At 37.1% G+C, this 144,179-nt stretch overlaps 6 protein-coding genes, 7 long non-coding RNA genes and 1 pseudogene across 16 annotated transcripts in view; 9 read left to right on the top strand and 5 right to left on the bottom strand.

Moving 5' to 3' along the window:
• Nucleotides 1-5,947: 5,947 nt before the first annotated feature.
• Nucleotides 5,948-6,569, top strand: LOC147505235 (uncharacterized). Its single transcript, XR_015220561.1, has 2 exons — nucleotides 5,948-5,984; nucleotides 6,115-6,569. It is a non-coding gene; the product is annotated as an uncharacterized LOC147505235 (long non-coding RNA).
• Nucleotides 6,570-14,849: 8,280 nt separating this feature from the next.
• LOC147505236 (putative hexosyltransferase MUCI70) lies at nucleotides 14,850-20,804 on the top strand. Of its 2 annotated transcripts, none has more exons than XM_086557836.1 (10): nucleotides 14,850-14,986; nucleotides 15,165-15,780; nucleotides 16,530-16,826; nucleotides 16,930-17,143; nucleotides 17,266-17,375; nucleotides 17,450-17,649; nucleotides 18,559-18,662; nucleotides 19,462-19,649; nucleotides 19,742-19,941; nucleotides 20,363-20,804. In XM_086557836.1, exons 2-10 carry the CDS (start codon nucleotides 15,519-15,521, stop codon nucleotides 20,585-20,587), a joined length of 1,800 nt encoding a protein of 599 aa, XP_086413962.1. In that variant the 5' UTR covers nucleotides 14,850-14,986; nucleotides 15,165-15,518; the 3' UTR covers nucleotides 20,588-20,804. The 2 variants fall into 2 exon arrangements, with proteins under 2 accessions (XP_086413962.1, XP_086413963.1); XM_086557837.1 differs by having other exon boundaries at nucleotides 14,874-14,986; nucleotides 15,479-15,780.
• Nucleotides 20,805-21,176: 372 nt separating this feature from the next.
• LOC147505237 (uncharacterized) lies at nucleotides 21,177-23,542 on the top strand. Of its 3 annotated transcripts, none has more exons than XM_086557840.1 (3): nucleotides 21,177-21,872; nucleotides 22,737-23,035; nucleotides 23,142-23,542. In XM_086557840.1, the coding sequence occupies exon 1, from the start codon at nucleotides 21,366-21,368 to the stop codon at nucleotides 21,798-21,800; it is 435 nt and encodes a 144-aa protein (XP_086413966.1). In that variant the 5' UTR covers nucleotides 21,177-21,365; the 3' UTR covers nucleotides 21,801-21,872; nucleotides 22,737-23,035; nucleotides 23,142-23,542. The 3 variants fall into 3 exon arrangements, with proteins under 3 accessions (XP_086413966.1, XP_086413965.1, XP_086413964.1); XM_086557839.1 differs by having other exon boundaries at nucleotides 22,982-23,035; XM_086557838.1 differs by lacking the exon at nucleotides 22,737-23,035 and having other exon boundaries at nucleotides 21,178-21,872.
• Nucleotides 23,543-35,680: 12,138 nt separating this feature from the next.
• Nucleotides 35,681-39,022, top strand: LOC147505238 (mannan endo-1,4-beta-mannosidase 2-like). Its single transcript, XM_086557841.1, has 5 exons — nucleotides 35,681-36,987; nucleotides 37,262-37,459; nucleotides 37,767-37,889; nucleotides 38,187-38,398; nucleotides 38,490-39,022. The coding sequence occupies exons 1-5, from the start codon at nucleotides 36,619-36,621 to the stop codon at nucleotides 38,839-38,841; spliced, it is 1,254 nt and encodes a 417-aa protein (XP_086413967.1). The 5' UTR covers nucleotides 35,681-36,618; the 3' UTR covers nucleotides 38,842-39,022.
• Nucleotides 39,023-39,721: 699 nt separating this feature from the next.
• Nucleotides 39,722-40,864, bottom strand: LOC147505239 (uncharacterized). Its single transcript, XR_015193257.1, has 3 exons — nucleotides 40,581-40,864; nucleotides 40,215-40,262; nucleotides 39,722-40,038 (listed from the first exon to the last, which is right to left on the bottom strand). It is a non-coding gene; the product is annotated as an uncharacterized LOC147505239 (long non-coding RNA).
• Nucleotides 40,865-42,110: 1,246 nt separating this feature from the next.
• LOC147505240 (uncharacterized) lies at nucleotides 42,111-42,950 on the top strand. The gene is made up of 2 exons (XR_015220562.1): nucleotides 42,111-42,549; nucleotides 42,666-42,950. It is a non-coding gene; the product is annotated as an uncharacterized LOC147505240 (long non-coding RNA).
• A 10,644-nt stretch (nucleotides 42,951-53,594) lies between these two features.
• LOC147505241 (indole-3-pyruvate monooxygenase YUCCA2 pseudogene) lies at nucleotides 53,595-54,168 on the top strand (annotated as a pseudogene).
• A 6,479-nt stretch (nucleotides 54,169-60,647) lies between these two features.
• On the bottom strand, nucleotides 60,648-75,504 carry NSF (AAA-type ATPase family protein). Its single transcript, XM_086557842.1, has 21 exons — nucleotides 75,194-75,504; nucleotides 74,776-74,870; nucleotides 74,620-74,704; nucleotides 74,473-74,523; nucleotides 73,090-73,260; nucleotides 72,740-72,894; nucleotides 72,527-72,635; nucleotides 70,912-71,014; nucleotides 70,765-70,820; nucleotides 70,164-70,229; nucleotides 69,952-70,034; nucleotides 68,948-69,081; nucleotides 66,324-66,534; nucleotides 64,893-65,024; nucleotides 64,758-64,818; nucleotides 63,824-63,883; nucleotides 63,528-63,586; nucleotides 63,308-63,395; nucleotides 62,950-63,072; nucleotides 61,762-61,827; nucleotides 60,648-60,922 (listed from the first exon to the last, which is right to left on the bottom strand). The coding sequence occupies exons 1-21, from the start codon at nucleotides 75,383-75,385 to the stop codon at nucleotides 60,782-60,784; spliced, it is 2,241 nt and encodes a 746-aa protein (XP_086413968.1). The 5' UTR covers nucleotides 75,386-75,504; the 3' UTR covers nucleotides 60,648-60,781.
• A 1,502-nt stretch (nucleotides 75,505-77,006) lies between these two features.
• Nucleotides 77,007-77,852, top strand: LOC147505243 (uncharacterized). The gene is made up of 3 exons (XR_015220563.1): nucleotides 77,007-77,456; nucleotides 77,547-77,601; nucleotides 77,697-77,852. It is a non-coding gene; the product is annotated as an uncharacterized LOC147505243 (long non-coding RNA).
• Nucleotides 77,853-79,882: 2,030 nt separating this feature from the next.
• LOC147505244 (uncharacterized) lies at nucleotides 79,883-92,514 on the top strand. Its single transcript, XR_015220564.1, has 3 exons — nucleotides 79,883-79,978; nucleotides 91,178-91,290; nucleotides 92,140-92,514. It is a non-coding gene; the product is annotated as an uncharacterized LOC147505244 (long non-coding RNA).
• A 2,762-nt stretch (nucleotides 92,515-95,276) lies between these two features.
• Nucleotides 95,277-98,516, top strand: LOC147505245 (uncharacterized). Its single transcript, XR_015220565.1, has 6 exons — nucleotides 95,277-95,358; nucleotides 95,464-95,581; nucleotides 95,921-96,037; nucleotides 96,171-97,033; nucleotides 97,140-97,186; nucleotides 97,995-98,516. It is a non-coding gene; the product is annotated as an uncharacterized LOC147505245 (long non-coding RNA).
• A 22,799-nt stretch (nucleotides 98,517-121,315) lies between these two features.
• Nucleotides 121,316-122,005, bottom strand: LOC147505246 (uncharacterized). The gene is made up of 3 exons (XR_015220566.1): nucleotides 121,734-122,005; nucleotides 121,518-121,650; nucleotides 121,316-121,426 (listed from the first exon to the last, which is right to left on the bottom strand). It is a non-coding gene; the product is annotated as an uncharacterized LOC147505246 (long non-coding RNA).
• Nucleotides 122,006-141,711: 19,706 nt separating this feature from the next.
• LOC147505247 (uncharacterized) lies at nucleotides 141,712-143,345 on the bottom strand. Its single transcript, XM_086605498.1, has 2 exons — nucleotides 142,854-143,345; nucleotides 141,712-142,554 (listed from the first exon to the last, which is right to left on the bottom strand). Exons 1-2 carry the CDS (start codon nucleotides 143,343-143,345, stop codon nucleotides 141,712-141,714), a joined length of 1,335 nt encoding a protein of 444 aa, XP_086461624.1.
• A 737-nt stretch (nucleotides 143,346-144,082) lies between these two features.
• LOC147505248 (uncharacterized) overlaps nucleotides 144,083-144,179 on the bottom strand; it is an 837-nt gene continuing 740 nt past the window's right edge. The window contains exon 1 of the mRNA XM_086605499.1: nucleotides 144,083-144,179. This exon is cut by the window's right edge and continues 740 nt beyond it. Within this exon, the coding sequence (XP_086461625.1) occupies nucleotides 144,083-144,179 (97 nt within the window).

The following is a 144,179-nucleotide window of genomic DNA, read 5'->3' on the forward strand; positions in this document are numbered from 1 at the left end:
ACTTTTAGTTCCTACTCCACGATTTGCACTTCACACAGTTGCCAAATCACACATATCCATGTGCCTCACTCACACCGAATACCACTGCAAGACATATGTCCCAAGCGGGGATATTGCTTCCAAGAAATATATTTTCATCTTGTAAACTCGTAACTTGTGAGTCACAGCCATCTCTGGACTTTCCATACACATACACAAAGCTTTTTTTGGGCATAACAAAATATCAGGTCATTCATGGCACATTCAATGAATACCTTGGGTCATTTATGTGAAATGAAATTTCAGTTTAGATTCTCACATTCAAAGAATACCTATCATAACACTAACAGGTTATTCATGGCACATTCAATAAATACCTTAGGTCACTCCCGCCACATTCAAGAAATTCAGACATACATTCACGTACACTCAAGAAATATAGCCCACCCGCAAGGCGAATGCCTTAGTTCCTCTGGCGGCTTTTCACATGACATCATTAGTCATAAACATATTCTTTCATTTCTTTTCATCAAAGAGGCATGGAGAGATCTAAAGATGTGGGCGACACATTAAATTTTCACTTGACACTTTTACACGGATTTTAACACTCAAGAGTTTTCATTTATTATAATATTTTCATTACAAAACAAACATCGTCTCAAACAATAGAATCATTACTAAAGATTCCAAACATAATAATTAATCAACTCACCTAATTATCAATTATATAAATCATAGATATCAAAAGGTTCAATAAGGAATAACGCGGTTAAATGTCTCGTGAATACATTTTAAACAACTACAATCACGTACATAATTAAGTAATAACATTGTACAGATATAGTTATCACAATATATAGCTAATCTCAATTAGTAGAAGTATACCATAATTAACATGGACATTTAAATTGAACCAACCTTTTTTCTACCATCAAATACCCTTGATAAAATATTAAAATCAATTATTCAATGCCTTTAAGAAGGACTATTTTGTCATTTCAAATTTTACTACCATTCATACCCTTAAAATGATATAGTATCCTGAGGACGTATGTGTAAATTCAAGTCGAAAATCAACTACATGCCAAGATTCAATTTTCGCGACTAATGGCTTCACATTAATACCAAATTTATTACCATTTATACCGAATTTAATGCTAGAAAATCAGACGTCTTCTCTTTTCTCTGCTTATGCGGCCATTTCTCTTTCTTCTTAGCTCTCCCCCTCATTCGTCTCTCCTAAAAGATACAAGCCAAAAAAAAAATATCCCTAATTGTCTCTCTACTGCTCTGACATTGAAATGTAGAGGCAGAAGATTGGAGGTTAATGCTTTCTTGACATTCTTTTTCTTGCAAAATTTTTATTTTACAATTGTGCTTGAATCGTTGTTTCATATATCTATTGAACATTTTTTCTAAAATACTGTAGCTGAGCTTACAAAAGTTGGTTCTACTACAATTTAAAGGGGTCAAGCAATAAGGGTATATTATTGATGTAATGATTTTCAACTTTTTACTATAAGTTGGAATGTTTTTTAGGACAATAGAACATCTTACAGTATTCTTTTTTTTTTTTTTTAATTTATTTGTTTATATAATATCAGTGGATTTATAGAAGCAATATTTTAGCTTAAACCTATGAAGTCTTTAGTTCTTATCTTTCATATTTTCCTTCTAGGAAAGGTTATATGATCTTATGTCATATTTTTGATATGATGATTCTTAATCGACTTCGTTGATTGGTTTCTCCATTTTTTGTAAAGTTCTTTTCTTAGTATATTGTGTTGTATAGGGATGAAGCTTTGAATCAAAGAGTTTTTGTGTTATGATTGATGTTTTTCACTTGGTCGACCCACAAAACATGTTACTCGGTCAATAACCAAGGGAGATGACATCCGATGTCTGACATCTTAACTAACCCTTCATTTAAGTTTAATAGATCATAAACATATATATATGTAACATGTTATTAATTGCTATAACACTTACCCCTGAATGCACCTTTAACCAATTCTCTACTAATGACATCCTCTAGCAGTCACTGATTCATGACGTTTATGAGTCATTACTACTGACTCAAATACATGAAGAACGAACTTAAGAAGTCAATCAAATAGAGGAAGATTAAGCTCGGGAGAAGATGTTGCAGAACCTACAGAAGAAGTGGATTGATGGGCTAAGGCTTCAGCAATTTGATACCAATCTCGAAACCAACTAGCAGACCATCCAGGTTATTGAATGCTCATTCTTATTACGTCTATTTTCTTCCTGTCATTTGTTGTGCTTACCAACTGATTAGACTTACAAATTGACTAGGTTGTGGTTATAATTACAGATTGACTAGGACATAAAGCGCTTTTTGCCCTAAAACTATGTGTAATCGGCACTACCACCAATCCCTGCCAATTTGACACACGAGCAAACTAAGAGGGAACTCAGTTGTGAGCTCATACATTCTGCTTCTGTAGAACATGCACTTATGTATGCAACTCACTTATTAGTTGTTTAGTAGAATTGTTAGACACAAAAGGATTGAACTTGCTCTACAATTGGATAGTGGTAAGGATTGAAGTCAGAAACCAATTGGATAGTACTTTAGAATTTTCACTTATTAGTTGCTTTACAAGGCATTATTCAATATTGATTGGTAAGTCTAGCTGATAATAAGGAATCTCTCATAAACGATCTAAGCTGGTTTTTGTAAAACCAATTAACCTTTGGCCGTTCAAGCATAAAGATGTTCTATTTTTGGCCATACTTTTCTTTTTTATATTATTTTTCCTTTTGCCTATGTAGAGCTTTTGTTTTAACTTAAAGGTTGATTGCTCTCAAAGAATATATACTTCGTGCCAAGTATGCATTTTTCCCTCCCTTCTCTCTACTGAACAATCTTCTTGCTTATATATAATTAAGCAAATTCCACTTCAACATGTTCGTTAAATTCATACTTAAGTTTATGTATGTGATAATGTTCACGTGGAGATAATCAGTATCATTTTTTTGGGGGTAGATAAGTTGTTATAGTGATAAGCTATTAAAGTCAGTTTGGCCTATGGTTCTTGGGTGGTGATAGACTGCTGAAGCTTTCCTTATGTTTCTCTTTTGTTTCCTGTAGTTGGTCACTGCAGTATTCCTGTGTAAACAAGTGAAAGGCGATGGACTTGCGTAGTGGTCTGCAACACTTATGATTGATTAGTCGGAATTTGAATGATAAATGGCATTAGACTATCACTATTTAGATTAGACTAAAAGCCTGAAACCATCGAGGATTTCACTGTCCTGTCTCTCCATCTTTTCAAGGATTTTGCTCTTTCGTTTGGTGAAGAGACCCAACTTAACTCAAAGCCAACAACAATTCTCCCTTCTCCAAAATTTAATTGATGGTTGCATAAGGTACGTTTTTTTTCCTCATCTTCTTTCTATGTTTGACTATGTTTATGGGCAAGTAAAATAGAAAGACAAAGATCTATATTTTGGATGCCTATCTGCTATATATGTCGGGAAAATCTATATAGATGTTGATAATAAAATTTGATAAGCATGGAGTTGTTGTACTTAATTATTGTTTGTTTCCATGAGAAAATCAAAGGATGTTGAGATCTTACACCAAATGAGTTTAATTATACCAAGCTTAGAAAGTTAGAGTTTGTGATAATTTTTATGTTACTTTTGAACTTTCTTCGGATATATCTCTACTGTGGTAGCAGTTGATTTTCAAGTTCGTGACGATTTTCTCCCCTGGAATTACGATAGTTTACCCAACAGCTTATTTTTTAAGGTGTGGATAGAAGAGATGAAACCGGCTCTTAAGTAAATTATAAGGACTACAAAACAGTGAACCAACAGTGTTGAGGGCTAAATCTTACACTTATCTAATTAAGTATCGAAACAACTCTGTAGCTAAAACCGTATTCCCCAAATTAAACGTTGTCGTCTTTGAAACCATGTCGAGGAGGAAGGCCATGCCAGAGAACCCAAGGAAGAGAACGTGACAAGTCTTGGACCTGTTGTACGAGATGGGGAGTATGTTTTTGGTGTGGTCCATATTTTTGCATCGTTAAATGACACCTTCATTCATGTCATTGATTTTTTAGGAAGGAGTTCATGGTTTGGATTTCTGGTGGAATGAAGGTCAAAGTTGATTTTCCGTGGTAACAGCAATGTATTGGTTTCAGTACCGTACTTGTGCATTTTTGTTTCTCGTGTAGATTTATGTTGAACTGGAGCGTGCACGATTGATAAAAAAAACTGGTGAAAATCAAGGAATCTCAGGGCCTTATTGCCGAGGTTTCCGACTTGATGCAGAAATTGTTGTAAGTGATTTCACGAGCAATAGGACCTTACAGTGCTTTTTCTATTGGGTGTTAGTGAAAATCAGCATTTCGTATGTTGCTTAGTTGTTGTATGATATAGTAATGACTTTCCTGCGTTTGTGTTACAGGTGGAAACATTTGGAGCAATGACAAAAACATAAAAAATAGCGTTTATCCTTGAACAAGTATGATAATTTGATTAGGACAAGTATAATTTCAACAGATTAAGTGTTATCCTCTGTAAACAAATTCTGACTTGCTGAAACTCAAAACCAGGTTCGTCTGTGTTTAGACCGCCAAGATTATGTTCGTGCTCAAATTCTCTCAAGGAAGATCAACCTAAGAGTTTTTGAAGCTGATACCTCAAAGGAAAAGAAAAAGCCCAAGGAAGGCGATAACGTAGTTGAAGAGGCCCCTGTTGATATACCTTCGTTGCTAGAATTGAAGCACATATACTATGAACTTATGATAAGGTACACAAATCTCTATTTTTCCCAGGACCTCACTCATACCCTGACAAATACATTGCGTTTGAAAGAGGTTGTGATCTGAATCATACCTGCAGTGAAAAGGATTGGTCTAGATGCCCTAACCTAATAGGCTTAAGTTTCTGATCACTTAGTGCAAAAAGAAATACAATAGACCTACTATCATAACACACATTAGCAGCACTTTATTATCATGCGAACTGCAAAATTTACTACCATTTATACCTTTAAGATGATATAGTGCCCTTAAGGATGTGTGTGTAAATTCAAGTCGGAAATCAACTACACGCCACTATTCAATTGTACGCAACTAAGGCCTTCACATTAATGCCGAATTTATTACCATTTATACCGATTTTAAATGCGAAGAAACCAGACGTGTTGTTGATGCACTCAAAACCTCAAAACCTCTAAGTTTTATTCTCATATCACATTTCAATCATCTCTTGGTTGTGGCGTGATGCAATTAATATACGTGAACGCCTATGATTTATTGCCTGTTGAATAATTGGATTTCTTGATCAGTCTTTTATGCATTTAGGTGTTCATTTTTTTTCCTATTAACGCAATGTGATTCACTGGAATTTGGAGCGGGTGTAATTTGCATGGGGAAATAATGCGAGAGTTGAGGAGTGGAGTTAGGCAAGCTAGATTAAGATCCCAAAAACTTGATGATATTTAGCCTTCTGATCAAGCAGAAAATTAGTCCGACCTACCTCGTAACGTAAGAAAGGGGTGGTGGTGTTGGAAGAGGAAGGGGTGGCAATGCTACAGCTGTGAGGAGAGGGCCTTCAACAACACCAGCAAGACCGACTGCTGCTGGCAGAGGTAGGGGAGTTAGGCTGCCGGTCTTTATTTTTTAAACTGCCGGTCTTTATTATTCCACGTGCATGATGTTAATTTCAAAATGCAAGAGGTACTTCCACAACCGCCTCAAGCCTTCAAAGCTTACCTGGATGGCCATGTATGGGAAGCAACATAAGAAGGTGAGTTTATATTTTTCTTCTTGCCCTGTCATTGGTGTTATTGGCCATGCATATGTCTTCATGGTTGATTTTAAGTTTTTTGTCTTATTTCGCATGCATGGCAGGACATTGCTGCAGAGGCTGTAAAGACAAGGCGTCGCGCCACAAAGAAGCCATACTCTAGGTCTATTGTTGGTGCTACCTGAAGCTCCTGATGCAACCCGTGAAGCCACTCTCCGGTAAGCTGTTTTTCTCCTTTCTTTGATGATGGCTAGGAGGAATTTGTCTTTTGCTGTTATGAGTATGTGCACAATGTTGTATTCAACTTCCAAGCCCAACTTCCAACCATTATTTTATTTTGGGGGACAGTGAAATCAAAGAGAGGATAAAAAGACAAAGGATGAAAAATAAAGCAAAGAAAGCTGAGGGGTTTACAAGTTTGTTTAGAATAATGAACACACAACACAATGAGAATTAAACGTAAAGACAGAAGGGCAACTAGAAGAAATTTTATTTAAAGACGGATGTCCAAGGTGAATATGCCTAACACTGGATTCATGGTGACGACTCACTGGCATGACTACTGAGGAGAAGTTATTAGAATATTAGACGACACATAGTGATAAAGTCTATCTCTTAGTTCACTCATTCCAATCAGCTTCCTCGTTGACAGGTCCTAGAACACAGAAGGATGGGAAAAAAAATTGCAGCAGAGTTAAGACTTTCAGTCAGTTTGCTAATAGATAAAAATTCCACTCTTGCCACTTTCCAATGTTTACAAAGGCTTGCAATCAACGTATTGAATCTAATGGTATCTTGATCAACACCTGCTAGCTCCAACATCAACCACTTTTTCTACATACTTCGTATGCGGATAGACAAATCTACCTCAGTTGTAAATAGTTATCAAAATATTTGGAAGTAGTTAAATCAAAAAAGAGAAGGCTAAAATATGGTACCTGTGGACCAAAACCTTTGAAGAAAATTGGAACTTCCAAGTTTGAGACATAACATATTAAAAGCAAAAGGGAAAGTCTGGTGGAGTTCATATTCTATCTGTTGGAGAGTTAGGAAATTCTGTAAAACAAACAAACAAACGAAAGAAAGAAATAAAAAAAAACTTATTAGTTGTTTTGCCGAGAAAATTAATGCCGAAAAAGATAAGAAAAAAATAATGATTAAGTTACCAAACGATTTTGTCTGTGATGAAAAGTATAACGGATAAAATGAAACAAGTTCAGAAAAGATGGTTCCCGGGATCTTAAGAATGAGCATATCTTTCATGAATTATTGAACCTTCAAGAATGTAATACTGAAAAATTGAAATACGGGTGTTCATATTTGAAGTCCTACCAACGCATCATTAATTTCATACCAAAATACTGAATTATGAGTCAAAGAATCTAACATATACACAAAGTCTCTTCTTCTGGCAGAACTCCATAGGCAATAGTGGTTCAAAATATGATATGTATACAACGCGGACTATATCTTTTACCTATAAAGAAAACTCCCCAAGCAACAGTGTTATTTCCATCAACCGGATTTTTTGCTTTCCAATTTTGCCCTTGCTCATAATTTCTATTTACAATGCTATCATCTGATTTTTATTTGTAATTTATTATATTTGATAAGGTTAAATGTGTAAATATAATATTCAACTCTCTCACTAGCTTTGTTAAACTGTGCGGTCCATCAAAACCTTTGATGGGCTTTTTACTACTGGGCTTCGGTTGCAATTTGGTTGGGTTTAATTTGAGTAGGTTTCGGTTGCAATTTTTTTAAAATCAATCTTGCCACATGGATTGGGCTTTTGTTGGGCTTGCTTTCCTGGCTTGGTTAATTGGACAACTCTCAATTTCACGCTCTTTTAAAATTCAGAAATTATTTCATTTTTTTTTATCCCGCCAAATTTAACATATTTAGTCTAAATTAGTGGGTTAGTGGGACCTCTTTACATCTAGAGCAACAAATCGGGTTGGGAATTAAAAAATTATGATCGATTCAAATTTGAATTTTGGAATCGGGGTTTTTTTATTAACCCGATTGATTTTGGTTTCGGATAGGTAGTATAAAATAAGTGCGAAAAAACAGCGCATCGGTTGCAATTTGGTTAGGCTTATTTTGACTAGGATTTAGTTGCAATTTTTTTTAATTCAACATTGCCACATGGACTGGGCTTTTGGTGGGCTTGCTTTTATGGTTTGGTTCATTGGACAGTTCTCAATTTCACGCTCATAGAGTGTGCCCAAAATGCTAGTAACTAATAACTAATATTTAATATAGTAGCTGCACTTTTGCTTAAAGCTGCCTACGTATCCAAATCTTTCAAGATTGGAATTAAGCTTTTGTAGTTCTTATCAGCCACATAATCAAAGTCCAAGAACAATAAGAATTCATGCTTTAAGGTTGCACACTTCATTTCCCTTTCATTCCTCAATTATATGTGTATTAAACACAAACTTTAATGTAACATGTCACATGATATAACATAAATCTATACTAATATTTAGCGTATATGCAACAATTGTACTTGGAATATAATACAAATATGAAATTAAGCAATCAAGATTCAAGACACTCATATGTCTAAGTAAAATAATTTATCTCATTACAATAAGAAAAGTTAACTAGAGCTCTCCTAAAAAGAAAACATGGTAGGTTATCTAGGTAACTTGCCAAAACAATAACGTTTCCTATTGTCATCCAAATGATACACCACTTAATTATTTGAAAACTAGGATAGGTATACTTACTTTTTCATGTAGAACTCGAAGTCCCAATGTCATTCTATCTCGGAGTAAAAATAGTTTAAACTTCGTAAAAATCCTAATTTTTAGCAAACTAGATTTCTGACGGACTATCTTCTGAATGACACAACGCTTTCCACAGGTGTCCAAATGCATCGAGACTTTTTGCATTGAAAATCTAACACACAAATTTTACTTTCTTATGTTTTACAAAAATACTTAATCTCATTCTAAATGTTTGAAAACTAGTCTCAAACACAGTGCACAGAAACCGATTTCTGACGCATTATTTTCTGCCAGTCAAACTTCCAAACACTATAATTAATTCCACGGGCCTTCGAATGCGATGAGGCCAATTGGAATAGAAAGCAGACTTCCAAATCTTACTTTTTCATGTTTTCATAGAAATCTAGTTCAAACTCTAACTAAATTAAAATTGGACTTGAACACAATGCGCAGAAATTGATTTCTGACGTAGTGTTTTCTGTCAACCAAACTTCCAGACACCATAACTACCTCCACAGACCTCGGAATGTGATGAGGCCAATTGAGTTGGAAAGAAAACTCATTTTTTCATGTTTTGGCAAGAGTTTGAACCTGACCCTAACTATGTGAAAACTTGATTCCAAACCAGGCACAAATTCAGCCCAAAAATAAACTCTCACCCAAAGCCCATCTTAAACAAAACTGAAGCCCACATGTTTATATTTCGGCCCAAACCAATTCAAACAAACTTAAGCCCAAAAGGTTATATCTTAAAAACAAAGTCAAGCCCACAAGTTATAACTAGGCCCAAGCCCAACTCAAGCAAACTTTCTCACCTACTGACCGACCGAGAGTACCGAATCATTCTCTCGGTCATCTCTCCCAACCACTCCTCCTCCACTGCCGAGCCCGCGTGACCACCAAACACCACCGAAACAGTTCGGTTTTCTCCCCATAAAAAACCCCACATTTTGGTATAATAAAAACTCAATTCCATCACTACCCCCAAAATCAAATCGACACCATTAACGCCCCCTTTGGAGCTTCAATAGCACCCACCCAATCAACCAACAACCAACAACCAACATCAATCACTTAATCCCCCGACATCAACCAACAACCCATTCAATCAACCAAATCAATTGGTTCACACAACCAAAACAAACGACAATTAACAACTTGCGAAACTCCAATAATTTAACTTAACACATTTTCGTCAGTATATAACCATTATAACCATCACATTAGAGTCAAGTAAATTCGAATTTTTATAAATTCACTTGTTCAACATACACAGAAAATTCGTAGACTCAAAATAACCATGGAACGACACAGACTGAATATAGCTTCTCCACAGTTTTAAGTTTTAAAGTCAGTTTTATATAAACAATAAACCTTTTGTTTTCGATAGAAAACCTTTTGTTTCGAGAGAACATTCAATTGAAAATAGAAAATTCATTAAAAGATAAAATCTACTCACCTCTCGTATCCCACAGAAAAATATATAGAAAAGAACGCTAAAAATCCGATTGAAAGCTAGATAAGAGGTGCAGAAATCCACCCCTTTCTTTTTCTTTCTTCTCTGTGTAAAACTTTCCGTGTGAACTCCTCTCTGTGTTTATTTTTTTTTTTAAAACCACCGAAAACAGGGAAGAGGGTTTATCCTATTTTCCCCCATTTCCTCTCTCTCCACTAATCTTTATCCTATTTATTTTATTTTATTTCTTCTTATTATTAATATTTATCATATATTATAAAAATAATAAATAGAAATAGCCGGGTGTTATAGTGACTTGACGAGGTTGTCAATTGGTGTCACAACAAGAATGAGGATATAGTAGTCAAAGGGCTTCTAGTTTGTATAGTCGCGCAGTGGCGGAGCCAGGAATTTGAGTGAGGGTGAGCCACCCAAACAACCAAAAAAAAAAAAAAAAAAAAAAAACTAATTTCTTTTAACTAATAATTCAAACCTAACCCAACCACAAAACAAATATATTTCGAACATTGGATCAAGAGTCTCTAAAATGCAATGTCCATAGAAAAGGACAAGAGCCAGTAGAAAGCAATAGACAACTAGACAACGTGGAATATTGAAGTGAATGGGTAAATGCCAACACTAAGGTATACAACCCTCTACAGAAACTTGAGGCGGAGATTGGCAAACAGAGCATTGTTGCGAGAGTAAAAGATCTCAATAGGAGCATTTTCACATTTTAAAATCCACCACTGAACAAATATATAATGAAAGCACTAATAGAACAAGATCACGGTGCAAATTCCTTCTTGAACACTTACAGAAACAGCTACCAAACGTCCTATTAACCAAGATCACATACGGAGTTTACCAGCTTCACTAACGAGTAACGAGTTCATTTCCACAACCTTTGACCAAAAGTCATCATATCGACATAAGGACCTATTTACCGTCATTATTTTCCAACACCCTAGCATGGATTGGAACATCTTCAATCTTCATAAGGAATACCAATATGGGATCTTGCATCTGCCATAAAAACTCATCCCGAAGTCCCTAACACAACCTCTATTGACTAAAAAAAATTAAAATCTACCATTTAATTAAACACACCTCAAGTCTCAGTCGGCAGTAGGAGTGTAAAAAAAAACCGTTGACCCATCATCCGGTAGGGTACCCGGTCTTCACCCGCCACCCAAACCCGCACCGACCCGAAAATAGACCTGCCCCGCCCCGCCACCATTTTTATGCGGTCGGGCTATGGGTGTAGGTTCTATGTTCAAACCTAACCCGTTAAGCCGCCCAACCCGCACCGTGTCAAAAGCCGTTGACCCAACCCCGTTGACACGCACAATTTCAAGACTCTAAATCTAATATTTTTGTATTTTGTTTATAATTTCTTTTAACTTTTGTAGAAATTTGAGAGATATGAATACAAACTTATGAGTTCAATATCAATTTCACATATTCAAGTTTGAACATTGGGAAAATATCAAAAATTCAAATTCAACTTTCGAATTTTGGAGAAGATAAATCATTCATCCTTGTATTCATTTTAAATTCTTTTAGTTTATATTTTATTGTTTTGTACCATAGATCATCGCTCCCATCTTTATTTTATCATGCTATGGAAAATAATCAATTTATAAATGGTAAATCACGATAAATAAGTTTCAAATTTACAAATATGGTTTTGGATTCAAATTCAAGTTTTTTTTTTTTATTTTTGTTTATTTTTTATTGATTGATTCCATTTTTTCTCTATGCTGTGAATTGGAAATATATTACTTGCAGAATTAGAAAGTTTTTTTTTTTAGTGAAATTGGGTTAAAATGATAATTTCCACCCGACCCAGATGACCCGCCCAAAACCCGCCCCGTAAGCTGACCCAACGGGCGGGTGATGATACTAAGACATGACATTTTAACCCCACCCCCATCACTATTTGACCCGTGATTGACCCGCCCCGCCCCGTATTACACCCCTAGTCGGCAGTCGCAATAATGACAACCATAATTAAACTAGAACACATTGACTCCCCTAAAAAAACTCCTAAATACAACCAAAAATGGACCTAATTAACTAGAATAGACAACCGACAAATTGCCCTTACAGTTGCAAACCTAAGTATTTAGTGAATTCACAACAAGAAATTAAGTAAGAGTTGTCATTAAATAATATGGTCTAGAAATCAGTATAAAAAGATAAAAAAGAAGACAAGAAATTAAATAATGTGAGTCTTACCTAGTTACTCCACAAGAAGTCAAGAAGAGTATAAATCTTTTAGTAGAAAAATAATGAGGAAGTTAGGGAGGAGAAGTAGAGTGAGTGAGGGGTTTCTTTTGTTTGGGTTTCTAGAGTTTTTTTTTTTTTTTGTTTGTTTGTTTTTTTTTTTGGTTCGACTAATACCATATATATTTTTTTTCAGGGAAGTTGAGGGTGAGATATATGTATGCCTCTAGCTCTTTAATCTGGGTCGCAAGATACATTACATTTGGGAAGCAAGGAACTTGTATAAGTTCGAATATACAAACTTCAACAAAGAGGGCGTCATAAGAGAAACAGTGGCTATATGGCAGAAATGCTTGGAAGCATATAAAACAGACAAAGAAGAAGAGAATTCCCTTCGTATCTCTAACATTAACTCTAATCCTTTGAATATGGTTGAATCGTTTCCAGTTGTTAATAAAGATTACATTAATATACGGTTTGATGCTTCTTTTGATAGGGAAGGGGGGAGAGGAGTAGGTGCATCATGAGTGATAGCTTGGAATATGGAAAGAAAGACAGTTGCTGCAGTCTTCAGAACCTTCAAAGTTCGAAGTGGTGAAAAAGCAAAGTTTGTGGCAGCTGAAATTGCTATCCACTTGGCTGGAACGTACCCTATCTGCAAGTTGCTTTCTCATTGAAGGAGACAATTAAAGAGTGATTCAAACTCTAGCAAATTCGACACCTTTTACTACTTTTGAGAACCTAGAGCAATTAGAGTCTATTGTAACAACTTCAAAGCTTTCTCTTAATAAGATTATGTCTCGTAGTATAGTTCATATGCATTAGATTAGTACTTTATTTAACGGGGAGACCCATGAACTTGCTAGGTGGGCTATTAGGAATCAAGACATGGAGCCTCTTCCAAGTGTATTGCAACTCTAGATTGTGATCTCACTCAAGTTTAAATTTTAATAAATTTGGTGAAGCCTAAACGTTGTAATTGAGCGGGTTTATCTTATGCATTGACATGGATCCAACATATGGGCTTGAGTTGAGCCCTCAAGAATTTGGTTGTCCATGGACTTGAAGCTAATTCAACCCAACCAAACAATTCACAAACTGAAATGTGATTTTTTTTGTTTGATGGTACTGAAATGTGATCACTGATCATTCACTGGCTTCCCATCAACCAGATGTTATTTTATGCAAAATTATTATTTCTTAGATAAATTTAGCTCACAAAAAAAAAATAGTTGTATTCGAAATTTGCTAACTAGGCCCAAAATCAGATCTCCAATTTGCGCCCTCTCTAACAAGTGTCTCACGAATCCGATAAAACTGTTTTCTCCATGTTGCGGCCATTGAACTCCACATTATACGTGGAGTTTCGTAAACGAATATCAATCGTGGTACCATGATCACCGTGTCCATGTTCTAAAACAATTATCATGTACAAAGTGCAAACCAATTCAAACATTTATTTGCTGGGATATGTTGTCCATGCCCTCCACTAGTACCAATTTATTATTGAATTCATTCCTGTTCTGGTGATATCAGGCAGACCACGTTCTTGTACAACTCGTACTTAAATAGAAGCACCTAAAATAATATTTATTTTGCTAATGATTTAGACATGTCTTAGCAAATAATTGTCTAAATCACGATACAATGCACCGATCTTTGAGATAGACTTGTACTTTTCCATTGATTATGGTTGGTTAATCTATAATTGATTGGACCAAATTGTATAATTTGAGGTTGTAAAAGTTTTAGAGGAATGCATATGTATGCATTTACCCAATAGAGAGTTTTTTGTTAGGCGTATGTATATATGTGTATCAAGTATATAGCAAACTGCTATATATTACTCCAAAACACAGAAAAATCACAAAATGGCAGCTCTTTTTTTTTTGGGTCAAACAAAATGCAGCTCCAAGTTGCTAAGAACTTTGGTATTCATCAAATCAGCAATGCATCAGTGATATTTTAGAGATGGCTACATGCATGGCAGCACCACAAGTAGGTCTTGAGCAAAATATTCAGAAGGCATTGTCTGAAATCTGAATGAGTACTATCCTAGTATCCTGGGCTGTTGGCTTGGTTGAAGCCCATGAGATTCTTGTCCTATAGACACACTGTACAGCGCATGTTAGAAGTTAGACCATAACTCTTATTTGTTTGTTTCTGAAGTTACAACCTCGTTGCAGTAGATTTTAGACTTGCCTCCTGAATTCAACTAAATATTCATGATGAAACTGATTTATCATGAATTCATAATGAAACTTCTTAAATTTTACGGGACTTTAACGTATATAAATTACCAAATTTTTTGATCCATTTCTAAAGAAAAAGAATAATCCTAATCCTATTTGATCAATTTTCATGACGCATGCCCAAAGTGCCACACCTATTTGCATTATCAATTGGTGAAAAATGAAAATCACATGATCTTTTAAGTTAAGTTAGCATAAGGTACAAAATAATCATGTTAAAAAGTAGTTGAAGAAAATCAAAAATGAGTTTCATACGAACTTAAGGTAATTGACTACTTTATATTTTAGCACGCTTCGAAAACTAAAAAGCTGTCAAAAAAGGCTGACTAACTTTCAAATCAAGGGACGTACTTGTAAATAAAAAACAATACAGAAAGGACCTAAAACTAAAAAGCATATAAGTTTCTAACACAGAAATGATAACTGTAAAGACAAAAAAACTCTAAATCCGGAGACCTTCACAATCTCAGATTTCCAGACCAAGGAAATAAAAAAACATACCGCCAAAATTTTTTTTCCAACAACTCAAATTCGATTCTTACGTAAAGGTAACCAAAACTTAATTTATGTGTTTAATGTTTCTTTTTCATTATATTGGTTATAAAAAGATCTCTAATTTGATACTAGTTTTACATGGGCGTTTTTTTTGGAGTTATTATGGTGAATGTTGATTTGGGTATTTGTTTATTTGAGTTTTTTTTTTTTTTTTTTTACAATTGTTTGCAGAAAATTTGAAAAATTTAGTACTGTTTGAGGATATTTGGAGTGTGTAGATTATTGCATTGGGTGTATTGGTGTTGTAGATTGGAGAAAAAAGAGAGTTTTTTGTTATTTGTAGTATAAAGTGTTGATTTTGGTGAAAAGAAGAGAGGGGAGCTGGTTTTTAAGTGGATCTATGTTGAAGAATTATGTTAAGATTGAGTTGGATTGTAATTGAGAAGTGGGTTTTAGTTTGCGATGTGATTTGAGGGGCGGTTTAGTTTAATTTTTTAATAGTTAAAGGGTGTTGTTGTGATTGAGTTTTGATTTTGGAGGAAAAGGGGAAATGAAAGAGAAACCTTGTGTGCGTTTTGATGAGCAATGACTGGAGGGTCATTGGGTCAACGTGCTTCGAGCTATGGATCATTGCAACATTTGCCAAATAATAGTGTTGTTTTGCCAATCTATACTACACCTGTTGTTGCGCGTAAACCGCCAAAGATGCTTTTATCTAATGCAAGAGAGAAGGAAAAAATTCTTCCACGGATCTGTAAATTTGCTGGCCGAAGGAGGGTTGGAATGCTTCTCCTGGTTGTCGTTTCTGTTGTAGTTCTCATGTCGCTTTTGTCCGCAGTTAGTAAAGGTGCATCTTTTTATCTCTCATTATCTTCTTAATTTGCTCTTTGTATGCTCTTTAGGGTATGACTTAAGGCAATGTGTATAAGCTAGCTTTCATGCTACTGATCGTCTTAAAATTTTCTCCTCTAGTGAATCATAATTAACTCTTTTCATTTATAAGCTAGCTTTCATGTGATCAGTTGTCTTGGAATTTTCTTCTCTTGAGAATCATAATTAACTAGTTACCTATTACTTGTTTATGTCAAGGTGTCTAAGGTTATTCATGGATTCATGGATCACTGGATAAGTCATCAGTACCTATAGCTCTCCACTACTCTGAGCCAGATAGCATTATTACTGTCGAATTTTGAGAATGATTGAAATGTGACCACCATTTCACGAGCATTACCTTAGTTATCTTATATGGCAATGTGACCCACAAACCTGTTAACTGCATAACATCATAACATCTAGACTTTCTATCTCGACTTTTTTTTTCCCTGGGAATAAGAAAGATTGATTTTTTGTTGGGTCGTTACCATCATCAGAATGTATAGCCACAAATGGCTGGTCCTAATGTAACATACATATGTACATTGCTCCAAATTTCCGTTATCTTAAGCTATTGATTAGGTAATGCACGTCTGAGATGCAAAGTTTCTAATTTTTAACAAGCCAATTATTACAGTAATTAGTTTTGGATATCTGCTGTTGCTAGTATCCTTGTATTTGTTTTTAGAAACGATTTGGCTTATTTTTTTGGCGTGTTTCCAGATGAAGATGCTCCAGAAGGCCCTGTCTCACATCATAATACTGTTCTACATGTCCAAAATAATACAGTCAATGTCAGCATCCCATCAGAATATCCTGTACATCCCCTTAATAGTGGAGATAAAGATAGTAAGGGTGCTAGTGATTCTTCATTGCCAAATAATATGCCAATAGGTGGTGAACAGGAAAATCAAACCAGATCTCTTCCAGAAGTTGGAAGCAATTTTCCTCCCGAGCATCCATGTGAAAAGTTTGCTCTCCCTCCACCTCCCTCCGATAGGAAGCGAATTGGTCCACGACGTAAGTTATTTGTTAAATTTTTATGTCCAGAAGCACTCAATTGGACGCATACTTGGGTGCATATTACTACTATTACTAATTCTCTGTTTGATTTTTTCTTCAGCATGTCCAGTATGTTACATTCCTGTTGAGCAAGCCATAGCTCGTATGCCTGGTATCCCATCACCATCTCCCGTACTTAGGAATTTAACTTATGTACATGATGAAAACCCAGTTAGAACAGAACCATTTGGAGGTTCTGATTTTGGTGGATATCCTTCTCTAAAGCAGAGAAATGATTCTTTTGATGTAAAAGAATCCATGAATGTTCACTGCGGGTATGTTTAGGTTGACATTTGGTTTTGTACGGTGATGATTTTGTCTCGAATGAAAAATTACTTTTTCTCTTTAATCTTGTAGTCACTAGTGTCTGATTCCAGCCTCTTCTTTTGCATATCAGATTTGTTAGAGGAATTAAACCTGGTATACAATCGGGGTTTGATATTGATGATGTGGATCTTCTTGAGATGGAGCAGTGCCAGGGAATTGTTGTTGCAACAGCCATATTTGGTACTAAACTTTTTATTATTTTCCCAAGTTTAAGCTGATGGATTTTTGTTTCTCATGACTGTATTGTTGACCAGGAAACTATGATATTATCCAACAGCCAAGAAACATTAGCGAAGCTGCAAAGAAAAATGTGTGTTTCTATATGTTTGTGGATGAAGAAACAGAAGCATATTTGAAGAATTCCAGCACTTTGGATGACAGAAAGATGGCTGGTTTGTGGCGAATAGTTGTTGTGCGTAACCTTCCTTATGTAGACGCTAGACGAAATGGGAAAGTAAGTAGCTTTCCAGATCATTTTGCTTTTAACTAATTGAGAGAGTTGAAATCAGCCTCTTACTAATTGATATAAATTTTTATCAGCACCATTTTAAAGAAGGTAGTATGCATTCAAAGAAGCAAAGAGCTTAGATGGTGAGATTTTGTTTTAATTGTCATTCAAGTTCCACCATACCAAGGACTCAAAACACTCTTTCCTCAAGACACTCTTAATTTTTTAAGTGATGTTCCTTCCCCTAAATACGTTTTGAGTGATATGATTTAGAAGGAAGGTCCTCTGAGCCCACCAAGCATACCCCATTATCAGCATATCATGCTCTGGATTCTTTACCTTTCTTAGTGCAACCCTCTTTAACAGCTCTTCGGCACTGCCTTAGGAACCTCTTTCCAAATTCTTTGACTTGATTTGACATCTTTACTTGCAACAACAGGAACTGCCCCATCTTTTCTCTTCCACTCCCCCCCCTCTCTCCCAAGCGCCCGCACCTTAACCAACCAGTCACCACCACGCACACACAAAGGAACACTAACAAACTTGTAGGGCTTTGAAGATTGAAATTGGTTTCCTACAAAGTTGCCAGGCATTTAAAGGCCTTTCTTTCAGGTGCTGTTTTGGGTCTACTAAATAACATAATTATATATATTTGGAGATATTAACAAAAAGAGTAAAAGAACCAGGTACCAAATAATAAGAAGGATTGATTTGGTAGATTTCAAGTAAGGTCTTTATAGGACAATCCCCAATTTCTGGTGTTGTTGATACTTCCTATTGGACCTTGTAACTTGGCAAAATCCCTATGTCAAATGAATTGTTTATGCTGTTAAATTTAATTGGAGTTCTCTTATGAATGATTTCAGCATTTACAGGCATGATAGAAGAAATTTAACCAATTTATACGTTTGGCAGGTACCAAAACTCCTGCTGCATCGGATTTTTCCCAGTGCCCAGTATTCTATATGGATCGATGGAAAGCTTGAGCTTGTTGTGGATCCATATCAAATTCTTGAGAGGTATGATATCTTGCTTCTACTTTTTAGATGTTTTCATTGGTACTATATATTTGGGAAAACATACCTCTTCATAGGGGTATAATGGATTAACTTGGATCTCAAATTTGATTTGATCCACAATCCAGTAACTGTTAAAGAATCATCCATGTTTAGGTTTATATAATATACTAACAATCTTGTATTTCAATGTTTTAATTGAAATGGTTTATTTTTATAGAGACAATCTTGCCATAAAGGGATGCACTATTTGTCGGATTGAGTGGGAATTCAACTTTTGGGATCTGATAAAAATCAATTTCAAATTTGTTCAATTTTTATTGAGTCAGATTGGGATTTGCACTGATCCCGTCTGAATAGGATTCACGAACAGCGATATAGGATACTACTACTGCATTCCGAATGGCTTATTATTTGAGTTATCCACTGTATTAAAACTCAAACACCACATCTTTTGGTGGTTCAAATTGCTGGAATGAGCTAATTTTCTGTAAGGAGGATTTACATGTGACGAGATGATTTTCTGATTTCAAGATGTTTGACTGCAATGACTCCTTTAAATACACTGATAAACCATGTAAGGATTGGATGAATTTTCAGAAGAAATTTGAATCTGTGGGTACTGAAAATTAAGAATGTTATCATCATTTTTCTGCTCCGGTACACAAAGTATTGTCATTTTTCTGCTTTTGGTATACGAGGTTTTGCGTCTTTCTGTTGTGATTTGCTGGTCAATGATATCTTGCGCTACAGTTTGTGGTCCTGATATTTTGGTACTTTAGTTGATCCATCTACTCTGCAGATTCTTGTGGCGGGAGAATGCTACTTTTGCTATCTCTAAGCACTACAGACGCTTTGATGTTTTTGTGGAAGCAGAGGCCAATAAAGCTGCTGCAAAATACGACAATGCATCTATTGATTTCCAAACTGAGTTTTACAGGGCAGAGGGTTTGACTCCATATTCTGAAGCTAAGCGCCCAATTATCAGTGGTGGGTTTATGATCGTTTTGTTGTTCTACCTGTTCTTGCACTTTCCGTTTTGTGCGTATCAAACTGATATTTGTGCTCTATGGCTTTAACAGATGTGCCTGAAGGATGTGTCATCATAAGGGAGCACATCCCTATTACAAATCTGTTTACTTGTCTCTGGTTCAATGAGGTTGACCGTTTTACTTCCAGGGACCAACTCAGCTTTTCAACTGTAAGAGACAAGATAATGTCCAGAGTGAATTGGAGCGTCAACATGTTTTTGGATTGTGAAAGGCGCAACTTTGTGGTTCAGGTATTAGCTAATTTCTATGGAAAGTGTCCAAGAACACCCATGTTGTAGAAAGACTATTTTGTCACAGTTTTACTTTCATGTCCAACCTTTATTGGTTGACATCTCCCTCCTCACAAATGTTGACTTCTAGATGCTTGATCTGCTTCCATCTGACTGACATCATGCCTAAGTACTACACTTTTTTTCTGAATCTTCTAATGGTGTCTTTCCTTTTAATTGGAAAGGTCTACGAGATTTATATGATAATATTTTTTAAGAATCACCCAGTGGCATTTCTTCCTAAATCATTGTAGGAGATATGGTCAAACAAGTTCTATGACTGCTAATAATAAGTGAAGAATTAGTATATGGTTACGTGTATTGGAACATCTCATATTATCAATCATATTCACACTGCTAATCTTGAATTTGTTCTGTGCAGGCATACCATAGAGATTTGTTAGAGCACATGGCTCCTCCAACTGCCATTCACCTTCTTCCTTCACCTCCTTTGGCTAGGGAGTTACCTCGGAGATCTTCACCCGATACTGTTACTGCTAGGGAAGTGAGGTCTTCAACAAGGAAGCGTGGGCGGGAGAGGAGACCTGGTTCTAGGCGTCACCGTCCCAAAGTATCTACTGGAAATCGGGATAGCAGTTCGATTTGAATATGTATTTTTATTTTATTTTTTTATTCTTCAAAATATGCTTTTTCTTTCCCCATTCCAAAAGTATTCAAGGCAGGGGAAGATTGCCGCGGATGAGTGTACTAGTTCTGTTTCGAGCTCTGAGTTTTGTTCGGAATTGTTGATATCCATTCTTTTTGTTGTAAATATATTACAATTTTAAAAGGTCGAAATAAATATAAAACACACGTTGCTCTTCCTTCTGCTTCTTGTGTGCATTTGTGGTGTTTCCATAATATTTTTAGGGTTGTGTATCCTGAGATCTTTTACTGGCAAATGTTTGGCTCATTGGCTGTACTGAAAACAAGACTCTGCATCCAAAAGTCCAAAACCAATGCAAACTAAACTTTTTTAAGGCTTTTATGAGATTATTAAACTTCAATTACAGTGGCTATATGTCACGGTCGAGAGCAGCGACACACTTAACTCGACCACCACACTATGCCATGCAAATGATTTTTTGGATAATGCCTCAAAACTTTGGATAAAACTGAATATGGGATTGGAATATTGGATTGTGACTGACAGAGGACCCATGCAAAAAACTGTCCATATCATATCTCCCAATTATTAAGGGATTATTAATGCCTCAAAATCCGTGTCAAAAAATATAAAAAATTATCCCATCGCTTTATTACACACCAATCTCAAAATTAGCGTTTTTATTTATTTATTCCCAAATATGAACTAGGGTTTTTCAAGATCACTCATAAAAAAGAGAGAACCATGCAATTGGAAACAGAATACTGAAATTCAAACCATGGCATCAAATGGGTTTTTCTTAATTTGTATTTTACATTCCTCAATAGCATTAACATGTGGAATATTAATAATGTTTTACCTAAAAGAGATATCTGTATTTGGTCATGGTAGTGATACTGCTTTAAAGATATTAGGATCAACACCACATGATCAGTTACTGATTCAAACTTCTGATGCATTGGCTGGTTTGCTTCTTTGTGTGATTGGGCTACTTTTGTTTATGGTTTCTTTTGTTAAGGATAGAGAGTTTCAGGGGTTTTTTGCTAAAGGATGTGTGGTGATACATGTTTGTATGGCTCTTTGGAGAGTTTATTTTGAGAGGAAGGTTGAAGTTCTTGCTAGAGATTGGCCTAGACAAGTCGCTGGCGATATCGTTTTAGCCCTTTCTTGGGTGTTGTTTCTTGTCTACTCTTGGAGGGAGAAGTATGATTAGTTTGGTAATGGAGTGATGGGAGAAATTGGATTCCGGAGAAGGAGAAGCCAAGTGTCGCTCGAGTTTGTGTTGGTATGTTTTTACTTGAATTTCTTGTTTTGTTGTGAAAATATATGGAAACCCTTTTTGGCAATTTGTAATAGTGGATCCTCATATGGCATCAATGATATTGAAATGTAAAGAATGAGAAACTTGTCTTTTTTTTCCTTGAAGAGACTTCAAGTTTCATGTTGGAAGTTTTTATATGATATAAATGTTGAGATTATATGATATCATTCTGGAAGACTTGTATACATTTAACATCCAGCTCAAGTGTGCACTTCATGTTACAATTCTAGAAATGCATCCACATGACTCATACTTATCTCAACGCTGATATAGTAGCATGATTCGTTAGCCCAGAACACTTGTATGACGTCTTATGTTTGGTGAATTACATGTCGTCATTGCATATCCTGTACTGTTTACTAGCGTTTCTGCCACAATTTTATAAATCTACTCCTCACAAGTCTTGAATGCTTTGGTTCATTCAGATATGACTATATGACTTGTGGACTGTGTTAGTTCATTGGAGTAATTTTCTAAATTCTAATTATTCTTTGTCGTTATATTTTTTTTTAAATGATAAGAGAATCCATTGTGTGTTAGCTAAAGGAGAGAGATAGATGGAGGGATGTGGCTGGCATGAAAAAAAATAAAAATAAAAATAAAAATCAGGATGACTTGTTATTTCAGTAGAAAACGAAATATTTATCTAGTAAAGTTTACAGTTGAAGAGAAAATGGAGTATCACACTATCACGTTCTCAACATAATGACCTTAGTCTAGTTATGACGTTATGTTCGTTCATGGATGGATTATCAGTCAGCGCTATACTTGTATTTGAACTCTGTGTTACTGTAACCCTGCCTTAAGTTAGCTCTTTTTGTTGACAAGGCATGTCCGCTACTACCTGTTACTCAATCAAAGTTGTTGGAAAAAATGGAGTTCAGGTCCTTTTGAGAGGTGTATGTTGTCTTCCTTCCAGATACATATCTGGTATATGGTATCACAACTGTCCCAAAGTATATAATTTGAAGTCTTGAAGACTTGGTGCTTGGGTGGGAAATCATAGTGGTTCTGTTCTGTTTTCATTTAAGAATCTCTGCATCCCCTTTAACAGCTGCTGTCCTGACAAATAGATATTCCATATCCATGATTCTTTCAAACTAATTCATTATAACAATAGCCTCGAGGTAAGCTGACTTGCAATTGATGTGTTGATCATGTCTGATCGTTCTTAAGTCTTGTCGTCATCTAAACTAGTTGTTAGCCATAAATCCTTGCATTCTAATGTTGCAGGGTTAGTGAGTGGCAACTTTGAGATGATCAGCTTGTCCTTGCTGTACACATGGATTAACAATAAGGCAATTTTGACATAGAAGGCCATCCCAAGAACACGAAAACGTAGGGCAGGAGCTAATGCTTGCAGTGTAAGAAGGGTTTGTTGTAAGCAGGTGGAGAAGGTTGTCTTGCTAAAACTCCGCCTCAATTATGAAATGTAACCATCATGTGGTCCTTGCCTTATCCCTCGTTTTTGGCTTTCAAAGATAGAATGATGTTCATCTGTTTGCATCTAATGTATTATCCTGTTAAAGCAGATTGTTCGACCCTTTCTGAAGATGTGTCCTTTTAGACGTACATTGAAATCATCCACTTGTTATCATTAATCTTTATAATAGACATCATAGATTGTTATATTATTTCGGTATGCGGTGAAAGCTTTGAACATTATATCAGCTTGTTAGATGTAGAGACATTATAGATTCTGAAGCTTGCGTTTTATACTTGCAAGTAGCAATAGCTTATAAGTTTGAACAGATGTTTTCACTTGATTGTGAATAGCAACCAGGGCAAAGACTTATTGTAATTGTAGTTAAAGAAATTTGTGACAACCGTCCAAGGATTTTAGTTCTTACTGATGTTTTGTTTCTTTTCTTTCGAAGGCAGAGAGAACGTTTGCGCATGTAATGTTTACAACAACAGATGTAATTAGCAAACAACAGATGCATTTGCATAGAATTTCGATTTTATGCTTTCAGTATATAAAGTGTTGATGTGCACGAGTGTTGCTGTATTTTGCTGGTTTACATTATCAACTTCAAGGACTATGATGCAGTAACATATATTAATTAGTTTTCTATAATATATTAACTTTAACAAGTTTCTATTTTAAAGTCTCCTATTCCAGTCATTTAGATTTAGGACTAGCACTAGAATTAGAACTTAGAAACAAAGGTTTATTTCTTATTCTCTGGTTCTTTCTAATAGAAAGTATGTTCTATTTAAATTGGCGACTCACAGAGTCACAGGCATATATAAAGTATAAACACTTGTTGATTACCATAAAAACTTGAGTTTCTTTACTAGTCCTCTGCGTTTTACTTTTACATCATAAAGCTAGAAAATCGAGTCGGATAGGATTTCAGGATCAGGTCAAGTCATCACTAGTGCCTGCAGAGGTTATGGGATATAATTGACCAGTTCAATATAATCATTACTGACCAAATCTTCGATATATAAATGTGAGTGTGGACCATTGCTAGTTTTTGGAGAATTGTATACTGGTAATCTGCACATGTGAACCATTCTAGATTTCCTGGAAGCACCACAAGACATGAAGATGATTTTGGTCCAAAAGAAGTACTGCATTGACTCAAAGAAAAGTCGTAAGGTCTTTGAGAGAATAATATATACAAGAACACGGACTCGGACTCAAGATCTCTACAACGGGGTATAGAGATGTAACCGTGTTATTTCGCCGTTGATCCGAATCCGAGATGTGTGTGCCTCGATACCTGTGTGTCTGCGCCGAGATACGAGATGTGTGTGTGTGGTACAGAGATTTATAGAGGAACCGGTCTCCAAGAACACCTTCAAATAGTAGGGAAGAGATCTTCATTGCAAACAATGGCAGAGAGGTATGGTGTAGATGACAAAAACACCACTTCTTCCAAAACAACATGGTTGAGTCTGTTTATCGTGGTCTTCATCGTTTTGTTCTCTGTTCTTACAGTATACAATTTTAAGTTCTCCACGTCTTCCCTGCATTTGCCTGCATTTTCTATTTCAGTTCTACGCATGACATTCTTCACTTTCAGCTTCTTGATGATCGCAGTTCTCGTGGTTGCCATCCCTACAACCTTAGTTACTTGGATCACAGTCCTAGTGCTACTCTCCTTTGTCGGAACGCCTCGACAGGAACTGGTGTTGAAGACAAAGAATATATTCATGGATAGTATTACTAGGTTGACTATCAGAAATGTTTTCAAGGAGGGAGATAGTTTTCCGGTGTTGGGGAATGGTTCTACTTCACATTTTTGTGGGCATAGGTGATTGTATAGTATGCCTGGGTTGATCTGCTTAATTAGCACATAAATGTGAGGAAGATGGTCTTCTGGCGTGGGCGTGTGTAACATTTCAGTGAGTGGTTCGGTTGTAGTCTCAATTATCAAACACAAGCAACTAGCTCAAAGTCGTAATCAGATCTTGGAAAGTAGTTCAATAGGTCGAATCATTTGGTCGGACCAGGTTTAGCTACATAGTTGGACATGATCAAGCCAATTTGTATTGTTGGATCAGTTGTTTTTTTTTTTCCGATAATTGTTGTTGGATCAACTGTAATATATGTTTCCGACTTTTGTCAAATAATATTGGTTCACTAAGAACTAATAAGTTATTCGGTAAGTAAGCTCTAAATTTGTGTAAAATTTTGAACCTGGCAAAGGCCATATAGAAATTGAACTTGCAACATTGAGTAGTTATTCAGGCTGCGATGGGCATAGCTTAGGGGCTATTTGTTTTTTTGGGTTAAGTTATAAGAGGTCTTATAAGATCATGTGTTAGGGCATTTCCAATGGGGGGTGTAAAATTACACCTCCACCTAGGCTCCACGTAGGTGCCATTAGGATTTTACACCTCTAATTGTATAGTATTATATAGCTTATAAATATCCACACTCTATACTTTCCAATGGAAGAGTATAAAAAAAATAGATTTTAAACTCGAACGCGTCACTCCAGTGGCGTCCCTCTTTAATTTAAAGCTGGGGCGTCGGCTTGGTGGCGTCCGAGTTAAAAATTACTTTAGAATTAGAAAGGGGCGTTACTCCAAGTGGCGTCCAAAAATTATTTCACTTTCGGGCGTCGGTTAAGTGTCGCCGGGTTTTTATTAACTAATGGCGAGAGGGGAATTCCCCACCCTCTCTATTAGCTAATACACTATTACCTACGGTATAGCACCCCCATTGGAGAGAGTTTTTTTTATATTTGGAGTGTAAAATTTCCACTCTATACGGTTTACACCCCCCATTGGAGATGCCCTTATAAGAGGGTCCTATAAGATGATCTTATAAAGTGATTTGTTTTTTATTTTAAGTTCATCTTATAAGCACTTGTAAAAATAGAAAAAACAAATACATGACATCTTATAGATGGTTATTTGACAAATATAACCCTACTTTACATCACATTTAACTTGAATATATTAATTTGAAACAAACGTATAGTTTGATTTTCGGTTTCAAATCAATATTGATAATTAGAATATCGATTTTAGGAAACTACCTTAATTGGCGGTGGTGGTGGTAGTGGTAGTGGTCTTAATAGCACGGTGGTGGTACTAGTGGAGGTGATGATATTAGTTTTAATAGTATGATGATGGTGGTGGTAGTAGAAGTGGTGGATGTCTTAATAGCACGGTGGTGGTGGTGGTGATAGTCTTAATAGTACAGTAGTGGTGTTAGTGAAGGTGATGATATTGGTCTTAATAGTACGGTGGTAGTGATAGTGGTGGTGGTAGTGGCGGCAGTGGTGGTGGTGGTAGCCGGTGGTGGCTAGGGTAATAGAATTATTTGGAAAATAAGATAATGAAAAAGGAAGAAAAGAGAAATGAGGCTAGGAGTATATGGACGGGGGTGTTTGAGTCATTTTTTAAGTTATAAGACTTATAGAATTGAAGTAGATCCAATTTTGGTACTTATAGAATTGGAACCTCTTATAAGACATTTCTAGTAGAATGCCTCTTATAAGAGGCAAAAAACAAACCAAAAAAATGTCAAAAATCACTGGGCCACATCTTATAAGAGGTTATAAGACCTCAAAGTCTTATAAGAGGCAAAAACAAATGGCCCCTAAGCCACTTTAATCGGATTCATAATGTATTCCGCATGTAAACAAGTCTTTCTTAAGGTTTGAGCCCATTTCCAACCTCAATAACTGTTATTTGTTTTGATGCTTCTACTGATCGCTTTCAATCTGTGGAAACTTAGAGAACTATAACCATTTAATTTATATGCACAATTGTGGATGCGTGGATGCCTAATTACCAAAAAAAAATGTGGATGCCTACTTTCACAAAATTGAGCAAGCTAGAGATGTTGTGGTCATAGCTCCCAACAAAAACAGCGCTTCCAAGGGTTCCATAAAAGTTTCAGCTGTAGTGTAGAAGCGGCTGCTCTGGATAATTGGATGGTGCTGCACTAATTCATCCGAATTTGAAGTTGCTCCTGTTTTCCTTGTGCAATTTTCAAGCATTTGCATGTACCCTCTGAACGATCTATATCATGATCCTAATTGTCAACTCACGATTGCTGCTCCCACAAACATAATACCATGTAAGCAAATAAGTTTTTGCAACTTTCACATTATTATTTAGTAGTTTGAAACTTTGAAGAACGGTTGAATTTACTTTTAATCTTGGGTGAACTAGTGTTACCCCCCTACTAGATGAGCCAATTAGGATTCCCCCCCCCCCCCAGGGGGGAAATTAGGGTCTCCCCCCTAAACACACAGTCAATTGGTTTGACCGTTAACTTTCAAGTCAAACAACTGAAAATGACATAAATGCCCCCACCTAATTAAAATTGAATATTTTCTTTTTGAAAACAATGAGGGCATTTGTGTAATTTTCAATTATTTGACTTAAAAGTTAACAGTCAAACCAAGTTCACCGTGTGTTTAGGGGAGACCCTAATTTCCCATCTAATGAGGGGGAAATCCTAATTGGCTCATCTAGTGGGGGTGTAATACTAGTTAACCCTTTAATCTTTACTACGTATATAACTAGATTGGCTGATGAGACAAGAATATTTTATATCCCGCGCCCATAGAATATCAAGGACAGTGGATTTGAAGACCGGAGACGAAATGACACAATATATAGGGCTGGTAATATTGGCAATTCCTCTTAACTCTTAAAACCCTATGGAAACCCCAAATGAATCCTTAAATAAAACCATTTAGTTTGACAATCACTGAAGAGACAATTTGTTATATCCAATATGGAGAGAAAGTTAAAAGTCAGTGGTTGTTATATCCAAAATGTATATATCAGTCAAGCTACCTTGACACGCCTAAATAACTTCCCTGCCTAAAATGGACCTACACAATGAGTTAGGAGTGATTTTTGGTGGATGTGATCTCCTCAACATCCTACACAATGAGTTAGGGGTGATCTTTGGTGGATGTGATCTCCTCTACATGGGTATCATGGATATGTCTAGCCTTGTCAAATTTGTGATTGAGTTTGCAATTTATTTAATGGCCCACAATTTTTCAGTTTTGTAAAGTTACTCTAAGAAATAGAAATGCGTTCTAGTCCCCCTTCACAGAAAATTATCAACGCATTTTAGAAAATGAAATAATGGTCGTGGCTTGAATAAAACCTATAAACTGAAACTTCAATGCAAAATTGCAAACTATAACCATACCACCAATTTGGTGGCACACGACTTGGTTGTTGCTCACTCCATTTGCTGCTATGGCTAATATTGCAAACTATAATTCTGACTTGATGCGCGTGTTACTTGGTAGATGTTGTCAATATCACGTATTGAATTGGAAAATGCCTTGACCTGTTGAAAAACCCGATGCAGAGCTAACTTTAACTGGAGTAGTTATGACATTGTGCCATACCATATATCTCATACTCTTCCACGTATATTTCTATATTCTTCCCTCAAGTTGGAATATCCAAAAAATCCAAATACTGATAGAAACTGATAATCATAGTTCCAACACAGACAACCTTTTGTTCAAGTCACTAAAGGACTGAACGTTACTCTGAATACATGAATATTAAGAAATACTTGCAACTTGATAAAAATATCCATAAATACTAGCACAGCCTGATAAGAAATACCACCAAATTGCAAGCTTGAACTTGTACCGGAGGACTATTTTCTTCATAAAAAAACTAGCGAGAATTTAGAATGAGTTCCCTTTTGAAAGGATTCATACTAGCTGTGGAAGCTAGAAACTCAATCATCGATAACAATACTAACATCAAATTGTATATTTCTCCACATTTGATTGAATGTTTGTAAAATACCAACAATCTATCTAATAAGATAGGGTTTATTTTTTCGCTACAGGACAAAACTATAATAAAGGACGGCCCAGATCATTTCTAACAAAATCTAACGGCTACTGTACTTTGATAATTTTAATTGTTGAATCAGGACACTGATGAGAACGGCTCCAATTTGGTTTTTATGGGCTTTGTTTCCATAAGGTCGCAGGTTCGAGCCATGGAAACTTGAGGGTTTTTTGTAGAATTTATTAAAATTAATTCACTTGCCCAAATCTTTGTGTCGCTACTTTCGGCAAATCAAGTTTTTGGATTCCATCTTACTGCTATAAAAGTGAATCATTATGTCTTCTTGATTGATTGAGTAGCCATTGAAGAAGGAACAACAACTACAACTGAAGAAGCAGATCAAGGTTGTTCTCATTTCTATTCTGACTTGAACAATACCAAAAAAGAGTAATGGAGTTATGGCTTCCAAGTCTTGAACTCAAAGCAAAGGTGACCTTACTTGCACATATTGTTTTTTACAAGCCACAACCATTTTCTCTTATTTCAAGTGTACATGATTAATTATGATGTTATTTTTTAAGTATAGATGAACCTGATGCTTTTAAGTTAAATGAGTATGATAATGCTATTAAGTTTTATTATGAACATATGGTTAGGAAATGGGTTGGGCATAACCGTTATACTTTTTTCTTTTTTAGTTAAGGTTTGTGTGGAACTTGGGTCAGTTTACGAAGGGAGAAAGCCCATGCTAGGATTGTGAAGAGAGGGTTTGCAATAGATTTGTTTGGGCAGAATTTTCTAATTTACATGTATTCTTCGATTAGGAGAATTTGGGATGCGAGGAAGGTGTTTGATGAGAGGTGTGAGTTGGATTTGGTGTCGTGGAATTCGATATATGATTGCTGGGTATGTGAAGAATGGAGAAGTTGGTATTGCGAGGGTGTGTTTTAATGTAATGCCTGAAAGGGATATTTGGAGCTAAAATTCGATGATTGCAGGATATGTTGGAGTCGGCGATATGGAGGCTGCTCGGGAGCTTTTTGAGGGGATGGTGGTTAGAGATGTTGTCAATGTACTGATGTTTTGTGTTTACTTATCGTTTGTGATATATTACAAGTTTGTTAGAGTATTTATCATTATGCGTCAGTGTGTTTATATTATGTGTATGTTGTATTATGATACTGTTTTGTGTTTTGCTTCTAGGCTCAGTATCATTTTCATCATTCACACATATTCTTTCCTAGGGTTTACCCTTTGTTACATAAAGTGTTTCCTCTGCCTTTGTGTTTACACAAATATCCACTTCAGTTTATGGGTTAAATATATATTTCCAGCTATTGTAATTATTATTATTATTTTTACGTAAAGGAAAACATTTATTGCTATCGTGATAATTTTTTTTCTTCTAAGGGCATCTCCAATGGGGGGTGTAAACCGTATAGAGTGGAGATTTTATACTCCAAATGTCAAAAATCTCTTTCCAATGGGAGTGTTATACCGTAGGTAATAGAGTATTCTTCAGTTCTCAATTCCCCAGAGTATTGGACTCTGATTATGCTTTCTTCTGACAATTCATGCTTAAAAGACACATTTGATGTTCACACCTCCTTTGTCTACTGTCGACTTAGGACAGTTAGAAGTATAAAATTTACAATAAGAAAGCTTGCGACTTCTATATGTTATGGTCTTTTGCTACGATATCTGACGCAACTTGCACATACAATGGCAGTCCACTCTGTAGTGATAAAATAGCATTTTGAAAGTTGGAATTCTGAAAAATGAGAAACTTTGGTTATTGCCCTTTTTAATGTGAACCTGTGTTGCGACTCCCCACCTACAAAGTTGCTTACAAAATTTCATTACGTTCTTCTTATTATTTTTTAGAATGTACGAAACAACTTATTGCTTCACCTAATGTGCATTACTGCCATTGTGTTTAGAGTGCCGAATGGCACGGGCATTCACTAGTACTCAATATTACTCACGAGTAATACTTGATGGATACCAAAAATACTATTTTGAGAGAAATCCAAAAACAGAGAATATATGATTCTCTTTGCAATACCTCAATACTTAAAATATCAAATTAGTTAGTTGCAACATAAACAAAACTAATACTAATGCTTAACAAATACTATTGAACTAACGAGATAAAAATACCACATAGTTGGAGACTGATTTAGGAGAGTAGAGACGACATTAATGATAGGAAAACCAGTAATGAGAGATGCAGAAGAAGAAGTTAATTAATATTGGAAAAGTAGTGGATCGAGATAAAAATTGTAGAGTTATATATATATATATATATATATATATATATATATATATATATATATATATATATATATATATATATATCTCTACCGTACCATACATCCATTTATACTACTAATTACATGGGTGTCTTTTTTTTTCCCCAATATAATATAGAAAGAGAATAATACTCCTACTCACATTTATAGAATTTGTGAGGATTCAATAAATCTTTCCTTTCTCACAAGATATAATATCTTTCATAATACTAGTAGTATATTATTTCTAAGATATGAGATCTACTCCGCGGGGTGTAAAATCCCTCTCTTTACACCTTACAAGATTTTTGTGTCATTTGCTGCCTAATTGAAGAACAAGATTTACATGATTGATAACAAAAAGAAAAATAAGACAAAATCCCTACCTAGCAAAAAAAGGTTACTCTTTTGGATGTTGACAATTTTTTTTTTCTTTTGTTTTTTTTCAAGTGTTTATGTTTTATAATAACACTATAAAAACTAACCCCATTAAGTTTTTCGTGATCGGGTTTCACACTTTCGCTAAAGAGGCTAGCTAGCACGCACAAGAAATTCGTGTAAGGTATTGGGACTGGGTTTAACACCCAGGAAGAGAAGATCTCATCTCTATTTCTTAACAACGCCATTTGATAGCAACAATGTTGAGAAAGTATGCAAATCATGGATAGAAATCATGAAGGGTAGGGTATTCCCTATAAGGTTCCCTGGCGAATGGTTAGTAAGGATGATAGCATGGAGTTTTATAGTCCTAGTAATGGCAGTATGTATAATGGCAGCATACCCCAGAGGAAGGGAGTGTGTGGTTCTTTCCTTGGAGGTTGGGTGATCACATTTTGAGGAAGGGAGCGTGTGGTTACTTCCTTGGAGGTTGGGTGATCACGTACAAAAATATATGTGGATCTCCTAATAATCACTTAGGCTTTTATAGATGTGGATTGGGACCTTTTGAGTTTTGTAACTCCGAGAGATAACTCTTGGGTTTCATATTTTAACTTAATTAACTAATGAGAGCTGGCCAAGGATCTCCATCAATCAATGACCTTTAATTTAACTCTCCATCATTTATAATGATACGGCGATATGCATCTTTATATTGTAGGGTGCTCCTACTAGAGTTATGGATAAATGGATAATATGATTAATCCGGTTTTTGATAAAAACAAATTTTGTAACTTAATTATTGTAAGATCATTAAATTGCTTACATAACTAATTAATTTGTAGTTACTTAAATCATATTTCTACAATTTATCTCAGTTGAGGGGTTGGGTACGATGGACTATCTTCTAGTAAAACTTATGTTAAGATTTATTAGATCTATCTTCTAGTAGACCAGATGGTAGTATAGTTCTCAAATTCAAACTAAGATATCTCTTCTACAGGGTCCGCATTATAATAAAAGTATAATATCTCACAGGTTGTTTTATCGATGACTTGCTCTATAATGCCCTAATGTGGGTAAGGGCAATGGTTGTTCCTTTAACTTTCAAAAACAGTGGAAGAGGGAAATCTTGTTGTGAACTAGTAGCCTAGTAGGTAACCTTTATGTCATTGTTCAAAGCTTAGACATCACTTAGACATCACATATATTAGATGAACCATTCAAATCGAAGTATGAATTAAAAACTCGTATGGTAGCACATAATATATGTACTGGGAAGTTTTGAACAAAGTTTAACAAAGTATACTCAACTTATTGCTTTCGATCGACAATACCAAGTCTCTGCTTTAATTTTTTTTGTTATATAAATCGGTGATCACATTAAAGAAAATGAAATGCTAACTCTATATTCAATTGAAAAAAGTGTCAGCTGAAGATCTTGATTTCTTCTTCTTCTTTTTTCACTTATTAACCAACCTTAATGGTACTATTATAAAGTTCAGAAGATCTTGACTTCTGAGCATTCTTCATTGTCATAGCCAAAATTAATATGAAAATACAGATTTGATAACATCCATAATACAAAAATGGAAGAATCCCAAAAGAGTCAAAAACATAAGAAGAAACTATGAAGATTGTGTGGCAATGAAGAAAAGCTATGCAGCCTGGTGGACCACGAAATAGAGAAAAAATTCACTCCTAAGCGTTTAGGAGTGAAAAGATTCCTAAGGCCAAGTCCAATGATTTTGGACCCTTTATCCTTATTCCTCAATTTAATAGTGTATAGAATGAAAACCTCAACAAACCACTCCACTTCATTTGGCTCAAAATGCATATAAAGAAAAAATAATAATAAAGAAAGTCATATCACTCCTCTTGAACTGGCGCCAAATAGAAAAGTAAGTCATATCACTCCACTTGAACTGGCACCGAATGTAAACTGTATCTTAATAATACTCCCTATATATAGAGAGTAAATTACAGATAGAGGCGTCCAAATTTGTTCACCAACATATTTGCTAGTGAAATCTACCCGCCCTAATTGGAGCCCACGTGTATTACTAAAACTTCCCCGTTTTTTTTTTTTTTTTTTTTTTTTTTTTTTAGAGAAACTAATAAAAAATATAGAGTAAAAAATATATATCCAAAAAACCAATAAGGGAATAACGATTTCCTCTCAGATTTTTGTCTCCAGAACATTGGCGTACTCTCTCTCCACTTCCCTCCGACTTCTGTTCTCTCCCTCCATCCCTTTCTTCTCCACTCAAATGAAAAAAAGTTAAAATGAACATCATGGTAAGTTCTTGCATCTTCTTTTGATCTTTTATTCCGTTGGGTGAGCATTAGAGGTTTGTGCCATCCTCGGAAAGGATAGAGTTATGGATTTCAAATGAAGAGCTTATAGAGTTATGGGCGGAGTACATGGATATAATTTTGATGACACGTAAGTTAACATGACCTTACGATGCATTTCAAGTGAAGGAGAACAAATTCTAGGTGCTTTATGATCAACAGGAATAATGCAATGCCAAACCTTAGAATGCTATGAAGAAGATCAACAACAGATTTCCTTGGGTTTAGTATGACTTTTACGGTTTTACTATACCTTAATGGAGACATCGTGATCGACGATTGATCTATTTTGCAGAGCTTTCTATTAATTTTAGTTCTCCATTAGACTTAAAATTAGGTATCATTATATGAAGAACTCATGTACACCAAGTCACCAACCTTGGCATAAACCTTCTCACAAATAAAGAAACAGTAAGAAAAATATAGGTCGTTGTCTGTCATCTTTTGTTATTTGGTCATGGTTACACTATGGCCGTCCCATTTTAGCTTTTATTGACATTTCAAAATCTAATTCAATTAATAAAATAGGTAACTGGCAACAAAACAAGAAACAACATCTAACTACACCAAAAGAAATGACCACAAATTCTGTATGCACTGGCAGCAATCCGGCTTCACAGACTCAATAGGTAACTGTTCATCTGGTATGTGGTCTGGTTACGAAAAAATGGCTGATTACATACTTGTACTATATATTTTCACAATCAGTTCTTCAGAGGTCATTGTATTAGTTTAAAAACTATGAATAGCATCTAAACATGCATCGTCATTGCCTTTTGTGTTTGAACTAATAATCCAAAAGTCAATAATCTAGTAGTTAATTAACACTTGCGCTGGACCAAGTGCTTTGCTAAGGAAAATTGTCATTGCCCTTTGTGTTTGAACTAAAGCATGTTTAAGTGAAGCAAGTATACGTAAGTGACCAGCTTCAATGCTTCATGAAAGTTGATACAGGAAGAGCTTTAGAAAGGGATTAAGCTCCTAAAATAGGTTTTGCACCTGCAGCAACTGCCTACGACTGATTTGTTGGGTATTAACCTCTTTTTATCTGAATTGTCAGCATTCGGTATTTGTTTTTATAATTAATTGATTCAATGAACACAGAAGAGTGGAGAAGAAGAGGAGAAGAGGGATGGAGAGAGAGAACGGATGTCGGAGGGAAGTGGGGAGAAAATCTTAGAGGAAATGGTTATTTCCTTACTAGTTTTTTGGATATATTTTTAGTTAGTCTCTCTAAAATAGAAAAAAGAAAAAAAAAAAAAATGTGAGTTTTAGTAATACACGTGGACTCCTACTAGCGCTGGTAGATTTCGCCAGCAAATATGCTGGTGAACAAATTCAGAACTCTAGATAGAGAGTGAAAACCTCCACTTTGGCCTCTACTTTTAGGGGGATAAAGAGCCATTGGACTTAGCCTAAGCACCAATCCACCACACATCCACTATCTTTTAACTATTGATTAACTCTAGTTAAATTAAATCCAACCAAATATTTATTTTACTCTCTCTCTCCAAATCATTCAATTTTTTTTCTTCTCAAATCTCGTTCTTTCTTTGTGTTTCCATAAAAATAAAATAAAATATTATTTTTCAACTATAAAAAATTTAAAAAAAAAATTATATTGTAGATTTTTCAAGGAGTTCTCCTTCATTCAATTACAACGTGAATTTCTCAATTTTATTTTTTATTGGCCATTATCATCGGTATTTTGGATTGAAATAAAATTATAATTTGTAATTGCATTTAAGTTTTTTTTTTAAATAATTATGATAAAATTTAAGTGTTTTTTTTCCCATAAATGTTAAAGTAGTTTTTATTTTTTTATATAATGGTTTTTCTTTTTATTTTATTTTGTTTTACCAACAAGAATTTTTCAAAATTTTCACTGTAGATTTTTTTTTTTTTGTTGAAAACTAAAAAAATGAAAGATTTGTAGAGAGAAAAAAAAAAAGAATGATTTTAGATTTTAATTAACCAGAGTTAATGATTATTATTAGTTAAAAGACGGTGGATTTGTGTTGGATGGGTGCAGACTTTTCGCTCCTAAGCGCCTAGCAGTGAATTTTTTCTCCACGAAACATAACCTGATGCCAACATTCCACCACGCCACCTTTCCCAACCAGTTCTGAGACAAAGAAGAATCATAGCAACTACTACTAAAGGCATAGTAGATAAAACCGAAATTTGTTTCTCTCAACATAACCCTCATCAACTTCTCTTCATTTCTCTATGCATCGTGTATCTATCTGCGCTCTTTCTAACTTCTTAGTAATCTTAACATATCCAATGGAGCATTTATATATCTTAAAGAATGGGCTCATTAGATGTGGAGACTAAATCTTGAGCTGGGGATGCACTAGCTGGTTTTGGCATTAAAAACATCTCTGCTAGTTTTACGTTACCAAACTTGTTTTTGTCATTCTGGGGTCGTAGACAATATGGAGAGAAAGCTAAAAGGCAATGGTTTGTTATATCCAGTTCTTGGTTTTGCATCTTGTGTTGCCTTCATTTACATGACCTTTGGGGACTTTATAATTGGTATTTCTGAAGAAGGACCAGAGAAAGATTTTGTAACGAAGAGTGGGACGCAGATCATGTTGAATGGGAAGGCTTTTTATGTTAATGGATGGAATTCTTATTGGTTGATGGATCAAGCTGTGGAGGAATATAGTAGACCAAGAGTCAGAGCAATGCTGCAAGCTGGCGTGAAGATGGGTCTAACTGTTTGTAGGACTTGGGCCTTCAATGATGGTGGCTATAATGCTCTCCAAATCTCACCTAGTCGGTTTGATGAGCACGTCTTTCAGGTATCGAAAATTTTCATTTTTCTCAGTGTCTGTTCTGCTTTTGTTGGTTGGTTCTGTTTATTAATTGGTTGCAGTTTCTTTAGTTCATAGTCGTGCATTTGACATCAGAAATGAGATGTGGAATGCATCCCTGGCTTCTTAAGGATAAACTTCACTTTAGATGTGGCTAGATCAAGGCCTTCATTGTTCTTTTTTTGTTCTTTTTTATCGAAAGTATCAAAATACTTGTGCCTTCTATTATTTTGGTCTGTTAAATTAGTCGATAAAATGGCAGGGGCTCGATTATGTCATTGCAGAAGCAAGGCGCCACGGCATCAAGTTGATCCTTAGTTTAGTTAACAATTTGCAACCATATGGTGGGAAGACTCAGTATGTGAAGTGGGCGTTGGAACAGGGGTATGGTATGAGTACTTCTAATGATTCGTTCTTCTTGGATACATCCATTCGTAACTATTTCAAGGCTTACATAAAGGTGACTCAATTGCTTATCAAATTTCCTTTTTTCTGACACTTTGATACAGTCTGTTACGCAAAATACACTCTTAATTAGTTGGATTATTCACTAGTTTTATCCTTAAAAAAGTCTTAGCTGGTTCTAAAACATGACATTCTGTATTTCTGTGAGCTGAGATTGTTAATTTGAGATTTCAAAAAGATACAATGTGGTTCGAGCATGGTGAATTTTCCTAGAGGTAATGCATAAATGTGACAAGTAACAACAAAATTAGGGAGAAAAAAGGTCTAACTGATGGTTTGATATCCTTGAATGTTGTTAACAGACTGTGTTGACAAGAAAGAACAGCATCACTGGAACCGAGTATAGGAATGATCCTACCATCTTTGCATGGGAGTTGATGAACGAGCCCCGCTGCATGTCTGATGATTCTGGAAACCTACTCCAAGTAAGTGGTATTTTCATGTGCAATTCTCTTAGCTAAATGCTAATGATAACCATAAACAATAGAAGAATTTGTTTGGATGTTTATAAATACATGCTTAGGACTTAAAACTGCAGGAAGGGGTAACCAAAACACTAATGCCTATGCTTCGCCCTTTATGGACGTTTTTAAGATACCAGTCTCGGTCACCAGCAGTTATTTTCTCCTTTCTGTGTGCTTGGAGTAGTACTGATAAAAAGATAGTTATGTAGATTATTGATATTTTTGTGTTCAATTAAATTGTCTCATAAAGAATTGCAGGATTGGATTGAAGAAATGGCAAGCTTCGTAAAATTAATTGACAAGAATCATCTACTCACAGTGGGTTTTGAAGGCTTTTATGGTTCTACAAGCCCTGAAAAATTGAGAATGAATCCGGGAGACTGGGCAAGTAGCTTGGGTTCAGATTTTATTCGTAACTCCAAGATCTTACATATTGACTTTACATCTGTTCATATATATGTTGATCAATGGTAAACATCGAATCACAACCTTAAGAATCTTGACAGTCTTCTACATTGCACAATTATAAACAGAGAAACAAATATTTGCATTCTTTTGTAGGATTATGGGCCAAGAAATCGAAGACAAACTGAAATTTGTCAAAGAATGGATGCTTTCTCACATTGATGATGGTGACCATATTCTAAAGAAACCTGTACTATTTACTGAATTTGGTCTGTCAAAGAATAAGAAGAATTTTGAGCCATCTAATCGAGACAGGTTCTATAAAACTATATTTGACACCATTTACAAGTCAGCAGGGAAGAATGGAGCAGGCGCAGGGGCCTTAGCTTGGCAGTTCATGGTTGAAGGCATGGAGGAGTATAGCGATGACTACGGGATTGTTCCATGGGAGATCCCATCTATTTATAAACTGATTAAAGAACAGTCACGTAAGCTGGCAGAAATCTAAGTAGGAAAGTTCAACTGAAGATCTGAAAAGAAGTGTGTTAAAGCGATAGTGGCACTAATTATTATTTTGTTTTTGTTTTTGTTATTAGATATATTGGACAGTTTATATCTTGTTCTTCCTGATTTCCAACAGGATTTTCATTTACCATTTTACTTTAAGGAACAAAAGAATGAACTTGCAACAATGAGCATACACAATAGGCGGACAAACTGTCGTGATCGTGGATGATTATAGAGCAGGTGCAGAGATGCAGGACAAACAGTCAATAAAATCAATTAAGGTGGTGGTTAAGGTTGAGAAGAAGTCATATAATTGCATGCACTTGTAACTTTGTAAGTATAGTTTTCATGTTGAAGACATATCCAACATCACAAACAAGTTTGAAATTCAGCGCTGCTGAAGCTGGCCGGAAGAGTAGAGTGGTAAGTGAAGGGACAGCTGAACTGCGTAAAAGACATGCTAGTAGTACATGATGAGAACCATTTGCATTTTTATCAACCATGTGAGGTATATGGATTCATTCTCATCGATCGGAAATCAGGACAAGTGAAATAGTAAATGATAAAATTGATCCTCGTAATTATGTATGTGATTTCAAAATGAGTATAACATTTGAAACCAAGACCAGGAAACAGAACAAACACCTTCTCAAAGAATCGACGCCCCGGCCACCAATCATGTGTCATAAGATTAGTTGGTAGTTTTCTTTTCAACTACCAACCATTTGATGCTCTCAAAATGGTCGAACCAAGAGAAATTAATTCATTAACCTCTAGGATTCTAGGAAGAGAAATATAGAGGACTATAGTTAAGCCTAAAACGACAGATGGCTGAGAGATATGATGTACACTATTAATATACTATCACTAAGAAAGTGATCTTACTAATAATACTTCATTAAATTTGAAAAACACTGGTAGTGAAGACTCCAACAACAAGCACTAGAGCCATACATGCCTGACTCTTTACATCAATACAGCACAAGTACACACACATATACAAACGCACAAGTGCACTGCACCATTTATTCGCCACAATTAATCACACACCACTATTACATGACATGTTTCAAATTGTATTAGCGTCTTTTGTATTGCTTAGTGGCCACATTTGCAGTCGGTACAAGCGCAGTTTGCTCCACACTTGCATTTGCCATCATTCTCACCCGCTGGAACCTCAGCCACAGCATCATAGGAGCTGTGTACAAAGCGCAACACTAGAGAATTAAGCCCTGCTAGGGATTTGGTTAACTTTGAAATAGCTATGCTAGAATTCAAGGTAAATTTACAATCATAGCCGATTCAGAACAAAATGTTAGCAATTAGATGTTAACATGTTTACTTGTGTTAACAATATTAGTTTACAATTAGTACCTCTTTCCGGTCTCAATGATCACGAGGCCATAGCTGTTTCCCTTCTTCCTGCAATCACCAGACCGAGAGACTTATAATTCGTAATTAGATACAAATAACTTTTCATATATATACTTTTCAATCATTCACGGAGAACCAAAATATCAGTGACTTGTTTACAGCTATATGTGACAGAAAGAACTTGTAGCAATCAGTTGCTAGATTCCTGATTTTCTTTTGACTTGGACATGTTTCCTCAGCAAAGAAACGTAACTGCTGTCTTTCTTAATTGTCTATTAGCAAACACTAGCTTCATGGATTAGAATTATACACTGATACACATCGAGAATTAAGTCATAGGCTATTAGGTACAAGTAGATTACTTACGGACACTGGGTCTTGTCTGCGCAGTCACAGTTTCCGCAGGTATTCGACATGGTGAACTTGGAAGATGATTGCAAATAAATTGGATAGATGAACTTAGAAGGCTTGCTCTGACTATACTTCATGCACTAAGCTCTCGTATATATAGGCAAGTTTGGTTATGGAGTTCTGCAATGTGTGGGGACATACAAAGACGTGTGAGGAGCACACGCCACTACATGAATTATCTCAAGGAATCTAAATTATGAAGGGTGTGTGGCATCCTATTGTCCTCTCATGTCATCTTCATGCACTTCTCTTGTAAAGATGTATTTGAATTCTCTTACTCACACACATAAAGACATAAAATCAAGATTATCTTCATGGGGTACTTTTTCTGTGCTTTATTTATGAAATTAATTTGAAAATAAAAGGAATGGTGACGACTGAGTGCTCCATATATAGATAACCAACAGCGACTAGACATGACTCAAAAAGTTTGATGGGATTGTGAAGCCAGTCCTGTTTCAACAGAGGGTGATGTGGTGCGGAGAAATTTAAGCTTGATTTTATTCTTCTTGATCGACTTTATGAGTTTCCTTTAGAGGACATGAGCTTATCATTTATGTTTTCTAGATGAAACTCCATATATAGATTCCACTAGTTTTATACATTCTGCACTTGGTGCACTACGAAACTCAGACATGTAAATCAGTTCTAGAATTGCTTAATGATCTATTATCGAAAAAAAAGAACTGGTTAATGATCATCATCTCTAAGAAAGCTAGTCTCGCATCGCAAATCAATGAAGAAGTATTTGAACGGAAATTAATGGACTTTAACCCCTATATATAGTACACCCCGAGACCTTTTGAGGTAAGCCCTCGCACCATGGAGGAATCAAACTGGCAATGGAGTTATGGACGACTCAACAGTAGTTATTTAAACTGGGCCAAGTTTTGCCAGATGAGATTCAACAGTAGTTATTTGAACTGCAGAGTATACAGTGCGGTATAGCCAATGGAGCCCAAGGCTCGTGTTGGGGCGATAGTATGCGCACCAGTCCAGTACTCCATGCCTGGACGGAAGGTTTGGCTGTATACTACTACTAGTGTACAAAAATTATGTCATTTTGGCGTATAGATCGACTATACTACTAGTGGTTAAATTGAAATCATCAACATCCAAGAGAAAACTTCCGAATATTTTTATGCAAATAAACGACTCTTCTATTGATGTGGATTCTGTTGCGTCTCAGTTGATATAAAGTCGTCTTGTTTTTATCTTTGGAGTAGAATCCTATTCAAACGTCGATGATAGGCTGAATTATTAGTTATTCACTGTTTTCTTTTTCTTTTGTAAACAGCACTTGCTTCTCTTGTAGGCACTTGTAGAGTTGTAGGCAAAGTGGCAAAATATAGGCCGGCTTTGATCTTTGCCAAGCAAAGTATAGCCTTACATGTTCATATCTCTTTAGAAAATAAGGTTATGGTGATAGTCACCTTTCATCTTTCTCTAATAAGTCTGCATCACACTAGCCAACTTGAAATCAAATGTTTCACACTTCATTGTTCTTCCCTTTTATGGGGCGTCAGGGGAAAAAGTAAAAAATAAATTGAATTCTTTTCCAATCAGTGTACAAATTTCGACTTAAAACAATCTTTTACCAGAAAGAATGTTTCCTGTGAGGACTATCAAGATCTCTGACAGTCCTCAACTAAGGAAAGGCCATACGTGATTCCTTCAGCTGATATATACTCCTATGGAGATGCCATAAACTTGTGTATAACCGGTAGCAATGCAAAATCCAGAGAGAAAATCACATCTTCATGTGATTTCTTTCATTTGGGCCTTAACACCTCAACTCAGCGTGTAAGCCCAACATACCATCTAGGCTGCAAGTGCTTCATCGGTGATGTTCTGAACAATAAAAGTTAACGAACGTGTAGTACACAAATTCAAACAAATCAATGATCACCCACTGTTCGAACTGGTAAGTCATGCTCCGGGCTAGTACCCTCTCATTTGGCCATTTATCATTTTATCCAGGCAGGCTTTGTGGCAAACCACATCAATGTTAAAGATCACAGGGAACTTTCATTTTGGAAGGTGGGTGACCAACGTTTTGGGCTCTTGGCTCATTTCGAAATATAACAGGCAAAAGTAAAGACACTGGGCATGAGGCTGGAGATGGAAGTTTTGCTTTCCGGTCAAATCTTGAAAGCATGGAACAGAGAGGCGAAGAGTGTAGACATCACTGCCTTCATTTCTATTCAAGTAAATTCAGTTCTTTTTTACCTTAAGAGAAACTATTATTTGCAATCAATTTAAAGAAAACATCAACCCCTTCTGCATACAATCTAGAGTTTCTACATAGCATTTTCTTTTAGAGTTTGAAATGGTTCCCTTTAGCAATTATATCCGATGCATCTGTTTACTTGTGCCTCGACCAAGAAAAAGACTTTTATAGGTGATTCCATTGGGCACTCATCAAATTGGATTTGGGCAACTCTTCAAAAAAAAATTTTTTTTTACAAATTTGCCATATTACAAGTTTGCCATCAAAGCCCAAGCCCAGCAACCAATTCAACCGGTATTGCCAAAACGAACCCTCCGTGTCGCTTGAGTGTTAGTTTGAGTTTGAGTTACACTCAATCTAGTTTGAGCTAACTCAAGTCGTTTCGTTTGTATATACTCAAACGATATGGAAAGTCGTTTGAGTGTTACTCACACTAACAATGAAACTACGCTATTGCCATGTCATTTGAGTTTACACTCAAACTACGCTGCCTTGTTTGAGTGTGCACTCAAACTATATGACCAAGTCGTTTGAGTGTAGTGTATACTCAAACTACACGACCATGTCGTTTGAGTGTATACTCAAAACACACACTCAAACGCCGCCAAGAAGTTTCATTGTTAGTGTGAGTAACACTCAAACGACGCGGGTGGCCAGAGTTTGAGTATACACTCAAACGACATGGCGCTACAGAAGTTTGAGTGTACACTCAAACGATATGGCTAACGAACGATATGGCGGCGTAGTTTGTGTGTTAGTGTGAGTAACACTCAAAGCGACTTGTCCATGTCAAGTTTTGAGTATACACTCAAACGACTTGGTCGCGGTTTGAGTGTACACTCAAACGACGATGGACACGCGACTCAAATGGCGTGGACACGCTTCAAACGATAAACGCGACTCAAAGCGATTTCAATTGAATTAGAAAAATTGAAATCCGATTTAAAAGATTGGGTTAGAAACAACACAATTACATCAATAAAACTACATGCACTCGCGACTCTTTTTATCCGTTATGACATAGTATCTTTATAACCAAGTTAAAACATGTAATCAAACATGCTAAAATCTAAAATAATAATTTGTTTTATATCTAAACTTGTTATTATTATTATTTTTTCAATTGTTAATCATAAACTAGTTTGGGGTTTGGAGTTCAGAGTTCAGGGTTTAGAAATTTCGTGACATAGTATCTTTATAACCAAGTTAAAACATGCTATAAAATCTAAAATAATAATTTGTTTTATATCTAAACTTGTTATTATTATTATTTTTTCAATTATGAATCATAAACTAGTTTGGGGTTTAGAGTTCAGAGTTCAGGGTTTAGAAATTTCGTACCAACATATTTCACTTAATTATTTGAAATAATAATTTGTTTTATATCTAAACTTGTTATTTTTTATTTTATTTTTAAAATTGTGAATCATAAACTAGGTTGAGATTTAGGGTTTAGGGTTTAGAGTTGTTTACAAATTTCGTGCTAACATATTTTACTTAATTATTCAAAATAATAATTTGTTTTATTTATAAACTTATTATTTATTATTTTCTTTTTCAAATTTTGAATCATAAACTAGTTTGGGGGTTTGGGGTTTGGGTTTAGGGTTTAGGGTTTACAAATTTCGTATCGACATAAAAAAAATTTTAATTTCAAATATATTTCACTCAATTATCCAAATCTAAAATAATAATTTGTTTTATATCTAAACTTGTTATTTTCTATTTTTTTTATTCAATTGTAAATAATAAACTAGTTTAGGGGATTTACAAATATATTTCACTCAATTATTCGAAATATATCAAAATTTCAAATATATATAGAATACTCATTCACTCAGTTTAGAGTTTAGGGTTTACATAGAATACTCAAGTTTCTCTACATACTCAAGTTTCTCTAAATGGAACATGAAGATGAAGAAGAAGTATTTGAGGTACAACAACAAATTAGAGAAGAACAACAAATTAGAGAAGGAGAAAATAGAAGATATGTTGAAAGTGAAGAAGTGGAACAAAATGTTGAAGGTCAAGGTGAAGAATTTGAAGATGCGACAAGTCGAGCAAATGAAATGCCGAGAAATCATCGACGACAAAGTGCAAACCTAAATAATGAGGTAAAACTTGATTAAAATGAATACAAAACACTTGATTGATTGAATGAATGAATGAATGGATGCAAAATGAATCAATGCAAAACCCGAGCCCAAACGACATGGCTGGGTCGTTTGGGAACACTATCAAACGACATGGTCGTGTAGTTTGAGAACACTACAGAACGACATGGCGGTGTAGTTTGAGAACACTACAGAAAGACATGTCCGGGTCGTTTGATTACACTATAGGACTACATGGCTGGGTCGTTTGGTAAAACTATAGAACGACTTATCCAGGTCGTTTGGGGACACTATAGAACTACATGGCCGGGTCGTTTGGACCCTCTATGAAACTACATGGCTGGGTCGTTTGGACTAAATTTAATTAAAAGTTTTTTTTTTTTGTAACTTTGAAACTAAATGCAAATTGTTTGAGACTCTTGTTTTATTCTTCTATATGTAGAATTCTTTTTCGCTATCCGGGAACCGATCCTCCGCAAACTCGAATGATGTGGATTGTCAACCGATTTTAAGTGATACAACAGAAATTTTTACTACGGAAGAGGTATGATTGAGTAGGCATTGATTTCATTTTTTTTAAAAAAAAATTCTAAATATAATTTTATTAGTGTATTAATAATAGTTGTTGTTTTTATGTGTTTAGGTCTTTTCATACGTGCGAAGGCAATCGGTTGGGCAAACCGCTAGAGGAAGACAAGTTAATGTTGTTGTGGTCATTGAAAAGTCGGAATGTGCCAAAGGAAACCGAGAGTTGCAAGATTGAATTTTGGCTTTGTGAGTGCTCGGGTGTGTATCGGTCACACAAGAAGGAAGGCTAAGAGAGGGCTAATAAGAGAAGGTCGGGAACCAAGAAATCGGGATGTCCATTTAAGTTAAAAGGTGTTTTCCAACGCAAGCTTCGCCGATAGTTGGAAAATTGTCGTTCTTAATGGTGTTCACAACCATCCATTGGCGAAGACCCTTGAAGGACATGCATTTGCTACTCGACTAACCGCTCCGAGTTCGAAAGTATTTTGTCGAGATGAGTAAGTGTGGAATAAAACCTAAACAAATATTGGATTCCATCAAGAATAGGTATCATGATAACATCTCTAGTATATCCCAAGTCTACACCGCAAGCGCGTAAGCGAGGAAATTGGATATGAACGGTCTCACACAATTGCGAGATTGCGGAGTTGTTAGCAAAAGAACATTATTTTGAGGAGTTGAGACGGGATGAGAATACCGAGGAGATAACGGGATTGTTATGGGCCCATCCGAAGGTGTTAAGTTGGCTCGGACTTTTCCAACAGTTTTTCATGTTAGACGCTACCTACAAAACTAACGGTATCGGTGGCCTTTCGCATTTTTTTGTAGAGGTGACTTCAACGTGGAAATCTTTCACCGCGGTGTCGTCTTTGCCGCTTCACCAAAACAACAAATGACTATGAGTGGGCCCCCTGCATCATTTTAGTGGTTTGCTTGGTGACATAAACCCATCGGATCGCGGTCCGACGGGGACTTAACCCTGATGAGTGCCGCTGACAGAGTTTTTCCTAATGCACACAAGCATCTATGTAGATGGCATATCGCTACGTGCATCTTTTCAAAATGTTACGATATTTTTCTAACTACAGAACTTGTAGAGAAGGCCCGGTTCGTGGAACATCAGAGTCAAATCGAAGACAGAGGTTATTTTCCAGCGTAGATGGGATGCTTTGGAAAAATATTACAGGGTTGAGTACTCCAATTTTGTTTGTTATTTGCAAGAGACTTGGTTTTCTCACAGGGATCGATTCATATGTTGTTGGACTGACCAACACATTCACTTTGGGAGTACAACGACCAATAGAGTTGAAGGGTCTCATGCCGGTGAAGCGTGTACTAGGAAATGCAAACCGTCATGATTTTTGAGTATGTTTAGCTTAATCCACCCGATTCTAGAGATCCGGATGTCCGAGATTAGAGCTACCTTCGAGAGAAGTATGATTGTAACTCAAGACCACCACCGGATTCCTTTGTTTTCGTGAACTCGAGGCCTTGTCTCACGTAAGTGTTTAGACTTGTTATTTGAAGAAATAGATACCCGCGTAAAAGCGTGTTAAAGATGGAGAGATAAGGTGTTGGTGTTATTTTGCGCACGAGCCATGGACCGCCATGTGCTCATGAATTAATTGAGTTTGAAGAGCAAGAGCGGTCCATCCCTTTTGTCCGCTATCGACCCCTTTTGGAAAACATTGTCCGCTTCTCCCAATATGTCGGTGGGGTGTTGGTCCCGATGTTGCACCTTCGATGGACTTGTTCATGAATAGGTTTGCAATGGTTTTAGAAGAAGAAGGTAGGGTTATGATTAGGAAGCTTATGGAGATTGCCGTACGCAGAAAGTACATGGCTAGTACCGCCTTTGTGAGGAAGCAAAACCAAAGGTCGGCCGAAGGTAGCCGCAGCAGAAGCTTCAAACTGGAGATGATAACTTTTCAAAGCGAGATCCATCTCATTTTGAACATTCTCAACGTGACCATGAAGAGCTGGTCTCGTCACAACCAAAACACTACTACCACCCAAAACACCCACACTACATCAAGAAAGAAGTCTTTCCAAAACTATCAACCCAAAACATCCACACCACACCAACAAATAAGCCTCTCTCCAAAACACCAAAAATAACCACACCAAGAAATAAACCTTCTCCCAAAACACCAAAACAACCACACCACTCTAAATAAGCCTTCTCCAAAAACAGTCAATACACCGAAAATGTGAGAGATGGCTTAGACTTTGGAAAGACAAGGGGTCCTAAGGATTACGGGTTGGATATTCCAAGAAATGCATAAATACATTGTTAGAGTCCATGACCCGTTATTATGGCAACCGTAGTTATAGATCTTTTCGCATTGCATTAGGAAGAAGTCAAGAAGAATGGCCATGATGAGAAGGGAGTTGTAACGAAGAGCTTATCGACAACCTCCCCCTTTATTGTACTTTGTACAATCAAAGTGAGGTTTTTATTCGATGAAGGAAATCTTACATGAAGAAGGTTATGCACCCTTAAATAAGTGGATGAGCATGCATTTTTTTCTTTGGATAACGCACGTATTTGCTTCAAGATTTAATGTTGTCCTTATGCATTTAGGAGCTCGTCGCTGCTTCCTTCTCATGCCACTGAGAACCCAAGCAAATCTGAGAGTGACCCAAGTGTTGGGTAGCGCACATGTTGGTGGAAATCATTTTGTTAATGTTGAACTTGTTGAAGATTGTCCGGTTCCTCCAAGAATCTACCAATGGCTTAGAGCTCGATATGATATTGCCGACATTGGAATTTGGCCTTGACAAAGGCAATTGCAATTTATGGCATTGAACATTCCCAATTTAATATGGGAAAATGAGCTCGTTGAAGACCCAACAGTACATGTTATCAACTAAGTTGTTTGTATGTTGTCGATATGATATTTTGATGTAATTTGTATTTTGATGTAATTTGGAACAAGTGTAATTTGATTTGATTTTTATGTTATCAATGTTAGGGCTTTTATTTGATTTGATTTGGAAATCGAAAGTAATCGACTAAGTTGATTCGGACGGCAATCGAAAGTGATTTTGAAATCGAAGCGATCGACTAAGTGATATATTGATGTAATTTGATATTTTGATGTAATTTGGAACAAGTGTAATTTGATTTGATTTTTATGTTATTTGGAAATAATGTTAGGGCTTTTATTTTATTTGATTTGGAAATCGAAAGTGATCGATTAAGTTGATTCGACGGCAATCGAAAGTGATTTGGAAATAGAGCGATCGACTAAGTTGATTCGGACGCCAATCGAAAGTGATTTTGAAATTGAATGATCGACTAAGTTGATTGGGATGGCAATCGAAAGTGATCGACTAGTTGATTCGGACGGCAATCGAAAGTGATTTGAAATAATGTTAGTATGTTGTCAATAATGACCGAAACTACACGGTCAAGTCGTTTGGCTTTAATCCCAAACGACGTACCACATCGTTTGGGATTAAAGAAAAAGAAAACGACATGAACAAGTCGTTTGGCCTTTAGACCAAACGATGTGGTCATGTCGTTTGGCCTTTAAACCAAACGATGTGGCAATGTCGTTTGGCCTTTAGACCAAACGATGTGGGTGGGTCGTTTGAGATTAAAGACAAACGATCTGCCGTGGTCGTTTGGTTAAAGGAAAACCGATCTGCTGAGGTCGTTTGGCCTTTATGCCAAACGATGCGGCTGGGTCGTTTGGAAAAAAAAAATTTCAAAATTCGTTTTGTTTTTACAACACTTTCATATTCATCAAATTCCACTTTTCCATTCAAACATCAAATATCAAACACTCTCATTCATCAAATTCATCCATTCATATTCATCAAATTCCACTTTTCCATTCAAACATCAGATATCAAACACTCTCATTCATCAAATTCATCCATACATATTCATTAAATTCCATTCAAACATTAAACATCATTCATCCATTCAAACATCTAACATTCATGCAAACATCATATCCATCAATTCATTCGAAGTTAACAAAATTACAAACCCTAAACTCAAAAAACAAATTACATCCATCAAACTAAATTACAAAGTTACAAACCCTAAACTGAAACAAATCAACTATAATACCACCAATGTACTTGCACCTAGTCAAGTTGTATGCTGCTCGAAGGAGGACCTTGCTTCCTCGGCATATCATTCCCACCAATTGCAGACCTCTCTAGCAAACGACTGGTTTCATCGATGACGCCGCTCATCGAAAAAAGAAAAATCAAGATAAGTTACCAATCGAATGCAAAAATCACGCTTAGAGAAAACTCAATTAAAAATCACAATACTTACAATCAGTGAACAGTTAGGCAGTGTCTCCAGGGATGGATGAATAGGAAGAAGCTCAGGGTTCACCAAAACTACATGAGAATTTCTCGCATACCAAGTCATGTAGTTTTGATGACACTCCCATGGATAAGACGAAATAGGTCCTCGGTTGCAGAGTTGGATCACGTTATTCTGCCACGACTCCCATTAAAGTGGCCCAATATTGGTCCAGCTCACCTCATACCCGCGTCATGCCACAGTTCTTGTTCTCCAATTTGGCATTGGAGGATCTTTAGGTACAAGTTGCACGCGGACCTAACCGACGCACCCACCCTGCGCGAAAGTAAAAGCTCGACAATGTTGAAAAACATAGTAATCCCTCAAAAAATGCAATGTCATCGATCGGGTTTGTATCTCTAATATTTTTGTAGGGATGCCAAACAACCTGAAACAAAATCAAATGTGTCATTAACAACTCTAATGATCAATTACTAAAAATAAATATAAACAAACTTAAATACCAAATTGTCATTGAATTTAATACTTACATTGAACTCATTCAAATCATCAATTATCGCCGATAAAACTACAATGCATAACGTTTGTGTCGTAATAGTGTGGAGCGATGGGATGTGTCTATGAGCACGCTGAGACGAGATATAGTTGAAGTTTGGGATTGTCATGAATACCGGAAAATACTCATAGATCCATGCCTAGATATACACAAATAGTTAACATATTGATAGAGTAATAAAATTAACATTAAAAAAAAATAAACTTTAAAATACTCAAGTTTTACAATAGAAGAGTCATATAGCCCTGAAACCCCTTTCACCTTCGCATTACATGTGGCATCCCCGAGACCTCTATATAAAAATGCCAAAATTGTCGCACCCCATGCATACTCTTCTATCTCACTGAATTTCAACAACGGCCTCAGATAACATATAGGCACTCCAGTCCCAGACTTGTCAGTAAAAACGGCACATCCAAAGAAAAACGGAATAAAAGCTCTAACGGTCCGTTGAACATCCCCGAAACTTCGAGGCCTTCTACCACATTCCCAAAGTCACATATAGGGCTATCATGAACCTTGTTCGCAAAATGCTTCCGGATGAATTCTAGCCTTACTTTTGAAGTGAACCTACTAGCTTCCATCTCCTCTAATCAAATCAATAAGGAGCCCTGCACCAAGATGTAAGAGATTTATCGATTGTTGTAAGTTCAAACTCACTATCCCTTGCACCGCTTCTTCCTCTAACTATGACTCCACAGATTTGGACAACATCGTCCAAAGTCACACTCATCTCCCTAACTGGCATATGGAAGGTGTTGGTCTCCGGATGCCATCTCTCCACAAACGCAGATCAATGGTGGATCCATATGCTCGTGATAACCTTCCATGAGATCAAACAACCCCAGTCCCTCAAACGCTGACGGCAAATCTCGGAGACCTTTCACATTCATTTTGAAATTCCATTGGGATAACTTCACTAAGTGTGAAACACACTTCAACGCCGGGCGATCCTCCTCAAAACAACCGAAAGCACGATTAGATATATATGAACAGAAACAAAAGATTTTGTAAAAGAAAATCAAAGTACACAAGAAAAACAAAATATTACCCTTCTCTCCCAAACATCGCGAATTACATGCACCACATAGTCATACAACAATTCTTACTCATACGGGCCTCCCCATACACACCTCTTTGAAACTCCAAATCATCATTGGATTTTCTTATGAAATCCAACTTTGGAGGTGCTTCTTCCACCGGTGGTGAACGCCTTCTACCACATATTCTTCAACATCATCATCCCGCTCATCCTCCTCCTCTCTCCTCCTCCTCTCTCTCCTCCTCTCCTCTTCTACTATATTCTTCCCTTTGTCTAAATCTACATCTAAACCTACATCTAAACCTACATTAGTATCACTATCTACACTATCTACACTATCTTCACTAAACGAATCAACCTCGTGAACCTCGGGGAACCTTTTTCCAAATGGTCCCCTACGCTACCGATGCCGTTAAGCCCGTCGCCCTATGTCTTTTTCTTCCAACTGCATCACCGCTAGAGGAACCGCCACCAAACAATTTCTTAACACCCTTGAATGTAGTTTTCGCTACATTCTTCACATTCTTTGATCGAGGACCCATCGCTACAAAGAAAAATAAAATAAGTATTAGTAAACCATATTTAAATAAACAATGTACAAAGAAAACCACTAGAAAAAAGAGATCATCCCAGTCGTAAAACTAATATACTTATAAGCTTGCTATGATAACTCCAAGTATATATGAAGAAATAGAATGAGGTGTTACACTATCCAAATTCTATCGAATTTTGGACAGAGTTTCCTTTGTTTAGTCAATATTTTGTATACTTAAACCTGTCATAACCTGGAAATCAATAATGACATCCTTCCAACAACCATATGTACATAACACCCTATAAAATATTCAACCTACAATACAATTTATGTCCCTCGTCAAGCATAGGGGAAACCACCCAAAAAAACCACCTTGATTGTACATTCAAGAATTTGATAACCAAAGAAAAAGCTTCTCACCCTATAATGCTTTTTCAGTTTTGTTCCCCAGATCCGGACCTTAAGCAAGTACTGTAAAAAGCTGCATGTGATCAAGGTCATTACTCATTAGTCAAGACTCAAGAACATAAGCAATATGAAAGGTGAGTAATGAGAATGTAGAGACACTAATCATAAAATGGTAAAAGTATCTTCTCTTATAACATCAAGCCCTAAAGGAAAATACTAGGTATGAAAGATGAGCACTATGAAAGTTTAGCAACAAGATGTAAAGCAACTCATTTTTTAATTTTCAAACGGGGCCCTAAATCACATGTTTGGGGGTATCACCATGCTACCCCCTCTAAGGGGTAGCATCGCTAGTATTTCTCTAAGCGTATTATTACTAAAATGGAGAACTTTATAGAATGTAAAATAATCTCTAACAAAAGTAGCTTTAAGTCTTCAGCTTCTGCAAATTAAATGCAGTCCAAGTCATATTGCAGCTTAGGGTTTAGGGTTTTTCAATGTTGCAATATGACTCCTCGTGTCATTTCAATGCTAGGTCTTCTATTTATTCTGTTAATTGACTTGACTAAATGAGTGATAGATGTCGGTAATGGCACTAAAAGTATACTCGGAGTCGTACTGCAACCTAGCATAGTTCTTACAACAAAAGTCGTAAAATCACAAATATATATGTAGGATAATGGCTGGAGATAGGATTATTAATATGCTAAACAAATTGGCTAATATGGATAATGACAGATATAGTGACGTTATTTTATTGGTTGGTTTAATATATGGGAGGTAACCATTGGTTAATACCATTTATATAATATAGTTGAAGTGTCTATACATATATATATACTTAACGAATTTATATTTATCACATCATTTTTTTGCTAGGTATTATATCATATCACACTACCCTTCCCTTTCTATAGTTTAACTTCATTCTTTGATCCTTCTGTTCGCAAAGCAACTCTCCTCCAACTCTTCCTTCATCCAAATATCTATACATTTATTTCCAAGTTGATAAAACCATCTCAATCGAAACCATCTCGCTTAGCTTACGGTTGAAGTTTCTCTTGAACTTTGGCTCTGTCCTTGAAACGGTAGAAAGGAATGAGTCCGGCCTTAAGCGGGCTACTCATAGGGATTCTCTCCTTTTATAATAGCACCCACGGCCAAGTTAGTTAAGTAGTTAGTTGACACCTGTTCTTCTCATGCTATTTGTGGACTACTTGAGAGAAGTGGAAAGCAAAAGAGTTCATGATCCTTTTGATGAGACCATGAAGAAAAATGGAAGGTGTGTTTTGGTGCAAGGTCCAATCATTGTTGGTGCCGCCCATCGAGGTCTTTGTAGTTGCTGCCTTTAAAGAAAGAGGAGTTCCTAGTGTGATTGTAGAGAGGGCTAACTGTATAGCTTCATTGTGGAAGAGCAAGGCTTATGATCGACTACATCTTCACCTTCCGAAAAAATTATGTGAGCTACCCTTCATGCCATTCCCGGCGAAGTTCCCTACTTACCCAACTAAAGGGCACTTTGTGGACTATTTAGATGCTTATTATGTGAGTAAATTCGGTTTAGAGCCACAGTTCAACCAAATAGTAGAAAGTGCTGCCTATGATCACACTCTTGGATCATGGAGAGTGAAAACTGTGGGATTGGAGGAAATTAGTTACCTTAGTCGGTGGTTAGTTGTAGCAACTGGAGAGAACTTAGAGGCTGTGGTTTTAGTGATTGAAGGAATGAATGACTTTGAAGGTCCAGTTCTACATACGAGTTCGTATAAAAACGGTGAAGAGTTTTCTGGAAAGAATGTTTTGGTTGTGGGATGTGGAAGCAGGCGTATGGAGATATGAACCTCCATCGCTATAAAGGGAAGCTCAATTGATTACTCCTCAATCACATGGTTCTATGATGATTCCTTGAGAAATTATAAGGTAAGAAAAAAAAGGCTTCAAGAGTCAGCTAGGGCAATTTGAATACTTTAGGCAATCTAGAGTCTGTTAAACTCAAAGCAATGAATTTTTCAGTCATTTGAGCTACGGTGTCACGGATGTGACCAAGACTAGTTTCTATACTTTCACTCTGCGAGAAGAATTTCCAATGTTCCTTTAAGTTTATAGTGGAAATATAGTTTTCCACCTATATAAGGAGTTCGGACAAGCAATATATTGATGGCACAAAAGACCAAGCCAATATGCATAGCGTGAAACGCTAGAACTTTGTCTTAGGAAACCTCGCTACCCCAACAGATCCAAGTAGTCAGGCTCTAACTGAGCTATGTCCAAGACTGGCCCTAAAGTCGTTGGGAACCCATGACGCACTCCCCCCGGTATTGCACCAAGAAAGTTTCTTGATCTCTCATTCAATACTTTCAAATGCTACACTTGATCTCTCATTCAATACTCTCATTACTTACACATGTGTGTGTCATCCTTGCCCGGGCAAGGATGACACGCACAAATCGAGAAATGGTCCAAATTTTTTTTCCTTAAAAATTACAAAAACGATCGACTTCTTTCATTAAGTAAGTTTTCTCTAAATTAATGATTTTTAACATTTATTTGTCGTTTTCATAAGCTTTTGACCAGGCAATAATATGTAAGTGATGATGACTATTATATACTGATATATTTTTTTCTTGTTTTAAGTTAGCTCAAGTTATTACATATCAAATAAACATGGGTTTCTCTTCTAGTTGGGATGGTACACTCTCGCCAAATGACTTTAACATCAATGCAAGAGCACTCTGTGAGAAATGGAAAGTAATTTATCCTGTGTTTCCTCCATGGGCATGGGTTCCTTGTCCAAGGCCATTCGGGCCGCTTTCACGTCGGTGGAAGGTTATTTATCTTTGGAGGGTTTGTTTGTCCTAAATCTATTGAGGTTAGTTATAATTCCTTTTTGAAAATTCTACTTCTTCTTTTCTTCTTTTTGCAAGCTGCGTCTTACAGGGTGAGATTGACAATGGAAGCTCTAGCAAAGAAGAGGCTACTTGTCCTACAGAGGAAGAAGCTGTTGATGATGCAACATTGGTATACCTTTCAGTTCCTTTATGATTATTTTGTTTGTAAGAAATCTGATAGTTTATATGCCATTATTGAAGGACGCAAAAGAAACTATGTGCTCTACAAATGTTGTATAAACTATAGAACAAGTACAGGATCATTTTTAGTTGAATTGTATGCCAATTCATCTTTTTTGTCCTCTTTTTAACTGATGTCATAACCAAGTTTTTTCTGTTTATAAGGTTCAAAGAAATGATCGGGCACTCATCAAATTGGATTGGGCAACCCCTCAAAAAAAAAAAAATGTACCGAGCTAATGTTGCTATAACTTGTCAATAAAGTCAATAGAATTTGACAAAAGGAGATAGACATGAAGTGCTTGTCTACCAACTCAAAGTGTACTAAGATCAAGACACGAAGACCAACAAATTGGATGGAAATCTAAAGTAAGTATAAATCCACACTAGAAATAAAAATGCCAGACGAAACAATATTCTCTACCAATAAAAAAATGCCAGACCACTACCAATAGTTTTATTGTTTATCGCTTATAGTCTGCTACTCTGTTTAGAGGTAAAAACCTAAAAGTTCCAAGCAAATGCTCATTGCTCAAACAAAGGATAGGAAAAAAAATGTTGAGAATTTCTACCTCCAAATATTCAAAAAGCTCGACTACGTCCCCCCTAAAGCTGAACAAGACCTCCTTCTCGCCACCTCATACACCTTCTTCTGATAACTACAAAACCATTAAAAATATATTAATTACCAAACCTTCTGGGATCAAAACTTTTAATAGAATGAGAACCATTTTGTTTCTTAAAAACTGGTTCTTGACTAACAACAACCATCTTGGTTTGTGATTGCATGTCTTCAAAACTCCTTTTATTTTTACTATTATTATTTTCTGCTATTATGGAAGAAATCTTTTAGAACTAAAACAAGACCAAGGAATAAATCAAGGAATGTGTGATAACCCTTAAAAAAAATCTTTTGTTGTTCACTTTCAATGCATTGATTCTCTTTTTCAGTTTCTCTCAAGAAAAATATATAGGAAATTCGAGCTCATTTTCTCATACTATATAAAGATGAACAAGACAAACATCACATTCCCATAACTCATCAAATTAAAATTAAGAAGAACTAACCTGAATTAATTAAAACATCACATTCCCATAAGGAGAGACTTGCTGGTCGGGGTGTTCGACGATCGTGGTTTTCAAGGTGGCGAAAGCAATTTGGAGCCAAAAACGTGAGCTCCCCTTTCCGCTTCTTTCTACTTATTTCTCAAAGTAAAGCAAGCACCCTTTCTACAAACCTTTCGGGTTCAATTTTGCTATTGTTTATGGAACTGAATTGTTTCAATTGGATTGTTTATGGATTTTTTATGGATTGTTTCAATTGGATCGTCGAAGGTTCAATTGGATTGTTTCAATTTCGCGATTGGATTGCTTCAATTCGGATTTTGGATTTTTTTGGTTAGGTTTCGCGATAATTGGTCGAAGGGTTTTGGCGAGAGAGATGACCGAAGGAATAGGTTTTTCCGGTTTGCGATTTGGTGGGGGGGTGTACTGGGCTTTCTTGTTTGGACTTTGTTGTTTGGGCTGGGCTGGAGGCTGCCCGATCTAATTTCAGTGGCGCCCAATACAGCACCCTAAATTTACTTGTGCCATTCTCTTGTCAACATCTGAGCCAGAATCAAAACTAGTACATACGACGTGTCCTTCAAAAGAGATGCAAGGGTAATCCCATAAGCAAACATTTACATTATGCCACTCCAGCAACATCAGCTCTAGTGTTTGTCACAAATATTAGAGCATCTTTAGCAGTGATATCAACCTAGCATCAAACACCAAATTCTGGTGTTTTTTCAACTTCAGGAGAGCTACATATTGATGAAAATACCAAAAAAAAACACCAAACCAAACACCAAATCGACCAATATTTGGTTTCAGGTTTGGTGCTGTATCAAATCACTTACGCGGTTTTGGCAAAACCGCGCGGTTTTTCTAAAATCGCGTGCTCTCAATTACAACAATGGGCAAAAAACGGCTATATCTTTCTAACCCTATAAATTGAAACACTCACCCCATATTTTTACACTCACTTCTTTTCTCTACTCTCTACTCTTTATTCTCTACTTTTTACTCTCTATTCTTAAAGCAACAATGAGTCAAGAACCAAAATCAAAATCAAGAGGGGCTTCATGGATACAAGAAGAAGATATTACTCTCACCAATAGTTGGCTACAAGTTAGTCAAGATGGCGTAGTAGGAAATGAGCAAAAGTCGAACGATTTTTGGGCTAGAATTCTAAATGCATTTCATGCAAATTTAGGAAGAATGACCGAATGCAACTTGACGGGTATGAAACATCATTGGTCTATTATTCAAGCTAATATCAACAAGTTTCATGCTATTCTTTCTAAAATTCAAGCATCTCCTCCAAGTGGCTATAATGACAATATGATGGTAAGTATTTACTTTTTATTTGTTATTTTGATTAACAAATATATTTTTCAATTCTAATTTAGGTTTTGCTTAATTGGTAGGTTGAGGAAGCAATAAGTGCATATGCGATGCATAATGGGGTTTGGAAGTGGATGCAATGCTATAATACGGTGAAAGACTCGCCCAAATGGAAGAGGCTACAGTTGAGAAACGATTTGCATCCAACCAAAAAGTCGAAGTCAAACAGTGGGGAAGGAGGTTCATCAATTCCAATATCAACTGCGATAACTCAATCAATGGATTATGATCCACACCAAGTTTATGGGCTTGAGGATAGACCTCTTGGAAAGAAAGAAGGCAAAAAAAGAAGGCAAAAAGAGAAAAAAGAATGTGATTCTAAAGTGGAGGAATCCGCTAAGAAACTTGATGATTTTCTGATGGAACTTTCTAAAACCACCAAAGAAGGCTATGAATTGGAAGCTCAAAGACAGTTGAAGAAAGATGAGATGGAATTCGAAAAACTTCAATTGAAGAAAAGTTCAATGGATTGGAAGCTTCAAATCCAAAAAGAAAAACTTCAATTGAAGAAAGATGCGCTCCGAGTTCGATAAGATGAAAATGATGCGAAAATATTATGAATGAAATTAGAAGGATTACCCGAAGACGAGCGCGAAATTTAGCAACTCAAAAGGGCAAAAATTTTACAAAAAATGAATAATCGACTTGGCAATATCACTGGTAGTAGTCAAAATAGTGCATAGTCTAAATTTGAGTTTATATATCTTTTAATTTGAGTTTGTATGTTTTTTAATTTGACTATTTTAATTTGTCTTTTAATTTATGTCTTTTAATTAATGACGTACTTTAATTTAAGTTTGTATTTTAATTTTAATTAGAATGTACTTTAATTGAATATTTTCTTTTAATTTAAAGTTGATACTTTTTATCATTCTAAAAAAAAATTGTATTTTCAAAATTCTCATATACAGAAATCCTTTCATAAAACCACAAATACATAGAAATAAACTTGGAACACAAATACAAAGAAATTGAAACGATAAATAAACACAAAGTCTAAATGAAGTGCAAATAAAAATAGAAATCAAGTCCGCCAACGCCTACTCCACAAATGCTCGACCAAGTCATTCTTCAATCTATCATGAACAACTTTTGAACGAACCCTCTCGACGCCAGATGCCCAACGAGATAGAACAAAGTAGCGTTCATCTTCAGGAGCACCTTCTCTATTTGGTATTTCCAAATCAGGAATATACTACGGGATATCCGTTTCGCGTTCATCTTCCACAATCATATTGTGTAAAATAATGCAAGCCCTCATAACAGTAGCCATGTTTTCCAAATACCATAACCTGCACGGATTCGCTAAAATAGCCCAACGCGACTGTAATATACCAAACGCCCGCTCTATGTCTTTTCTAGCAGCTTCTTGCTTCTTTGTAAAATGTTTGTCTTGTGCAATAGTCGGTTTAGCAATCGTTTGAATCAAGGTGGCATAATTAGGATAAATACCGTCAGCCAAGTAATAGCCCATATCATAATGATGGTCATTCACAGTGTAGTTACAAGGAATAGCTTCATCATTGACTATATCATCAAATATTGGTGAGCGGTCAAGCACATTAAAATCATTGTGAGAACCCGCCATTCCAAAAAAAAACATGCCAAATCCATGCATCATGATCGGCAACTGCCTCCAAAATCACTGTTGGTTTATGTTTATGGCCAGTGTAAGACCCTTGCCACGCGGATGGGCAATTCTTCCATTGCCAGTGCATGCAATCAATGCTTCCTAGCATTCCAGGCCATCCGCATTCCTCAGACTCTTTAAGCAAACGTTGAATATCTACAGCATTTGGTTTGCGCAAGTATTCACCTCCAAAAATTCTAATAATTCCATCACAAAAATAGCGCATGCATTCATGAACAGTTGGCTCAGCAACATGTAACATATCATCTACTAGATCAGCGGCAGTCCCATAAGCAAACATTCAGATAGCAAAGAATTACTTTTATTTTTGGGTTAATTCCAAACTTACCTGCACAATTAACTTTTTGTTGAAAATATGATACATTATGATTAAGATGATTGAAAATACGAGTAAATAATGACTGACCTATACGAAATCGGCGTCGAAAGTCAAGGTCACGAAATATAGGATTTGCGCCGAAATAGTTAGCATTTACACGAGCCAGTGTTGCCTTGTACTGACGAGGCTTATATTTTCTTCCTTTCTTCAAACCACCATGTGGTCTATAAGAAGACTCCGCTTTTAACTGACGCAATAAACTCAGACGATGTCAAACCAAAGATAGAGCAATAGCCACTAATTTGCGAGTTTTAACTGCAGTGTTATCATTTAAAGAGCTCGAACTCGAACTCGAGCTCGATGAAGAATCAGAAGAAGATAAATGATTCCATTGAAAAAATCTTCAAGAGTTTTGGTAGTGTTTTTTTTTTTTTTTGCTCAAGGAGATGAGTTTAGATGAGAGGGAACATGAAAAATGAAGAGAACATCGCAAAACCGAAAGTTAAATGGTTATAGCACGCAGTTTCGGAAAAACCGCATGGGCTTGGACCTGTAAGATGGGCTTCTATGGAGCGGTTTTGGCAAAACCGCGTAAGCTATATGGCACGATTTTGACAAAACCGCGTAGTTGCTTGGTGTTTTTTTGATGTTGCTCATAAAGTTGTTTGGTGTTTTTTTGGTTCAAAATTTTGGTGTTTTTTTGGTTGCTCTGCTAAAGATGCTCTTACAACCACTAAAACAAGGTTCACACTTCATACCCACTATTTTGGAAGATCAAAAGTGCAAATGGCTGAAGACATTCAACAGTGATATTGAAAATGAAAGCCTCGAGGAAAAAAATGACAACTCTTAATCCTGCTGAGGTAGTGCAAAAATTGTAGAAAAGGATAAGAATATAATCATCAGTGTCCAAAACGTTGAGTTTCCATACTACCAAGCTATACAGTACATGCATGTACAAAAGAATCAGCGCATAACATCACCAAGGCAGTCGAAGAAATGTGAAATGTTGATCTTCTGTTCACCAGAGTAAATGGCCTCCGCAGAACCACCCTGCTCTCCCTGAACAGCCATTTCAACTAATGTGTATAGCTTCTTGATTGGTATCTGGAAGGAGAGAAAATAGCGGGGTGTGAATAAACTCAGTGGATAAAAAACCTTAACAAAGACCTAGCCACACAATTTAACCGTGTAAACGCATCCATCTCGTTGCTACATACCAAATCCAAAAAACAATATACAACAATCATAACTAGGACCAGTCCCAGTTTCGGATGCTACTTGACAATTTGACCTATCCATCTCTAGTAAATTATTATATGGGTTTATGCTGAATTGTCTGTCGTGACAATTGTAGTTTGAACTGTAACACCTACGTTCATTCTTACTTGGTTAACCTGAAAAAGAAAGATGCAGCCTCATATGCTTGGAATTAAGTGGGAATCAGTATGTCATAAATCTTTCACAACTCTTACAGATAGATAAATAACCAATATGGACTGACCTTCATCGAAACTTTGGTGCAACAAAGATTAAAAGAAACGTGTTATGACAGAATAGTAGAATACATGGATCGTCCTATGTTCTTACTCCTTAGACATGGGGTGATGGTGTATTTCTTGGGTTTTCTCTTATGTTGTTTCATTTACTGTAAATGCTTTTATTTCTTGTTTCTCTTGTAATGTAGGCCTTCTCAGCCTATTTCTCCTTTATTTTATTAATGAAATTTCACTTTACCGAGCAATAAAAAAAAATACTATTCATTTTAAAAAACACCCAAGCCAATCAAGTGAGGCTCCTAACAATTCTACCAATCAGGGTATTAGTGAAATGCCTAAGAGGCACAAAGCATTCAGATAATTCTTCTATCTCATTAGGTCTGATTCTCCTTTATTCTTAAGCAATGAAGCAATAATAACCAACTTTCCCAGAAGATTAAAACTCACATCCTTAAGGGACTCTGCGGCAGAATCAACATCATCTTCAGCAAAAACTCCGAGCTTATCCAAAACCTGTAAAGGTAGTAACATAACATATATGAATTAGATCTTCAAAAACAAATTACAAAAAAAAAAAGATTTGAATCAATTAGTAAAATTGATGGGTGCCGGATTCCAAATCAAGAAATATTTCTATGATCAGCTTCCAGATGCTTTGAATATTTAGAAAATAAAAATTAATTGGATATAACAGGTAATCCTTTTTCTTTATTAGTTAGAACTGTATTCCCTAATCCCTTTTCCCCAGTGAAGGTGGGAGTCGAACCCAAGACCTTGGACCCAACCTCCCAAGTCTTGACCAGTTGGCCCCTGCTGACCTTCATAAGAATATGGAACAAAACTGCCACGAGAAAAAGGTTAATCCATTCAATTCCACATTTTATAACCAATGAACTCCTCAGTAACAAGTGAGCTGTATCAAGTCGAAACTCATCTGTTCATGTACAGCCCCATGTAAAGATACACAAGCTGTATCACTGTATCACAGCCTATGTTGCATGGAGGCACCATATTTTAAAAATAATCCATGCTAGATACATGTCCACGCCACGACACACACACACCTAATGTATATGATATACCCAATTTTTGGTATGTCGCTGAATAGGACACTTTGCATCCATGTTGGATACGGACACACGTATCCATATCAGTGTAACTAAGATCACATTAAAACTCAACTAATCATTTACAGACCCATGAATACTGAACTACAAAAGTGGGTGAGCTTCCATATTAATTTTAAAGTTTTAAAGATGAAAAAATCACCTAACCTAGTTGCTTTTAGAAGTAATAGATCTGTAAACCTGGCCCAGCTATTAAAAGATGAGAGAAAGAATTCTCTGAAGTCTGACAAATGTGATCATTGTCCCACAAGATTATGCAAAGACAACAAAAGTGCTCCAGACAAAATCACTCACTCCCCCTAAAGTTTCCCTTGGCATGTTGTTCAAATCAATGCATTGATATGTTGTGCACCTGAAGCTTATATAATCTATTGCTAATCTGAAAAAAATACGGGGAGCACAAATATGGAAAAAGTGTGAAGTACGAATATGACAATAAATATTTTCGGAGTCAATTAAACATATATCTAAGACACAAAAAAGGGATTCAAATACTTCTCAAAATTACCTTTTTAGCATCAGTAGATCGCAACGTTGGGACATGATATGCAACAGAGAAAGCATCGCAGATACCAAGCGACTCCAGAAATCCTACCTCACTTGTTGTCCCAATCACCAGAATGTTTTTTCCCTGATAACAAGAAATCAGATAAGTAAAGAGTTTAGACCATATGGAGATTATAAATCAGATAGCCTGTTCTGTTGACAGGCAGCACACAATATAGGGTCAACCAGTAATAACGACAATAATAATAACAACAATAACAATAATAACAATGATACTAATAGACACAAAGGCAACATGACAAACCACAATTTTATTCATTATTAAGATGGCTATATAGACAGAAAGCAACTGGACAAACCTTTGGAGGAAGTCGTTTGAGGAGGACCAACAATGTCTGAGAAATCAAATTTGAAAAGCGCGGTCCAATTGGAACATACTCCAATAATCTGCATAAAGATTCACATGATCGGATGACTACCAAGTACAAAGCCAAGACTGTTCTTCTCGTGCTTCTTTTAAGGACGCACGCGGATCCACTCTCATGCATAAACTCGCCTAAAGTTCAATTTACGAGTTACCTTTCAATGTCATCAAGGATAACAATGCTCAACTGCGACTTGTAAGCATCCTCGAAAACCTGTATAAGAAAGCTCAATCATCAAACAGTTTTAGCTATCTAGCAGAAAGTGGCAAGGACGGGTAACTAAAGGACAGAAACTAGGCAAAATCCGTAACTCCTTATTAACTACGAAAATGCAGGCATAGAATTGGTAAATCAAAACAAGGTTTTCTATGTGTGTTTGGGGGGTTAGAATTAATATGAAAGCCCAAGAACAAGTGATATGAACAAAATCGAAGGATAATTTTGACAAACCTTAACAATCTGGGCACATTTACTGCTTTCGCTAAGACCAATCATTGTTTCTGCTGAGATCTATCACCAAGGACAGAGTTAGAGACAAAAATGAAATGGGCGTAAAAAGAAGAGAGCTGATTTGTAAATTAACATTAAATAGTTGTCCCAAGGAAAGCGAGCGATCTATAAACCCACATTGGATACCTAAAGCCTTGCTTTAAAATATATTTGTCATGGAGCCTCTCCACTCACTGCCAAATTTAATATGATGCAGAGCAAATTTAATTAAGTTGGATGCCCAAATTTATTTCTATGGCTTTGGACCCATGTACTGTCACCCATTTCAAAATTGTCCGCGTCCATGTGTGAGGGGGGTATCTAAATCCTTGCATTAAAAATATTAGTCCGGGCCCTCTCCACTCATTGCCAATTGGTTTTGAGCTGGATGCCCAAATTTAATACTTTCATTCCATTCCCCAACTTCGGTGCTTTTTCAATTTACTCCAAAACCATAATATACCAATGACCTCAATCATTTTTGTTGTTTGGAGTAGAATTCTAGGCAAGGAGAACTGGTGCAGTGGTGAGATCCATCCAAATTCTAGATACAGTTAGCAATGGGGACCAGTAAAAATTAAATGAAATCAGTAAATACTAAGTTCAATTTTTGAACACTTCAATTGCGCTCCACCTCTCGTTTAGATTCTTTGGAAAATCAGTTCTGGTCTAAATCAGTGTTGTAGTTGGGCTATTTTCTTTTCTTTTTCATTTGTGTTCAGAGATTTTCTTTTCCCTAGTAAGTGACTTATAGAATGACGTGGTTGGTAAGCTGAAGTGGACTGATAGTATGGTGTTGTCCACGGAACAGCCATCTAGAGTATGTTCATGAATTTGCTCCCTAAAAACAACCAGCAGGAGAACAAACAATTATCCGAAACAGACAGGAACTTACAATTTTGACAAAAGGGAAACCGCTTTCAATACCCACAGTAGCTGCCAAAGAAGACTTCCCACTGCCAACACAGTAAAATTTCAGAGACAAAGAAATTAGAAGAACATCAAAACATATTAAATCGATACGACCTACCTGCCACTTATGCCTTCCAGAAGACAACTAACAAGTGGACTCCCTTTGCTAACTTTAACTTGCTCCACCAGTAGCTTAGCTCGTTGATAGATGTGATTGTGCATTTCCCCGCAATCCACAAAACCGTTAAGTCTGTACATTATGAGTAGTGGTTAAGAAATCAATAATCCAGAATCAACTTGTTCTAAAATACTAACTTCAACAGTATAAAAGACTACAAACTTATGGAAGCTGAGATCAACTCGAGCATCAGTTCAATGTGGATATGATTGTAAACTTTGTAAGGAAAAAACTTCGAGCGCTGCAGACTTAATAATCAACAAATTTATAAAAACTGTACTCTTTTGTTTTCATAGGCATAACTAGATTCTAATCTAAATATATGTGTACTATGAAATCAGGAGACTGAAAACTTCTTACTACTGAAAATTGGAAGTAAATAAGTATTAATCTAAGTTACATTGACACGGATAGGTGTGTCCGTATCCGACACGGATACAAAGTGTCTGACATGGCACAATATAAAAAATTGAGGTTTATCACATACAATATGTGTCCGACACAAACACGTGGATATGGATCCGACACGGATTTTTTTTTAAATATGACATGTCCATGTTACATAGGTATTAATAAACATAAATGCATGCCAAGGGAGTTTTGAAAAAAAACTTGGATCTCCGCTACCAACCGGAGAACCTCCTCAGGAGACATATCAGACAACCAGTTGCAATCTCTTCGTGCTATCTGAAGCATTTGAGCCCCTATCCATTACTTATTTAAGGCAAAGATAGTTTGGCTTGATATACACTTCAAGTATACAGTGAAGATGCATTAATCCTTTACTCTACTTGCACTAACTCTTCTCATTATCAATCTAGTAATGTTTAATGCTCACTCCAAAAACATTTTGTTTAAGTTTCTCCTCATTCAGATAGAGGTGCAGCATTTGGATACTGCCTGTTCCACCACCTACTTCTTCTATTTTAAGTACTTGAGGAAGCGTATACTAGGACTTGATAAACACACATTGAGGAGGAATGCGGCATCTGCATAGACCTAAGACATTCCAATTAGGTTGGCACCACCGCTTAGGTCACTCATCCTTTGCATCCCACCTCGCACAGAAGCACACTGGTGTGAAGAGCAATAAACACTGATTTTGGGTTCGTAATTAAGCACTGTCAAGAATGAATACACGACTGCCCACTGGTTTTCATATCATCTTGGCGCCACAAGCTTGTCATATGACGAGGAAATGGACATTCTTATTAAGTTTGCAAGACGGGTAAGAATATCTACAAACAGCAAATGAATCAACATTTCTTAACACAAGATTGCACAAAGCATTGCTCAACTTAACACAATCACAAGAAAATAACTGACATGGAACTGGAAACTTGAACGAAGAATCAGAGATAACATGTCTACCTGCATCGCTTGAGGTTATCCATAGAGGCTCCAAAAGCTGGAATAATTTCTTCAAGTGCTCGCAGGAAATCATCCATTGTAACTTTTATACTCTCCTCATCCACTGGCTTGGTAAGGTCATCTAAACTTAGTTGCCGATTCAAAGCAAAAGAAACTGCACTTTTTACAACACCTTCAAGTTCAGCTCCACTATAGTTCTTTGTCTCAGCAGCTGTATAAGAAAATATCATAAACACCATAGAGTGATTCATGTAACATTCAAATGGTTTTATTGTCTTAACAGTTTGTTTATCATACACACATGATAAAACACAATTCCTAACTCCAATAGCTATATTTGGCCAATGAATAAATAACAATCATGTACAAGTAACGACAACGACAATGATGTATACTTGTGTGCAACAATAATAACACTAACAATGATTAGAGATTTCTCGGTTTTGGTCTTCCTAATGATGCATATCTAGAAATTTGGTTCAGTTTATATCGGTAATTACTAATTAGGCTTTGGGTAAGTTACTCAGTTTATATCAGTAATTAGGCTTTTGTCCCACTTATGTTAGTTGACCGAGTCAACTAAGACTTTAACAAATTCCCATGGTCAACTGTCAAAATTTCAGTTAATGGTTCAATACTACTCTCATGAGAAAAGAAATGAATATTGCATGTGTTAAGATCAGAAACATGATACAATGATCAGTCGGCCACTGAACTAGAGTCGTTAGACAGTGTCTCTTAGCTCTAACTATAGAATCCACAATATGAGATTTCTTTCCAAACTTGTTCCAGACACTTACCCTTGCAAAGAGCCGTCAAACCAACAAACAACATGGGTGGGAGTCCATGTTTGTCTACACTGCACCTAAGGTCTTCCCTATTCCTATTTATTAGGGTTTGGCCTTACTATTCTACCATTATATGAAGGTAGGAATCAGCTATGAACTTAGTAATGTACTAATGTGAAAAGAACGCTGTTTTAAGAAGAAACACGATGATGAAATTTCTCTATAAGACATCTCCAAGAATAAAATGGGATCAATACGGATAGTACAACTGTGCAACTAATAGAAAGTAAAGAGAAACTTGAAACCTCAAATTGCATTTCCACCTAAATGGTAGGAAGGTGGAGGAGATGGAAGTGTTGATCAAGAAGTTCACTCCATTTGCTACCAGAGGGGAGTGGCATCCGAATTTTGTTAAGAAAACTTCTTGCATTCTTATGTCTATCAAATCTTTCTTTTCACTCTTAAAACCAAGAGACCTGCCTTCACCCTGGTAACCACATTTCCCTTCAGTTTGATAAAGTACTTTTTGAAGTGAATTCCTATATTTGGATAGTGGTAATGGATAGAACACACCGAGAGGAGGTAGAGTACATTGTCTCTGTTTTATTTGGGGGGGTTGCTTAACAAATTGTTTTCCTACTATTTAAATAGATCTGACAATTCCCAATTTTCTAAATTTTCTATGGGAGGGATAATGCACATTCCTGGCAAAAATAAATTGAATGGTGCTTCTTCGTGCCATGTGCTGGAATATTTAGCCCGAGGAACCACCTAATCTTCATTGAGAAGTTCTCTTGTGATCAGATTATTCGTAGCAGTGTAGCTAATGTATACAATTGAGTTTCCTAGTTTTTTATTTCGAGTTCTAAGGTTCCCTGTCAAGTGACTTTTTTCCTGTGGCGTTCGGCACAAAACAAAATTCTCACTATAGATGATCTCATTAAAATGAAGAAAATCATTATTAATTTTTGTCCCTCATGTATGTTTGATGGAGAGTCGGTTTCTCACACTCTTATCCACTGTAGTTTCTCTTGGGAGGTTTGGAATTATTTTGTCCATGGTTGCTCCCTGGTCAGTGAAGGATCTATAGCTGCTTGAGTTTTAAGGGTACATTCCTAGGAGAGTTGCAAGCTGTGAACATCCTTTCTTGCGCGGTTATGTGGGGGCTCCAGAGGGAGAGGAACAGGAGACACTTCAAGGATAAACGTCATCAGTAGAGGAGAACATTATCTCGATTAAAGGCTTGATAGTCAAAGGTTTGGGAGACATGCAAGGATACACCTTTTGGGAGAGTAGTGTTTGGTTGGGAGGCTATGCTTCATATGTTATAATTGTTTCAGTTTTCTTGTAGTCTAGTCATTGCTTTTACTTTATATGTTTCTTTTTCTTGCCTTAAAATGTCAGGGATACCACATTTTGGGAGATTTGTGTTTGGTTGGGAGTCTTTGCTTCACATGTTGTAATTGTTTCAGTTTTCTTGTAGTCTAGTCATTGTTTTTCTTTCTATGTTTCTTTTTCTTGCCTTGTAATAGGATATCTCATCCTAGTTTCTCTTCCTATATTAGCATAAATCTCCATTTTACCGATCAGAAATATATATATATATATATATATATATATATATATATATATATATATATATATATATATATTAAGACTGAGCATCTACTGGTTGGTTGGTAAAGCATAGTCTTCACATAGTGGCTGACTAATTATTTCCAACCTCGATGATGCGCAATGTCATTGTCTGTCTTAATTCCTTTTATCATATACTACTTTGTCGAGCACAAAAGATATAGCATGATAACCATATATATTGCAAAGTGAAGTACCTACCAAGCTTTTGAAGATTCACATCAGAAGAAAGAAATGAGTTCTCTTTCATCTTGTTTGTATGGATTTGAAGAATTTGCAAACGACCATTTTCATCAGGAAGACTTATTTCAACTTGAACCTCCAGACGTCCAGGCCTACAAACCAAATAAAGAAATTTTATTTGCATTCATAAGATAGAATTTATCGGAGAGGATAATATGATTCCAAAAACAAACAACCAAGACCAAAGCCAAACATGTCCACAACACCAAAACTTTGTACATTTTGGAATAAGGGAAATAGCAAAACTGTCAATTAAAACAATTCCCAAATCTTTTGTTTTTACTTGAAAATTGAATTTCAATGATGAACAAACAAGCAAAGTAAATAATGACCAAGAGAGGACGTCACTATGCATTTCTTAGTAACCCAAACATCTCCCAACTAGGTTGAAGACCCTTAGCTCGCTCATCATTCTCCCGCCCACCTCTTACTCACTTGCACTACATTACAATGCTTAACACAATAGGGTCTCATCTTAATACAAACTCTTGAAATTTCTGCCTCCAACTGCAGAATGTATTAATTCTTTGACAGCAGTATTAATTCATTGAGAGTCCCTTTGCTCATGGTCTAACAACCTCTTATTTCTTTCCTTCCAAAAAGTCCATAAAATAGCTTAAGGGATGTGCTCATTTAACCACCCACCTAGTCCATACTTAGCTTATTTCCCAAGGCTTCTGATATGTTATGGGTTAAGCCCAAGTGTTGCTAAAGAGCAAAAGGCGTCCAAAATGGTGGACGAAACCGTGCCTCACATATTCTACCTAATTGCGGTAAAGTGGACATAGATTTGGATTTCCTTAATGTAGACAACAATATATTTCCTTCGTGTACAGACCAACTTGCTAAGCTTAAGGGTGTTGGGCCCCAAGTTCTGAAGTTCTTCTCCTACTTTCACTAGGGAAAGGAGGCTTAAAGGTATAGCAGCTGTGTGTGTGTGTGAGAGAGAGAGAGAGATTCACCTTAAAAGAGCTTCATCAATCAAATCTTTTCTGTTAGTCATCCCAATCAGCAAAACGTTATTCAGGGCCTCCACACCATCTATCTAAAAATAACAACAAATATGTTAGTCAAATAGATGACATAAACTGGTCAGGAGTAGCACTAGACCACCAGTAAACAAAAAGCATATATAACTCATCCCAGTGCTGAAACAACTAGAACCTAAACTGACCTTTGTAAGAAGTTGATTAACAATGCTATCATGAACACCGGTGCCATCTCTAGTCGACCCTCTTGACTGTAAATTGAAAACAAGAGCTCAATAATTGTATGATCATACAAAGACTAGCCGACAAGGCAAGCCAACAGTAACTACAGATATAAACATTTCCAACACAAATAATTGTATTCATCAACTTCATCATATGTTTTTAAGAATTTTTATCAATTTCATATATGATGAAGTATTTGTTTGACAGTTCATATGGTTTAAAGTAATACTTTGGAGGTTCTGGGTCTGGATCTACCAGTAGAACCTTCTTACAATCAACTTAATATCCCAATCTCCATAACCATGTCGACCACACCAACCTCCACTAACATATGTCAAAAGCCTAGTAAGATAAGGAGAGACCAGTTCACTGGAATCTGACCACAAAAGCCTCACTGCAATAGGCTAGCCAACATGACTGAATGTCAGCCTCACGAACTGAGGCAAAGAAGTAGCACACACTAAGGCAGAAGGTGTACACTAATATTATACATGGATGGTCTGCCATCAAAAAAAGCACGCTTCAAGAATTGGCATTTTATCAAATGACAGTAATTCCCACCTTGCAGATAGCATCAATTTCATCAAAAATTATAACATGCAACTCACTTTGATCTCCTGAAAAGAAAAGAAAAAAAATCGAGTCATTACATACTGGACTGGAAAGCAGAAAGTAAACTTGAGATATTGATGTGTGAGCTTTCTTTACCTCGGGTCCTTTGGTCATTTTTTTCAGCATCAGCAAATAAATCCCTCACATTCTTTTCCGTTTCTCCGACAAATTTACTTAATACCTCAGGCCCATTAACAATCTGGAGTTCATGGATAATACAGTCAAATAGCGGAGAAGAAAACAGCAGATTACAAAATTTCTTGATCAATAAACTAGCTTTGAATCAATATCAATTGAGAACCACCTGTGAAATATTACTATGCATTACCCAAAGACAGAAATACAATGATACCTCATCCTTTTCTGCTTGCAAAAAATGTGTCCATGAAAAGAACTTTAGAATAGAATACTTTTATGGAAATTTTGCAATATATAACTAAATAACAATGTTTCATTCATATCTACGCAATCCAGGCTCATAGCTTCTTACTTGTAAAAGTTTATTCTTACACTCACCAATTCATAATTTAAAAACAATGACTGAGCTTTACTCACATTGTCAACACAACCAAAATGATTCTAAGACTCATGTTCTCTGTCATGATAAAGATCACCACACTTTCTCCAAATACGCGTAAAGAGTGTTCAAAATTTTGTGCAAGAAAGGTACGTTCACAGTTAAATAAGCATACGACATTTTTGCCCGGGGTCTCTAACGTGCTATTGTACATAGGGTGGCTTGTACCTTAGACTACACAAAATCTTAGGATGAATGAGAATATTTTCATAGGATAAATAAGAATATTTTCATTAAGATTTGTCCCGTTGCAAGAATATTTTCATACAGACTTGTCCCGTTGCAACTCCAAAAGAAGCCCCGAACCATGGTTCCTTTATTGAGAACTCTAAAAGGTGTGGCTTCCTTTGAGCCTCTTCTAGCTTTTATGAGAGAGCTTCTTGGATCATGCAAGTCCTTATCTTCCTCTCACGTTAGCTGCGTCTGGAAGATTATTGATTCTGCAATTAGCCGGAGAATATAGTCCTAAAAACAGGAGGCGTGCTGACGGATTAAGAGCCGCCATCCGTCAACATAAGTTAATTGCCCCAATTCACTTGTGGTCTCAATTGCTGATAGAGTTCAGATGGGTGAGATCTAAATATTATATGTTAAAATGTAGAAATATCTTGTTTGAGGAGGTATCAGCTCATTGTTAGCATTATTTTCATTTTATGAACTCTATTTTCAAAGGGGAGCAACAGATACGAGTAGATTAACACGAGTAGAACTCTATTTTATGAACTCCAATCACGAGTAGAACTTTATTTTATGAACTCTATTGACCTAAACTATATTTTTTTAGAAACTAAAGAAAAATAAAATAAAAACGGATGCACAAACACTTTTACGGTATTAAGATTAGAAAAGTTCCAAAATCCAATTAAAGATTTCCTTGTTGTTTCATAAGATCATCTGTGAAGCCGTGAAGCGATGATTACAAAAAGGTAATAAGATATTTCAAACTTCGGAAATTCAGTTTTAGATCTATTGTATAAACAATATTAATTAATTTATAAGCCAAAGTAACCAATAACCAATAATACTCTCCACGGAACTAATAGCCTCTGTTTTACCAAACAAACAACGAAATAATACTAATGACCTCTATTCCTCTAATTTTACTAATAATCCACAATAGAGGAATCATGATACCTTTGGTTCCTTTCCATCTAACATTTTCCCAATCTGCCGAGCCATTAGAGTCTTTCCAGTGCCAGGAGGCCCATAAAGCAGCATTCCTTTAACATGCTTGATGCCCAGCCTAGAAAAATTTAAGCAATTCATGTGAGTATGATTTTCACGATAGATGAATGCACCGGATCAACTATTCAAAATATTGAAACTGATTATAAATATGTGCATTACTTGCTAGTCACATGGGAAGGAAAAACACGAGATGCAAATGCTCTTCGAAATATGTCAGCAAACTCTGCACTTAAACCACCTATACCGAGTGATTCAAGATTAAACTCCTTCTGCCGAAAAATGTGACTACTGGCAGCTTCGCGCTGGTTGACTATCTGAACATTTCAATATAAAACAACTAGATGAGTACCTTGCCATCAATTTCAATATAAAGATATCAACTTACAATGGTTGCCATCAATTTTAAGTTTTTAAGTGACTAAAGATATCAACTTACAAGGGAAATTGAAGTCGATAGTAAGAACGCAGATAAGAATTGACAGGTATGTGATAAAATTACTGAAAATAACCTTGATACCACTGGCCTTTGATGCTTCAAACACAATGTATGTATCAGCAGATATCATCCCTCTCTCAAGGGTATTAGACTTCTCCTGCCCCTCCACCGCGGCTTGACTGACAGTAAACACGAAATTGGTTCCAAGATATTCAAACGGAACCTTCTGCCCCACAGTCATAATCTGCACTTTCACAAGAAATCCAAACATAAATATCTGTGGTTATGAGCCGCATTTATTTTCTTTTTCCTTTAAAGAACAAAGGAAAGAAGAAAGCATTGTCCCTCAACTGGCTCCAATTTTTAACATTGATAATTACTTAACTAGGTATTGTGACAAAAATATATCCAAAAGAATACATAGCAGTGCAAAGTGACAAAAACTAGTAACAACTAATCTGAAATATCAGATGACACCATATAACAAGAATAATACACATTTGGGAAACATTGAAAAAACAATCACAAAAACATGCAACAGAGTAACAAGAAATCTGTTCTAAAATAGAATGGTTTTCCTATCAGATGATGCACCACCTTCAATATGTTTGGAGAATGATGTGTGGGTATAGCACAAAGACGTGTCTCACACTAGTTATTAGTTAACGATCATGTCTCTGACTAAGGACATAAGGCATGTAGTTGAGAACCAGTCGAATGTCACCCCATGCTATACAATGCCAACATCAATACAACACATGATACAACCAGTCAAAATACACACTTTAGTCTCCAATAGCCCTACAGAGTCCTGTGATTTCTGATAGCAGCTATCTTGTCAAATATGACGGTCACTAGGAAACGAAAAGTTCTTTCCTATAAACGGTAAAGTAGTGATACATTATTTATAATTAAACTATCAAATCAAAGGAAGAGTTGAAGGATGAGATATCCCACAATACAAGGACAACACTAACAGAGAAACAAACTGCTATCTAGATAATCAAAGAAAGTGCAAACGACTAATCTAGATAATCATCTCCTCCATTGATAGAAACCTATCCCCAGAGGGTCTCATGTTCCTCTTCAGCCACAGTCCCCACGAGATGGCAAAAGAGTACTGTTGATGAAAAGATTTCTTTTCCATTGACAAAACTTTTCCTTTTACTATAGATGTAAAAGAGCTAATTTACAAAAAAAAATTAGGAGCTACTCATATATGTATGGCATATGCACCATCCTTGTGAATCTGAAATTTTAAATGTGGAAACTTAACCATAACAAAACAAAACTGCAAAAAATGTTGATCCTGAAACACAATAAAAAAATAAAAACGCCGGGAGATCCTACACAAAGATAAATAACAATGAAAGCTCAAACTAAGATTAGCAAGAATCCAACCGTAATAGCAAGTATATGAAAGAATACAAAAAAAGAAAGTCCTTAGTTATTTAACCTGGTTAACAAATCTCTTCCGAAGTTGCTGCGCTAAAAGAACGGCATCAATCTGCAAGAATTTGACTTATTTCAGCCCTAACAGTCCCATATAAAACAGCAAAGGTAAGAGATTTCATTGAACTAAATAACAGCTAAATATATACACCTGTTCACTTCTGTTGACATTTTTACTAACAAACGCCAGTTCTAGTGTTAGCAAGGCCAGGTTGAAATCATCTGCTGGAACAAATCTACAGAGGATAGAACATAATTATTACAAAGACACATCCCTTCCCCCAACCAAAAAGTAAAAACGCCCTACCTGGTCAAAACAACAGTGTCTCCAGTAGAAACCTTTGCATTCCGACGTTGTATGCCATTCAAGGCAATATGACCTTCAGTAATTCTTTCATGAGCTGTATTGTCTTGGTTAAGGAAACAAGGATAACTATAATTAACGCCACTTTATTTTGCTCACAACTATTTACCAAAACTCTCAGGATCAAAATAATACACTCCTTGCACATTAACATAGATGATACTAAGATACATGTCTGAACTCTGAACTAAAACAAACACATAAAAAAACATAGACTCGTTATACTCCATTTAGCATTCATTTATAAACACTACAATCAAATCTAGATACAGTAATTAATAATAATAATAATAATAAAACAATAGATATAAGAATTGAAGAAATGAAAATTTTTAAAAAAAAAAAACAAACAAAAAGGATATGAGATAGAGAGGACAGAAGAATTGTCAGCAACGGATGCGAGATAAAGTTTGGTTTTAGGAACATTGAATTTATTGAGATCGGAATATGAACAGTAAGCTATATTCGTTAACGCTAGATCTGGTGACGGCGTGTTTGTTACGATCATTGTGTGTGATGGCGTTGGCGAACCGTACCATGATCCTCCCGCCATTGTTTCTTAATTAGTACCAAAAACTCTGAGAGAGAAATTTTTATGTGGAAAAATGTTTTTGGTTTTGGGTTTTTATAGGGGGAGGAAAATATCTTAAAAAGGGAATGAGAAATTAATAATTGTTTTTGTTTTTGTTTTTGTTTTTTTTACTTCGTTTGGAAGAAAACTAGAAAAGAGAGGGTGTGTGTCTGTGTGACGGGTGCAGACTGTTTTCAGCCGTTTGATTTTCAACTTCTTGAAATGTAAGAAATGTAAAAAGATTATATGATATTGTCGTGGAAAGGTCAATACTTTAAATTTCCAAATGTGACCCCCATTATGTACGTGTTGACTCCCGCTATGCAAGTGCCGTGCGTCAGAAATTGAAAACTAGTGTTCACCTCGTGGAGTTGTTCATCGGATCCATTTTGCTTCTTGTTCTCTTGTTGAATAGTTTTTCACTTGTTAGGGACTTGTTGAATAGTTTTTCACTTGTTACGGTCTGTTTGTTAAATTTTAACTAATGGAAAGGAAAGGAAATGAGTGGTCCATAAAGAAAAGAAAATGAATGGAATGGAATAGAAACAGTTTAAAAATTGTGTCTGTTTGGTAAATTGTGGAAAGGAAAAGCAAATTGTGCCTGTTTTTTTTTCCATTCCTTTTCCTAAAATTTGTAGGTCTGTACTATAGACTCAAAACCATTTCCATTTCCCTAATTTTGTTTCCGCATGGAAAGAAGTCTTTTTTTTCATAGACAAACAAAAAATAAAAAAAATATGGAAAAGGTGAACACACCTCTTTTCCTTTCCTTTCCCTAGCATTTCCTCCAGAACAAACATGCCCTTAATTGTCCTTCAATGTCTTCTGTGTATAATGTGTAGTGGTGTGGGTGTTAGATAGATTTAGAAAGACTCGTGTTTGTTTGTTGTTTTGTATACTTGTATATAACGTCTTAATATATTTTGATCTATCATCACGCGTCTGAAAGTTAGATATATTTTTCAAGATAGTTTATGATGATTTCCATCATCCCTTTTATTTGTTCGACCATATTTTTTAGGATTTGCATTCATCTCTATTAGACAAATATTCTTTTGTACAATTAAAAGACCCACAAAGATCACGGCGTGAAAAAACATAAAAGTGAATATGATTACTTCCAAAACTTTCTCAAATGTATAGGTAAACGAATTAAAATATCCAAAGAGAAAATGAGGATTATGCATTTACATAATAGTATAATTAAGATACTACTGATTGACAAACATGTGGGCAAACTGGTTTAAGTACTTAAAAGCACAATCTAACATACATGGAAAGGTGCAGAGTTCGAAATTGGTAATCTCCAATAACATTAGTTGTATGAGAAAAACCTTAAGTGAATTCCAATCTAAATGCCTCGAGTTTATATTCAAAATGATATGTGGTGTGCACTTGTTGACATAGTAGTTGTTGTGTATTTATTTAAGGTTTACAATTCTAGCATAAAACACTAACAATAACAGACGGTTGATATTATCACTAAAAGTGTACACACATCTTTGAGGTGCACTCAAATAACCAGTCACAGCCCTATAATAGAATAGAACAATCTATGTCTTATTGCTATAGTGACACACCATCGACCAATTATATAATCTCTATTAGTAAAATACACCATAATTAACCTGGCTTTTTAAAATAGACCAACCTTTTTTCTACCACCTAATACCCCTGATTAAATAAAAAAAAATCTTATTCAATGTCTTAAAAAAGGACTATTTCGTCATTTATTTTTTGATTTCTATTTATACCCTTCAATCACAACACACAGACAGAGGAGTTTTATGTAAATTGAGGGTAAAAACCCAAATCCACGCCTATATTGATATGTACGCAGTGTTATCTTCCCATTAATACCCACTTAAATACCATTAATACCCACTTAACTACCATTAATACTGAGTTCTTCAACTTCCCCTCTTTTCTTCTGGTTGGGTTTCTTCTGTTTCACATTTTTTGGAGAACAGGGAAGAAGATGTTCAGTATGCGAAGATGTTTTAACAAATGGGAAGAAGAGTGGTTGCCATAAACCATGTTCTGAAACCCAGTGGTACCCTGACCCCTGAATTTTCAGTATATATATACGCACATATGTTTTGTATAGTCAGGTTGGGTGCTGATTCCTTTTTCTTATCTCTAGATCATTTCTTCTGGAAGTTCAGAGGCAATTACAAAGGCACAGCCGTTTCTCTCTGGTAAAATTATGCTAATATTACAAAATGCTAATATTTTTATGCCTTTTTTCCTTCCATATTATATTTCCAATCTAACTACTGGGTTCTGGATACAGCAATGTGTGAACGGCTTTACATTTTGGAGGGTGGAGTTGGTGTGGGAAGGTGTGTAGCATAAAGTTGAGAAGGATCGTAATGCAAACTGAAAAATCAAGTTGCTCATCTTTTGCAATTGGATCAAGATCAGAAAATTCAGAAACAACAACGAGACACGACAACAATTGATCTTTGCGGGTATTACTTAATTCTCATTTTTCGGCGCCACGCTAACTTAGTTGGTCAAATCATATGGAGTGGTTGCCATAAACCATGTTCTGAAACCCAGTGGTACCCTGACCCCTCAATTTTCCGTATATATATACGCACATATGTTTTTATTCAGTGATAAATGATACGTTTTCAAGTTCGATTTCCAATGTTTGTATTATTCTTAGTATCCTTCCAATCTCCTCTGTCTTAGTTGTAGTATTTATCAAGTAGTTTCTAACAGTGGATGATGCTACCATGTTAGTTAGGTTGATGTTATTATTTACCCGTGTAACATGGTTGGTTAGGTTCAATTGTTTTCGGTGATTCAACACTCCATTCCTTAAGTGATAGTGTCGAACCCATTACCAAAGGACTTGAAGAGACCTCCACCAATTTGATTTTAGGGGTTCCGATTTAACTTCTTTATAATTGTATGTGATAATGGGTAGATGTTACGTAAATTTGTTATGTTTTTTCATTCTAGATGGTATAATTATTTTCTTTCTCGGCTCTTTTGACTTTGATGTTTATAATAGACTATATGGTTTGTTTATTAAAGTTGTATGGTTCGATATGCTTAAGTCCTAGCCGATGTTCTATATCACCATTTAAGCGTCCTCTTGATATCATTTATGTTATGTTCATTGGATGGGCTCGGTAAAAAAAGGTTCTCTTCTACAACTCTAAACTCATCCTCTATGGTTATCCAACCATGTATGTGGGTTGCAAAGTTCGTTAGGCATTGATTCTAATCCGATTGATTCTATTGTCGTCATGCTGTTAGTTTTTGGACGTTGTGTGATTTGCTAAATGGAAATTGACCTCTTGCAATAGCCACGCATTAAATCAGTGGCTACCATCTTCACAAAGTGATGATTTTGCCTTTTGTGTGCGTGTGTCTTTTCGAACCATAACTTCCCTAATCTTAGTGCTGATAAGCTAACAGGGTGCTTTTTTATAATGCCCATGCCTCTCGGGTGCTTTTGTTTTGGGCCATTCAGGGCAGGTGCCAACCTTACATGTATACTTGGAACAATGATTTTTTTAAATATTTATCGAACTCTTTGATCAGTATGCAAACCATAACTATTTGCGGCTTCTTTTGGTTTTGTTGTTTTTATATATTTCTGGTTTTGATCTCGCCTGTCATGCTTAGTGGCCAACTACACTATGCTTTCGTGGTCCTTTGCCCTTTACCGCACCTTTAACCAAGTAGGTTTTGTGTTTCTGTTTTAATGTTTCCAACATGCCTTGATTCTTTACCAAAACAAGGTATACAATGATTAGGGTACTGGAAATCCAACAATTCTTCACACATACCTACGCATATTTGATGTCCCTTGCCAATTTTTGCCATGCCTGCGAATATGCCTAATCTAACACTACGTGACCAACTTCTTCGCTTGAATGATCTAAAAGCTAATCCCGTATATGCATGTTTAATTATTTATAACTGCTTTTTTAATAGGCCATTCAATGTTTAATGTGGCGTGATACACAATCCCTACGGGCTGCTCATTTGGCTTTATTTGGTTCAAAGCCCGTTCGGCTTTACTGTACCATTAGAATTATGGTCATTTGTCATTGTGCCCCTCATGGTCATCGACACAGTAGTCATGGAGAGTTTTTAATTCATCTCGGTTATGATTAGGTTTTTCATTAACATTGTTTAGATCAAAATCCCTTACGTTTTAAACATCATTTTTGAGCCTTATAAGGATAATTCCTATACTGTCTTTACATATTCATTGGATGCTGTGATATAATTGAGGCTTAAATAAAAAAGGATGATCCCAGTTCACTTTCTAATTTTATACTATAATTATAATTATGAGATTAGTGTTACATAAAAAGGGCCCAAGGTAGGATCAAGACAAGCAGCCATCATAGGCAATGCTTCAACAGCTTTGATAGCCATTTTACCCCCCATTGGGAAGGGTATAGAGCCATCTGTACGTTTACACAAGTTTTTTTGACCTTCTTTCTTTTGTTGTTTGCAGTCAATACCGTTCAGAAGCACTCTGTCGATCTTTTGGGCTGTGTGCATCCCTATAATGAAAAGTTAATCTTCGCCCAATTAGAATTTAAGGTGCGTTGGCTTCACTCTTATTATCATTAAGAGTAAACGTGATTATCATTATTATGAATTTAATCTTCGCCCAACTTCTTAATTCTGTTTATTATCATTATTATCATTTTCACGGCCTTTTTTTTTTCACTGCCTTCTTTCGTACTCAACCTTATTTCTGAAAAATAAAAAGTTAAGAAAACGTGATTAGCATTTTTTTTACTTTAGCGAATAAAAATTAAGACATAAGTTCACTCGAAAGAACTGTTCATAACACATACTACAGAGTACTGACCACAAACACAAGTCTTTAAACGTGGCTAAAAGTCCTTATCCACCTGACCCAAAAGGGCTTTTTTTTAAAAATAAGTATAAAAGCTAAGAGGGATGCATTATATTAACATAAAAAATATATTTTTGCAAATGTAAACTTGTAAGAACTCAAAGATAGGAAGAAGAGAAAAAAAAGCACAAAAGGTTAACCATATGAAAAAATAAAAGTAATCAATAAAAGAACAAACCAAATAATTGCGAGGCTGCAAGACACCAAGAAGAAATGCTAGCTCCCGTCGTTTGGGAATTAAAACTTCTGTTGGAGTAGAAAGTAACCCTACTCTCCAGGTGCCACAACCCCATGAAAAATTATCTGAAGAAATTAGGCCACAACATTAGAACACTGAACACTGAAGCCTGAAGGAATCATTGGTACAATTCACTGATTTCCTCTTTACCCCTCCTTTCATTAACTATCCTCTTTGGTATGTGATCTTAATCACCTCCACCATATGGATACCATTCCTTCAACTCCATATGCAGTGTTCCCCAAAGAACATGTATCACGAATAATAAAATTTTCAAAATAACATGCAAGGCACAAACATAAAAGACTGTATCTAAAGCAAATATAGGTTGCAGAATCAAACCCTCACCGCCCCTAAGTAAATAGAATTAAGAAAGAAGAATAATGAAAAAAGTATTTTAAAAAATGAGCTTTTTAAATGCAAAGTCAAAGAAAAGGTATTACCGAAAACTTGGAAAGAAATAGCGGAAAAAAAAAACAGATTAAGTTCTTCTTCCTTCTTAGGACCGGTATTGTTCGAATCAAAGTCGTCTATTGGGATATTTAGGATCACATTTTGATTCTGTTCCTCTCTCTAATCAAATTAAATACATTATTAAATTTACCATCTTTGCATGAATCGCTTAAGTTAAAGTACATACCGCAACTTATTTTATTTTTTGAATAACTTGCGTACCTAACCAAATATGATGATGTTATTTTAATTGTCTAGACCATCAACAACTGTATATTTAATTCTTTATTCTTATTAGCCTCGTGTGCTTTAAAATATGTTTAACTTATTTGTGTTTTCTGGACTATTATATCTTTTCGTTTTGTTTTATTAATCTGTTAAGTTTTTGTTGTCTGCGCTGTTTCGTTTCTTTACATTTTCGAATATGTTAAAATAGGACTGGATTAGTAACTCCCTAGATATCATTTCTTTGCCTACCTTTGGAAAGTGGTAAGTGCAGGCAATATATTTTTCGTTTACAAGCATTTAGACATGGATGCGCATGAGGAGCACCCAAGCTTGGGTTCCCTTAGTGATCGTGACGTACGACAACAACAACAACAACAAAACCGACGTAATCGAGAAAGAGCAAGAGTAAGCAATATGAGCTCGGAACAGATGGCCCCAAATGAAGGGGCGTGAGGGCTTAATCAATTATTATCAACGAATCGAAACCAAAGAAATGAAGAATTGACTTCTCGGAGAGAGCGCATGCGTGTAGCGTGGCATGCCCCTCAATCGTTTCTTGCTGATGGATCGTTGGACTCCAACAATTCGACGCCTCCCGAGTTAATCCGAGGCCTACACCCATCTAGAGATGTTCCACACGTATTGCTTTACGGAGAACGTGATTTGCAACGAATACGTCTAACTCATATAAGGCAATATGCTCGGAACTGTATTAGTGCAACGGCATCTACATCGGAAATTGGTGGCAATGGCGGTAACTACCACCACTAATTACTTATCCGCTTAGATTCACAACCGATTATTTATCTAGGGAAAATGAATTGACTTTAATCAGGTTTGGGCATCCTTGCTGATGATATTCCTGACGACTATGCTATCAATAACGTTGGTTTGAATGGGGTCGACATCCAGATCAGCAGTGGCAGCGAAGGCGAGCCTTTTGAAGGTTACATGTGGACCTTAACCTTGACCCAATAATAGATTTGTTCTTTTCGTTTACGTATCTTGCAATACAAGGACCTTTATTTCTTTTGTAGACACTGACGCTGATCACGGGGATTTCTGTTTTGGTGCCATTAATCCATTCAATGGGATTAATACTGTAATTCACTCTAATGATGTCGGGGGGAACCATGGGGGTTCAAGAGAAGAAGTACTTCCTATGCAAGGTTAAACTTTGTCCTTGAATTAAACGTATCTATTTTATGTCTTTAAGGATTTTCTGCTGCTTGGCTTATGTGATTAATATATTGACTTGGCAGAGTGTGTTGCATTAGATAACGGTCAGATCGGCCGGAGGAGGGGAGGCACAGCTAAAAAAAGGCGGAATCATAATTGTGCACGAGGCTATGACAACTCTTTAGATGTTCAGACACATCGTTTACCACAACCAACGAATTGTCCACAATGCCAAGCAAAACTGTTCCGACGCGAACCGCCTGGTTTTTGCTGCTCAAATGGGACAATAAACTTGCTAGCTTTAACAGCTCCGCCTGGGTTGATTAATTTATTTACATCTCCATCACCTACTGCCGTCGATTTTAGGAAGAACATACGTGCATATAATCATGTCTTCTCATTTACTTCTATGGGGGTTAAGATAGATGATGATCTGGCTGATGGTCGAGAAGGAATTTACACGTATAAAGCCCGGGGCTCTATTTATCACCGTATCGGTGGCCTTTTGCCCAGTCCTGGCCACAGACCTAGATTTCTTCAAATGTATATATACGATACAGATCATGAGCTTGACAATCGTATGGCTGAAAATGGAGTGTTGGACAGACGGGTATTGGCTATCATTCATAATGTTTTAAAGGAGAATCCGTATGTCCAGATTTTTCGCCAAGTTTCCCAGAGGTTATCATCACCGACTCTCCGTCTACTTATTAGAGATAACCCAACAGGAGCACATCAATATAGCATGCCTACATCTTCTCAAGTGGCAGCGATCTTAGTTGGTGGTGAGGATCCAAGTAACCTAAATGAACGGGACATCATAGCTCAACGAATATCTGGAGAGTTTGAGAATGTTCCCGACACGGCCGGCTATTATGATCCACTTCAATACCCTCTTTCGCCTTTACGGCAGCCCGGGATGGAATTTGCATATGTTCCGTTCTAATAGAAAACGACTCACGAGTCAACAATTTTATTGTTACTTGCTCCAAGTAAGCCTTCAACTTTGATCTATTTTGTGTTTTGTTCTGTATTGGTTTTCCAAAACAATTACCTGACCAATGTCTTATCCCATTGTTAGATTCGACCAAATGATCCACTTCTACTTCTCCGTAGTGGCCGTCTTTTGCAACAATACATAGTTGACAACTATGTTAAAATAGCAACTCTAAGATTAAAGGTGGATCGTGATCACCAACAAGAAATTAGGGTCGAGCTTTATCAAGGACTGCAAGACTATTTAAGCTCGGGAGAAATCCATTCAGTGTGTATTAAGTTTTATAATTTATTACCATTTGACCGTTAGACATCCTTATATCCACTTTTAAAAATATTTAGGTAATGTTGGACTTAAAAAACAATCTTGCCTGCATCTTTTGTTGGGTGTCCCGTGACATGCACCGGCGATATCACGATGCTATGGCATTAGTTCAAAAGTATGGGAGGCGGATTTGTTTATCACAATGACTTGCAATCCGTCTTGGGAGGAGATCATCGATGAGTTGTTAGAAGGTCAAGTTCCAAATGATGGGCCAGATTTGATAGTAAGGATCTTTCGTGCAAAACTTGAAGAGTTGAAGAATGATTTGTTTACTAAAGGAGTTCTTGGGAAAGTCGTGGGGCACGTTCATGTTATTGAATTCCAGAAAAGAGGAATGCCTCATGCACACATCCTTCTTATTCTTGACGAGAATGACAAGCTAACAACTGCAGACGATTATGACCAAATTGTTAGAGCGGAAATTCCAGATCCAAATATTGAACCAGAGCTATATGAGATTGTTGTCAAACACATGATTCATGGACCGTGTGGTGCTGTGAATCCAACATGTGTTTGCATGAAAGATCAGAAATGTACAAGAAATTTCCCAAAACAATTTGCACCAGTAACTAATCAAGGTATTGATTCCTATGCTACATATATGAGGCGAGACAACGGTGCTTTTGCAATTGTCCAGAATCATCGTCGTCGTTACCGTGTCGATAATCGTTGGGTTGTACCTTATAACCCGTGGTTGTTAAAAAAATACAATTGCCATATCAATGTGGAGGTATGCTCGAGCATTAAAAGTGTCAAATATTTGTACAAGTATATCTACAAGGGTTCAGATCGAGTGGCCATGGAAGTAACATCTACAGACATAGAAGCACATGATGAAATAAAGCAGTATGTAGATGGACGTTGGATTTGCCCACAAGAAGCTCTTTGGAGAATTTTTGAATTCCCGCTTAGTCAAATATACCCATCGTGTATTCTTTGCGGGTCCATCTTAAGAATATGCATGAGGTCACCTATGAAGGCAACCAACTCATTGAGGATGTTTTGGCTGATGATAAGAACTCCCGCGACGATGTTAACAGAATTTTTAAACTTAATAACGTTGATGAGGCTGCTCGGCTATATCTTTATCGTGAGATCCCTGGACATTATGTATGGAACAAGACGTCCAATCATTGGCAAAAGAGAAATGGACATAATCGTGTCATTGGAAGGCTTTATGCAGTATCCCCTCTTGAAGGTGAGAGGTACTACTTGAGGGTATTGCTTAATCATGTTCGAGAACCAACATCATTTGATCATCTACGAACGGTCGGATCTAATGTATACCCCACATTCAAAGAGGCGGCTGAAGCATTAGGCCTACTTGAAAAGGATGATGATGTTCACGAATGTTTGCTTGAAGCATCGAGGATACAAATGCCCTCTTCTCTACGGAAATTATTTGTTACAATTTTGGTATATTGTAATCCATCTGGAGTTCGTGATTTGTGGAATGAATTCCATAGCTATATGGCCGAAGATTACACCGCATCGGGTTTGAACTCAACGTATGCGACAGATCGTTTGTTACACGAACTTCAAGTGTTATTGGAACAACATGGTCAAAATATTTCGGGCTACGATTTGCCTGCCATCACCGATGAACATGTCGACCTAGATGATATATCCAATTTGGTTAGAGAGGAACTATCTATTCCCATTGCTTCAGAAGACATTACTTCTGTAAGTAAACTTACTAATGATCAAAAATGCGTATGATCAGATTATCTGTTCGGTCCAACGGAGAGAGGGTGGGGTTTATTTCGTTGACGGACCAGGCGGAACAGGCAAAACATACTTATATAAATCCATTCTAGCTAAACTCCGGAGCGAGGGCCATATTGCTATTGCAACAGCAACTTCGGGAATTGCTGCTATAATGATGCCTGGCGGTCGTACGGCCCATTCTAGGTTCAAGATTCCAATACCAATTACATCGACGTCCACATGCAAAATAAGCAAGAAGAGCAAATTGGCATGTTTGTTACAACAAGCAAGTATACTGATATGGGATGAGGCTACAATGACACATCGTTATGCGTTTGAGGCACTAGACAGAACTTTAAAAGACATCACAGGCAGTGAATTGCCTTTTGGAGGGAAGGTTTTCGTTATGGGTGGAGATTTCCGTCAAGTACTCCCTATTGTTTCACGTGGGACAAGAGCACAGACTATTGACGCATGTATTACAAACTCACCACTTTGGGATAAAGTGCATGTGGTACGTCTTAAGGAAAACATGCGAGCGAAAAATGATCCCGCTTTTGCGGAGTTTCTTATGAGCGTAGGCGATGGGACTAGACCATTTATTGATGGGGACATGATTGAACTTCCTAGAGATATTGTAGTGCCGTGGGAGAATGAGCATTCACGTGTGAATCTTATAAATGAGATCTTTCCAAGATTACATGAAAATGCCGGTGACACTGACTACATGATTAAGAGGGCAATAATAACTCCTAGGAATGAAACGGTTGAATTAGTGAATGATGAAATAATTGATCAGTTTCCAGGTGAAGAAGTGTCGTATTACTCTTTCGATTCGGTTGGAAATGATTCGCGTGGTTTGTACCCTCAAGAGTACTTAAATTCTATTTGTCCCAGTGGTCTGCCTCCTCACCAGTTGAAACTCAAGCTAGGAGCTCCAGTTATTTTAATGAGAAATTTAGATCCTAAGAATGGCCTATGTAATGGAACACGACTAATATGTAGAGGGTTCGACACACATGTAATTGATGCTGAAATCGTTACTGGAAATTCAGCTGGTGCTAGAGTTTTCTTGCCCCGCATTCCGTTGCACCCTTCTCAAGATGCAAGGCTACCTTTTGAGCTGACTAGGAAACAATTTCCTATAAAGTTAAGCTTCGCTCTTACAATAAACAAATCACAGGGTCAAACAATACCAAATGTTGGAGTATATTTACCCGAGCATGTTTTCTCCCACGGCCAACTCTATGTTGCTTTATCAAGAGGAGTTTCGCAATCTTCAACTAGAGTTTTGGTTAAGAAGGGAACATTGAGGGGTCTCTCTGGAACTTACACTAAAAATGTCGTCTACAATGACATCCTCCGTTCTTGCAGTGCACAGTAGCCGTTGGTGTCTTCTGTTCTTAGCTGCCTAATTATTGCTTCATATATTTGTATGTTATTTCAAGCTTCCTTACTTCGTACGTTGATTGTGTCTCTAATGTATACAATATAGAACTACAGTTGCCTCTGCAATTTCCTTGCGTTGTGCACCGGTTAATCCATCAAACGAGGTTTAGTGATGTGTTATCGTTTGGTTTGCAATTTGACAAGTCAATTGCACTCTTTTTTGTTGTAGCAGGGAATTTACATAGGTTTTTCCCAAGATAAAACTTAATTTTTATGTTGTTCCATTAAGTTCATTTATGTTGAGAAGATATATAAATTTGTAAAATTATGCCTATACATATCCATTAACATGTGTAACCAAAGGAATTGATATTGTACTGCATGTGTTCCTGCAGCAATATTAACAACGCGAATTAGGTTTTCCTAATATCACTACATCAAGATTATGTTTGCCGTTGTTACGTTTGCTGCGAAGTTATTATATAAAACGGCGGAGTGGATAGTGTGTTGTTACAGTTTGTGATCGTTTCTTTAACTGAATGGAGCTTACTTAACTTTGGAGGCAACAAATTCTTCACAAGCCCCAAGGAAGAGGAGGTAATTATAACTACTTTAAGTTCTACTGTTTACGTTGTACACTGTTGGTTGCAATGGTACGAGTGCCGAGAGCCAACTTACCTTATTGTTGAGTCTGGGATACCCTGGTGTCAGGGTGGGGAGCCTACGACTACCCTTATTGCTTCCAATATACGTTGAAGCAAATGCCAATTCCTAATTTTTGTGAGTCCTTAATCTACTACCAAGCCCTGAATTACAGTAGAATAGATGGATTCGTCACCACGAAGGGTACTTAACCTGATACATCTGGTTGGCTGGGTGTGAGGTCAAATGAAAGTCAAATCAACTGGGAAGCCTGAAACAAAATATGCTGGCGAGCTGACCTGAAACAAAGGCGATTATGTTGCTCACATGCCCCACCGCAAACTAAATAGCAGAGGTGAGTTATTTGGTCGAAAGGCGCCGGGGATAAAGGTTAGGTGGACGTTTTGGACAGATGGTTTACCTCAGAATAGGGGACTATATGATACGGCAGATTAACCTAACAACAAAAGCATGCACTCGTGATAGTTAGTTTCGATTTTGGTTAGCAAGCCAGGGCACGGGAAGGGATTCCCACAAGGAAGCATTATCCATTGGGTTAATCATATTCCCTTGGGTACCTAGCCATCTGTGTAACACCTGGGCGCCAATGTTTCGAGCGAATAGATGCCACTGGTCCGAGCTTAGGGAAGCGTCCCCGGCATGGGTTACATACAGATCCAGTGGATTATATAAGATATAAGATCCCCTGCATCAGTTCCTGGTCACGCTGCGACTAAAGAGTCATTGTGTAATCAGTCCTTTACCACTGAAAAGCTGTGCTAGCCCTTCTCCCGGGCTTTTAAGCTTTTGAAGCCATCATGGATGGCACAAGTTGAGGAGTACAGTAGGGTGGCCGTTGAAGGGTCTCTTTCCTCAAATCCCTTTTTGTTAAATAATAGGTTCTCCCCCTCTTTAATTTTATCTCTATTAGCTGTAGTGGAGAAATCGCTGATCAGAGAAAGACAACCGCAATAAGAGCCGAATAATCGCGGGTCACCCTGTGCGAAGCGAGAAAAGAGCACCTTCGCCAGTTACATCCGCTAGAGCGTAGGTATCCGATAAGGACGTTGAGTGCTTCCGGTGAAAGCCTCTCGGGTCGGGTTTCTTTGATCCTTTGATCTTGGTCCTTTCCTCTATGAGTTTCTCTTCCACCCGGTGAAGTGACAACACTCTCTTGGACAGGCCAATGGCCAAGGCTTGCTCTCAGAATGCCCGTTGTTAATAAACATTAACATTATATTGCTCATCCATATTGACAAGTTTTTGCAATTCGAAATCTTCATTTTTGTAATGTTTTGGACTGTTAAGTACCTCAAACTGGCAAGTAAGTTTGATCAATCTTCCTCTCCTAGCAGAAACGGGAAGGTTGTGAGTTTCTTTGCCCGACAGGACTTTGGGCATTTGATTAGCAAAGGCCAGGTTAGGGTCGCTCCTGATGCCATTCGCAGTCATGGCAGCTTTCCTTTATTTTCTATTTAGGGTCGAGCAATTGTTTCTTTCTTTTTAAGGGTGTGGCTCATCGGTATACCTTGCCTGTCTCTAGGAGGCCTCCCTATCCCTAACCCAGGGAGTGGCTTGAGAGGACGACAACATTCAATCCCGCAGGAAACTTGCACGTGTAGCTCAGAGCGTTTAATGAGGCTCGCTCGGAATACACTATGAATGAATCTTTTGTGCCGTTCATATGATCATTGTTGTGGTCGGCATAACCAAACAACTACAGCTATAACTAGAACCTCAATTAGTTATTCAGCTGAGTATTAGCTGATGAGGCTTGGTGGGTTCACATATTCAAAGATGAAATGGAGCATTATGATAAGTAGTGTGGGGGAATCCGGAAAGCCATTTACCCCGTATTTGAGCCCCAACACGGGCGAATCTGTTAGACAATTACTCACGAACACTTAGTCTTCATTGCATTGAGAATGTAGCTACACTCCTAGAGAGTTGATACCTGATCGTCCAGTCTTAGGCCCAAATTCGTTTTTTCATTTCTTCCCAGTGAATCCCGTGCCTCCCTTGCTATAATAAGAACTTACCAAGGGACAAGGAAAACTCCATTGATTTATACATAAATAACCAAGTTTTGATTGCAGTTGTGATAGGCTTTTAATCTTATGGTCTTAAACAGATAAATTTAAATTGCATTTAATAAGTTCCACTGGCAAGTACTCACCGTTCTATGTTCTTTGCTCTTACGCGGTCTATTTTTGTTTCTACTTTAATTTTGCAAATCATCCGAACACGGAGTAAAACCATGCTTTGTTTAGTCCTCTAAACCAACATTGCGTTCTTTCGGCTTTCCGGTTTGAGTGATCGTACATGGGTCATGGGGACCTTATACAATTGCTAACAATACCAGAAGTTATTGCAAGCAGTACACTTTGCTAGGGTTTCAATGTTAGGTGGTAATGACATCGCGGAAATGCACATAGTAGAAATGTCATTTCCATAATGTCCTCCATGCTCCTTGCTAAGTGAATTTTTAGTCATAAACACTCACAAGCATGGATAATAAATTGGCAAAAATGCTTTCGATTACCGAAAATTGACCGTGAACCATTAATATACGCTACATAGTCTTAGGAGTAAAATGAAACAAAAAGAAAGTTTACTTTTGCAAATAAACTAAATTAGGTTAATCTACACTCGTTGAAGATTTACATGGGAGAACCTAATGAAAAGTTTAATATTTAGAAGCCTAAAGCAGCCCATAAACAAAACCAAAGCAAAAAAAATTGAAGTGGTGGATACTACAGAGTCAATAAAGCAAGCAAATATCCTACGGTGGTTGTGGAATTAGTCTGATCTAAAGAAATGAGGAGGGATGTTGGGGCACTGCAAGAGTCATAGCATCTTATTTACTATAACCAACTCAAATGCTTTGGTAAAGCGTGTAGGAATCGAGTAATTATGAAATGCTCTCGAATAAATAAGAGAATATCAAGTAGGGGTTCTCACTTAATAGAAAATAAATTTCATGAAGGATAGTCCATGTTGAAATTTCTTCATGCCCCTTCTCGCTATGCACTCTTTGGCGTGAAAAAAGTTACAAGCATGGAGTATAAACGATTTCAATTACAAGAAGAATATAACCGCCCAAGAAGGATAGTGGCAATAAATTAAACGTTAAGTTTTTCTCATTTGTTAACTTCATCTAGGAGCCTATCCGATCTGCCGTGGGAGCATTCAATTGGTTATTAGATTGTTCAAGAAGTAGATTCCTAGAATATTGTTAAAGTTGAGTCCTGCATTGATTGGCAATCTGCATATTTGGTTCCTACATGGTCAAACACAATTCGATCTTAGTTCCACAACCATTCAATTCGTGCTCTCCCATGACTACATACTATGCTTCTCACCATTGATAAAAGGAAAATGATAGAGTCCTACAGCTTATTTTTGTTAGTGACAAGCTCAACATATTATGTGGCGTCAAGGTTGGAGCTTCATGATTATAGCTGTCAGACTACCGCCGGTTCTCTAAGTGTCATAACTAAATGATACGAAATAACAGTTAAAGAAGAGTATTAACGATTGTAGATGCCCCTTACATAACTTGAGCAACAGATTCAGCAACCAATGTAGCATCACCCAAAGCAATTTATTTTTTCCTGATTTGTTTTAGCGCTTTTGATTTTAATTTGTTTCCTGTGCTGTTTAATCAAATTATTCATAAGGTCATTGATTAGTTTTTTGCCCTTTTTTCCCCCTTGATAGTTTGGAGGCTATGATTTACGTACATCTCCTTATTTTCGGTTCGGCTGATGGATGCATGTCGATTTTTCCATGGGTTTCTGGGACCAGGTGACATTGATGTTGAGCAATGTCAGGTAAATTACATTTCTTTTTATTTAGTTAGTTTCATCCCCTGTTGTATCTAACTTGAATTTTTGGTCCGAAAGCACCCTCCTCGGAATGGATATGGTCGCTTTTACCAATTTAATAGCGTTACAACTGGATAACATAAACAAAGCAATTGACTTTACGTTAGCAATATAACCTCGCTGGCAGCCAAGAATACTGAAAGGGATTCAAAAGTAGCTGTGTTCCCTCTTAATTGCATAGGACATTATGTTTCTAAAGCCTCAGAAAGAATATCTTGCGGTCACTGGAAAAGTAGCTTAGAGCCAACATTGTTAGCCTCTAACACACCTTAAACATACTATCCGCAGAGAACACATGGAACCATGCATACCGTGGCTCCACTTATCGATATGACTTTGAGAATATTGTGCAAGGGCATCCGTGGCTTCGAGCCCGCCCATTCTCTCGCCAATTCCTCCGGTCGGGGCTAATGTGCACTACACTTACACACGCCTTTTCAACTAGACCCCGTAGTCACCTAACCCGGGGATCCAGTTCAAACCATACAGGAAATCAAAAAACAGGAAAAAACTTACAATGACAAAGGAAGCTCCAGACACGATACCCTAGAAGGAGACAACCACAGGAAAAAGAACTACTTAGTCCTTCTACAAAGGACTAGCACCTTTATGAGCACAAGCAAATATAACCTAAGCCCGGATCACTTGCTCAAGATAGTTAATAAGACTTTTCGATGACTTCATTCCCTATCTTCAATCCGGCAATTCACTAAACATTAAAGATAGAGATATAGAAAGTGTCAAGTCAAGCATCAAATGATTTGTTGATTAATGAATTTCTACCTGTTGTTTCAGGGGTGATTTCGCAGCTTTGCCGACTTTTGTTTCCAACTATTCGGTGACAGGGTCAAGAATTTGGATTCCGTGAGTGAGCCTTCAATCTTGGCTACTCATGGCTATTTAAATGGAATTACTGCTCCTGGTAGACGTTCACCACCAAACAGAAACTGTACATCAAAGTGACCAAATAGTGGTTCATGTATGGAAACCACCTTGAATTTATGCTACTGTAGCATGTTTTAAGCGGACTAATGGTGACCAAACATTTTGATATACAAAAAACACCAGTCCTTTGTATGTTTAATAACAATCAACGTGACCTATACCTCATGTGAGAGCCTATATTTCTATAGTGCGCTATGGTCGTGAGATTACATCTCTTCAGTTTTATTGCTGTTTTTTTAAAGATATTATTATTGCTTATTTTGTTTTATTTTTAACGTCATATTGATTCAAAAAGAGACAATACGTTAGCAAGTTATCATTTATTGCCAATATTTATATACGGATTTCCAATTTAATTAGGATATTTGTCCAGTTAGTAGATTCATATTATAGTATACCAACTGCGTCTGATGTGTACATTTGAACCACAAGAGAAGAAAAGTTACTAATCTGCACCTCAAAACACATTTGCAGAAACTAATACTATTTTCGCATTAATAAGTCGGTATGAATTTCTAGGTATCACCACACTCAATCATTTTAATCCCAATTAAATCAAGATTCAATCATTTTAATCTCAATGATTATTCCAAGGAAAAATTATATAAATAAAATTTAAAACATCTTAATAATTAAAAAAAAAAATTAATAGCCAAAAAAAAAAAAAAAAAAAAAAAACAAGTTAAAAGTGAAACATAGGTCACAATCATAATGGGCCTCATACACTATTCATCTTGCCCAGAACCAACTAAAATTTAATCGTTAGCAGTTTTCACTTTTCCCTTTGCCCATTAAATAAATATATATATATATATATATAATAAACTAAAAAAAACTCATCATCGATTGGGTGCTACCTCCGTCATTCCTCCTTCTAAAACGCGCAATCTATACAACTTCGGTCCTCCCATTAATGTATATGTTTAATATGAAAAAAACGATGCATCACCCTTTACAATATTTAACCTCTTTAATTGGTCAATACCGTTCTACTCCAAAGCTACCTATACTATTGTTTATATACATGTTGTGCTGGAGAGGTTGTTGAGCGTATCGTTCAATTGATCAAGTAAAGTATTTGCACTTTCCAGGTAATCGTTTGAGTTACATACCATGCTATTATTTTCCTCTCAATCATATTATTCTTCGCCTTATGCGCAATCAAAACTTTCTTCTATGGCACTATAAGAAGATTATATTCTTTTTCCTTATGTAATCTAGATGCTCTTTCTTTTAAATTGTGTGTTTAAGATTCCCGCTGAATTTCTTTCGCACATTCAATATGGTTTTTTGTAGCAATCCTTCAATGGCAACAACACAATTCCAACACCTTTCCACGCTCCGTACTGGCACAACCAAATTGAAAATAAAAGTTCGTCTGACCAGAATGTGGGAGTCAATCCAGTGGAATAACAACAATGAGGTCTTAAGTAGAGACTTTCTCGCTATTGGATGCTAAGGTAATCAACCGCGTTTGTTTTGCAATCATTCAAAATTTACCATCGATTTTTTCCCCTTCTTGCCGGGGAACCCACATACATGCTAGATTGGAATCGAAAGATTTTAAAGAATTTGACAAATTTGCAAAAGGAGCTTTGTTGGAAGAGGGCAACATCTACGTCATTGAGAGATTTTGACGTCCGGGTTAGCAGCGACCTATCGCTTGATGGTGCATCCCTTTGTAATAAAATTCAAACCCGAAACATTGATCTGACTAGGCTGATGAAGGGGGCTGAAATTGCAAGATACAACTTCAATTTCATTGAGTTTAACACAGTGCCAGAAAAAGTTAAACAGAAAACTCTTCTATCAGGTAATCAATCACAAGCTTATGCTTAAATAGCCCCTCTCCGTTTTACTTCCCTATTAAATTAAACTGTATCTTAAAGTTTACTGAAAATGATCTTAGATCTAACCTTATATTTATTTAAACAAGCAGATGTGATTGGTGTGTTGAAAAAAGTCGGCAGCACAAAACAAAAAACTGGCTCAGTCTTAAAGGAGATAGTTCTCATGGATCAGAAGTTAGTAGCCCCTTTATATATCAATTTAAAGCAAACGAACATGCCGTTGTAACGTAATCCAATTTTTTCAACCTTTAGGCAAGCTGAAGTGACCATTACTTTATGGGGTGATCTGGTCGGGTCGATTCCGGATGGCATACTAACACAACAGAATGTTATCATTATAGCCACTTCGCTGGCTACAAGGGATTATCAAGGTAATAATACATTTACCATGTTCGCAATTTGAATTGTTATTGAAAATTAATTAATCTTAATTTCTATTCTAAGCCGATGAACTTTTAATATATCTTTTTGTTGTAGACAAGATAACCCTTTCATCTGTTAGTGGTACAAAGATCTATGTCAACCTAGATATCCGGTATTGCCTTGAATACAAGCGCAGGTGAGTTTACCATATTTATCTAACATATTTGCCTTCTTTCTTTCATACTGCATTAAAAAAATGGTTATGGAAATAAAAAAAAATGCATCTATAGGACAAAAATGGCACAAAATATAACTGTTGTTGCTGAACGTAAACTATTTTCGTTTATATAACAAATGAATGTGTTGTAATCAACCACAATGGCATTTGGGCCAATTTCCTCTCCCTTTAATTGGTTTGTGTATATGGTTTACTACCATTCTTTGGCTATATTGTCCTATACACATATCGAGTCCTACAGTCATTTTTTTTGTTGCCCACTAGCATTGAAGCTGCAAACATATTAGTCGAGCTTGAAGCCCCTCCTCAAAATCTCTCTGAAGAAGCACTACTTACCGACAAGAGAGTTACCATCGGTGAATTGAAGGAAATGGGAAGAGATCAATCATATAAGGTATATGCTAATTTTTCCTTTCATATATGTATGTGTATACCTTTTGCTCAAATTATACTCCATTCTTTCTTATATAGGGATCAAGTTATACATGCAGTGCCATTATAGACAAAGTATACAGTACTAATTGGTACTACAATCTGTTGCAAGCGTTGTATGAAAACAATTGCTCATACTGAACCCAAGACACACTGTCGAAAATGTAGGGTTGACAGCGAAAAAAAGTGAGTTTAATATATGTTTTTTGTTATTTTTATTTCAATAGAGTTCGAAATAGGAACAATATTTATATCTACTTCTTGCCTATACACATTCTAACCTCTAAACAGATACAAGCTTCGATTTGCTGTTAACGATTTCTCGGACATTACCACTTTTGTGGCTTTCAACAAACATGCTGAACACTTGGTTAAGAAGTCAGTTGAAGAATTGGAAATTATCCATAAGGCATGCTAATTAAAAACCCACATTACTTCCATCTATTTTAAAAATGAAGGTCATTTGTCTAAATTACCCATTCTTATCCAAATAACAGGACCAAGGGCCAAAAGCAGTTCAAACTGAACTAAGCAAACTTGAAGGCCGCTCTTACATTTTCCAAGTGCAAATTACCGAAGTTCAAATTGCAAAGGAAGGGTTTGAATCGTTTACCATTGAGAAAGTTTAAGACTTGACCAAAATCATCGATTGTCAATTGGATGAGCAGGTAGTTTCATTCGTGTTTTTCTGTTTAGATATCAAATTTGTTTTACTACAATCACATTTGACCGTTTTACACAACCTTAGGGAAACCACGATGCATCTGTGGAGTCAGCTGCTGGTGTTGTCGAAGAAGCTGATCCAGGCAAAGCATTAAACTCCGAGCTGCAGCCATCAAAAAAAAACAAAAGAACATAGTTCAAGGTGAATGTACAACACAACACTCTTGGATGTTGTAATTTAAAATCTTATTTATTTTGTTTGTTTATAAAAGACTACATGGAGCATAAAATCAAAAGTCGGTGTGTTACAATTTTTCCCCCTTTCTATATTGCAGGACACATCCATGGCTGCCAAAATCAATACTTTCTCTTAACTCTACTTCTTTTACTGTGTGTTCTTATAGTAAGGGATTTGGCTACTATATGAGAAGTGTTCCTCTTTATGCTTTTTCCCCCCTGGTGCCTTTGTGTTTACCTTTTTTTATTCGGCACTATCTGTTTCGTTTCGTGGCTTGGTGCTTCCATATTAACTTTGCATTGTTTTTTATATCAGTTATATGTTAATTGTTTTGTTCCATTTATTTTTCCCTATGTTTTTTTTTCATGTACCATATGCTGCAATTTATCTCTTACTTTCCCTTGCGCATACACCAAACATCTATCCTAAGGATTGTTACTACCATACCAGTACAGTAGAAATGAGGGTATATGTGGAACAGATGGAATCTCTTATGCAACTTTCTAATGTAGCACGTCTATTTCATATGGTGTGCCTCTCCCTTTTCAGGTTGTTTCATATTCCAGTTTTCTGTTTACCTTTTCTGCAGTTCAGATGGATTCTCTCTGTACATCTTTTTTTTTTTTTCCTTTTGTTCAGAGATGAATCTGTGAATACCGTTATGTTACTGGCAAGGTTGCTCTGTTTCCCATTGGAAGTTAACAGAAGGTATACAGAGGTTGTCGTTAGGATTATTAGCAAACAAGCACGACAAGTAAACACCTTTCGGACCGGCTTCTGGTGGTCAAGCAAATTTCAGGATTAATTTTTATTAGGATAATGCTTTTGCTGAAATTGCTTTAGGCAACCGCTTAATCATAATATAATTAGGGATGATGTCAAATCGAAGCCTCTACAGCGTCATGCTCTCATTGTATTCTGATTACCCCTTGATGGTTGGGCTTTGACGGCATGTGCAAGGTATGATTTTGCATAATCAATCTCTTAAGTTAACCACGGCCTCTATAATATTCCACATACCTAGCATGAAAGTTTTCAACATTTTTTTGTTGTGGTAAACTATCAGAGTTCGGGTTCAGCTGATTTTTGGGCCACCATTGCTTTTCAATCTAGGTATTATTTGTTTTATCAATTTTGTTCTCACCTATACTACTTTGACTTGCTTTCCTTTCTTTTGTGTTAAAGTATCATTATATATTGCATGAGATTTGATTTTTTCTTTTCTAAATGCATGATTTATGAAGTCGGTGCATGCATGGCCTGAATTTCAAGGTTCATCGGTGTACGTATTAATGTGGGTTTAATGGTTTCATATGTTGATGTTGTTCGATAACTTATTGGTTTTTAATATTGTTGACTTTAAAAAAAATAACCTTTTATCAAGAATGGTCTCCATGCCGAATAACACGTTTTGGCTCACATAAAGGGTTCACATCTAAGATTAGCTTATCAATTTGCAAAATCCCCCTCGGAGGGTTCCACAGTTTCAGCCGAAGTTGTGGGCTTAATATTCCTATATAGTTCATTTGCGATCGTGGGTTAACTTGGTTTTAGAGAGGAGTTCATTTGTTACCCCATTAGAAGCGGTGTGTGATTCACTTTATTCAACTTGGCGTCTCTATAATCAGTACTTTCTTTGGCTATCTTAATGCCATTTTACATTATAATTCTTCCTTCTAGAGCAGTCAATTGATTAAATTAGAATCATTGTTTAATTAGTCACTTTATTTTTTGCTAACTGCCTTTTCTTAAATCCTTCTTTTTATGATGTAATTGTGTTTTGGGCCCCTTACACATCAATTCAATGATGATTGTTCACAATGGAAAGATTTCTTCCTTCTCTTTTTTCTTCCTTTCGGTGACAATTTGTTCGAGCTTAATTTTTAAAAAAATTCTTTTGCCTGCTGTGGCGTGTTTCCAGTTACTATTCCCTCCAAAGGCGAGACCCCATAATGGTGGATAACTTGGAGTGATCTTATGGTGGTCTATTGGCAACGTTACTTGCCTAACTTGCTATCACCTTTCAAGGTATGGGTATGGATTCCTTGCTTTTCATGTTAAGTTTGCGCTCTCTTTGTCCCTTGTGATGATTAACCTGTTTGCAAAGAGTACGCAATATTACAATGATATCCTTCTTGTAGCTTTTGTAACCGCCTTATAGACCGTCCTTTTTCGCTTGGCCATATTAAGGTTTTTAATATTAGGCATTGGGGTTGGCTGTCGATCAACTCTATCCATGCCAGACCTGTTGAGAGTAACCACCATATGAGGGTACGTATCCTTGGTCCAAGCAGCACAAATTTTATAGGTTTTACAATACTTTTGAATCTATACTTCTTTTCTCCCGACAATTATTTGTCAATGTTCATGGTATTGGGGTCTTTATTAATATTTGGTGCTAGGTTTGTTGCCGATCAACAAAGGAACGAAATGTGGAGTGATTTGAAAGAACAAATTGTTCCTGGAAATAAAACACCATTTGGTTACTAGAATTGCCCATATTTAGCTTGAAACTTTATATTTAGTACTAAAATTTTCTGGAGCATCAATGTGGCTTGAAGTTTTGTGGTTGGTGTGTTTTGTGTGGCGTCTTTTACGTTCAATTATGCGATTACATATATGGATTGGATGTTCATAACGAAGAAACAACTATAAGCCTGCGAACATATAATTTACCTTCTAGCTCTTCCGTAATCAGTATTTTCAGCTTAATACCATGTTGAACTTCGATAGCATTGATCGTATATTAGTGGTTGCCTAAAATAATAAAAAATAGTAAACTGAAGCGGGGAGGGACTAGATCAATTGTTGGGGCCTGTTTCCCAAAAAAAACAAAGGGCTGTCCTGGAATCTTTGTCACCGTTGTGCAAAGAACGTAATTTGCCGAATGGACAACATATTGTCCCTGTTTTTTATTTCTTTGAAAAATAAGCATATGGTCAATTGACATTTACCTTGCAGTTCTGAAGTTTTTTATTCTTAGATGTTAGGCTAGGGTATTGGCATTGGTTGTTTATAGCTTTTGCAATCCAACCGTTCTAACGTAAGTTGGCGTGCAATGCTTACAGTGTTAACATTGGCAGCCATGGTAGTGTATCTTCGAGGAACTATCCCTTAACATCTATTATGATATCCCTTTACACTAAAGTCACTATTATGGAAGCTTTTACTGGTTTGAGAAATAGGTTGAAAGGGTTGATTCCTTCTTTGACCTTTTGAAGTCCTGCTGAAGGCAGAGCGCTTGGACAAGGCCAGACAGATTGATATTGCTTCGAGGGTCTTCAAGCGGCCATTCTTGGCGAGCACATACCGAGTTTGTGTTTTGGCCTTAGCTATTGTGCTACCAAATATTTTCTAAAATTACATTGCCATCCTCAGCCAAAGGCCGATGTTGGTGGTGGTCCGGTCTGCCTCCGTCGAGCCAGTAATAGTCTACACATCACACATCGTGGAAACATGGCTTATTGCATCGCCCTAATCAGCGCGAGTAAAGTGTTGATGTCTTATCAATCCGAGCTTTGGACATTGTTCCGTTTAATGGTAGTCCCATAAGTTATAAAACTCTAATATATATGTTAGCTTAAAAGGTGACATTTGGGCAGTTTTATGCTACATCAAATGCTTTCATTTTTCTTTCTCCAAGGTTGGTTAGACCCATTGTAAGGGTGTTATCTATTTGTTGGCCCGAAACAAAAGAATGCTTGAAATAGCCAAGATCAACTCCTTGATTCATTAGTTTTATTGGCGAACACTCTAGCTGGATATTTTCCGATTGGTCTGAACACTTGATCAGGTTACAAAGCATTGCATTTTTGATAAACAATAATTCTTGATGCATTGATTCACAATCACAAGTTTCGAGCATATTAATGTGTTTGTCATTTGATATTTAGTTTTAAATTGCGGATCTTTTCTAATTAGATACCAACTTGGTCGGGCGTAGGGAAATGGGTTGGGGCTCGAGGCAAGTATGTTGTTTACGAACCCAATTATCAAAAATGATATTGTTTAGGAGCTTCGATGACAATTGTCCAGTCTTGCAAAGCGCCGGACCTACATTGGGCTGCCAAATAGATCACTTCAGCGTTACTCTTTAACACTTTCGACACTGACCTCGAAACCCGACACCACGGCCGATTGAGAGTAAGTGATGTTATAATACTTGATTTGATTGATACTTGACACGTTGAATGCCTATACCTGAATTTCTCAAGCAATCTTGAATGCCTTTAGTTGACCGACACATTATCATACATGACGCCTTGAGCCTTGAGCCCAAATTACCGTGTTTGCCCTTCTGAAGTTTTCAAGTGCCCCCCGGAAGTTTCCAAGTGATGTTGAACAGGAACCGGGGCGCATTACCCCTGAACCAATGTGTACAAAGTTTCGGGCTTATTTCCTTTTCAACGCGTCTTCCACGAAGTCAAATCAATTCTTAGTACTTAACTCCGATATATAGTTATCACCATTGCATAACTTTTAATTGTATCATCTAATTTTCTCATGTCATATATGTAATCACCTTTGCAACTGTGCTTGATACTTTACCCAATCAATCAAATTTACTCATTGAATATAATTCACCAATCCTGTGAGCTATCGGCAATGCCAGTTATATTTTTATGAGGCCTTAATTTCCTTACAATTTTTAAAGGTTCCACAAAGATATGCTATCCAAACACTGAGCTATGTAGATATTAACCTCATTGATACTAACATAGCATCAAAATGTGTTGCTATCAAATACAAATGCGGCGCCACCTTAAGAAATCTATTCCACCAAGTATCCTATTAGTATAGCTTCTCAGATGTGCAACGATTACTATACAAAGCATTTCTTATTTTTGTTAGTGTTTGACTTGAGATTTATCCATGTGAAATCTTCATATTAGTTGATACATTGCTAAAGGTACTCCAATGCAACAAACGACACACATACATCCAACCTTTGTTTTAGAGAAAGTTTTATTTAGTTATGCAAGATACCAAACTAAGGATCCTTACAAGAAGTTTCATTAACGAAGTAAGTCGAGATCTTTATGAGAGTTTTTTGTACAAATAAAAGGGTTAGTCCATCACAAGTTTTAGTCTATGTGTTACTATGTGGATAGAGTGAGGAGGTTACTTTCTAAATTCAACTATTATATGAACTCAAGCTAATACATTTTCTTTTAACATTTTTCTTTAATTTTTAATCCGTTAATCGATTTTCAAAACAAGGCTAGCAGAATGGCAATGGCACCATAGTCCGGGATGAGTTCAACACGCGGATATACATATAAAACAAAACGGATGGACAATAGCGTCTCTATACTGCATTCCAATTCCAAAACTTTGATAAAGATCATGATAGGTGCAAGCGTATGAGAACAATTATTTTAGTCCCATAACATAATTATGACAAAAAATGAACACTCCTTCATAACAAAAATGTTAAAACTCCAAAATCATGTTAGGTCATTTTAGGAGGCCATGATTTGCTCATTGGTTGTGGAACATTATGTGAAGTGCCAAACAGTATTGACGCAAATAATAACTTATCATAAGAGTTTCACTTATGTCTCGGACAGCCGTTTGTTTAGCCTGCATTCTCTGGAGGAATTTGAAAGTAATTGGCCTGCCAATGGTTGCAAAATGTTACTTATGTAGCTAACATGAATGTATGAAACATCATTTTAGATGGTCTTCAGTTGACACTAATGATATATGTTTTGCATCGATATACAAGGGTGAGTGTCATTAAATTACTTAATTTTATGGTTACTTGAGGCGTGTCATGCCTATACCGAAGTTTCTCCCAAAAATCTTGAATGACTTTAGCTAGCTTGAGGGCGATTACAGCGGACATATGATGCATCACATCCTTTGAGTCCAACCATGCATTGCACCTTTTGAAGTTATAAATGCATTAGTCTTCCCCCCGTTTCTTATTAATTGTAATGTATATAAATTGTTTTATCGGGCATTTAACAATGTTTTTCTTTGGGTTATACAAATAATAGGTCGTTTTTACTGCCTCTAAAGATTCTAGCGGGCTGAATTGGAACGATACCTCAAGTGTTCACCCATGCATATAGCAAATCGAAACTTCAGTGGTGGCTGTCTTTTAACGCGAGCTGCACCTGTAGCAAGAGATTAGTCTAATGATGTGTCGATTATATCTTTCATATATATTCAATAAGCACCCAAAGGAAACAAACTAATCGATAATTTTATTAAATTGACAATATATATGTTTGCCTTTTAATTATTTTATATATGTTTTATTTGTTTTATCAATTTTGTTCTCACCTATACTACTTTGACTTGCTTTCCTTTCTTTTGTGTTAAAGTATCATTATATATTGCATGAGATTTGATTTTTTTTTTTCTAAATGCATGATTTATGAAGTCGGTGCATGCATGGCCTGAATTTCAAGGTTCATCGGTAATTATTAATGTGGGTTTAATGGTTTCATATGTTGATGTTGTTCGATAACTTATTGGTTTTAATATTGTTGACTTTAAAAAATAACCTTTTATCAAGAATGGTCTCCATGCCAATAACACGCTTTTGGCTCACATAAAAAGGGTTCACATCTAAGATTAGCTTATCAATTTGCAAATCCTCGGAGGGTTCACGCCTTCAGCCGAAGTTGTGGGCTTAATATTCCTATATAGTTCATTTATGAATCGTGGGTTAACTTGGTTTAGAGAGGAGTTCATTTGTTACCCCATTAGAAGCGGTGTGTGATTCACTTTATTCAACTTGGCGCCTCTATAATCAGAGTACTTTCTTTGGCTATCTTAATGCCATTTTACCGTATAATTCTTCCTTCTAGAGCAGTCAATTGATTAAATTAGAATCATTGTTTAATTAGTCACTTTATTTTTTTGCTAACTGTCTTTCTTAAATCCTTCTTTTTATGATGTAATTGTGTTTTGGGCCCCTTACACATCAATTCAATGATGATTGTTCACAATGGAAAGATTTCTTCCTTCTCTTTTTTCTTCCTTTCGGTGACAATTTGTTCGAGCTTAATTTTTAAAAAAATTCTTTTGCCTGCTGTGGCGTGTTTCCAGTTACTATTCCCTCCAAAGGCGAGACCCCATAATGGTGGATAACTTGGAGTGATCTTATGGTGGTCTATTGGCAACGTTACTTGCCTAACTTGCTATCACCTTTCAAGGTATGGGTATGGATTCCTTGCTTTTCATGTTAAGTTTGGCGCTTCCTTTGTCCCTTTTGATGATTAACCCCCTTTTGCAAAGAGTACCCAATATTACAATGATATCCTTCTTGTAGCTTTTTTGTAACCGCTTTATAGACCGTCCTTTTTCGGCTTGCCATATTAAGGTTTTTAATATTAGGCATTAGAAGGTTGGTTGTCGATCAACTCTATCCATGCCATCTGTTGAGAGTAACCACCATATGAGGGTACGTATCCTTGGTCCAAAAGCAAAGACAAATTTTATAGGTTTTACAATACTTTTGAATCTATACTTCTTTTCTCGGAAAATTATTTGTCAATGTTCATGGTATTGGGGTCTTTATTAATATTTGGTGCTAGGTTTGTTGCCGATCAACAAAGGAACGAAATGTGGAGTGATTTGAAAGAACAAATTGTTCTCGGAAATAAAACACCATTTGTTTACTAGAATTGCCCATATTTAGCTTGAAACTTTATATTTAGTACTAAAATTTTCTCAAGCATCAATGTGGCTTTGAAGTTTTGTGGGTTGGTGTGTTGTGTGTGGAGCCTTTTCTCGCTCAATTATGCAAAGCATTACATATATGGATTGGATGTTCATAACAGAAGAAACAACTATAAGCCCGCGAACATATAATTTACCTTCTAGCTCTTCCGTTAATCAGATTTTCAGCTTAATACCATGTTGAACTTCGATAGCATTGATCGATATTTAAGTGGTTGCCTAAAATAATAAAAAAATAGTAAACTGGGCGGGGAGGGACTAGATCAATTGTTGGGGCCTGTTTCCCAAAAACAAAGGGCTGGTCACCGGAATCTTTGTCACCGTTACAGGCAAAGAACGTAATTTGGGTCAATGGACAACATATTGTCCCCTGCTTTTTATTTCTTTGAAAATAAGCATATGGTCAATTGACATTTACCTTGCAGTTAAGCGAAGTTTTTATTCTTAGATGTTAGGCTAGGGTATTGGCATTGGTTGTTTATAGCTTTGCAATCCAACCGTTCTAACGTTTAGTTGGCGGCAATGCTTACAAGCGGTTAACATTGGCAGCCATGGTAGTGTATCTTCGAAGGAACTATCCCTTAACATCTATTATGATATCCCTTTACACTAAAAGTCACTATTATGGAAGCTTTTACTGGTTTGAGAAATAGGTTGAAAGGGTTGATTCCTTCTTTGACCTTTTGAAGTCCTGGCGAAGGCGAGCTTTGACAAGGCCGACATGAGTGATATTGCTTCGAGCCGGTCTTGCGGCCATTCTTGGCAGAGCACATACCAGGTTTGTGTTTTGGCCTTAGCTATTGTGCTACCAAATATTTTCTAAAATTACATCGCCATCCTCGGTAAAGGCCGATGTTGGTGTCCGGTCTGCCTCCGAACGAGGCGGTAATAGTCTACATCATCACACATACGTGGAAACATGGCTTATTGCATCGCCCTCTACCAGACGCAAGTAAAGTGTTGATGTCTTATCAATCCGAAGCTTTGGACATTGTTCCGCTTAATGGTAGTCCCATAAGTTATAAAACTCTAATATATATGTTAGCTTTAAAAAGGTGACATTTGGGGCGGTTTATGCTACATCAAATGCTTTCATTTTTCTTTTCTCCGTGTTGGTTAGACCCATTGTAAGGGTGTTATCTCGCCGTTGGCCCGAAACAAAAAGAATGCTTGGGGCGCCACCGTGATCGCCTCCTTGATTCATTAGTTTTATTCGTGGAACACTCTAGGCCGGATATTTTCCAAAGGTCCAACACTTGATCGTTACAAAGCATTGCATTTTGATAAACAATAATTCTTGATGCATTGATTCACAATCACAAGTTTCCGAAAGCATATTAATGTGTTTTGTCATTTGATATTTAGTTTTAAATTGCGATCTTTCTAATTAGATACCAACTTGGTCATATGTGGAAACGGATCAGCTCGAGGCAAGTATGTTGTTTACTAACCCAATTATCACAAATGATATTGTTTAGGAGCTTCTGATGACAATTGTCCAGTCTTGCAAAACGCCGGACCTACGTGGGCTGCCAAATAGATCACTTCCGCGTTACTCTTTAACACTCGCATCGCCGACTCGAACCGACACCATCGCCGATTGAGAGTAAGTGATGTTATAATACTTGATTTGATTGATACTTGACACGTTGAATGCCTATACCTGAATTTCTCAAGCAATCTTGAATGCCTTTAGTTGACTGACACGTATCATACACATGACGCAGTATGCCTTTGAGCCCAAACCGTCGCGGCTTTCCAAAGTTTTCAAGTGCCCTTCGAAGTTTCCAAGTGTGATGTTGAGCGGGAACCGGTGCACCAGTTACCCCTGAACCAATGTGTACAAAGTTTCAGGCTTATTTCCTTTCAACGTCTTCCACGAGTCAAATCAATTCTTAGTACTTAACTCCGATATAGTTATCACCATTCGTACAACTTTTAATTGTATCATCTAATTTTCTCATGTCTGATATGTAATCACCTTTGCAACTGTGCTTGATACTTTACCCAATCAATCAAATTTACTCATTGAATATAATTCACCAATCCTAGAGCTATCGGCAATGCCAGTTATATTTTTATGAGGCCTTAATTTCCTTACAATTTTTAAAGGTTCCACAGCATATGCTATCCAAACACTGAGCTATGTAGATATTAACCTCATTGGATACTAACATAGCATCAAAATGTGTTGCTATCAAATACAAAATGCGGTCGCTACCTTAAGAAATCTATTCCACCAAGTATCCTATTAGTATAGCTTCTCGGATGTGTCAAGGTTGATTACTATACAAAGCATTTCTTATTTTTTGTTAGTGTTTGACTTGGAGATTTATCCATGTGAAATCTTCATATTAGTTGATACATTGCTAAAGGTACTCAATGCAACAACACGACACATACATCCAACCTTTGTTTTAGAGAAAGTTTTTATTTAGTTATGCAGATACCAAACTAAGGATCCTTACAAGAAGTTTCATTAATAAATAAGTCGAGATCTTTATGAGAGTTCTTTGTACAAATAAAAGGGTTAGTCCATCACAAGTTTAGTCTATGTGTTACTATGTGGATAGGGCGGAGGTTACTTTCTAAATTCAACTATTATATGAACTCAAGCTAATACATTTTTTCTTTAACATTTTTCTTTAATTTTTAATCCGGTTAATCGATTTTCAAAACAAACGCTTAGATGGCAATGGCACCATAGTCCGGATGAGTTCAACACGGCGGATATACATATAAAACAAAACGGATGGACAATAGCGTCTCTATACTGCATTCCAATTCCAAAACTTTGATAAAGATCGTATAGGTGCAACGTATGAGAACAATTATTTTAGTCCCATAACATAATTATGACAAAAATGACGAACACTCCTTCATAACAAAAAAATGTTAAAACTCCAAAATCATGTTAGGTCATTTAGGAGGCCATGATTTGCTCATTGGTTGTGGAACATTATGTGAAGTGCCAAACAGTATTGACACCAAATAATAACTTATCATAAGAGTTTCACTTATGTCTTCGACAGCCGTTTGTTTAGCCTCGTACTCTCTCGGAGAATTTGAAAGTAATTGGCACGCCAATGGTTGCAAAATGTTACTTATGTAGCTAACATGAATGTATGAAACATTGGCGAGATGGTCTTCAGTTGACACTAATGATATATGTTTTGCATCGATATACAAGGGTGAGTGTCATTAAATTACTTAATTTTATGGTTACTTGAGACGTGTCATGCCTATACCTGAGTTTCTCCCAAAATCTTGAATGACTTTAGCTAACAGACGTGCGACGGACATATGATGCATCACATCCTTTGAGTCCAACCATGCATTGCACCTTTTGAAGTTATCTGTACGTAGTCTTCCTCCCCCGTTTCTTATTAATTGTAATGTATATAAATTGTTTTTATCAGGCACTGATTTAACAATGTTTTTCTTTGGGTTATACAAATAATAGGTCGTTTTTACTGCCTCTAAAGATTCTAGCGGGCTGAATTGGAACGATACCTCAAGTGTTCACCCATGCATATAGCAAATCGAAAACTTCAGTGACGGCTGTCTTTTAACGAGCTGCACCTCAGAGCAAGAGATTAGTCTAATGATGTGTCGATTATATCTTTCATATATATTCAATAACGCACCCAAAGGAAACAAACTAATCGATAATTTTATTAAATTGACAATATATATGTTTGCCTTTTCGTATTTTATATATGTTCTTAACCCGGATATGCCAATGCTAGACATTCAATAAAATTGTTAAACATCAAGGAACTTAAATACGTGCTAGAATTGACAAAATAACAATTGCTTTTCACCCTCCAATTTTCTGGCTACACACATACTTAGCATAATGTCTTTTTGATTGGATATTTTAATTTAATTTGCAAATAATACCACGCAATATTATGTACCAAGTTTGCATACGCGACAGTTATTAAATATATATATATATATATATACTTGCGTTATTAATTACATGATTGGTTTTATACATTTGTATTGGCATCGTGTGATAACTGTTAAAATATTGACAGATTTTAAATAAAGAGATTATACACCAATAAGCAAGGGTCGAAAACACATTATTACAAATTATTAGATTCGCAAATAACTGCTTCAAATCAATTAGATTAAATTCTTGCGCATCCAAAACGTCGGTACAAATTATGGGCTTTCAATAATCCCGTCACGTTAGCCCAACTTAATCCTTCGCCAGCCTCTAAAATGCTTCCTCTCCCACTCTATTCACTTAAGTTCAAACAAAGGGAATGGAAAGACACCAATAAAAATATTAAATAAAAAAACGGAAACCCTTTAAACCAAAAGTTATTAGCCACTATCCATACCTCCTCCCCAATCATAACTCGACGAACCCCATTAATGTCCGAAAAAAAAATGGCCGTCTGGCTCTCCAGCTTATTTCTACTTTGGGTTGGTTAGTTTTCTATAAATCCCCACGATTTTATTACATTTCCTCAAATACCATTGTTTCGGATATTTCCTAACTAATTCATTTTCTCTTTTTTGGTCATTCCATAACAGGCTATGGCTTATAACAACATTCCAATCTCATTCAAGAACTTGCTCGATGAGGCATCCCGAATCCTAGGTATGCAATTACCATCGTATGGATCAAATTTCGTCAACAGCAAAGATGAGGCCTGGGTTGAACCGCAACCTACCGGAATGAGGTTTCTTGGCTTGCCCACACCATACAGGGGATGATTCAACAAGTAGCGGCAAGGCTGGCCGTTAACTATCTTAAGCATACGCTCAAGTCGAAATCATTGACTACAACTTCCGTGAACTGCGTGAAACACGGGTGCAAAGCCGAATCTCTTCGCAACCAAGTTAATCGAAACAGAACCAAATAACACAAATACGCAACCGAACCTGACCTTGCAACATCAAATTCAAAATCTACAAAGACACCCGCTTGCCAATCCAGAGGTGATAATCATCAAATGATGATGAAGCCCGATGAGCCCAACCATTATGTCGACTCGGATTATGAACCTTCCATGGACATTTAGATGTGGTCCTAACTTTGAAGCTTTTACTTTTAAATGTTTTTCTTTACTTGTTTGTTCTTTTAAGTTTCCCTAAAGCCTCGATAATTACTTTCTCCAAGCCTAGGTTTGTATCAAAGTCGTTTATGGCTATGCTTACTATTAAGTTGCGTTTAAGAAGTGTTTTTCAAATCTAATGCTGCTTCACGATTAAGTTTATATATGTGTTCAAAAAACTTCAACAAATCATGCTTAATTCCCAATTTACTATGATATTTCCATTACCTTTGCAACTAATCATGACAGTTTATATGTACACATTCTTTTTTGTGTTCATCGTGATAAGTATCGGCTATAAATGCAAGCAAATATATGTGTTCATTTGCCTGTTTCTACCTTCTTTTGGTATTCACCCTCTTCCCATTTATTCAGGGCTATGGTTGACGCAAGTCTGGTCCTAATGTTCCCACATGCAATTCTCTTCTTATCAGATTCCTTCGGGCACACCGTTCCCCGATGCTTCTGGCGTGCTTAAGAGTTTGTTGGTTTTCGAACTGCAACCTTTTTACACCTCACAAGTTGCTCTTCGCCTACTTCTGACATAAGAATTCATGGTGATATGATGTTTTGTTGTTAGCTCATAACAACACCGCCCCGCAGCTCATGCATTTCGGGTGTCCATGCCACCGCCTTACTATATCGTCGAGCGTGAAAGATCGTGACAAACAACTTCATTGATCTAATGCACCCTTCCGGTTGTGACTTCAACCTCCCCGAGGGTCGCTCCTTCAGAGCACTCCAAACCGGTGATAAATTTAACATCCGCCCCATTGAGGGCTTAACCAAAAGACTATCAAGCTTATGGAACCCACACACCTTCAACAGCTGCAGATAAATCAGTTATGACTGCAGCACATCCCGCATATGCCAAGTCAGCATTAAGAGCAGTCGCCCCTGGCGCACTCCATCGCCTTGATGTTGGAACCCCCTAAGCCAGCCGGTTTCACCAAATCAACACAACAATACCGGTGAAAAAAAAAGATAGAGAGGAGTTATTTAAGAAAAAGCTGACAGAAAGAACAGCTCTGGAACACATTGTTGCAAAAGGTATGGTGGCTGCAATGCTTCTGGATGGCTAAACTTGATGGCTGCGTACTTGGAGGGTTTACATAATGATAGAATGTGAACCTTACACATTGTAGATGTCAACTGTTTTCTGAAAAACTTTGAGCTTCGAACGGATCTGACGTCAACTGCTATTTGTCACTGCAACGATCCAGATACGGTTTGAGGAAAGTAGCCGCAGCGTTTTCAACTGCTATGGGTGTCACTTAAATTGATTTCCACGTCCCCGCAAAGTTTTTATCCAAATTTGTCAGTTAGTAGTGGCACTTGCTTTGGCGCAAGAAACCCCGTTTCTGCTCATGGGGGAGCTTCTAATTGAAGATGTCGACTGGTTTCAGGAGATCCTTAGCATTAGAGGTTTCTTCCTAGATTTATCAATACAAATGGAGCTTGGAGTGAGATGTATGTGCAAGGGAAGAAGGCTCAAACGGGGGTCATAAGGCCATAGACACCACTTGGTACGAGTTATTCTTCTTCGGCAGCGTCAACTTAAGTAACCTCTCCAGGTGTTAGACCTGGAAGCACTCTGACTTATACGGCCTACAAGTTTGGCCAATCTTCTTAGTTGGACTCAGCTCTTGCTTATGATTAATATGATGTTGGATTTTCCTTTTATCAACCCTCACCAGTTACTTATCATTTTTAATCAGACCAAGGGACTTACGTTAGATTAGAAGAAAGGGTTATGAAAAAAGAACATGTCAGTCAAAAGCTTTATCGCATTAATTTCGGAACTGTATAAACTCCTAGGTATTATTTGTATGTGTGACAGCCTTCACACTGCCGTTGCTGATATAACCTTTTGAATTTGAAGGTACAATTCATGTTCATGCATTTTTCCCACCCATTTTTTTTTCTTAATACTAACATGTAAACCTTATTGCTATTGCTAATTATAATGCACCTCTTTTCTTCCTCAGAGGTCTGCTCCCAGATCAAATTTTGTTTTGCACAATTACTTGAACTTGGCAGAGGTTCTTTTACAAGAGAGAATTGTTATTGAGAAGCACTGAATTTGAAGTGGTTCCAGACATTACCTAAACATTACTTAAAGGTTCGCCATTTGTTATTGATTTGATTAGCTTAGGAATTTGGTTGACTCTTGCTATACCTTTGTTAAGTTCCTTGGTTGTGGCATAAGCATTCCTACAAACCAAACATTTTCCCCTTCTAATCAGATATCGGTACTCCTATTTAGTTCTTTTGCATTTCACATAGTTGACAATTGCTTTGGATGTGGTTTGAAATGTGTTTTCTCGAGAAAGTCATGGCAACAACATCTTCTTCTTCACAATCACAAGAGGACTTGGGTTTATATTACTTATAATTTTTAAATGAAGTAATTGTTAGTTTGACCTTTTTGGTTTTCACGTTCTTTTTCATCCCTTCATATATTTCTTTCCAATATAATATTTATGTTATTAATTTTGTTTCTTTTTCCAGATTGAATTGGACTCGCGAGAAAATCAAAATCGGCTTCAACATTAGGTACTTTTACTCTCGATTTGTGTTTTTAGTGCTATCAATGAGATCATTGGTCGATTTTAGTTGGGTGAGTGTGAAAATTATTTTCTTGGTGTTCATTTTTAGCATTTCAGTAGTTGTTGTTGCATTTGTATGGGATACAAAGAGCTTCAAAATGTTAAGTCCGCCTACATTTTGGTATCCTCTCTTCTTATATCCCTAGCTGCAATGGAGTTACTACGCCATTCTAAATAGAATTCAAATTTAAGTCTTTAAATTACTAGCATTCCAGACAAAAAAATTTCCATTAACTCGGTAGTACATCGTTTGATGCAATAACTGATAATCGTGTCTATGATATGATTTTTTCTGTTTCATTTCATTTTTTTTTTGTGTTGATAACTACGAACAAGCTAGGAGCAGGTTCTATTTAGTAAGTACTCAAGAGTCAAATAGCATTTTATTTTTTACTTTTTCCCTTACGCTAAAGGCTGTAAATTAAAAGAACCCAAGGTACTTTGGATTGTGGGCGGGGTTTTTGGTTGTTCTGACTTCCGAGCAATAAACCCAAGATATATTTGTATATGAATCTTATTCTTCAGCGAAGTATGGTTCCTAACAGATCAAACGCTAGATTTATATTGGTTAATAATTTAGTTCTATGAATCTAGGTTGTTTGGTATTCTAATTTTACATGTTCGATTCATTTCCACAATATAATGACTTTGATAGGGTGATAAGATGTATAATGCATTGTTTAATCACAATAATAATGATATAATCTTGATTTGTAATAAGTAAGCGGTTTTGATAATTTGGCCTTCATATGTCTTTCTAGCTATTTTTATGCACCGTTATCCAAATTTTAATGAGGTTTCATGTGTCACTCTACATGGAAGGAGTAAATAGCCTTATCAATCATCCCGGCTTTCTTATATGTCATTTCAAACTAACACAATATTCTCTCAGAGCATCACCGTGAAGACAACGTGGTATGCATACTAGCGTAACCAAATGGTTTAAGCTTTTACACCAGTTTCTGAATTTTTCCCGCATGATTGGACCCACAATAGTCGCGGCGAGGTCATTTTCCCCTCCATTCCCATACTAAACATGCGTGTGACCTGCTAACACAATAACAATCTTTTTGGTTAATCAATTTGTATTAAGAGTTGTTGGTTAGTATGAGTGGATTGGCTTGCGTTTCAAGATTGGCTTGCATTTCTCTGTTTTTGACTAGGGGATTAGATTGCATTTCAACATTCTATTACATGGATTCATGTACCAAACGGGGTACTTACTTGAACATAGGCTACTATGTTTATTTCAGTTAGCATCCAAAGTTTTAGTACCATATATACTTGATGAGTTGGGGATTTAGATGTCCCGCTACTAAGAGAGGGCAAAGACTTAGCACACAGGACTCTCCTATCGTAGCGGGGGAGCTACATACGTGAAAGAGAAAAAGCTACAAGCTAACATCTCATGACTTAAGGTCCAAGTCTAATCACTACTAGCTTCTCAAAGGCACGGAGGAATGACAACTACTATCGGGAGAGCGACCTTGGCAGACCATCAGGGAAACTCACGCATTACTAAGCGTCGCTTTTTGCGGTGATACTACATATAGCTACTAGAGATAGGGCGGGAGGAGGGAAGCACGGGGCCGCGGGACTCACTTTAGGAAGGAATTATTATCGCTTAGCGCTTGTGCTAAGAAAGGCGGAAGTGGAATTGGATTCTTTTCTGGAGCACCATATATAGAAGTAGACACAGAGGTGGGCATGGGTGACGGACTACCCTATATAAAAGCAGAGTTAAGGCATTAGTCCCCCACTCCCGAAACAGAAACTAAAGACTATTTGACCTCTACCACGAGATCAATGGACTATACTGATGCATGGACCACAGTAGGGCTTTGACCCACTTGGGTTAAACATCAATAGACTAAAAGCCCTGTCTCTCTTCGTACCATCAATCGTTCCATCAATCGTTCCATCAATCGTTCATGGAGAAATTGCAGGCTCTCACGGAATCAGTATCTCCAAGTGGCTTTCGTTGGTCTTAGGTAGAAGTAGTAAGTCGAAATAGGAATGTAAAGTCAGGCCTAGAATGAGGAAGACGACAGAGTAGGGGCTTTCACTGGAACTGAAGCTCTATCTTCTGTTCAACTCGGCTTCCTTAACTTAAAGACTTTGTTGGGCTTTCCACGAATGATTGATTGAAAAAAATAATAAGTGCAGAGTTCATCCCATTCAGAAATGACCCAATGCATGCCCGTCGGAAATAGTGAGTGCCTATATTGCTATCACCGGACGAGAGGTTGATAGCATCAAGTAACGTCCTCCTGTACTTTCTTACCTTTGGTACTTTTACCCCGAAGTTGGGATTTCCTTGCTTCATAAGTATAGGACAGTTCTAGCAATTGTATTCTATCTACGGGTAAATGAAAGTGAATTTCACTTTATTACGATTAATGGGTGGTTAGAAAGGATGGTGTTAAGCACGGTGGGTTTGTTTTTTTGATGAGTCTTAATATGTGTCCATTAATTTCTTATTATTGTTTCAGTTTCTCAATACGTTATGAAGACATATTGTTTAGGAGAATCGTTGTACACAACTGGGCAGTACCAAGGTACTTATGTGATGAATTTGGGGTTTTTCCTCTTCAAAATTTTGTTTTGATCCCCATGTTCTCCATATTCTGATTGTTGTAACATCATTTGATGAATTTATATCGAGATTCAGCTAGATATGAAATAGCATAGCAAACGGAGAGGGAAGATCTCAATTTTCTGGCTGGTTCTTATCTTTTGCAGAAGATGCATCCTTAACTCCTCTCATACGCTTGGAGGTTTGGAGCAAGCAATGTGCCGGAATCATTGCCATGTCGACTACTTACCAATGAACATGTTATGGGTAGACTCACTGTACAGGTAATGAATTATGCCTTTCATGCATCTATTGGAATTTCTATGTCCCTGTGTGTATGAAAATTTTAACTATTTTTTCTTTTTTCAGATTTCATCATAAACTTTAATGTTTACATTCATTTCCCTCTTTTTACAGACAGAGAAATCCCCTTACCAGTATAGGGACATGTTCCATGCTCTATCAACTGTTCTCCGGGAAGAAGGCCCGAGGGCACTTTATAAAGGCTGGCTTCCTTCAGTTATTGGAGTTGTAAGTACATTTATGTGTGTGAAAATAGATAGTTTGCTAACTCAGCGGTATAATATACTCTGTGTTTATATTTCTATGGGAAATTTAAGGTGGTGAAGATGTTATATGAAGTTTTTAATAGTGATACGATTGATTCATGTTTTTTAAGCTGAATATTTTCTACAAAGGATATATATATATTCTGATGATAAGGATGGTTATGTTATGTTCATCTTTCTAATTAAAAGATAATCAAACGTACCATTATGGTATTTGGTGATGCTGACTTTCCTGTCGTAAACTATCACGTTATGATGTTAGATATGCAACCAAGCATTCACCTTTGTCTTCCCACCTAATTGATCTGTTTTGAAGATTGATGTAGTTGACTTGTGTTGAATTGATTTAAATTATAATTTTATGGTCTTACTGCATTGATAGTAATCACTTCGTTATAATTGTCCCACTAAATTTTTCGCTTTTTAAATATGGATTTCGGGAGGCTGAGCTTGCGAAAAGAAAAGTTACATGACTACAAACTTGGCAAGGAATATATTGCCGTTAACTTATTGGATGACTTTGACAGGTTCATGAAAGTTCCGGATGAATGGGACCCTCCCCAAAACCAATACATGCACAAATTATGTAATAAGCATTTCTCTTTGGGTTGGCCATTTCTCTTTTGGAAGAGAAAATCTTATATTAGGTCCCGTGGTTAGATATGAGCCGCATTGATATGAAGATTTACATGTATAGTTATATGGTGCTCAAAGGTTTAGTCTCTGGTTCTTTTTTGGAACTTCAAAATGTTCCCTTTTCCTCTTTGTTTGATAGCGAAGTAAAATTATGTTTACACTCTTCGGCACTTTTTTCTTAACATCACGTGCATAGCACGTGCATCTTGCTAGTTTATATAACCATCATTGAGCAGCTTATTAAGAGAGCCACTTTTGTCAAGCGCGCTCATTTGAAGCAATATCCGAGAAATAAAAAACATATTTATGTCTACAACACATCAAAACAAACAATTAAAGACAAAAAAATCAATGAACATAGATAGGGTTGATGTAAAAACATTTTCATTCACATCCCTCTAAATTTTCGTCCTCAAGATCAACAAAGTTATGATTTGTCTTTGGTCGTTCTTTATCAAAAGAATCAGACTCTAGATCAACAATATTTTCAACATTTGTTTGCCTTTTAGTACCAACAAAGTTAGAACTTCATTCATTTACTTGCAATAAAATTTGTCCTTTTATCAACAATTTATCCAAAGAAACCACAAAATTGAGAAATCCAAATTTTACTTTTAACTACCTTATCAAAATCAACTACATCTTAGGTAAAGAAGGCTCATCGGGGGCATGAAAATGCAAGATCAACAAAATCTCTAGTTTTTTTTTTCTTTTTTTGGTAATTAACGTTAGTATATTATATATGTCAAGAGTTTGAGCTGTACAAGTGGGGGTGGTGCCCGCATCTATATCTAAGGCAACCACAAACCACGAAGGAGGTATTCCTTCCCATTGGTTCGAGTCCTTTAGCAGTAATGCTTCATGCGAGAGTAAATCAGCTGGGCCGTTTATATTACAGCTACAAAAAGATATATCAAAATGCACAAAAATTGAGCTAAGTGCTCTGATATCCTGGATGATCCAATCTGATTGCCAAAAGAGATTTGATGAGAGACCAGCCCAATTCCTAGCTATAGCTTGGGCATCTGTTTCAATCTCAAGATGTGTAATCTCACGAGCTATGACCTATTAGGTGTCCAAGAGAAGTCCTTGGCACTCGGGCTTCTGCTGATATTGCAAGTCCGGTTATGGTTCCTGCTACTAAGAATTGGCATTGTGAGTTCCTTAGTACAAATCCAAATCCCGACATACTAGATGCATATGAAAAAGCTACGTCCACATTTAGTTTTTGGGTTGGATTTTCCAATGGCTGCCAGTGAGTGTTAGTTGGTGATGATAGAAGGATTTGTAGATTGTTGGTGTGATTGGAGAAAGATGAAGATGGGACATGGGGATGTTTTTTGTTGGTAGGGGCACCAGTGGTTGACTCCTTAGTTTTGGATTTGCCTTTATCTTTTGCATGGGCCAACTTTGTTATGTGATTAGCTTCAAATTGGCTTGGAAACAAAATTTTAAAACAGGCATTGCATCTAGTTTTCCAAATAGACCAAGTGATGTTGACACAGAAGGTGCTCCAGGAACCTAAGTCGAAGTTCTAAAGCTTGGGTGGGGAGAACCATATGTCCATCCAATATTGGATGGACAGGTGTTCAACTGCGTGAAGCCGGAAAGCCCATTGAGAGGCAAACCAACATGGCCTAGCTAGTGATATGGCAAGTTAGGAGCATGTGATGAAGAGTCTCGTTATGATAGATGATCGCACATAGGGCATTTGTGGGATGGAATAGTGATGTGAGCACCTATTTTGTCCCTTGTAGGGGCAAATTTTTGGTAGCATTTCCATGCAAAGTTGATGGCTCTCGGGGAAGCCGGAATATGCCATATCTTAAGGTTGTTCTTATTATGTTGTGCCGTCGGAGGATTGTGGGTAATGAGATTTTTATAAAAAGATTGAGTTGTGAAAATGCCTTTTTTTGTGAGATTCCATTTTAGTTGGTCGGTATTATCTTGTGGGCTTAGATGAATGGTGTTGATTTGTTTTACAGTGTCGTTATCGAAGAGAAGACAAAGAAGAGTGGAGTTCCAACGTTTTGGGTTGGTAAGAATGAGATCGTTGACCTTTGAGGTGAGGAGATTGATCACAGGGTTGCGTACATTAAGGGTAAGATAGTTGAAAGATGTCCACTTGTCATCCTAGATAGAAATCACAGTACTATCTCCAATCTGCAAAGTTGAATGTGTTTTGATATGTCCAATGCCTTTGCAGGCACTGTGCCAGATCCAAGAGGATCCCTTCTTAGGGCCGGCGTTGATCGCAAAATGATGGGGGTGGTATTTGGCTTTAAGGATAGAAGCCCAAAGGGAGTTAGGGTCAGTTATGAGACGCCACGCCAGTTTTGAGAGTATAGCCAGATTAGCCCAGAGCTAGTAAATTTGTGTTTAATACCCGTTTTATACATGTTTTATACATTTTACGTATAATATGAATAATAAGGTGAACGTTTCAAACCTAGGGATTAATACACAAATTCTATGATCCAAGCTTATAATTGCCGAATAATAAAGTCTGTATTTTTTAAATGAAAAAAGCGTACTATAAAAGGTATGATGCAACTTCAAAATAGAAGGTTTTGAAAATCCACTTAAGTTATAACCTTCTATACCTAAATAATATCGAAGAACTAAAGTGTTAGCAAGTAAATATAAATGAAAATTTGAGTTATGTATGTGTAGTTAATGAGCAATTTTGACAGATTATTACATTCTAAACTTGTAATATAATGCAACAAAGTATATCCATTTTTTTTTTTCGTATTATATGCGTATAAAAGACAAATTGTATGTTTGGCATTTTTTTTTGTTTTTTTGGCCGAATTTTTAAACGTATTATTATTCAAAATTTCAAATTTTTGACGAATAATTTCTGTATCGAATTTTTGCCGTCCACAAATTTACTAGCTATGGATTAGCCTGCTCGAAATCTCGAATTCCCAAACCTCCTTGGCTTTTGGCATGGTCGATGAATTTGTAGTTTTTGAGATAAAACCCATGGTTATTATTATTGGTATCACCGTCTTTATTGTCTTTGCCCCCACCAAAAGTCACATTGTAGGGCATTAATATTGTTAGTGATATGTTTTGGGATCAGAAAAAAAGCCATCTGGAAAGTTGGAATGGCTGTTGTAATAGATTTTAATCTCGAGCTTCTTGTTCTTGATTTTCAGCGAAACTCGGAGTTCTTTCTTGTTGATTTGGTTTAAATGCGAATGGAAACTTTGAACTTTGTAAATTATTAATTGAAAAAAAAAATGACTAGACAAAGTTAGGGGTGTGCATGGATACCCAATTACCGGAACCGAAACCATTTATAGCGGTTATGGGTCTTAAAATACTAGACCCACTTAAAGTGGGTCTTCAAAAACCGACCTAATAAAGAACCGAAACTGTTAGAACCGAATAGTAAAAAATTGATGGGTACCCGAACCGAAACCAAAACCGATTAGTTTGATTTTGATATATAGAATTTAGTATTATATTACAATAAATAAAGACAAACCCAAACATTATTATTACTAGCTAAAATGCACGCACTCGCACGTGGATGAAAAATAAAAGTGTAGGATGAATTTTTAGTATTTACAGATGTCAAAATAATATAAAAGCAACATGTATCAACATTAGGTTGCAAATTTTAGGCTTTCATGACTATACAACAGAAGTAAAGCTCAGTCCAAAAGTACGAAATTGTTTATACAACTAATTTGTCAGCCTCTTGAAAGATTTGATACTTTCATAACTTAGTTGCCAATGATGGTCCAAAGTTATTTCACCAAAGTTGTTTGCAATACTCACGCAGCTTGTTTTTGACCAACTCTGCCAAAAAATAAAATAAATTCAATCTGATATAAGAAGGAAGAGCATATATAGTACAAAAAATATATAGAGAAGAGCTTACCAAAACTGTCATGCAATTAAATTAGTCCGCCTAAACATAAATGTATAAAACAACCTCATTCATGTCGCCATCCATAATTTTAAACCTTTTTATAATGATTTGTAGCAACTCACCGCATGTAGTGGCATGACTGAAAAAATAATAAAATTGTCGTTAGCTATAAACTAAATATTGTACTTGTCGTCTTGGAAATAAAGCTATGGAAAAAGATTTAGTTTGCAGAAGAAAAACGTAATAAGAGATATCAACACATGACGATTAAGGATAAAGTGAGAACTTAATTTTTTTGAAAGAACACTACCTAAAAAGAGAAAATTGATACATGAACCGCCAGGAATTTTTGACGGTGCAGAGCTTTATCAGATTGTAACTGTATGTGCATAAATGGTTCTCTTGGTAGACAATGCCTGAATATCTTGATCACCGCATGGTAGTTAAGCCTTTATAATTAGCTTGCAAAATGCATTATAATATATTCAACCAAATTGGATATTCAAACAATATCAAAATCCCTAACATTTTTCCTTTTAAACCGATGATACATGAACATGATGATCAGGAGAACTTGATACTTGATATGATCCTCATGTCACCCTCTCCCCAAACTAAATTTGAGGACTCAGTTACAAAACCATGTGTTGAAGGGAATCTAAAGTGCTTGAAGTGTCACAATAGAACATAATATCTTTAAAAGTCTGAGCCTTTTGCTAATCCCAGTTGAATTGTAGATGTAATAATGGTGTCTTTGAGGGAGAGCTTCTATGGGATTGCAGAATCATTAGGAGGGATTAACAACTGGCAAAGCTATCCAAGGGTAGATACATAGCACCTAAGCAGTTGCAGAAAAGTTATCAAACTTAGAGGAGTGCCAAACTTTAGTTTTCGGTAAGGTTGAGATGAAAGGTCCATGTCAAACCAGCAAAGTTTTCCCTCGCGACTACCCACAATAAGATGATCACCTGCATGGAAAGTTAACACCAGAAAAGCAAGTTTGGTGTGTAACTCGAGAAGATTTGTCTACAAAGAAAAGTGATAAACAAACAAATTGAGCAATGATAACAAAACCTGTAGGATGAATTGTAATGGAGGAAACCTCACGAACGCCTGGCTCCAGCATCCTGATGAGCTTACGCTTCACCAGATCGAAGACACGGATGGCTTTCTTTGTTACAATGAAGAAGATGGTGCGAGATGGATGGAAAACAGATGATACCGGAAGTCCATGCAATTTGAACGGAATGTTCTGCGTGTGTTTCTTTGAAAGTTGGTGTATGAGGATTGCTTTTGAGTCACGTAAGTAGAGGAGTCAAGGATTGACCATAAACAAAATTTATTTAAATAAAAAGATCTAGAACTTTAAGATAGTAACGTATGAGAACATATAATGTAAATGCAGCTTAGCTTTTCCATGTCAGCTAGATGCCTAGATGTGCTCTGGCTGCCTAATCTTCTTGTAGCCCAAGTGATCTACACCTTGGCCTGGATTCTCATATTAGAAATTGTTGGTGCAGATTAAAATCACTTAAAGAATAAATCGCATATGACAAAAGTTAACAAACTTTTAGAAAATAGGGTACATACTACCAAACAAAGTCACGATCTAAATAAACAGATGAAAAAAAAGAGGACACTACTGTAGCATCATATCACAAAGGATATCAATCAATTACCACAGACCAAGTAGTCTCCTCTATAATGTCATTCATCTCGAAAATTGTTGGTGGGATCAAAATCACTTAAAGAACAAATCGCGGATGACGTAGTTAACAAACTTTTAGAAAATAGGGTACATAATACTAAACAAAGTGATGACCAAAAAAAAAAAAAGGGCACTCTTCAGATAATGGAATCAAATCACAAAGGATATCGGTCGACACTCTTCAGATGAAGTAGTCTCCTCTATAATGCCATTCAACCGAGGACACACCTGCGCGAGAGCCCATGAAAGTGGTTCAATTGGAGTCAATAAACCCTAAACTCGGGCGCTAGTATAAATGCAAACAACAGATGATTTTTATATAGAGATGATCAAGAATAGTGTCACCTTAAGATGCTTCAACCTTATACCGTCAGACTTGTCATCTTTGAAGCCGGTTCCACAAATGGATGTGACATGGCCTATAAAAATAGAAAAAGGATAAGCAACCATAAGATCTAATAATAAGATGAAAGCGGATATAAATTTTACCAACCCGGATTCATCAAGTGGTTGAGGAGCCTCAATATGTAAAAGTTTTTAATCTGTTCATGTTCTTCATCGTTACCAAGTCCAGAGTTCAGAATAAGCACATCGTGCCCCCTAAAAAGTTAAGATAAGCTAAGAGTGATGTTCCTCAAGTAGCTACAAATACAGTTGGTAAGCTAAAAGTAGAAACAACAAACAGACTCACATAGAGGCTACCAAGATTCTTAGCTCCGATATTGGGTTCCAGGCAACATAGTGGACAACTTCACCAACTTTCCAAATTCTAACACATCGACCAGTTTCAACCTCCCATACGCGAACAGTTCCATCACTCGAACCTTTAATCAGATTGGAGACGAATGTGTAATTTATGACATGGAAAACCAAATGAAGAGAAAAACTAAAGTATAACTTTCCTTACCATAGGCTAGCCATTGGCCTGACACTTGAATGGAAATTGACATGACAGTGCCCTTATGACCTTTATATTCAAGATAGCATGTGGAATGATAAGGCTTTAGATCTTTCTTACTTGGTAACTTGGGCTTCAAAGATTCAGGATCAATGTTGATCTGGGCACAAACACTCCAATTTAGCTATCATTGAATATATATTTCTTTATGTGGAAGAAAAGAAATTGGCTATCACCTGCTTTATATAGATACATATGGAATAAGTCTATTATTTGAAAGGTCATCGGAAGCGCGGAGAGATCTGGGGATAAAGCAGGATAGAAATAGAAATAGATAGAAAGATGAAATACCCCATTTGAACAAAAACAACGATAAACATGACCAGAATCCAAAAGCTTCTTGGAATAATGGTTGTATAAAGAGTTGCGACCAAACTGTCGATATGGACCATAATCTCCACCAATACCAGGACCTGCATAGCCAGGGTAAATTTGATGATCTACCACACTCAACAATAAATTAGGAAAATTTGATTAAAAATCGACCTTCATCCCAATCCCAATCAAGGCCAAGCCATGAAAGATGTTGTAGGACAAACATTCTTAGATTCCTTTGTAGATTTATCCAAATATGTGTCTTCTATCCAAGTATAAACTTCCCACGCTTTGACCTTTGCATTTGAAGCAAACAGAAATGTGTCATTTCCTTTGCATTTCCTTTGTAATGAAATTCAGAAGTTGCGAAAATGAAACAAACCTTCCTAGCAATTCTAAAATACTGATGCCGCTCGTCCATTTGACTCAATTTACGAAGAGAAGAGATCCCTACAACTCACAATATTATTTATAAATTGAGGTACCGCATGCAGTCCGAAAGAAATAAACTTAAAGCCAACGAACCAAATTTAAAAACAAAATTAGATTGAGGAAGATCTTATTTAGTTTTATATAAACAGAGATATGAAGAAAGAGGGGCTTAAAACATGTCCACATCTAATCTGTCACTAAAGTTCATCCAATTTATGAGTACTCCAAGGTATATTCTGATTACATGTCATAATCCTTTTAAAATTTGATCTAAGATATACCAACAAACCTATCAATCCTATTGAACTATTTTAGACTGTTAGAGTTACTTAAATCCTACAACTAAACACCTAAAACTGCATGGAAAACTTCAAACTAAAGATTAGTTAGGAATGAACTCAAAGAAGCGGTACCATCGCCTTTAACTCTCTTAAGATCGTCCTCTTATAGAGCATTAGAGGCCATCCAAACTCCTCTATTTGGAGTGCCCACTTCATCCTTTAGGTTGCAGTTAGCATCGCGATGATCATAGTTAGCATTTTAGCATTAAGCGAAGATTGTCATCATGCATATAGAAGTTCAGTTGAGATAGCTTGGCTTTTTATACCAAATCTCAATATTATGTTGTTGTTTCCTTCATTATCTTAGATAGTGCATTGACCAATTTGTATGTGTTTACGGGGCATTTTAGTTCAATAGTCGAGTAGCACCGCTTTGTTCGGTTCGCGTAAAATGGATGGATTAATCCTCGAATAAAAGAACCAATATGATGAACACCTTTATAGAGTTATCTTGTTTTGCAATCATTGAAGATTATTAGATTTCAAGTTTACAGTAATAAGGGATTTGGAGTAAAATTGCAATTAGATATATGAAATATTCTGAAATTCGAAAATATCAAATGTTTAAATGATGATGACGAAAATATCAAAAGATGTTAACTGTATAGGGGCAAATGTTTAAATGATGATGATGGAGGTAATTTTGACAATGTTAACTATAGGGGTCTTGTTCTTCCGAATTTTAAACAGACGTTAAGATCTAAGTTTTTGAGTTTCCATGTGAACCAATGGTGAACTGTAGTAACTAATAACATTCGAATAATTATCACCTCCTAATTTGCATATGTGAACTCTTGGAGGACTCGCAGTTTGATTAGACACAAATTATAATATGTGTAAACAAAATGATTTATCTGGAACCAAACAATATTATCAAATTGCAACCTAGCCAGCTATAACTACCATACAATTAGTGAAAGTTTGAATTGAATGCACTGCATCTGTGAACCTCCGGGGAACATAAGGCCTCGCTTTTTTATGAATAAGTTTATTTTTCAAGATAGAATAACATTTCCAATAAATGAGACTAAAAATGAATCAACTTTGAGTTATAAAACAAATTACCATTAGATTCAAAGCCAACTTCACATTCCTTGTTGTAATTCAAGCCTGACTTCCCAGTAATGAACTTCTCACTACACCCACCAATTTCTGCCAAAAGAAAAACACATAACTGGGACTGAAATTTCAACTAAAGTTAAGAAACTGTTACTGATAACACTATGGGTATTGTTGAATAAGTTAAAGTAGTCCATTCTCACCTTCATCATCAGAATTGGAGTCACTTTCACCTTCATTTGAGTCAGTTGCTTTGCACTTACATCTGTTACCCTATACAAATTCCAAATGATTTATTTTAAGTTCATAATTTAAAAACATCAAATCAAGTGGGTGAAAGTGATAACAACTTGGAATATTTTAACATACACAAATCTGATGCGACTGAAATCTACAACTTAAAAAATGAATATTTGGTATTATTAGATAAATGTATGAAGAAGGACATACTATCTTTGATTGCCAGAAGAAACCCAATCAGAGGAACAGAGTCTCAAGGATATCCGGATTTAGTGTTTGGAAACAAAAAAGCCTACCTGAATTGTCTTGACTGAAGGCTTGGTTAAGATGTTCGATTATTTGTGGGAGAACTCAATTGGAAGAGAGAGAACGATGGTTGAGATTATTTCATTTTCTGTTTGCAAATGAGGGGAAGTCGTAAAGTGCAAGAGAGACGGTTGGTTTCTCGATTTTAATTTCATAAAAGGTATTTATTTGGACAATCAATGCTGGGTAAGTCGCGAACAATTGAATAGGGGCGTATAGTTGATTTCCCACCTGAATTTACACATACGTCCTTAAGTCACTATATAATCTTAAGGGTATAAATGGTAGTAAATTTTGAAATGACTAAGTAGTTCTTCTTAAAGGCAATGAATAATTGATTTTAATATTTTATGAAGGGTATTTCATGGTAGAAAAAAGGTTGGTCCAATTTAAATGTCCATGTTAATTATGGTATACTCTACTAATTGAGATATATGTCTATATTTGTTAGGTGTAAAATTATACTAAATATATATAACATTTAGCATAATAATGAATGTGTGTTATTAAATACATCTTTTATAATATTATATTAAATATGTGTATTATAAATATTAATAATAATGTTTACGTGTCTACGTCTACACGTATAATCGTATACTATGAATTAACTAATGCACTGTCTATATTAACTAATGCATGAACGCGTACGTGCTTGATATATTACATGTATATATATTAGATAACGAATACGTGCAATGCTAACTAACAATTATGGTACATGTGGTATTTATTCTATATATGGCGCATTACGTATAGTATAATATACATACGTTCGATTTAAAATATACACATGCGTATAATGTATGAGAATGTATTTAAAAATTTTAGATAACTTTCAAATATTATTATTGAATTTAGGACCATTACTTTTTATGAGAGGACAAAAATATCGATGACAAGTGTTATAGTCGCCGTAAACCAACTTTTATCTCGGTTATATAACTAAAAAAAATAATTTTAGCAATAAAAATATATAACTCGATAAAGAATCGAAACCGGAATCGGAACCGACTTAATTAATAGGTATGGGTCCGGGTTTTCAAAATATAAGAAAAAACCCGAAAGAACCGAACCCGATAGGAACCGCTAAAAATAGACCCAGAATCGAAACTGATAAGAACCGACCTAGAACCGACCCATGAACACCCCTAGACAAAGTAACCACTTAGTTCACATCAAAGAGGCCGGATCTTCTCTGCCCGGGTGTAAAAAGGAGCCTTTTACACCTTACAAAATTATATTGACATATGTCCACTCATTTAACCCCAAAAGTTTACGCAACTAACAGTGTTAGATAAAATCCAAAAACTAAAAAAAAAAATCGGCTACAAATTAGGAAGATTCCATGCGATGTTTATTTCCACATTCTCTCTCTCTCTCCTTATAAGGAAAGATTCTGTGTGTGAGGAAAGATTCGGTGCGTGGAAAATTGGGAGGAAAATCTCCACAGTCTCGCCCTCTTCTTCAACTCTCTATCCGAAAAAAGAAAAATAGAGGTTTTATTCATACTCTAAAAAAAGAAAATCTCTGTAACTAACAATGAAAAAATTGTTATATGAGGGATTGGTTTTTCAATATGAGGAAGAGGCATATGCAAGTTATAATTCCTACGCTCATAAAATGGGTTTTAATATTAGAAAGGACAAAATATATTATAGAGCAGATAGAACAGTGAAGAGGTGGTTTTTTGTATGTTTCAAGGAAGGTGTGCGTAAAAAGGATAAGCGGAATGGAAATGTGAAAAATGATCGTAACGAAACAAGAATTGGTTGCAAAGCTAGCATGGCTGTTTCGAATGTGAAAAACAAATGAGTTGTTAATGAGGTGGTACATGAACATAACTACGAGTTGGCAACCCCATCCAAGACATATTTGTTGAGGTCTCAAAGGCGTGTTAAAGAGCCACAAGGAGTAGAAATTAGTAGTTTAGATGATGTAGGAATTGCACATATTAATGGTTATAAATATATGACACATCAAGCTGGAGGACTAGAAAATATTGGTTTTACATACATCGATTATAAAAATTATCTTCGTAAGAAGCGTGAGCAAGAACTTGGCAAACACGGAGATGGGAATGCAATTATAGAATATTTTAAAAGGAAGAAAGCTGAAAATCCATATTTCTTTTACGATGAGTTATGTGACGATGAAAATCAACTATCAAATATGTTCTGGGCAGATGCAACGTCAGTGATGAATTATAATTGCTTTGGAGATGTTGTTGTTTTTTATACGACTTACATAACAAACAAGTATGGACGACCGTTTGCGCCATTTGTTGGTGTCAATCATCATATGTAGTCTATTATATTTGGGGGTGCGCTTTTGATAGATGAAAGTGCCGATTCTTTTAAATGGTTGTTTGAAACCTTTTTAAAAGCAATGTCAGGAAAACCACCAAAGACTATTCTTACCGACCAGTGTCCAGCAATGGCGAATGTTATCCCAATTGTTTTTCCCGAAACACAACATCGTCTTTTCTTGTGGCATATATATCTAAATGCCGGAAAGCACCTCCACCATGTATACAGAGTTTATGGGTTTCTAAACGACTTCAATAAGTGTGTATACAATTGTGAGACAAAGGATATTTTTTTTATCAAGATGGGACAAAATGTTGCGTGATTATGATCTTTTGGGAAACAAGTGGTTGGTTGAATTGATCAAAATAAAGAAGAAATGGGCATTAGTGTATGGGCGAGACATTTTTTGTGCAGACATGACCACTACTTAATGTGGGGAAAATACTAATAGTCTCTTGAAAAATTATGCGAAGAGAAAATACAGTTTGACTAAGTTCGTTCATCGTTTTGTGTAACGCCCGTATTTTAAAAATACGTTTTTATCTATTTAATTAATTAATTTAATTATTTATTTTCAAAATTCGCTGGACCGGATTTGAGACACGCGTGGCCCGGTTTTACGGCCCGAAGTCGCAGGTTGGCTTGGGTTTCGACCCAAGTATATAAACACATTGTTCTGGAAAATAGGGTTCAGAGAATAATAAAATAATGAAAATGGAGGCAGAGCTTGAAGCTCGTTTGCTGGAGGGTGGAGCACGACGAATCGGGCTAGGAGGATTCGTCGAGCTGTTCATACAGGTGAGTAGCTATTTTGCTATTTCACCGGATTTGTAGTTTACATATATCGGCGTATACTATTTCGATTTTTTATATACTGTTAATTATCCTGTTGTATTGGACTTCGTGCCATTTGTTTTATTAAATTTTGTTAAATTTCGGATTTGTAATTAAACCGCTATTGGGACCGAGGTCGTTAATGGCGCCACGAAAGCCTAAGGCTCAAACAAAACAGATGGTCCCAGAGATATGTTTTGGAAGTGTTTGTATTTCATTTTTCGGTTATACTGTTGTTGTTGTGTGGATAGCTTTGAACAAATCCAATGGAGGTCGAAGTTGTTTCTTTTGGTGGTGGACCGATGTTGGAATCGAGATGGGTAGTATAGTATAGTGTGGGTTTTGGTTGGGGATCAAAACCCAACTGTTTTGAAGGGTGCTAATGGTGCTGACGAAGCTCCCAAATGGCGTCAATGGCGGCCAGAAATCGCCAGTTTAAATTAAACTTGGTGTTTGGGTTTTGGTTGGAACCTGTTGTTGGGGGATTGATTGTTGGTTGTGTAGTGTGCTGTTGAAGCTTGCAGGTGCGATAATGGGGGCGAGGTTGATACTGGTGATAATCGAGGGTTTGGAATTTTATTTGTAATTTTCGGTGTTGTGAGCTGTTTTGGTTGTGGTTGTAGTTGGATTTTGAATGGTGGTAGTGGGGTAGTGTAGTAGAGTGAGGGGCAGCTGTTAAAGCTTGAGGCACCATTAATGGTGGCCGAAATTTGGTCTCGTGATCTAGTTTTGGTCGAGATGTAAATTCAAGAATTGAGGCTTTGGCGTTAATTAATGTTAGAGGGTTTTTGTTTGTGAGTCCAACCGACTTGTCGAAATGGGAGTGGGTGGCCAGAAAATTTTGGTGGCTACTGGTGGTGGTAGCTAGGGAAGAAGATGAACAGTACCAAGCCGATTTGGGATTTGGGCCTTGGGCCAAAACCTTTTGGTTTTGTTTGGGCCCGGATTCTATTTTAAGTTGTTGGGCCGAAATGTTTAAGTGTTTTGTCTTGGGCCGATTTCTTTTAGTGGCTAGGCCGAAATTTCAATGGTGGTTGGGCCGAAATTTCAGTTTTTAGTTTTAGGGTCGGTTTCAGTTCAATTTTTGGACCGAACCACTTAACTGTTTTGGGCCAGTTTCTAATATTGATTGGGGCCAGTCCATTGGACTTAAAATAGATCTACATGGGTCTTTCAACTTTTAGACTTTCGGGTTCTAAGGTTTGGGTTTGGCCAGTTGGGTCCGAACCATTACCTTAGCCATGAAAGCCATGCACCTTTGCCCTTAGCCATGAACCATGGCTGTGACCCTGAACCTGTCGAACACGGAAACGACAGTTTGACTTTGACCAGGACATGTTGACCTTTGACCATTGACGGTTGACTTTGACTTTGACCATGACATGTTGACTTTGACCTTTGACCGTTGACTATGAAATGTTGACTTTTCCAGTTTTTCACCTATTTGATTTGTATGGACAAATATAGTAATAAAATATTGTCGATATTATATAACTTAGTTGGTCATTATCTAATTTAGATTTGACGTGAGTAGTGTGTAAATCATATATATATTGGGCTTTGATTGTGGACTGTGGACTGTCTAATTGTGTTACGTTTTATGTTGTATATTATATGGACACATATAGTAATAAAATGCTGTGGAAGTTTGTATAAATTTGGTTGTCATTATCTAAGAAAGATTTGACATTGATGTTGTGTATTTTTGACACGTGACGATATTGAGATGTTAGGAGACATTATATTCCTAATACGTTATAATAAAAATGTATGCGATACGTTGAAGCATTATGACATGATATCATATGTTGGGATATATATATTAATGTAATATCTTGAAGAAATTTATATAAATGCTCCATTATTATATATGTGAGATGCTACTATGAGGTAGCATAGTATTGGTGAATATTTGCCCACGGGAGTGTGGTGTAGTGCAATAATATATTGGCACGTGAAAGTATGAAAATGGTTATGAGATATATTGAGATATTTCTATATATTGTGGCTTAGTGCAATAAGGCAATTGACTTGCACGTGATATAGTGGATTTATTATGAGTCATTAATGTATGACACTTGAATAAATTACGTAACGAAAATCCTAGAACCTAGCTACCACAACTCATGTGATTGGCCCTTTTGGCGTTTCAGTTAATCTGAATGGCCTTCGGGCGGCCCTTCTGGCGTTTCAGTTAATTTGAATGGCCTTTGGGCGTAAGTAATGTGATTGGCCCTCCTGGCGTTTCAGTAAAGCTGAATGGCCCTCCTGGCGTAGCCGAATAGTGGCTTGATTATTCCGTTCGCAAAATAGAACGATGATGCGCAATGTTTTATGCCGAATAGTGGCAGTACTTACATAGATTTGGCTTCCGTGTGAGGATTTACCTGGTGTGCGGCATCCCGCTCAGGGTAGTTACGCACGGAGTGACTCATTATGTAAGGGAGGCATGTGGATGTACATGTTCGGCGTTGGGTAGCGATTGTGGTAGCCAGGGAAACTAGGTAAGACATAGATACGACGTGATTTTAGAGACACGCAAAGAAAGTCTGAAATAATCTTATTATGGTAATATGCTTGGTTGATTATTTGTTTAGTTGAACCTAAGGCGCCTCGATGGAGGAACTACATGCCTTATTTATTATCGCGATAGTTTGTTGTGTGGTTAGTGGGAAGTTAAAGGCCTCGATGGAGGAACTACCCGCCTTTATTATTGTGGCTTAAGGATGCTTTGTATTAGTCGCCGAAAGTTAAAAGGCTTCGGTGGAGGAACTAACCGCCTTGTGGATTGTGTATATATATGTATATTATATATTGTATTTTAGGGCTACTCACACCAGCATTGTTTATAATGCTGGCCCGATTTGCATGTTTGCTTATCGGGTGTGTTCATTAAATGAACATAGTTGATAAGTCTTGACAGGTTTAGTGATGAAGAAGATTGGTTGCTGCTTGTGGTTTGCGTTAGCATTGCATCTCAGGTTGTGTTTTGTTTTCCCTTGAGGTGATATAGATTTTCAGTCTAGATGATGTTTTACGTATTTTCATTTGTAAATTTTTGTAATGAAGAGGACATTTGTATAATGGAACTTTTATTTGGTTTTTTTAATTATCCGCATATTTAAACTGTTGATGGGTTTTTGGGAGTGGAGAGTGCGTCACACCTCGGAGATCGAAGAGTCGGGGACAAATAATGTTTTTCCGAATTCTGTCGAAATTCGGGGTGTGACATTTTGAGTGTCTACTTCAATCTCGACGACAGGCAGAAATTGAAGCTGATTTCAATTCATCTCAGATGCCCCAAAGGTTATTTGTCTCTACACACATGCTAAAGCAAGCGTCTAATATGTACACACATGCTGTTTTTGAAATATTTGAAGTTGAGTATAAGGAACATCTTATGTATAACATCAAGGAATGCAATGTTGATGGTGCAACATACACATATGAAGTTACTAGAGAAGGGTCTGTAAGAAAGGTCGCAATTGACATGTCTAACTTTGGTGAGTGTAGTCTGCAAAAATTTGAGTCCCTTGGCCTTATTTGTCATCACATATTGAAGGTATTTTATCATAATAATATACATACGATTCCTAATCAATATATACTACACAGGTGGACTAAAGCAGTGAAAGTCGGAGTTGTAAAAGACAATGGTAACAAACCAAATTTGTCAAATTGCAATTCAGTTCAATCTTTGCGATACAATGAGCTATGTCATTGCCATTTGGCAATGAAGCTTGTGACAAAGGGCGCAGTTAATAAAAATGGATATTTAAAAGCTCAAGATGCACTCCAAAAGGGGTTGGAAGAAGTTGAGCAGGTTATACCAACGAAAGAAATATATCCAAGACAATGTTCGAAGTCCAAAAGATCTGGTGTTGCCACAAATGTTGAAGAAACTGATGACGAAGTATTGGTTATTGCATCTGGATCTGAAAAAGGGAGACCAACGAATGGGACCCGACCGAAAAGCGTAATGGAACTTAAAAAGAAAAAGAAGCAAACGAGCACAACACAAGTGCCTTCAAAAAAGATAAAGAGAAACAAGAAAGGTTTGTCATAATTCACGCACATTTTTATTTTGCCCATGTGATCGCATATATTGTCTCATTTATTTCTCATCTAACATTTGTCTAACATTTTAACTTGTCTCATCTTATTTTTTTTTAAGAACAAGGTGATATAAATATTACTCAAGGACTACCTGATTTAAATGAAAGTGTTCATCCTGAAGAGAATACTATTGGAACTCAATACAGTCAAGTATGCTTATCTTTATATCATTTTATTTATTGTTGCTGAAATATTTTACGTGCCAATACTTATATTTTGGTTTTGTAGCAATGTAGTTTATACCAAATTGGAGAGCAATCACAATCAACCAACATGTGGGGACTACCTGATTTAAATGAATGTGTTCATCATGAAGATAATACTATTGGAACTCAATACAGTCAGGTATGTTTATCCCGATATCATTTTATTTGTTGTTGGGATACCTCTTTTACGTGCCAATATTTAGATTTTCATTTTGTAGCAATGTAGCTTATATCAATCTCTTTACTAATACATGCTTTCAAATTTAAGGAATATCAATTATCGCCACATAGAAGGTTGGACTTCAGCAATAATGAATCCGTATTACTGGGGTTGAGTGGATCGCCTGATGACCTTGACTCATTTAGCTTTCAAGAACTCCTTGACGGAAAATTTGATTTGGAAGACTCTCAAATTGTCAACAATAATGACGACAATAAAAGAGAAGAAACCGAAAAGAAAATTGAAGAGAAACAGAAAAAAAAAAAAAAAATATATATATATATATATATATATATATATATATATATATATATATATATATATATTGGGTCGGAGATAATTCTAAAAAATGAAGACCTCAAGCATAAGTGGGAAAATATTTTGCGTGACTTTAATCCTTTGATCTGCGATATGATTAAAGATTTGGCTGAGGTAACCCCATATGGGAATTGTGGTTATAGATCCATAGCTACACTGCTAGGATATACAGATGATTTAGCATGGCGGATGGATAAAGGGTCTTATCTTTGGAAGAGTTGATCAAGATATGCAGATTACTATACAGAGTTGTACGGTAATGACGGGTTTGAAAACCACAAAAGAAACTTCGAGTGTACCAAGTCTTCTACAATGAATGAGAAATAATGGCTTGATCTCCTGGACATAGGTTTCTTAGTTGCAAATGATTTTAATATTGTTTTTGTTACTATATAGTGCTACCAAAATTATGTATTACGTACTTCTCGTTGAAGACAGGTCCAGAAGAAATGCTCCAGATAATCGCTGTTTGCCACATAAATGAAGGAACACATTATGTGCCAATTGTGCTAAAGGATAATGCTCCTCTACCTCCGGTTTGGCCAGGTTGGCAGTCTGTTAGATGACCAGAAGCAACAATGTGGGAAACTGTTCTAAAAGGAAAGTTGGACAAGTGGATTGGATCAGTTCCGACCAATATGCAGAAACTACAATATGTTTATCTAGATTAGTTTTAGTTGTTGGGAAGAAAAAAAAAATAGTGCTTGCTTTATATTTCATTTATGCAGGAAGTCTTGATTTGTAGTTAAATGAGAAAACTTGCGTACTTACATTTTGTTTTTATTTGGTATTTGTTTAAAATTCAGTGAACTTGTAAACTGAGTGTTTTCACTCTAAGTCTTGTGTTCTTGAATTATAACGTTCTTGCTTCTTTGTTATAAATATCAAAGTTCTTGCTTGCAATTTGCGCTCAAGTTTGACGTCAAAACCATCATACAAACTCCATTGCTCCTCTATTTCCTGTCTAGTGCTTGTGACAATTACTTCAGAGGCATCAATAAAGAGCTCTTCGGCCTCTATTCGATGCATTATTTTGTATGTTGAATTGATTTCTTCCCTAGATTGTTGCCCTTGTTTCAAGAGTTGTTCTAACTTATCTCGGCCTAGTGAGTGTCCTGTGAAAATCATTGGCACATTTAGCCCCCCTGAAAGAAGAGCAGTAGAGTCACCTGCATCTGCATAATGACCATGAATGGCAATAGGCCAAACTTGTTGCCCACCACCTATTCCATTTGCAGCAACATAATCCGACTCAAGGAATGTAGAATCCTCATTAATTGATTGTTTTCCCGCCTGAGTAACCTCATCCTTTGATACTTCATACCCATAATATACTATTGCATTGCAAGAAAGAGACGGATGAGCGCTGCTGTCATGAACTAGCGCACGGTTTTGGTTGATCTTCTCACCACTTTCAACATAATCAGCCTTAAACAAACCATCGACTTTTGAACAACTGTCATCCCTTCCAACAGATAGAGACATCATATCATGACTATCACCTTGAGGATCCTCTCTATCCACTTATTCAGGAATAAACTCACCCATTAGCCCGGATCCGGAATTAACTCACCGGTTGCCTCTCCTCGATTTTCAGTCACTTCGCAATTGGTTCAACATCCCCAACAACACTGTCAGTTCTATGAATAGATAAATCAGTTCCATGAATTTCAACCTCATGGCTTGCACCCATACCAACACTTCCTGCACTGACTCCAAAACTGAACCGATCCTTAGCATTAGCTGTCACAGTTTATGCATTTAATATTTCTTCACCATCAATAGTGCTGCTGACCCCAATTTCTAAAGTGTGTAAACTGTCACGGGTACACTTCAAAATGCAAACTTGAACACTCCAAACAAATTGTTACCAGTACTGAAACAAGAAAGAAGAATAAGCAGATAAATAATTGTCCCTATCTCCACGCCTTGGCTAGTTAGACAATCTTTCTACAAATCATTGAAGGATCCTGGTGGACTTGAACCACCATCTCTTGAGATACATTGGAGACATGATCCAATTCTCAAGCGTTTTTTCCATTTAAGTTAAAGATCCATTACACATAGTTGTTAAGTACATAATTGAAACGCTACTGCAGCATTTACTATATTTTGTCTCATAGAGGAGAATACCACATACTTGACAAGTGACAACAAATCATATTATTGAAGCCCTTAAGGAAGATATTGATACTTGAAACATAATTGGCTAAATTACTTACTTAGGTAACGTTTAATTATTGTATCTATCATACTTAAAGACTCTTGCTCCTTTAAATATGAAACACACAAAAGGAACTCGTCTATTTATATAAGATTATAGTCAGCTCACAAATTATAATAGCATAACAAAAAAAAAAAAAAAAAAAACACAAGAAAATTGAAAAAGGCTTACTGGATGAAATATCTTTTTATCATCTCAGCAATTGAAGGATCTTTTTATCTCATAGAGGAGAATTCAACCTTCAGAATTTGGTTCTTGACTTTCTGACAATCTTCTTCGGCATTTCTCATCTTTTGATTGAGTTCGATAATAGTCTTCTCTTGATGCCTCTTCAAGTCCTGAAGCAAGGCAGGCTGATTATGCCCAAATAAGTAGACTTTCTCACTAGCATCATTTACCTAAACCAGTTGGGCTCAAATAAAACGACGAGGCAAAACCATTGCTACTTACTACGCATGCTTGTACCCAAAAATAAATAAATAAACATGAATACTTTAGGACATTCAAGAGTTAGTACCTCAGAAATTTCTTTGTTTGACTCTACAGCCTTCACCCTCTTTGCGAAAATCAAAGAGCAAGTAGTCTCCCCAACATCTTCTTCACATGGGCTAGTGTGAACAAGCATTAACACTTTTGAACCATCACCTAACAAGTTAGAAGGAAACAAGTAAGAAAACGGGTAACATGAACAGCTACATATAAACTCAAAGTTGCAATATCCTACCAAATGAATCTTTGAGAATTTGAGTTAGCTTACTGTTTCTGCAAACAATGAAATAAACATGTTAAGCTAGACTAGAAGCATCAAAGCAAGAACAGATCATCATCCTCGTAGTAGGAACTCACAACCCAAAGAAAGGAATATAAATAATTAGTTTAAGTGATAAAACCCAGCTGAGAACTTGTACGGCACATGACCACAATTTCTTTTTAGAGCAGCAATAACGTCCCCAAGTGTATGGCTCTTCCTTCATCAAGAGTCCGCCTCAGAGCTCGATATTAAGAATTAAAAATTGATTCAACCGCAACTTCATAATACAAATGGAGTTTCACCTTTCCGCAATTTTTTGGGGACAAATTATAAGGCTTAAGTACAAGTATATAATTGCAGTTAAAAAAGTGAGAATAACATACCAGTAGAGATGATTCTTCGTTTTTTCAGAGAAAAAAGTGAAAAACGGAAAGAATATTGTTCTCTGTTCGAGATTATTTTCTTACTTCAAGATCACTTTTCGAGAGAGAGTGTGGAGATAAACCACGAATGGAATCTTCCTAATTTGTAGCCAATTTTTTTTTTTTTTTGTTTTTGGATTTTATCTAACACCGTTAGTTGTAAATTTTTGGGGTTAAATGAGTGGATATGTGTCAATATAATTTTGTAAGGTGTAAAAGGCTCCTTTTTACACCCGGGCGGAGAAGATCCGGCCTCCACATCAAATACCCAATTAGGATCAATTTAAGCACAAAATACATTTGGTTAGCTCCCATATCTAAGGCAACTAAATGCAAATAAAATTAAAATATCAAAATTTGAATGTTTGTTATTGAAAACCATGTATGTCCTCTTATTACACCCTATGAAGTTACTTGTCTTCTCTTATGTTCACTCTCTTAATCTCTCCTCCCTCTTTTTCTTTTCTTTCTCCTTCTCTTCTGTTTTTCTCCCTTCTCTTTATATCTTCTTTCCTCCATGATCTCTCCATCTTTCCACGTATCGTGGCAGTTACCTTGCGGTTAAGGTTCCACTCTCCATCTTTCCACGTCTCGTAGCAGTTCCAGAACAGTTGGGATACCGCGGATCTAATCTGGTGCAACCTGACTCCCCTAGCTATACCGCATCCGGTCCCATTGTTACCACTAATCTCCTATGTCATGTATACGTCCTATACAGATGCCCTCTCTCGGTCGTATTGATGGTCCGCGAACAACAATGGGGCCGAGTACTACCCGGTCTCATTTCATACCACTTTTTGGAACACTTCTCTTTCCGGACCCAACCACTTTGTCCCCCTAGCTTCCTTCTCTTATCACGTGCTCCACGTGCTGCCTCTGTACTGCCGCCTAGAAATACGGCGCATGCGCCTCTTTTCTTGTTCCTTCGAAAATCGAGATTGATACGTGTCCCCATTCCCTTGGTCCTTTGCTGGGTAATACCATTATGTCCCTGCCCCTTCAAATCTCTCTCTCTCTTCTCTCAAAACCCTCAAAACCCTCATAAACAGTAAACCCTTTACATTCTCTTCAAATTCCCTTTCTTCAAACTCTTCCCTCATCGTCCCCATATCGTTTTCCTCGATAGCTCTCCAGCTCAGTTTGGTTCTACGCCCTCCATAGCTTTGGCCCTCTCTCATTACAGGTTTGTCTTCCCCCTTAAATTGTTTTCCTTTCCTCTCATTATTTGTGTATTCGCTATTTTTGGAGGGTTGGCTTCCATCAGTTCCTTCTTTTCTAAGATTGCGCATCTATTTTTTTAAACTTCCCTCTTAGTACTGTTTCCATTATGTCTTCATCGGAATGTGAGGCTATCTCCTCCGCCACCAAATCCGGTGAATCTGGACCCTCTACCACTAGATCTAGCCAGCACTCCGCGGACCGATCTGAGTCCCCGGCTTCTGATTCTACCGATCCCACTGCTGTTCCCTCTACTTCTGGAAGGAAACCTTCTCTGCCTCCGCCGCCGTCTTACTACCGCAGACCCAACCTAGATGCCGTTAAAGCCGCTTATGGCATACCTAGTGACATTATTCTTGAACACGTGTCTGGCGTCACCCATTTTCCTCACCTGGTACCACCGCGCCCCGGTTATCTCGTCGCTACTTGTAGGACAGATTGCGGCCGGTTTGCGTTTCCCTTTGACTCTCCTTGACGTCGAGGTCTGTAACCATTTCAACATTCCTCCGTGCCAAGGCATAGGTAACTTCTGGCGTGTTATGTATGCCGCCAATCACTACAATGTGACTCACTCCCCCAAAATCCAACTCCGCGACATCCTTGCCCACTTCTATATAAAGAAAAGCACTAAACTGGGGAGTGTGGGATATCAATCATACGCACTTCGTCCACAAAAGAAGTCTTTCCTTCTTCACATCACCACTTCTGACAAGGTGTGGCACCAGTACCCGTTGTATGTGGTCCGGTAGTTTTTTATCCGCGGACCTCCCTCCGGAAGTTTCTTTGAGGCATCTCCATTTCATAACTAGTGGTAAGTAAGCCGTTTTGAGTCGCGGTATTTATATCTCATTTGTCGTTAACTTGTCTTTATTCTTGGTGATGTAGGTTGGAGACCCGATTCGCGATCCCAGATATACAACGGTGTTTACTCAGAAATTTTCCAATCCCTCCGCGAACTAGGGAGTGCCCAGTGCGAAGTCCTCGGCATTGATCCGGAAAAAGCCACTCCTCTCTTACTTGACCCTTCTTTAAAAGACATTGGCAAATACCAAGGCCCCCTCTATCGTCTGCCGCCCCCCAAAGAAAGAAAGCCCAAACCATCCTCACCTCAAAAAAGAAAGCGTCCGGCCTACAAGTCGTTCAATTATACCACCAAAATCTCTCATTCACGAGCAGTTGCCCAACGTGCCGCTGCCGCTAAAAATAAGAACACTACCGCGGAGAACCTTAACCCTTCGTACTCCCGTGTGGCTGATTGGGAGGACGATTTTGTCCCTACTTCCGCCCCTTTTTCCGCTACTGACATGGATGTGAACAAGTACAAGCTTTGGGACAGCGACTCTGATGGAGATGCTCCAGTCGAGGTGTCCAACAAGAGCCCTCCCACCAAAAGGGCTAAAATTTCTTCCACTGCTCCTCAACCTACCACTGGTCGCAATGAACTTCCGTGGTCTGCTATTCCTTCTCGCCGCCCCAGGCAGGAGTCTTCTTCAGCTGGTCCTTTAACATCTGGCCCTGTCGAAGTGTGGCATCCCCAGTTCAAGGCTAGGGACCGCGATGTCACTACGCGAGACTCAGCGTTGGAAAATCCAAATTGTTGCGCCCTCTTATTTTTCAGCTCTCATCTCCCTCGGGATCAAGCTTATGGAGATTCTGGTACCGTTGCTTCCCATAGGGCCTCCATTTACACTGGATGAGAAAAGGTATGTGTTTTTGACTCTATGGTTCATTGCCTTTTGTGTCTTGACTTTGTTACGTTATATCTTTCGTGCTACCTTTTAATCCAATATGTCTCTGCAGCTAAGTCTAGATATCGGCTATGTGCTGCGCGGCCTTACCAGCACCGTGGAGAACCTGGAGACGGCTAAGCAGGAGATACATGACCCTGATGGCTGGAAAGCAAAGTATGCCACGCTGGAGAAGGAAAGGGATGAGTTGCGGATCAAGGCAGTCAAGATCAATAAGGAGCTCCAGGCGTCTGAGGACAAGCACCGCGATTACGTAGCGGGGGTCAATTCTAAAATGGAAAGCCTCAAAGAGACGGAGAGGCTGACCACTCAAGCTGTTGTGGATAAGGCCATCAAAGAGGCCGCGGATCGATTCCGAAGCCTCGCTTCGAAGAAGATTGCCCGGGAATTAAAACAACAGCTTGATCAGCTCCGCGCTGCAGGACGTCTTCTCCCAGTGCCCACTCCTGTAACAGATACGACGCCATTGGTATCGCCAACCGTTCATCTTGAAGCTGCCGAGACGCTGAACCCTGACACGACGACACCTATGACTAGCGCTGACCCTTCACCAGTGGAAGCGAATGAAGACGCCAACATGGCTGTCGGTGAAAATGACAATATTTATGTTGAAGAACCAGCTACTAATCCTCAATAGTGATTTATGTTGGCTTTCTTTCTTTGTTGATGCCTTTGGACTTGTAATATACAATTATTTTGTGTTTGTGTGAAACAATGTCTTTTGTGCTTCATCGAGATATTACTATTTTGTAGTATTTGTCAATCGATTTGCCTTGTACTCCTTTTGCATTGTAAATTATTATCTGTTGTATTTCTATATCGGCATATTTCACCGTTATGCATTGAGTCATTGAGCTATATGGTATCTTGACTTAATCTCTTTTTCACTGCGCATTTGCAAACTTCGTTTAAGCGTAACATTAGCAAAGGTTAAGCCCCCATGTATTTGGGCGCATACATGAAGTCCGCTGGGATTATTCAGGGTTGCCCCGGTTTGATTCGGACATAAAGTCCAGCGAAAGGGCTCTTCCCCCCCCCCCCCTAATCTCAATTTGTATAGCCGTGAAGCTAGTTAGGGTTGCCCCCAGTTTGATTCGGAGACTTCGATCCAGCGAAGGGCTCTGCCCCCGCTCTCTTCATTTGTATAGTCTGTGAAGCTAGTTAGGGTTGCCCCCAGTTTGATTCGGACCGCGCGATCCGAAGGCTCTTCCCCGGCTCTCTTATTTGTATAGCTGTGAAGCTAGTTAGGGTTGCCCCGGTTTGATTTGGACATTCAAATCCAGCGAAGGGCTCGTTCCCCATAATCTCTATTGTATAGCTGTGAAGCTAGTTAGGGGTTGCCCCGGTTTGATTTGAACATTCATCCATGAAGGGCTTGTCCCCCCCGCAATCTCTATTGTATAGCTGTGAAGCTAGTTAGGGTTGCCCCCAGTTTGATTCGGACATGAAGTCCGCGAAGGGCTCGTCCTCCCCCCTCCCTCAGTATAGGCTGTGAAGCTAGTCAGGGTTGCCCCCATTTTGATTCGGACAAACATACTCGTCCTTGTTTGGTTTCTATTAGCAACTAATCCGTTTGGAAGAAATGCATGTTTATTTCATAGTCATAATAATAAACCATACAAAGAGTGCGTTAGCAAATATGAAAAGACTGAACACAGATTTTAGACATGGAACTTTTTCAACATTCTAATGTTCCACGGCTTATCTATCTTATCTCCAGTTGTAGTCTCTAATCCATACGTTCCAGAGGTACCCTTCTTACTGATGACATATGGGCCTTCCCAGTTTGGCCCCAGCTTCCCGTCGTTTTCTTTCTTGGTGGCAGGTGTAACTCGTCGCAGCACATAGTCCCCGACCTGGAAACTTCGTGGCTTCACTCGTTTATCATATTGTCTTTGCAGAGTTCGATGGTATTCCTCCAACCGAATACGGGCTATCTCTCTTCTCTCCTCAACAAGATTCAAGTCCGCAGCCAATATTTTCTCATTCAGTCCACTTTCCACAGCTTTTATGTTACGGTGCGTGGATTCTATCATTTCCACTGGGATGACGGCCTCTACTCCGTACGCCATTGCGAACGGCGATTCCTTAGTGGAAGTTCTTGGTGTGGTCCGATATGCCCATAGCACATGACTTAACTCGTCTGCCCATGCACCCTTTCTCTCTTCCAACTTTCGCTTTAGATTGTCTATTATTATTTTGTTAGATGCTTCTGCTTGTCCATTTCCTTCAGGGTTGTATGGGGCAGAAAATCCTTGCTTGACTCTAAATGCCTGAAGAAATTCTCGTACTTTTTCCCTGTAAACTGAGTTCCGTTGTCTGCGATGACAGTATGCGGCAGACCGAACCGGCATATTATATTCTCCCACAAATTTTTTTTCACATTCTCTTCTTTAACCTGTTGCAAAGCTACGCCTTCCACCCATTTGGTAAAATAGTCAGTAGCGGCTAAAATAAATCTCCTTTTACCAATTGCCAGGTGTAGAGGTCCTACGATATCCAGTCCCCACATAGCGAACGGCCATGGGCTGAACACATTATGCAGTGGCTCAGCTGGTGAATGTATGAATGAAGCAAATCGTTGGCATTTCTCACATTTCTTGGCGTACTCGGTGGCGTCTCTTTTCATATGTGGCCAAAAATACCCTTGTCCTATCAATCTATGAGTTGTCGTTCGCCCCGCGGAATGACTGCCGCAATCTCCTTCGTGAACCTCAGCAAGAATTACCTGAGCCTGCCGCGGGCCTATACATTTTAGCAACAGCCCACTGAAGTTTCTCCAGTATAGGTCATCATCCAGTAATGTGTACCGTTGACTCAATTGTTCCATCCTTCGCCTGTCTTGTTTATTCTCCACCTCTACTCCTCTCAAGAAAGCTTTGATTGGTTCCATCCAACTCTGATCCCCTTCGGTAGCGAGGCAAATATCATTTTCATCTGATGTACTGGCTTGCTTAACACCCTTACTTCAATAGACCGACCCTCTGATCCAGGCAAAACTGCAGCCACATAAGCCAAAGCATCGGCGTGTCTATTCTCTCCGCGGCCCAGATGTGCAAACTGTATTTTGTCGAACTTACTTGCCCTTCGCTGTAGGACCTCAAGGTACCTTGACATCCGGGGACAGCGAGCTGCAAACCCTCCATTCACCTGACTGACTACCAAGTTGGAATATGAGAAAACAGACAACGCCTTCACCCCTAGATCTCTCGCCAAGTCTAACCCCGCTATCACGGCTTCATACTCAGACTCATTATTTGAGGCTGTGAACCCCAGTTTCATGGATAACTCAAGGTGATTGTTCTCAGGAGTAACTAACACGACCCCTATGCCATTTCCTGTGTCCGTAGCAGAGCCATCCGTGAAAACTCTCCACCCATTACGCACATCCCACGGATCGCGGCTGACCTCCCCTTCAAATTCCATTACCATTTCATCTCCCCAAGTGGGATTCTCTGCAGGAAATTCAGCCAGAAACTCTGCCATGGCTTGTGCCTTTTCTACTGTTCTGACTTGGTAGGTAATCTCATAAGAACTGAGTAAGACCGCCCACTTAAGCATCCTACCTGACTTCTCGGCCTTCAACGCTTGTCTCAGAGGCAAATTTGTTACCACTACCACATAATGAGATTCGAAATACGGTTTCAATTTAAGGGCTGAAAATATCAACGCCAAAGCATACTTCTCAATCCTGCTATATCGGGTCTTTGCCTGCAGTAAGGTTTTGCTTTGAAAATACACTGGCCTTTCTATCCTGTCGATCACCCTCACAAGAACTGAACTTATTGCGTACTCACTAACCCCCAGATACAAATGTAATTTCTCTCCTCGTTCGGCGCGACAAAGGGTGCTGCCAAGGTATCTTTTCAATTCTTGAAAGGCTGTTTCGCACTCCACGGTCCAATGGAAATCAGGAGATTTTCGCAGCAAACGGTATAGAGGCCGGCACTTGTCCGACGATTTGGAGATGAATCGTTAAGTCGCGGGCGACTCCCGGCCGATCTTTGTACTTCCTTCACATTCTGCGGAGATGACATCTCAATCAATGATCGGATCTGATCTGGATTTGCTTCAATTCCGCGATGAGTGACAATGTAGCCCAGAAACTTTCCTGAAGTTACCACGAATGAGCATTTCTCGGGATTTAGTTTTAGCTTATGCTTCCGAAGTATGCCAAAAGTTTCCTGGAGGCCTTCCAAGTGCTCTCTTTCCGACATGCTCTTTTCCACCATATCGTCGATGTATATTTCTATCCCCTTTCGAATCTTGCCTTCGAACATCTTTTCTCCCAACCGCTGAAAAGTAGCACCCGCGTTCTTTAAGCCAAAAGGCATTCTAGTGTAACAATAGGTACCACCCTCCACCACGAAAGTGGTTTTCTCCTGATTTGGCTCGAACATCGCGACTTGATTGTATCCCATTGACGCATCCATGAAGGAAAACACTTTGTAACCTGCCGTTCTATCAACTAGCTCATCCACGGGTAACAGTCCTTCGGGCATTCTTTATTTACGTCTGTGAAGTCGACACACATTCTAACCTTGCCGTTCTTTTTTGGTACCGCGACTACATTAGATAACCATTCTGTAAACTCTACTTCCCTTATTATCCCTGCCCCCTTCAATCGTATAACCTCTTCGCGGATCCCTTCTGCGTATTTTTGCCTTATACTTCTCATCTTTTGTCGCACTGGCTTAGCATCTTCATTCATATGTAAGTGATGACAAGCATACTCCGGATCCAAACCTATGATATCCTCAATTACCCATGCAAATATATCGGTGTTGTCTGCAAGAAAACGTACCAACTTACATTTCCATTCCTCCGGCAAGTCCGCTCCAACCGAAGTAAACTTTTCCTCCTCTCCCACCCCGAGGTTCACTACCTCCAACTCATCAAACGTTTTCGGTCCCAGTGGAGGCCCATACCCCTCTATTTCCATTTCCTTCTATAATTGCTATGCAGGTCCGATGATCGTCGCGATGACCGCCCGCCTTGGTACCGCTGGACCATACTTTTAACGATCTTGATGGATACTCTGCTCTGCTATTTGATCACCCTTTATTTCATATGTTCCCCCATTAGTAGGGAAGCGGATCACCTGGTATAAGGTCGATGGGACGACTTTCATTTTGTGGATCCATTTCCTCCCCAAGATGGCATTATACTGGGAACTTGCATCCACCACCATAAATCTGGTGAATACCGTGGTCGGGCGCCATGAATCGGTAGCATCAATTCACCCAAGGGCTCTGTCATGCTGCCGCCACAACCCATAAAGATTAGTTTGAGGGGCTTGTAACTGATCTTTTCCAATATTCATCTCCTCCACCGCC

Source organism: Coptis chinensis, chromosome 4 (genome assembly GCF_015680905.1).
Source record: "Coptis chinensis isolate HL-2020 chromosome 4, ASM1568090v1, whole genome shotgun sequence".
Taxonomy (NCBI): domain Eukaryota; kingdom Viridiplantae; phylum Streptophyta; class Magnoliopsida; order Ranunculales; family Ranunculaceae; genus Coptis; species Coptis chinensis.

Coding starts and splice junctions, on each gene's coding strand:
- LOC147505236 (XM_086557836.1), top strand. CDS start 15,519: ATGACTGGAGGGTCATTGGGTCAACGTGCTTCGAGCTATGGATCATTG. Junction 18,663..19,461: donor CCATATCAAATTCTTGAGAG/GTATGATATCTT, acceptor TCTACTCTGCAG/ATTCTTGTGGCGGGAGAATG. Junction 19,942..20,362: donor GGCGCAACTTTGTGGTTCAG/GTATTAGCTAAT, acceptor TGTTCTGTGCAG/GCATACCATAGAGATTTGTT.
- LOC147505237 (XM_086557840.1), top strand. CDS start 21,366: ATGGCATCAAATGGGTTTTTCTTAATTTGTATTTTACATTCCTCAATA.
- NSF (XM_086557842.1), bottom strand. CDS start 75,385: ATGGCGGGAGGATCATGGTACGGTTCGCCAACGCCATCACACACAATG. Junction 70,821..70,911: donor AAATGACCAAAGGACCCGAG/GTAAAGAAAGCT, acceptor TTTTCTTTTCAG/GAGATCAAAGTGAGTTGCAT. Junction 70,035..70,163: donor TTAATCAACTTCTTACAAAG/GTCAGTTTAGGT, acceptor TGTTATTTTTAG/ATAGATGGTGTGGAGGCCCT.
- LOC147505238 (XM_086557841.1), top strand. CDS start 36,619: ATGGAGAGAAAGCTAAAAGGCAATGGTTTGTTATATCCAGTTCTTGGT. Junction 37,890..38,186: donor ATTCTGGAAACCTACTCCAA/GTAAGTGGTATT, acceptor AAAGAATTGCAG/GATTGGATTGAAGAAATGGC. Junction 38,399..38,489: donor CATATATATGTTGATCAATG/GTAAACATCGAA, acceptor ATTCTTTTGTAG/GATTATGGGCCAAGAAATCG.
- LOC147505247 (XM_086605498.1), bottom strand. CDS start 143,345: ATGCCCGAAGGACTGTTACCCGTGGATGAGCTAGTTGATAGAACGGCA. Junction 142,555..142,853: donor CTCCGCAGAATGTGAAGGAA/GTACAAAGATCG, acceptor ACCTTACTGCAG/GCAAAGACCCGATATAGCAG.